The 110,825-nt window shown below is 43.3% G+C and overlaps 5 protein-coding genes and 1 long non-coding RNA gene across 7 annotated transcripts; 5 read left to right on the top strand and 1 right to left on the bottom strand.

Annotated features, from left to right (window-relative positions):
• Positions 1-7,775: 7,775 nt before the first annotated feature.
• On the top strand, positions 7,776-31,405 carry samd14 (sterile alpha motif domain containing 14; the record flags this gene model as incomplete). The annotated part of the gene is made up of 10 exons (XM_083779968.1): positions 7,776-7,812; positions 16,263-16,414; positions 19,640-19,765; positions 21,433-21,619; positions 24,067-24,166; positions 24,359-24,427; positions 25,368-25,539; positions 29,465-29,587; positions 30,653-30,808; positions 31,250-31,405. The coding sequence occupies 10 exons, from the start codon at positions 7,776-7,778 to the stop codon at positions 31,403-31,405; spliced, it is 1,278 nt and encodes a 425-aa protein (XP_083636094.1).
• A 9,686-nt stretch (positions 31,406-41,091) lies between these two features.
• Positions 41,092-65,020, top strand: LOC310869268. Of its 2 annotated transcripts, none has more exons than XR_014570144.1 (4): positions 41,092-41,710; positions 44,632-44,809; positions 45,620-46,181; positions 64,620-65,020. It is a non-coding gene; the product is annotated as an uncharacterized lncRNA (long non-coding RNA). The 2 variants fall into 2 exon arrangements; XR_014570145.1 differs by lacking the exon at positions 64,620-65,020 and adding an exon at positions 47,215-47,587 and having other exon boundaries at positions 45,620-46,524.
• On the bottom strand, positions 48,536-57,242 carry LOC310868780 (GTPase IMAP family member 8-like). Its single transcript, XM_083779247.1, has 6 exons — positions 57,107-57,242; positions 52,954-53,676; positions 51,619-52,332; positions 51,402-51,523; positions 50,548-51,220; positions 48,536-49,522 (listed from the first exon to the last, which is right to left on the bottom strand). The coding sequence occupies exons 1-6, from the start codon at positions 57,135-57,137 to the stop codon at positions 49,254-49,256; spliced, it is 2,532 nt and encodes an 843-aa protein (XP_083635373.1). The 5' UTR covers positions 57,138-57,242; the 3' UTR covers positions 48,536-49,253.
• A 4,272-nt stretch (positions 65,021-69,292) lies between the features above and the next one.
• On the top strand, positions 69,293-91,562 carry atad5a (ATPase family AAA domain containing 5a). The gene is made up of 22 exons (XM_083780824.1): positions 69,293-69,354; positions 70,214-70,277; positions 71,655-73,444; positions 73,834-73,918; positions 74,310-74,471; positions 74,720-74,858; positions 74,960-75,226; positions 75,646-75,806; positions 76,362-76,515; positions 77,522-77,860; positions 78,459-78,555; positions 78,880-78,962; positions 79,493-79,620; positions 79,966-80,134; positions 80,734-80,901; positions 82,516-82,776; positions 82,883-82,947; positions 83,579-83,807; positions 84,956-85,107; positions 87,456-88,369; positions 89,336-89,494; positions 90,148-91,562. The coding sequence occupies exons 2-22, from the start codon at positions 70,227-70,229 to the stop codon at positions 90,224-90,226; spliced, it is 5,652 nt and encodes a 1,883-aa protein (XP_083636950.1). The 5' UTR covers positions 69,293-69,354; positions 70,214-70,226; the 3' UTR covers positions 90,227-91,562.
• An 820-nt stretch (positions 91,563-92,382) lies between these two features.
• Positions 92,383-105,694, top strand: adap2 (ArfGAP with dual PH domains 2). The gene is made up of 11 exons (XM_083779362.1): positions 92,383-92,475; positions 93,093-93,220; positions 93,758-93,849; positions 95,146-95,234; positions 96,228-96,340; positions 97,199-97,348; positions 99,680-99,763; positions 101,492-101,554; positions 103,473-103,550; positions 104,362-104,590; positions 105,234-105,694. Exons 1-11 carry the CDS (start codon positions 92,388-92,390, stop codon positions 105,260-105,262), a joined length of 1,143 nt encoding a protein of 380 aa, XP_083635488.1. The 5' UTR covers positions 92,383-92,387; the 3' UTR covers positions 105,263-105,694.
• A 4,147-nt stretch (positions 105,695-109,841) lies between these two features.
• LOC310868691 (nuclear transcription factor Y subunit gamma-like) lies at positions 109,842-110,603 on the top strand (the record flags this gene model as incomplete). Its single annotated transcript, XM_083779147.1, has 1 exon — positions 109,842-110,603. One exon carries the CDS (start codon positions 109,842-109,844, stop codon positions 110,601-110,603), a length of 762 nt encoding a protein of 253 aa, XP_083635273.1.
• Positions 110,604-110,825: the final 222 nt, after the last annotated feature.

Raw genomic sequence — 110,825 nt, 5'->3', positions numbered from 1 at the left:
TGTCTGTGTGTGCGTGTGTGTGTGCCACACCATCCCCACCCTGTCTGAGAAGCAGATATGAGATGTAACAGATGACAGTTAGTCTCTCACCCTCTTCCCCACCACAACCACAACACGACAAACGAGGCTCGAAACACCAAGCCATAAACATGACACAACCAGACGTGTCATGTCATCATCATCATCATTACACAACGTGACACAACCAGACGTGACATGTTATCATCATTACACAACACGACACAACCAGACGTGACATGTTATCATCATTACACAACACGACACAACCAGACGTGACATGTTATCATCATTACACAACATGACACAACCAGACGTGACATGTCATCATCATCATCATTACACAACGTGACACAACCAGACGTGACATGTTATCATCATTACACAACACGACACAACCACATGTTATCATCATTCACTCAAAACACAGCATCCACAACAACACGACTTGAAACGTCATAGCAAAGCGACACCACAGTCCTCATCTCGCTGCCTCACCCCTTTTCCAATGCGGGTCACCAATGTCCCGGGATTCGAACTCGGGTCTCCCTCGTGAAAGTCCCAATATCTTAACCACTACTAAACTGAAAAGCGATATCAATTAAACCGGGGGAGATATTAGACTTTTGAGGCCCACTCTGCTACACTAGCATACCTGATCTCTCTATCTCACCTCCCTAGCACCAGTGCTGGAAAGTACATTTAAGTACATTTTAAAGTACATTTAATTCGCAAAAAAACAATTTAGAGCTATTTGTACTTTACTTGAGTATTTCCAATTTCCAGTACTTTTACTTCTACTCCACCACATCTCATAGGCAAATATTGTATAGGTTACTTTTACTCCGCTACAATTATTTTAAAACTTTTAAAACTGATTATTATTACAAAACATACATTTAACCACTTGTCTTCAGCCCTACTGTACGTACATCTGGACCAGTGAAAATAGCCTAGCACTCCTCATCTCCTCACCCCTAGGAATGAGTGATTCATTTTGTCACTGTACTTGTTGCTTAAGTGTTTGATAGATGCTACAGTAGATAAACCGCATGCGGATGTATGTTGGTTACATCATTTAGTTTATCAGTGTGGTTCGATATGTGCGTGCGTATGTGCGTGCGTGCGTGCATGCGTGCCTGCATGCGTGCCTGTGCATGTGTTTTGTGTGTACCAGACCATCCCCACCCTGCCTGAGAAGCACATATACCGACCCACCAGATGACAGTTCTGTCTGTCAGTGTCAGCCTACTAGAATTAATGACAATAATACACAACGCAAAACGAACATGACACATCACATCATCAGCAATACACACCACACAACACGAACATGACACATCACATCATCAGCAATACACACAAAACGAACATGACACATCACATCATCAGCAATACACACCACACAACACGAACATGACACATCACATCATCAGCAATACACACGACACAACGCGAACATGACACATCACATCATCGGCAATACACACGGCACAACGCGACTTGAAATGCCATAACAAAATCACCTCCGTGGCTAATGGGATACAAGTGGTTAGAGATATAGTCAGAAGGTCACATGCAGCCAGTGTTCAGCTGCCGGTCCTGCCGGTTGCTAAAAGTAATTAGCATAATATGTGACCATACCATTAACATCCTGTATAAGGCAAAAACATCAAAATTGTATAATTCTTTAAGTAGCATAATATGACATGTCAAACTAGGGGGTTTTCATGATGCAGGATCCATTCCAAGCATTAGTTTTGCAAAAAAAAAAAAGTAGCTATGGTTGTTTTTAGCTCAATGCCCCTAGTTCTACTTAAAGCATGATTACATGTTGATGTTTTTGCCTTATACAGGATGTTAATGGTATATGGTCACATATTATGCCAATTGCTCAAAGTGCAACTTTTAGCAACCAAGCTTAATCTTATCTTCTAAGCACTATAGATGACATTTGAACCATAAAAGTAGACTATTCCCCCCGAGTGCTCATGATAACCATCTGAGTAACCATCAGCATGCCATGGGTGACGCCGAAATCTGAATTTCTTTATTTGAGTATCAACAACTCAAACATGACGATGCATGAAAAGTGATAACGCAATATAGAAATCACACTCGTGGGAAGTGAGAGGCCGCTCTTATCATCATACATAATGAAATGTTCAAAGGGCTTTACAATGGTTAATTCGTTCATACATTGGGAGGTGGAGCGGCGAACAGTCGACGCCAGCGTCCTCACTTCCCACATTCACACACACCAATGGTGGCGATCTCACATCGGCTCACATCGGTTCGATTAATCAATCAGACCGTAAATAATCGGTTTCCGATTAATCGGTCTGTCTTTGCAGATAAAAAATTATTGCTTAAAACAATACGTTTTCACGGCCTATTTTTATGACCTATTATTCATTTTTATGTATACATATTCATATCATTGTAGATTAGTCATGCACTATTAAAGCACTTTATATTTGTCTCTCTCTATCTTACACTGTAACTGCAATGATGAGCCTTGCACAAGAAGTTCACCCACGTTACTTCGAATGTGATGTGACAATGAAGATTGATTCTGATTGATTTTTACTTTTATTACTTATTTCAGGAACCCTGAATGTATACTCACATTACATCTTGAACATAAGAGTCGTGTGTGTGTGTGTGTGTGCGTGTGCGTGTGCGTGTGCGTGTGCATGTGCATGTGCACGTGCACGTGCACGTGCATGTGCGTGCATGTGATGAAGGGGTAATTGTCATATATATTGAGACTCTTCCCTGGAGGCAGACACATGACTGCATATTGCTTCAGCAGTCATCCGGCCCTCTGCCTGCAGGTTTAATGTTGCCATTACTCATACAGGGGTGACATGGGGTGCGTGTGTGTGTCCGTGCGTGTGTGTGCGCGTGTGCATACGTGTGTTATCATGTACTGTATGTGTTCCGTCAAAGGCCACATTTTGGGACAATCTTTGGGAATCAAGCCAATTAACTCTGGATTTCTGCATGTCAAATTGGAGAAATTATCGCTGTGCTTAATTACTGTATAGATTTTAGTGGAGTTTCATAATGTTAGGATAAAGGTTTAATAGTATTATAGGCATGGATCTGTTAGGACTCGGAGTGCATCCATTTGAAAGGATTGGATAATAATGTTCACAGTTATGATTATGTATATATGCAGATATGGAAATCTCATTATCATCAACAAATATAAAACGCTATAGAATTAAGGGAGAGACGGGTAAAATGTCGGCAGCGAATGTGACCTCCTTTCTATGTGCAAATGTTGTTTACCTCCCCGTGTGGTCTCCTGATAGTAGTTGGAGTTTCAGGTCTGTTTCCAAAGAAGCCAGTACTATGACCCACATTTATTTTAAGGCATGGTGTCAGGGCATTCCACATTCTGGTGTCAGGGCAGTAGAATGAGAATTGTCCCATGTTTGTTCTATAAATGGGTGGCACCACGCTCCCTCTAGTAGTGTGGCTGTGGCGCCGGTTGTCACCCAGTTTGATGTGATGATGAGGAGGTGCTTGTTCAGTCTCTTTCTTGTGTGGCGTGATGTATTGTATAACAGCAGGGGGAAGTCTGTTCTATGTTGTTACAGGCAGCAGAGTGGAGAAAGCTCAAGGTGTTCACCCACTGGGGAGTGACAAGGTGCGAGTAGCCTCACGTAGCCAGCTTTCATCTGCCTTTGCCATGCATATTGCCCCAGGCAGATTAAGTCTGGGGAGTGACATGGTGCTAGCCCACTGGGGAGTGGGAGGCGTCCTATCATCCGACAGAGCATTGCTCCGAAGGAGCAATGCTCCGAGGTGCGCTGCGGGTCGGGAGAGGGTTGCGGTTAGGTTTAGGTGTCTGCCCCGGGGGAGGTTAGGGTTAGGGTGAGGGAGGAGGTAGGTTGACGTTCGGACCAATGCTCCGTCGGATGAAAGTCATACACCCCTGGGGAGTGACATGGTGCTAGGCCACTGGGGAGTGACATGGTGCTAGGCCACTGGGGAGTGACATGGTGCTAGCCCACTGGGGAGTGACATGGTGCTAGCCCACTGGGGAGTGACATGGTGCTAGCCCACTGGGGAGTGACATTGTGCTAGCCCACTGGGGAGTGACATGGTGCTAGCCCACTGGGAGTGACATGGTGCTAGCCCACTGGGAGTGACATGGTGCTAGGCCACTGGGGGTGACATGGTGCTAGGCCACTGGGGGTGACATGGTGCTAGGCCACTGGGGGTGACATGGTGCTAGGCCACTGGGGGTGACATGGTGCTAGGCCACTGGGGGTGACATGGTGCTAGGCCACTGGGGAGTGACATGGTGCTAGGCCACTGGGGGTGACAAGGTGCTAGTCCACTGGGAGTGACATGGTGCTAGGCCACTGGGGGTGACATGGTGCTAGCCCACTGGGAGTGACATGGTGCTAGCCCACTGGGAGTGACATGGTGCTATCCCACTGGGGAGTGACATGGTGAGGCCACTGGGGGTGACATGGTGCTAGCCCACTGGGAGTGACATGGTGCTAGGCCACTGGGGGTGACATGGTGCTAGGCCACTGGGGGTGATATGGTGCTAGGCCACTGGGAGTGACATGGTGCTAGGCCACTGGGGGTGATATGGTGCTAGGCCACTGGGGGTGACATGGTGCTAGGCCACTGGGGGTGACATGGTGCTAGCCCACTGGGGAGTGACATGGTGCTAGCCCACTGGGGAGTGACATGGTGCTAGCCCACTGGGGAGTGACATGGTGCTAGCCCACTGGGGAGTGACATGGTGCTAGCCCACTGGGAGTGACATGGTGCTAGGCCACTGGGAGTGACATGGTGCTAGCCCACTGGGGAGTGACATGGTGCTAGCCCACTGGGAGTGACATGGTGCTAGGCCACTGGGAGTGACATGGTGCTAGGCCACTGGGAGTGACATGGTGCTAGCCCACTGGGGAGTGACATGGTGCTAGCCCACTGGGAGTGACATGGTGCTAGGCCACTGGGAGTGACATGGTGCTAGGCCACTGGGAGTGACATGGTGCTAGGCCACTGGGAGTGACATGGTGCTAGGCCACTGGGGGTGATATGGTGCTAGGCCACTGGGAGTGACAAGGTGCTAGGCCACTGGGAGTGACATGGTGCTAGGCCACTGGGGGTGATATGGTGCTAGGCCACTGGGAGTGACATGGTGCTAGGTCACTGGGAGTGACATGGTGCTAGGCCACTGGGAGTGACATGGTGCTAGGCCACTGGGGGTGATATGGTGCTAGGCCACTGGGAGTGACAAGGTGCTAGGCCACTGGGAGTGACAAGGTGCTAGACCACTGGGAGTGACATGGTGCTAGCCCACTGGGGAGTGACATGGTGCTAGCCCACTGGGAGTGACATGGTGCTAGCCCACTGGTGAGTGACATGGTGCTAGGCCACTGGGGAGTGACATGGTGCTAGGCCACTGGGGGTGATATGGTGCTAGCCCACTGGGAGTGACAAGGTGCTAGGCCACTGCGGGTGATATGGTGCTAGCCCACTGGGAGTGACATGGTGCTAGGCCACTGGGAGTGACAAGGTGCTAGGCCACTGGGGGTGATATGGTGCTAGCCCACTGGGGACTGGAGTGACGAGGCATGGCCGGCTGCATGGTAACCTCTGGGTGGTACTTTGACCCGGGGCCAGGACATGAGCTGAGGGTATAGACCAGTGCTTTCAGGTCTGCTGGGCAGCTGCAGGGAGTGTGCATTTTGTGAAAAGAGGCGGCAACTGTTCTGTGATGACTCAGCTTGGTGATGGCATGATGCTTTATTATACAGATACAGTCCTCTTCCACAGTGCCCACACCCATTGCTCTTTAAAAGCTGCCTATTGTGTGTGAGTGGTTTATGAGTCAGTGAGTCACTCGTCCAGGGAAGGCAGGAGTGCTCCATGAAGCTCTTGGGTTTTGTAGATGGGCACTACCTCTATAGCTCTAGGATTCACAATGCTGCAGAGATATAGGATAGCCTGATCTGTATTGAGTTCTACACAATGTTATGCCTTTTTTATGCTTTGTCGTACGACGGTGTTGCTCGTCGTCGCATGGAAACATGCTTGTGTAATCTAGGCTTTATACTTCAGTCATCCCTGGTCAAAGACTGTGTGTGTGTGTGTGTGTGTGTGTGTGAGACGTGTGTGTGTGTGTGTGTGTGTGTGTGTGTGTGTGTGTGTGTGTGTGTGTGTGTGTGTGCGCGCTCACGTGTATTAAAGGAGCTCGTATCTTCCCTGTACACTTCTGTACCTCGGCACAGTACAGGATGTATATCTGGTGTCCATCTGCTTACCTATACTGTAACTGCACATGCGTGTGTCACACAGGGTGCTGATAGCAGATGGCCTTTCTTCTAGGCTACCTTCCCACTTCTCCTGGTCCTATACTGATCTCCCCCCTCCCCTCTCCTCACTCTCTCATAGTCTCATACCAATAAGTTATATCTTTTTAGTGGTAGGTTTGGTGCGTTACTCAGCTCTGCACTTGTATGCAGGTGTGTAGTAGAGCAGTGGTTCTCAAACCTTTTCATGTCAAGGACCCCTAAATCGACATTTAGTTAGTTGCTGCGAGAGTGAGGTCTAGCCAACACCAACTCGGGATTCCTGGATCGCTGCCCTGCACAATATCCTATCCAACATCAGGTTCTTGAGCTCTTCAGTGTTGTCAGCCAAGCTGTCGCACGACTCGTGCCGCAGCACATCTACATGCTGTAGGTGGTACACTTGGCTCCCATAGGGTCAATTTACTTGCCTCAAGTTCTGGGTGCCTGACGCAGTGCCCTGCCAGCCTCATCCTTCTCTCTCTGACCGATAATAATCGAATTAACTAACTAATAATAACTAATAACTAATGAATTAACTCATAATGTATTAGTCCCAATCTATCCTGCACAACTTTACTACAGGTTTCAGCCTCGCATCAAGCAGTCCACGTCCCTGGTCCATCTCTCGCTGGTCCTCTGGCAATGTTGAATATCTTTTGGAGGCCATATCTCTTGATGGGTATAGTTCTAACGAAGCTACGAGGATGAAACCTTCTCTTCTCTTCTCTTCTCTTCTCTTCTCTTCTCTTCTCTTCTCTTCTCTTCTCTTCTCTTCTCTTCTCTTCTCTTCTCTTCTCTTCTCTTCTCTTCTGTTGTTCTGTCAGTGAAATAGGGCAGCAGTAGTCTCCATCACTCTCCCACCATAAGTCTTCATGAAACTGCAGTCTCTGTGTGCGCTTGTGTGTGTGTTTGTGCGTGCGTGCGTGCGTGTGTGTGTGTGTGTACATGTGCTCGCACGTGTGTGTGTGTGTGTGTGTGTGTGTGTGTGTGTGTGTGTGTGTGTGTGTGTGTGTGTGCGTGTGTGTGCGTGCGCGCGTGCATGTTCACTTACAGGAGAGATGAAAGACAGAAGGAGGAGCATTTGTGTGTGTTTATCTGATAAAGAGTGTGTGTGCCTGAGCGGGTAGCAGACAGGCATCTCTGCCATGTATTTTAGTGAATTGTTAATGGGGCCTCTCAGAGGTCACATCTTCAGAGAGAGTCTGAGACATCAGGAGGAGATGGGGATGAGAGGAGAGGAGAGGAGAGGAGGCATGAGAAGAAGGATATATGGATTAAGAGCGTCTGCTAAATGCGTAAATTGGAAGACGGAGGGTAAGAGAGTGAAGAAGAGGAGAAATGACATCACATGAGTCACTTATTTTAGCATTTATAACATTCTCCCCTCTCTCTCTCTCTCTCTCTCTCTCTCTAGTTACCCACTGCAACATGTCTGCCATCTTGGAGGATACAGAGAACGTGTTTGGTGAGTCACGCACGCACGCACGCACGCACGCACGCACGCGCGCACACACACACACACACACACACACACACACACACACACACACACACACACACACACACACACACACACACACACACACACACACACACACACACACACACACACACACACACACACACACACACACACACACACACACACACACCCCTCCTGCTGATGTGTTTGGAGATAAAGGCCACATCGGTGTGAGATGTGTGACCTTATCAACACATCTCTTCCTTGTCTGCTGCGTAGTCCCCAGTCTACTTTACTCCTGTGTGTGTGTGTGTGTGTGTGTGTGTGTGTGTGTGTGTGTGTGTGTGTACGCAACTGTGCATGCGTGATTGCGTGTGCGTGTGTGTGTGCGTGTGCGCGCACATGCGTTTGTTTGTGAGTATATGTTTTTGAGTATGTGTGTGTGTGGGGGCATGTGTGCATGCACTTGTCTACTTGGCCAGTGTTGGCATTTGGCAACCACTTTGACAATGCACAAATTGACAATGCGGTTGCCATGTTTGAATCGGCCTGTATTGGGAGCAAGTAATAGGCTATGTTTTGTAACTATACCACATATTTTCAAAATCTTTTTATTTAGGTTTTATAACAGAAGCCCAAGGGCAAGTATGAATGTCATCAAGTCACAGGTTCTTAGAAAATAAATAAAATAAAACATCAGATTTTACACAAGAGTACAGCCTTCAGTGGTCAAGTGTAGTCCGTTACATTATAAGGAATAGGTAGACCGCTCTAGTATCAGTTACTCAGAGGTAAACACATATATAAATCTCAGAGATCATAGGGCAGACATAATGAAAAGACTATGTTGTTCCGCAAAACATGCCCCTTCAAGACAAAAGAAAAAAGAATTCTCCCCTTCAAGTCCCGCAATTTAGTAAAGCCAATTCCCAATTCCCCAGCCTCTCTACAAGTACTCCATCTCTGCTAACCCCCACAATCAGTCATTGGGAGGGTGAAGAAAGCCTCGGGTCATCTTCTTTCCACCTGGCAGTGACGGGTCTCACTAGGGGGGCGTAACGCACGTGGAGGTACACGCTACCCCCCCCCCCCTCCTTCCCCCCCTGAACAGGCTACAACATATTTTAATATGCGGAAACAACGAGTAAGGAGTGTTTCAACATAATATGTATTACATTTACTAGACATATCTTTGTTTTAACAGTTGCTTGACATTGATTTAAATACACTCTATAACTCAACTTGTCATAGATACTTGAAGTTTATGCTTAGCGCGCCACTCGGTGGCGCGCTATGAGCTTGTAGATCTGCTATTTTTCAATAGCTAAAGCACCAAAATATCACGTATCACGTGGATACGTATGCTCTGGATATGTACATATGTGTTTAATCAACTGTACTCTAATGCTGACCAACGGAAGTGACAGTCATATCTGACAGAACAAATGATCCATCTCTTTGCTATTATACTTGCTTATTGTAATACCCTGTTTTTTGTGTTTTGTATTTTGTGTTTGTTTGTTTTGTTTTGTGTTTTAGTTGTTTTAGTTATCTTTTTTTTTCTCTTTTCTCCCTTTTGTGTATTGTATTGTATTGATGGTAGTTAGGACCCTCTCGAAAACGAGATACTGTATCTCAATGGGGTATTCCTAAATAAAGAAATTTCAAACAAACAAAATGGGTTCCCGTCCCAAAATGCGCTGCACAAGGTGCCCTTTTTTTCACTTGAGCACCTGCCCCTCTAAATGTCTGTGCACGCCACTGCACAAAATGTAAAGGGGCGGGCGGTGGATCAAGGGTAGATGTGGCCGGATGGTAACCGCAAGGTTGCCTGTTCGAACCCTGTGGGCTCCCCCAGAGTTAGTGTCGAAGTGTCCTTGAGCAAGACACTGAACCCCTAATTGCTCCTGATGTGCAGGTTTTCCGCCGCCATCGGTGCATGAATGTGTGTGTGAATGGGTGAATGTAATGAACCGTGGATAAAAGCGCTATATAAATGCACCATTTACCATTTAAAGCAGTGCATTACGCTAACCAAATAGCATGCTGTCTTTCATTGGTTGCCAAAGGGGCCAATCAGAGGCCACACAATGGTTGCCAATTTACTCAATCTGGTTGCTGAGGGAAACTGGGCAACCATTACTATCCATTACTGTCTGGCACACACGCACACACACGCACACACACACACGCACACACACACACACACACACACACACACACACACACACACACACACACACACACACACACACACACACACACACACACACACACACACACACACACACACACACACACACACACACAAACAAACTCCTCTCGTCTCCTCTAATGCCACTTTAACCACCTTGTTTGTTGTTTGGTGTTTTGTGGCACATTGCATTGCCTTGAAGCTGAACCGTTCTGTACAAATAAACTCGCCTATCCTATCTCCTCTACTGCTGTGTTGCTTCATCATGTCTCTCTGCTAAGGACCATTACCTCAGGGGTGGGGGGGGGGGGGGGGGGGGGGGGGTACACGAGAGAGGGATTACAGCATCATTATTTTCCACTTCTCTCTAATTACCTCTGTCCTTCTGTACTCATTCGTATACCATGTATTTATTTATTTTCTTCCCTGAATATTCTTTATCTGCATGCAGTCATGCCTTATTTCTCTCTCCCAGTAACCCTTAAGGGAGATGCTGTAGTATGCATTATAATAGTTAGTATCATGTCTTCCTATCGCCTCACAGCCCCAAGCATGCAGACTCCTTTCAGACTGCTCCCTTTCTCGCGTTTTCTTCACCCCCCATACCCCCCCCCCCCCCCCCCCCCCGGAACTAATAGAACGATCTCTCTCTCTCTCTCTCTCTCTTTCTCTCTCTCTCTCTCTCTCTCTCTCTCTCTCTCTCTCTCTCTCTCTCTCCCAACCCCCACACTGCTCATATAATGTAATGCAATAAAATGTAATGCCTTCCCTCCACCCACCATGATGTGGTGTTTGTTCTCTCATATCCTGCTCACACCTCTGTCTGTCTGTCTCTTCTCTTCTCTTCTCTTCTCTTCTCTTCTCTTCTCTTCTCTTCTCTTCTCTTCTCTTCTCTTCTCTTCTCTTCTCTTCTCTTCTCTTCTCTTCTCTTCTCTTCTCTTCTCTTCTCTTCTCTTCTCTTCCCTGGGGAACCACTGAGAGGTTTTGCTGCCCTATGTCTGCTCTGCTGTGGGGGTGGAGTGTGTGTGTGTGTGTGTGTGTGTGCATGTGAGTGTGTGTGTGTGTATGTCTGTATGTGCGTGCGTGCGTGCGTGCATGGGGGGGGGTAATGGTCAACATGTTCAATATTTGATGGTTCTATGTGGTGTGAGTGGGAGGATGATGATCATTGGGCTGAGGAGGAACAGGAACTTCTGCTGAGTTCACACAAACTGACGTCAAATCACCTCAGAGTCCCTCTGCGGTGTGCACACATTATTATACCTTTGCAACAATGTGTTTGTTTATTATCATACCGCGTTGTTTTCATTCACTGGGGGATATCGTTTCATTTATACATGTTTTATTATGAACAGGCGGTTTTAAATGCTTCCGTCACACAGTCTGGAGCACGGACATGAACGGAACCCTGGAAATGTTTACACAAGCAAGGAACTCGTCACGGTCAATAACTCTGAGAGTGTACAACATGTTGGGTTCCATTTGTACACTCTGACTCTCTGAGTTACACATCCGCACAGCAGGGCCATATGGAACCCACTTAAAGACACTTTGAGACCCTGTGTTTCCAGTGAACCATAGCATGCACAATATAGCACAATATAGCAACACCCTGACTCTGTTTGACCAGAATAGAACAGAGCCTTCATTCGTATTGTTGTAATCTCTAATTGGACCCTCGTCTGGTTCTGACAGACAGGTATAGTGTGTGCAGGCTGGGTGGTGTGTGATAATCTGGTTGAAGTATTCCTTTGGTATGGCGACTGCGGCAGCGGGCCCGGGAGAAACAATAACGCGACACAAGACAGTATCACGCTAAAGGTTCACAAAGTTTATTACACAAACAGGAACATATAGTGCTGGATCATAATGACAAGATATGAGACATAGAAACGTGACATGATAATGACTAATGCAGCAAGGCTGACCTTGCTGGTGCTGAGATGTCTCTCGTAGCCATCTATAAAGTATGCTACAGTACAGGCAGTACACAATACATATCTAAGTACACTGTATCTCAGGTTCAAGTACACAGACTAAGATGTACATGGGCAACTCATAATATAACAAGTATCAGCGCCGGTAACACCTGTGAAGGAAGTATAGGGAAGGGGCCCAAGTTCTTTCCAAAATGGCGTGCATACATACATTAAGTTGCAGCCATTCAGTCAATTGTGGGACAGTTTTAAAGGTACTCCGGTCACTGAAGTACTTCTAGAACCGTCACCGAACCACATTAGGTACATAAATAATTGCTGTCCCACTTTTTGAACCAAAAGGAAATCTGATAATTCACGGAAACTGGTCTAGCTCTACTGCTCTATACTAAACGTAGAGATACCTCATTGCAGCTGCTACAGTTTGTTGGAGCCATGTCTCAAGGTCACATGGGGGGACGGGGGAGCCTCTGCACACAGCGCACTACCGCCCAACTGTAAATCACAGCAACTGGCCAATCACAGGCTAGCGTGTCCTCGCTGAATGATAAAATCATAGACTGTAAAAAATATGGACAAAGCGTTCCCCGGGTCTAACATGAACGTAAAATGAAGCCTGAAATTCCTTGCACTCTAATGCACTGTAAGTCGCCATCTTTCTTTCGTTCTGGTCCAGCTGGCCATTGGCTGGCCCAGACAACGAGGCGGGACTTCCCCCCTTCTTCTCCGTTGGTTTTTATTTTGACTCGAGTGGGTGGGGGATCCCGATCATAGACTTAACGGTAGCCACGCCCCTCAGAACATACGCGACTTTATGGTAATTTCTTTTATAAATGGGACCATAATTTAGTAATAGTAATATTAATAATATATATATAGTAAAAATGACAAATACGTGCACATTAACATTTCCTAATAATGATGACTCAATCAGGCAAGCTGGTACACTTCACCCTTCTTGAGATTCTAACTGCCTTTCCTGTTGAAAACCCCTGAATTATTCCATCAAAGCAAACGGCATAAACAATATTAGTTTGCCTCTTCTACAAAAAAAAGTTAGCATTCTCTTGTATCATACCATACTTTTATACTACTATACTATTATTTCCCACCACGGAGTAACCTCGCATCAGACTATCCAATTCAATTCAATTCAAAGGGCTTTATTGGCATGAGAAAACATACGTTTACATTGCCAAAGCAGAAAGAACAATACAACAATCCAGCATATCCACCTCGGAGGACAGTCAAGACGGGCAGTGTCGGTATATAGACCAATCACAGGCAGGCGGGGCGTTACCATGCCTATGCTCGGACGCAAACGTAATTCACAAATCGGGCAAAAAAAACTGAGACGCTTTGCCGACGTGTCGCAGTTGCAGCCACGTGCAAGCTTCATTTACTGTACATCCACCAACTGTTTAAAAACATGGAAGAGACGCCTGCTCTATAAGCTGCCACCAAAATGTGGAACGCCCTACCAACAGTCATTAAGACATGTGAATCCCTTGACTCCTTCAAAACCGCTCTCAAAGGGCACCTACGGATGGCTGCAATTCGAAACTGGCCTCTGTAAAATCTGAAAAAATGCAATCTTGCATCTTCGTGACGCTACTGTCTGGGAGTGAGAGAGAGAAAGAGAGAGAGAGAGAGAGAGAGAGAGAGAGAGGACCCTCAAACTGACATTTGGCCATGCACGGATGCCCATCTGAAATCTGTTTGACCCCAATGCAAGATTCATTCTTTGAAAATGGCAGATATACATTAAAGCTCACAAGGTGTCCATGCAGTATACACGTGCAATGTGACCTTGTAGATAAATAGCTGATACATACACTATATAGGTATAGGGTTAAAAGTGGTTCAACAGATTTTGCTGTCGAACGCCCCCCGTGGGAACCCCCCCAAGGACCCTCCCAGGACCCCACTTTGAGAAGCACTGACAGCAGTTATCAGACATCCGGTCTGTCTGTCTGTCCAGAGTGTTCCGAGGAGGTCAGGCTGTCAGAGACAATCATGGTGTGAGTATGTCTTAATACATGATGCTACAGCGCTCCATTTCTTTCCATTTAAGGAGCACCCTTCTACTGTCCCCCCCCCCCCCCCCTTCTGAGATATCAAGGTTGCATGTGATGTCAGCCACCTGATTATACACTTGATTATGCAGTATACAAGCATACAAATTGACACTCCATGCCCTCGATTTTGTGCAAAAAACAACAAAACAACACTGAAACGGTGCTTGTTGACGAGGGGAATTATGACAAGACAGAAGAACATGATTGGAGAATACATCCTAAAACACTAATGAACAGGACCTCGTCACCAGAGAGAGAGAGAGAGAGAGAGAGAGAGAGAGAGAGGGGGGACGACGACAGTGTTCCTATGCAGTACAGGACATCATGTCAACACTCATTAATCACTACCTCCATCTCCATTATGTCTTCATGGGGTATACGTGACATCTTTCCCTGAGCTAGCACATTATAGATAATGTAGCCCAGCTACTGAACACCAGATGCTAGCACAGCTACTGAACACCTAATCTCTCAAGAACAGATTCTGAGCTATACGCTATACTGAAACTGTCGGCAGGGGTATTCAGAACGTGTATTTATATAGAAGATAAGATTTGTATGGCTCTAGCAGAGATTCTCAACCCGTTTAATTTCAAGGACCACCCAGTTTGACATGCATTAGTCTACGGACCCCATTTAATGGCATTTCTACCTCTGAGACATCAATTTATATTGTACAAATGGAACCAAATGGACACGTTAGGTTCCATTTGTACACTCTCTGAGTTACAGACCTATAATGGTCCATTTGGTTCCAAACATATCATTTAGCTGGGGACCCCCTGGAACTACCCTGGGGGTCCCCGGACCCCACTTTGGGAACCACATCATGCTTCCAGAGCCATGGAAACGGAGAGGGGTGACCGTTTCATTCACTCCAGTCCAATCCAGTGCACCACTTTTCTTACATGCAGTGACCTGACGGAGTGTGTGTGTGTGTGTGTGTGTGTGTGTGTGTGTGTGTGTGTGTGTGTGTGTGTGTGTGTGTGTGTGTGTGTGTGTGTGTGTGTGTGTGTGTGTGTGTGTGTGTGTGTGTGTGTGTGTGTGTGTGTGTGTGTGTGTGTGTGTGTGTGTGTATGGTGCACATGTGTCAGCATTACATGTATCATGTGCCCCAGCTGTCAGTTTAACAGCTTCCTGCATGAATCAAGTGTGTGTGCGTGCGTGCGTGCGTGCGTGTGTGCGTGCGTGAGGAGGGTGTGAACCAGAGGGGGGGTTGTTTGGGTGTGTGCGTGTTTGAAACTGCTTATGGTTCTTGTTCCTGGTCTCACTCTTCTCATCCATCCATCTCTATTTTTTGCTGACACCTGCCACCTGTCAAATTAGAGAGAGAGAGCATTAAAACGTGTAATGGTACTGCAGCTGAAACCCAAGGGGCTTCCATTTGCCTTGTCTTGTATTCTTCATTCGTTTGAAAGTCAACAAGCGTTATTTGTCCGTTATCGTCCACTATATCTATCACTATCAGCTGCATGGTCTCTTGAGTCTCTGCTTCTCCAACCCTTTGGGATGCCAAGACTCCACCCAACGTGTGCTCGCATCCGTATATCAGCAACCATCAATACTGTGAAGACAGGGTCATCATGGGGTCATGGGGTCATCCCCCACAATGCCTTTCGGCCTTGGCCTCCAGGGACGGCGAGATTCATGGTTATTTATCTGGAGCGTTTGGGGCGGGGGGGGGGGGGGGGGGGTCAGACAAAGGTGGAGGAATTACAGAGTGATTAGATAGAAAATTGAAGGTTGCACGCACGCGCACGCGCACGCGCACGCGCACGCGCACGCACGCACGCACACACCACCCCAATCAAACAACAGGATATGTGAAAGGGCAATCTGTGTTCATTCCACTGACCAGTGGAATGAATTCCACTGACCAGTGGAATGAACCTTGGAATGCCCCCGTCACACAGACAATTGATTGAACTCTAACAATATGTCAGGGGATGGGAGGGGAGGGGAGGGCTGGGGGGAGGGGTGCAGGTGGCAGGAATGGAGAGAAGGTGGATGGAAGGAGGTAATTGATGGAAATAAAAGGACAATGGAGTTCACAGGGTCACAAACAATCAACAGAGGTTCTCTTCTTCTTCTTCTTCTTCTCCTCCTCCTCCTCCTCCTCTTTTCTCTTCATGTTTAATTTCATTTTCTTCTCTCTCTATATGCCATGTGGAATGTGGGGTGGTGAGTTCACTCTGTGATCGTCTTGCAGACCTGAACGACTTGTACTCTGTGATCGTCTTGCAGACCTGAACGAGGCCATCCCCGAGACGGAGCTGCTGGACAACAGCATCCAGAAGGGCCGGCTGTCCATCAAGACCCGCAAGCAGCGGCCCTCGCGTTCCCGCTACCGCGACAGCGTGAGCTCCACCGAGGGAGACGACAGCCTGGAGAGGAAGGTGAGCCCACTTTGTATTTGTTGTTATGATAATGATACTATGAAACCCAAGGCCCCAGTGAGGCTCTCCAAGACTCCAACGTTGAAGCACTGGGCCCTAGTGGTAAGAGGAAGGACTGCAGGCGGACCCGTGGAAGTATGATGAGGAAACCCCGTGCAGCCATGGGCTTACGTAACGTAATTTGAAATGCCTCATTTGAAATGCCATGGCTAAAGAGCTACCTTGGAGACAGAACACAATTTGAATTTGTACACATAAATGGTGTAGATTCTGAAGAGCAAGAAAATCACATATGGAGTCCCACAGGGCTCTGTATCGGGTCCAAAGCTATTTATTACGTACATAAATGACGTCTGCGATGTATTGGAACAAATGAGCCGCGTCTTGTTTGCTGACGACACTAGTCTGTGCTGCTCAGGAAAACACCTAGATCAGCTCTAGGATACAGTTCAAAATGAGCTTACAATATTAAAGAAATGGTTCGACATTAATAAACTGTCACTACATTTAAATAAAACTAAATTCATGATTTTCAGTAATAGATCAATTAACAGAGAGGCTAAAATTATGATAAACAAAGTGGAAATTGAACGAGTGTTTGAGAATAAATTCTTAGGTTTAATTATTGACAGTAAACTTAATTGGAAACAGCATATAAATAATCTAAGGACAAAATTATCTAAAACCATTGCTATAATGTATAAAGCTAAACCTATTCTAAACCAGAACTCACTATATGCTGTATTGCTCCCTCGTACTCCCATACATAAACTAGACAAAGTGCCAATCGGCACAGGTCTCCACCAGGGCAGGTCAGGTTGTGGCCTCATGGTGGCACTATAACAGGCTGTTGAGGAAGATTTGGGCCGGAGGTTCGTGTTGGAGGGATGCAGGTACAATGTTTTTCCATGTGTGCATACATAAGTTGTATACAGATCGATGCAGTTATAGCTAAAAACAGGAATTGGCCTGTTATAGCGCCACCGTGAGGCTGATTTTGAGGGAAAATTGCGGCATGTCGTCCTCGGCCTAGTGAAAATGTGCGTGTATAATTTAACGGAAATTGCACACTGTGTTTGTGATTTGTGGCCTTTTTTCGAAATGGACGAATCGTGTGAGCTTTGGAAGCCAATCTTAGCCAATCAGGATGGAAGATGGGAAATGGTGCCGCTCCGTGTTGATCACATGACTATGGAGATAGTGTATACCGATTTGTGTGAAATTTGGATAAAATCTGAAGGAGTAATAATAGAAAATGTGTTTTACATATGTCGGCCTCCTGGTGGCGCTATAAAGAGCAGATGTGATAAATTCCAGGCAAAGGTTTTTCCTTGGCCTCTAGGGAGTTGGCATACAAAGTTATCCACAGATCCGTGCAGTTAGAGGTAAAAACACTTTTCGGCCAGTTATAGCGCCACCTTGAGTCTGAGTTGAAATTGTTCATGTGGCATTTCGTCCTCGGCCTAGTGGGAATGTGGGTGCACAATTTCAGGGAAATCACGCGATGTGTTCATGATTTGCAGCATTTTGTTTGAAACTGAGCACTCCTGTGAACTTTGGAAGCCAATCTTAACCAATCAGGATGGAGTGTGAGAAATCTGAAAGACCGGTTTCGTTGAATGGCTCTAGAGAGACTGTGTACCAATTTGCGTGATGTTTGGACAAAATCTGTAGGTGTACTGTGCAAAAACTTGTTTTGCACAAAGCGGCCTCCTGGTGGCGCTATAACAGGCCGTTCTGGAAAGGTTGGGGCAGAGGTTCATCGTTGGCATCCAGGGAGTGTGTGTGCAAAATTTGGCATCGACCGGGTTAACGGTGGCCGAGATTAGCTGCTCACGGACGGACGGACACACGGACGGACGGACGGACGGAGTGCAAAACATACTCTCCCCACATGCCTTCGGCCTGGTGGAGACAATTACTGTGTGGAGGTATGGGGGAACAACTACAAAACAACTATCCAGCCAATATTTCTACTTTAAAAAAAAGCCATAAGAATTGTCACCCAATCTGATTATTACGCACCAACCAACCCATTATTCATTCAATTAAACACCCTAAAACTCCAAGATATAGTAGATCTAAATACCGCTATAACAATGTATATAAGGCACACAATCAATCACCTGCTCCCGAGCTGTATCCAAGAGCTGTTCTGGCCTAGAGAGAGTCGCTACAACCTAAGAGGCACTTCCATATTCAAACAAATGCTAGAATAAACATCAGAGAGAGGTGCATATCGGCCAGAGGGGTCAAGCTGTGGAATGGATTGGATGACGAACAAAAACACTGTAGTACAATAAACAAATTAAAAAAATTGTATAGTTCAAAAATAGTAGATACATATACTGTAGAACATTGATATGATGTTTTGTTTTCTCGTTTTGTGTTTTGTTTTGTTGTTTTTGTTGTTTTTTGTCTTGTTCCTGTTAACTGTATTGTCCTGTCTGTCTTTGTTTTTGTTTTATGTTATGTTTGTTTGTTTTTGTTTTGTTTTCTTGTTTTTTTCCCTTCTGTTGTTTGTTTTGTTGTATTATTTTACCTATGAAAGCCATTTATTTGTTAGAAGGGTAGGCACTATAAGCTTAAGCTTCAGCCTACACCTTTTTGGTCAATGTTTCTTTTGCAAAAAAAAGCAGGCACTGTATTGATTTGTTTTAATGACCAAAATAAATAAACTACTACTACCTTTAATTATACTAGTGTTGAGCATTGAGCTACTAATTTAGAATGACGTATAATTAAAGCGGGTCATGTTTGCATGTTGTGGAATTGTAACAGCTGAAACCAATATTATATCAGTATTCTGACATTAACCTGAGGGCCACATTAAGTGAAGGTGGGGGCCGCATGTGGCCTCCCGGGCCGCCAGTTGCCCACCCCTGACCTACTGCATACAGTGTCTCCACGTCTTGCTCAAGCCAGGAACACTTCGGCACGCATGCCGAGAGGGGCAGGGGTCGAACTGGCAACCCTCCCCACGACTTTCTGAGCCATTGCCACCCCATATTTGGAGTCCCTCCTCCAACATCTGGCCTTCGGAATTACGCTATATGGCTTTGTTTAGAGCACTTTAAACAAACATTACCAGGCGCCCCTCACGGCACACAAGTGTGATTTTATTCGTTATGTCTTCAGTGAACCCAAACATCGCAAGTCCAGTTTTTTTCTAACTTGTGTACATTGATGTGTGTGTGTGTGTGTGTGTGTGTGTGTGCGTCTCAGTACCAGGACAGTCCTCTACATTCAGCGCGCTCTCCGCTCCAGTCCGCAACGAGAGGCTCCTCCCCTTCGCCTGATTTGCTGCTGTCTAATTCGCGAAGCCCCGCCTTCTCCTTTGACACTTCCCTGGTGAGAACAAAGAAAGGGAGAAACAGTGAAAGTCCAAACGGAGAAAAGATACGAAAACCTACAAATAACAACATAACAGGCTCTATGCATACACGGCACACCATTTTGGAAAGAACCGGGGCCACTTCCCTACTTAGTACTTACAGATGATAATAATTAAGCTCTGTTCCATTCTGGTCAAACAGAGTCAGGGTGCTGCTATTGATGATATGCACACGGCTGCCGTCTTGTCAGCAAGGTGCTAAATAGGTGCAACTACCCATAGACAGCCCATTCATCCAAACAGAAAAGTAATTGTAATTAATAACATCAAACTCACCAACATTGCAGCTGTACGGAAAGCTTGAATTATCCTCTTTCTATCTGCAATGTGTTTGTTTAATATAAATCCACTGTATAGACATGTTATGAGCTACTCCCTGTCAAGAAATTCCTTGCAGATGATTTTTTTCTAAGTATCTATCACTCAACAGCCCATGTGTACTATACCACCTGTTTTGAATTTGCACATAATGCAGGAGGCAGCAGGAGGTTGCTTTACTGATAACGAGTGCTTCCAAACTCTGACACTAATAATCACCTGCAAGGAATTTCTTGACAGGGTGTAGGCCTATAGCTCATAACATGTTTTTTAATACAATTAAATAGGACTTTTCTGTTTGGATGAATGGGTCGCAGCTTACGTATTTGCTGTAGGCGGACTGGACGCCTCACCAGGCGCATCTCTTCTACTACAGTGAACGGTAGAGTATAACTGATGTTAGTCTGCCTCAAACGTTACTCTTTTATCTGCTTTTTACCAACACTAACATTACAAAGATGCCCAGAACATCGAGATGAACCTGTGTAGTTTATGGCTGCTCCAACATATAGTGGCAACATTAAAAAAAAAAAAAAAAAAAAAACGGAATGTCAAAATATCCACCGCGGTAGCTGAGACCAGAGCCATTGAGTAATGGTTGAGACGAAGCAGTGAAAGGTCCTGAAACATACATAACGTCAGTCTTACCCAATACCCAATCTTTCTGTTTTATGAACACAAGGCTGCCGTACTTTATACCTCATACTTTAAATGCTTAGTATTGCTTGAGGCAGACTAACATCAGTCACTGCCGTTCACTGTAGTAGAAGAGGTGCGCCTGGTGAGGGTTTAAATCCCGCAGCTACGTCGATTCCGCCTACAGGAAATACGTAATCTGCGACCATGAGACCCGTTTTTAAATTCGTCTATAGTACCGTAGCACCTTGCTGGCAAGATGGCAGCCGTGTGCATGGAAAGGTGTAAACACTCGCTCACTGGAAACACTCTGCTACCCCGCAGTGAGTCTCAGTGTCCTTGAGTGCGTTCCAAATGGCCCTGTACGTACGGGTGCGTGTGGTTCCATTTGTACACTCTCAGAGTTATGGGGGTCCTTGATATTAAAATGTTTCATATCACTGCACACTAAATGGAACAGAGCTTTTTTTTTTATTATTAATTTTTATAACACGATTTTGTAACCCATTTCCTTTTCACCCAGTGTCAATTATCTAATCTGGAACAGGGCCTTAATAATTAGTATCATCAGTAACACCTGTGAAGGACGTAGGGAAGCGGCCCGGAAGTAGGACGAGTTATTCTGCGTGCATATCGCCCATTCATTTCGCTTCCTTGTCTTCATCTGCAGGTGCGTCGCTCGCCAGAGGATGGAAGCACGTCATTGGCTGCCCCGCCGCGGGGGCGGTACCGCCAGCTGACCAATACCACGTCTCAGGAGGCCCTGGTCACGCCTCCCAGCTCTCCCTCCAAGTCCTGCCCCTCCTCTGACTCCTCCCCCATTTACATGAGGAGGAACAGGAGGCCCGACAGTGAAGGTGCGCACACGCACGCACACACGCAAGCATGCACAAAAAACATTAGTGCTCACTCAGTCTCACCACAGCCACGATGAGAGACGTTTCTACCAGTTGTACAAAAGGTAGAACAGCAGCTTTAAGATACTCATTGTTAACATGATTGTGCTGTTTTGTGTTTGGTTAGTTCTCCAAGTCCTTCCTCTTGAATGAATTAGCCCTTCGCTAAGTCCCTCCCCAACCCGTCCTTGTCCAATAGGCACGTTGGCAGCGAGGAGACGGGGCAAGCTGTCCTTCTCCCCCATAGAGATGCATTTTAAATGACGGGATTTGTCCATATAAATAATCGATCATTTCAGTAGAAAGAGCATCAAAATGTCTTCTGAATCTAGTCAACCAGGCCTGCAGTATAGGCTATGCACTGGACAAATTTGCACGACATTATTTAAATAAACTAGAAATACGAGGAAATGAGGGAGAGGGAGAAATCAACTTTTAACGAGTTTTCATGTTGCACGGTAAGACTACGGTCATCACCTGGGTGGGTCAGACTCAGCCGTGTAACGACATATAAGCTGTGTATATGTTCAACAACACAGCCATGCGAAAATAACATTTAGAGCTATGAGGTGGCGAAAGCTTGACCTGCATATAGCTAACAGTTGCCTGATGGCCTAAAAGTCTAATATCTCCGTTGAATCACAGGGATATCCCTTTGGCTTAGTGGTTAAGATGTTGGCTTTCCACCCGGGTGTTACACCCCCCTGGCTATATTATATGCAGTTCCGTGGCCATTACTATAGTACTTGGAGGTCAGTCTATCTATTCTGAATGAAGACTCTGTTCACCCAACCATCCGCTCCATGGACGGCAGTGACATCAAAGAAACTGAGGATTTCAAATATCTTGGATCATACGTAGTCAGTAGCAGAAAGGACTTCCTGACAAGGAAAGGACAGGCCTGGAGTGCTTGTAATAATCTCAAGAGCTACCAAGATCAACCTGTTCAAAGCCTGTGTGGAAAGTATCCTTCTCTATGGTGCCGAAACATGGACAATGAATAAGGAGTTTCGGGATCGTCTTGACGGAACATACACAAGACTCCTCATGCGTGTCCAGAACCTCTCATGGAAGGACCATCCCACAAAAGCTCAGATTTATGGAGGCACCCCCCCCATCTCAGTTGTGGTGGCAGAAAGAAGACTCCGCTTTGCTGGACACTGCCACAGAGCAAAAGACCAGGTCATTTCGGATATTCTTCTGTGGAGACTACCCTGCCCATCAAGAGGAACACGACCTCTCACTTTTCCAGATGTTCTGAGTAGGGACACAGGACTGACTGTGAATGAACTTGGTGTGGCAATGAGCAACAGAGACCAGTGGAAGCAGCTTGTGTCGCAGATCTCGAGGGCACTCGAAGGATGATGATCTATGATGTTAGTGCAGTGGCACTACTGTATATTGATTGACATAATGTGATTCAATTTATGGGTATTGTTTGAGAACCGCTGATCCGAGCGCCTTCACACCGTGCACTGCACTCCCTCAGGTCCTCGGCGATAGACACACACGTTCCCGAGATATACGCGATGATGGACTGATACACACTCGCGGACATGCACGCTGGGGCGACGCGACAGTGGCTCAGGAGATAGAGCGGCCGCATTGGCACCCAGTTCGATCCGAGCTATAGAGTTAGTGTCAAAGTTCCTTGAGCAAGACTCTGAAAAACCCCTAATTGCTCCCGATGAGCAGGTTTGTGCATGCCTTGCATGGTCGTGGTGTGAATGTAATGCATCATTTTTTGGTTGGGCAGAGTATATACAGTAGCAGAAGGCCTTTTCTTTACTGTACTGAGTTGACTGAGAGAGTGATGAAGCCCGGGCTGGGAGCGTATAGGCCAATAGCCACACTGTTTACATTACATGTAAGTGGATAAATAACTAAGGCAGCGATCCCAGGGTGGATTTTTAAATGAAAACATACCAGTGTACAAGCTCTGTGTGCAGAGATAATGAAGAACACTGTGTACAGAGTGGTGTGTGTGTGTGTGTGTGTGCGTGTGTGTGCGTGTGCGTGTGCGTGTGCGTGTGTGTGTGTGTGTGTGTGTGTGTGTGTGTGTGTGTGTGTGTGCGTTGCGTGCGTGCGTGTGTGTGAGAGGTTTTACAAGCCGTCATGCATCTCAGGTCTCTCAGTGTACTGTAGACAGCCTACCCCTACAGCAAACCCCTGAAATGAGCTGACACATGCATATATACAGAACATCCCCGTAATCCCTGTATTCCCGTGCATATAGCCTAAAGGCTTGAGGAAATTGAGCATGATGCCCCATGCAGCCTCTCCTCAGGACGTTGTTGTACAGCCGAACCACAGAGAGCTGCCGGCATCGCCGCGTGGTAATGAGAGGTGGTTCTGTGTGTGTGTGTGTGTGTGTGTGTGTGTGTGTGTGTGTGTGTTGTGTGTGTTAGTGCTAGTATCAGACAACAGCCGTGACACCAGTCCAGCTGACCCCAGTAGTCCCACTGTTATCTTTGATAAGAAGACCAAGAGACGATTTCTGGATCTGGGGTGAGGCTTGCATTCAGGCACTTGTATGCGCACGCACGCACGCACGCACGCACGCACGCACGCACGCACGCACGCACGCTCCTTCCATTGTTCAGATATGTTGTCATTGTTGAACATTATTGAATGTTGACCTTGAACATTCTGTTCATCTTTGTTATCTCTATCCATCTCCATCCTATATCTCATTCATAGTGTGACTCTCAGGCGTTCTTATGTTCGTGTGAGGAAGGACAAATCCAACAGGCTGTCTATGGGCAGCAGGTGAGTACAGAATCACTCTCTCTCCTCTATGATTGTTGACATAGAACACTCATGTTGCTAATAGACGAGACACAACCCATGGACATATTTTCTTTTTTAAATATTGAAAATAGCCGACCTGCAACACTTTGCACTGCAAAACGTTGTGAATTTGTAGATCTGCTATTTTCACTATTACTTGCAAGACACGTTGTGCGACTAAGTCCACACGAAGTCCACACCCACAACACCAGAGGGAGTTCAACAAACCATGTGCAACCCAGATTCGGCACAAACAAGGGAATAAATTCATTTTCGCTCCTATGCCACCAAAATGGTCCTGCGTTACCGCGTTGTTTCTAAATTGCACATAATGCAGCCAGAAGCCAGCAGGATGTTGTGTAATAAAAAATGAGCGCTTCCAAGCTCTAACACTAATAATAATCACCTGCACGGTGATTATTATTATTATTTATTGTAAGTAGCTCATAACATGTTTATTGTGGATTTCTTTTCTGAAACAAAAACTTTGCAGATAGAAGACCCAGCGCTTTCCGTATACACCATTCCGTTGGATGTATGGGCTGTCATGGCCAGACAGCTAGTTTTTCAGTAAAACGTTTCCACATAACTTTTGGGTATGATGATGAGGTCACACACACATAGCCTCTGTTCAGTATGTGACAGACAGTGTTTTGTGTGCGTGTGTGCTTCCGTGCTAAAACATTAAAAAATCGTTTGTATCAGCATCAACTAAGATGCTGAACGAAGCTCTGACTACGTGAGGCTAGATTATCCACATCATGTGTGCAATTGTGTAATGTTGTGTCTTCCTCTGTAATGTATTTTTGTTGTCGTTGATGTTTTATGTGTGGCTGTAGCTGGGGTGAAAGCCCAAGACAAATTTCCCTTGTGGACAATAAAGTTTACCTTGACCTTGACCTTGTGTGTGTGGTCTCAGGGAGCCGTCAGAGAGCCCGTCCCGCTCCTCCGGCTCCTTCGTGCCGTTCTCCTGGTTCTCTGAGGGCCGATCAGGAGGCTCCATCTCCTCCTCCGGAACTCCTCCCTGCTCCCCCAAAGCACCTCCTTCTGTGCACGCCTCCTCCTCCAGCCCCCGCAAGTCACACTCACAGGTACGACATACAGTCATATGGAATGATGCGAGCTCATCATTCCATATGACTGTCCATATTTTTTGTCAGACCAAAAATGCTTCCCAATGTCTCTGTAAGCTTGCTAAAGCTAAAACGAGAGTGTAGCTTGCTCGTTATCTGTCTCTCTTTCATTAACCTGTGTAGGCTACTCTCAGAAGCGCATTGAGAGTGTGCAGGAGCGCATGCCCTGTGTATATAGGGTCCAGCGTTGTTTTTGGCAACACATTTTAGATTTTGGTTTTAGTCATGGTCTCCTCTTGAATGGTTTTCGTTTAGTTTTAGTCACATTTTAGTCACCTGGAATGTTGTAGTGTAGTCTTGTTTTAGTCGACTAAATCAACAGTTGATTTAGTCGACTAAAATGTATTTTGGCAGGCCTTGATGCCATGATTTTATGCTTGCTGAAAACAGCCGATCTACAAGCTCACAACAGGCGTCGTAGGCCTGTGGCTATGAGGTTTACGTTGTTGAAATAACTGATCTACAGTACGTGTGTGTGTGTGTGTGTGTGTGTGTGTGTGTGTGTGTGTGTGTGTGTGTGTGTGTGTGTGTGTGTGTGTGTGAATGGGTGAATATGTCACGCCTCGCTCCTCTGCCTTTGTAATTGAGCATTGACTTAGGTCCAAACCACTGGACTAATATGTGGCTTGACCTTAATGGTTATGTGGTTGTTTTATGTTCAGTATTTTGCCATGTCTTGTTCTGTTTGGTTTTCTGTTACCCTGTTGGTTTTGTGTATCTTATTTTGTAGTATGGTCCCTAGTGTTTCCTGTCTGCCTAGTTGCTGTTCCCTACCTTGTCTCACCTACCTTGTGATGTGTCAGTGTTTTCACCTGTGTCCTCTTTGTCCTGTTAGCCTATCCTGTGTTTGATTGTATTTTGAGTTCACCTGTGTCTAGTTAGTCTTTGTCTATTTATATACCCCAGTTTGTTCAGTCCCTTGTCAGATCGTCATTTCATGTCAGCGTGTTTACTGTGTCCTTGTTTTGCCTGCCCCATTTTATGGGAAGTTATAGTTTAATAAACATCCTGAACTGTGAATCTTGCCTTTTGGTCGTACTGCTTTTGGGTCCTCTGATCGCAACCTGACAGAATGTAATGCACAATCTATGCAAAGCGCTGAATGCACCATTTACCATATAACGCCTCACTGCCCCCCCCCCCCCGCTCACCATGACCATCTGAGCAGCCATCAGCTGAAGCTGAAACTGAATTTCACCTGTGAGATTTAATGGTAATACAAAAAACTCTCTCTCTCTCTCTGTCTCTCTGTCTCTCTCTCTCTCTCTCTCTCTGTCTCTCTCCCCCCATCTGTCTATCTCTCCCTAGCCATTAACGCAAAGTGGAAAGAGTTCCATTAAACACCCATCAGCAAGCATCCTAATGGCTTGAATAGGCTTATTACTCTGTGTGTGTGTGTGTGTGTGTGTGTGTGTGTGTGTGTGTGTGTGTGTGTGTGTGTGTGTGCATGCGTGCGCATACGTGCGTGCGTGTGTGTGTGAGTGCGTGTGTGTGTGTGTGCGTGCGTGTGTGTGTGTGTGTGTGTGCACTGCCAGTGTGCGAGTAATGTTCTCGTTGTGTCTGTGTGTGTGTGTGTGTGTGTGTGTGTGTGCGCGCGCATGCATGCATGTGTAAACTAATTAAGATTAAGACACTAGTGCATTTCTGCAACAGATTGTCTTTCAATCCTGACTTCCCTTGGCTCATATTTCATATATACCCTCGTCATCAGTTGTATACGTCATCAAACAGCTGCCCACCCAGTTGAGTCCTTCATGACCCGCTGCTGAGCGGGTACAGTACAGTACAGTACAGTACAGTACAGTACAGTACAGTACAGTACAGTACAGTACAGTACAGTACAGTACAGTACAGTACAGTACAGTACAGTACAGTACAGTACAGTACAGTTGGAACAACACCTTCCAAACATGTCCACTGGTGGAGCATCACAAACGGCATGCACATTAATCGACTCGTTGATAGAGTCACCAAAGAAGTCTGCATTTGTGAGAGATTTAACTCAATGTTTGAAGTAGTAAATGAGAGACGTATGTTCAAGTGCAAGCCCCATTGTCTCATGCTGTAGTATTATGTCTACTATAATCCTAATGAGTTTATGTTATCAATCGCTATACTTTCAAGTTTTCTCCAATGCAGCATGATGTTGATTCTGGTATTTATTTTTATGGTGATATAAATGAACGTTATGGCTATTTCAGCCACACAATAAAGCCACCCAGGCAATGCAAAGTGCACTGCTAGTAGACGATAAAACAGGGTATGGCAAGGCTTTAGGGCGTGGCTAGTTTTGGCAAAAAGCCTCTCCGAAAATCCATAGATGAAAATGATGATTTCTGTGGTTATTGTGTATTTCTTTCTTTGATCAAAGTTTTTCTACAAAAATTAGTATTTTACCCCTCCCACTCCCCAGAGTTCCCATTCCGAAGGAGCCACAAACAAAAGATAATCTAAAATAAAAGGCACATACAAACATATTCAAATATAGATTCTGTTTTTGAAACAATAGATTATTGTGTATTTCTAAATAACAATTTTACCAACAAGAAGATCATTCTATCTTACATTAATTCCCCCCCCCCCCTCCTCTCTATCTCTCTCTCTCTCTCTCTCTCTCTCTCTCTCTCTCTCTCTCTCTGTCTCTCTGTCTCTCTGTCTCTCTCTCTCTCTCTCTCTCTCTCTCTCTCTCTCTCTCTCTCTCTCTCTCTCTCTCTCTCTGTCTCTCTCTCTCTGACCGCTCTTCAAATCACCCCCCAGTGAGCAATACTGGGAAGTCACAACAAAATTGTAGTAGTATCGACGCGGAGCTGCAGGGTTGGGATTCTGTTTCCAGAACAATAAAGCACACCCACACCCCGTCATATTCAATGAGTGTCCATCTGCCTGACAAATTCAAAGGATCCAACAGGTTTTTATTAGTCCTTTGCTCACACAAGTATAGGCCAGCAGTGTACAATAATGAATGCACAGTGAAATGACTGAAACAGCAGATGAAAACAGGGGGGATTCTTCAGGAGGGTGCATGGGGTTTGGGTATAGCATTGTGTGGTTGCTGCTGGCCTGTCTCAGTAACAGACAGCTGGTAATACGCCGAAACAAGCACACGTATACTTTCATTAGTCAGAGAGGTTTGTGCAAAACAAAACAAAACAACAAACTCCACACTGTAAAGAATGTTAATTTCATTCCATCTTTCTACTTCCTGCTGGCCCTCTCTCCTTCCTTTGTCTCTATATGCTGTCTGCCTGCCTGCCTGCCTGCCTGCCTGCCTGTCTGTCTGTCTGTCTGTCTCTCTCTCTCCCTCTCCTTATCGCTCTTGCTCTCTTTCCTGCCTCTCACCTTCTTATCTCTGTGCTTCCTTCCCATCTCTCTTCTTCTCGCCTCTCTCCATCTTGTCTGTCTCTACTTCATGTCTCTCTCTTTCTTCCTGTTTCTCTGTCTGCTCTGTATCTCTCTCTCTCTCTCTCTCTCTCTCTCTCTCTCTCTCTCGATCTCTTGTCATTCTTGTGGTCCGCTTAATCAGGAGATGTAGTAGCCACAGGATAATCTAAGCGGTGGATATTGCTCATGTCTTTATGTACGTAAATTGTCCTGTTCTTTGTGTTATGTATACGTCTTCTGCATACTTGGCTGCTGTGTTGCAAGACAAATTGCAGTGTGAACTGACAATAAAGTACTATATCATATCATATCATATCTCTACAAGGGACCACAATGGAAACAAGCCCCTGGTGCGTTTTGTGTTATGCTTCTTTTTTTTTTTTTGCATAACTTTTGTACAATTATCAACAGTTATGGATGTCACAGGTTCTTTAAGAAACGTCAAAACTCTCTCTCTCTCTCTCTCTCTCTCTCTCTCTCTCTCTCTCGCTCCCCCTTTCAGGAATCAGCACTGAGTGAAGAGTGTGAAGAGTTCTCGCCCCCGCCGCCCTCCTCCCCACCTCCAGTCGACTCCACCTCACGCTCCTCACATCCCTACCACACCCTGTCACAGTCATCTGACGAGGTACAGACACACATACACAAAGCATCCCTACCACACCCTGTCACAGTCATCTGACGAGGTACAGACACACATACACAAAGCATCCCTACCACACCCTGTCACAGTCATCTGACGAGGTACAGACACACATACACAAAACATCCCTACCACACCCTGTCACAGTCATCTGACGAGGTACAGACACATACACAAAGCATCCCTACCACACCCTGTCACAGTCATCTAACGAGGTACAGACACATACACAAAGCATGTCACACAATATGCTTTTCATATCGTTTTTGTTTTTTCCCCCCGTGAATTACTAAACTCCCATGCAGTTCTGCCACAACATCTAAAGACTCACCTCTTCTTCAGACTCCACCTCACCCCCCTTGCACTTCACTCTCCTCGAAATTTAAAAAAGAAATCTTCTAAATTCTCCAGTTTTCTGAAATAAATATATTCATGATTTTTCAAAAAATAGCAGACCTATACAAGCTCGTAGCGCGCTATGAGCTTGTAGATCTGCTATTTTTCAATAGCTAAACTATAACATAATGTTTAAAGTTTAAACATGTTATAGTTTAAATGGTTTAAAACTTTAAACCACCGAAAATCCAGACTATGAATGAGCTTTTAGACCTCGCCCCCTGTTTAGTTTGACGACGCTATAGGGTCTTGGTTATACCTCGCTGGGATCCAATTGTTTCTTGAGACACTATTGTCTCTCTGCATTCTAATACAGTATACAGTATACATGTGTGTGATTGCCTTGCTTATTGTAAGGGCCGATTCATACTCCTATTTTACCGCTGTTTCGGCGCTGTAGTGCCGAATTATTTTCGGCTCGTCAGAAGTTTTCAGTAGCACCGAAGAGCAGACTTTAGGACGGTACTCGCCCCTCCCCCCCCCCCCCCCCCCCCCCCCCCGAACCTCAAATGACGTCACATTGTAGGCTCAGAGCCGAACCGACTTTTATTCGGCTCTAAAATAGGAGTATGAATCGGCCCTTAGTGGCTCTGGATACAAGCGTCTCTCTCTCTCTCTCTCTCTCTCTCTCTCTCTCTTCCCCCCACTCCCCAGCCCTTTGAGGAGCCAGTGTCTCTGGTGTCTTCGTGGACCACCCATCAGGTGTGTGAGTGGCTGCAGGGTCTCAACATGGAGCAGTACGTCCCAGAGTTCACCGCCAGAGACATCGACGGGAAGGATCTGCTGCAGATGGACGGCAGCAAGCTCAAGGTGAACCGTAATGTTGTTGCACCTTAATCACAGTCACAAAAACGTATAGACCGTTCATTTTCACCCGTTATTTAGTCATTATATCGGGGCTCCACTGCTATAGCCATCCTCCCGTTGAACACTCCCCGCCGATAGGTGCTGTGGCCACCACAGCCCGTATGGAGTAGACAGACCTTGGGCTTTATATGCTTCCCTCCCCCGAAAACACCCTGCCATGTTGTGTTCGTATAATAGGGAGCTCTCGGCCAAAGCAAAGGAAAACCTCCCAAGAAAGCACAAACGAAGGGAACCCCCTTTTGTAATGCGCGCTGTGTTGATGATGTGAGTGACACGTCGTGATATGATGTGATGTGCTGTACTGTGTGATTTGTATGGTCGTTTCTCATTTCGTCTGTTATATTACCCCCCCCCCCCCCCCGCCCCCCCTCACCCCCTCTCTAGGGTCTGGGTGTGGTGAGCTCTTCAGACCGCAGTGCTCTCAAGCGTCGCATTAAAGAGATCCACACGGCGGCGGAGAAGGAGCGCAAGGCTCTGGACAAGCTGGAGAAACAGAAGGACAAACAGCGCAGGAAAGACCTGGAGCAGCGCCGCAGCTAAACCCTCACTAGAGGGAGACAAAGTAACCCCCTCCTTTTTTTTTAAAGAAAATAAATTACAAAGGCCTTGAACACATTAATTGATGATTGGATGGAACAGGGACACTGAAGTCTATACACAACCTTGACAACGTTGTACAGAATTTCTGAGATGGCAAGAATTCAGCACCTGGACGTGTGGTGAAAGGCCACACAAGGATACAGAGTTCTGCAGAACCGGCCTGTCGTCCCAAACTTTAATTTATTGTTTCATTTGTTTGGACACGACGGGATTTACTTTCAACACCGTGAACACGTGTTGCAGATGCGACCGTCAGGGCGACATCCTGACAGGATGTTTTAAAAGGCTGGATATACACATACAGCCGGAAAAGGAAGGTTTTGTTTACCGTTGAAGACAACTGCAGGCACTGCGATGGACAATAGTGTTGTTAGCGCAATGTAACTGCTGGAAGCACCCGAGCTAGCTGAGACATTACTATATTTAAGCTTATTATGTTCCATTGCGTTCAAGGTTGAATCACTGCGCTCTGTGATGCTGCCTACAGATCCTCTTGGCAGCGCCGCGGTAGGGCCTACACGGTATACATTTCAGCGCAGCTATTTGTCTACAAGGTCCACTGCTGTGTTTACTCATGGGCGGTATATAATAAGCTCCCTGATTCATGAGAGAGAGGCTGCACTTAGCTTTGGCTGAAAGCTCCTTTCGAAGCTGCAGGCTTTTAGATGCACATTCCAAGTTCATGCAAACACATTTCATTTACTGTTTCTGAGCCACGATATACCAAAATGTCTCTTGGACTTTAGTGAAGAGAAAAAAATGTTTGACAAAACGGTCCCTAAAATACAGTAGTCTGTGTGGAGATGCGAATACAGTAATACAGTATAGTACGGGAGGGCCTATATTATTCCCATTATGTAATTGTAAGTTCAGACTGTAATTGTATTCATTGTGAAGCCAATTTGTTGTCCTACCAAAGTTGAAATATTACCATTTACGCCGGATTCTTTTCACAGTGTCCATTTAACCACTGGATAAGGTTTTCAACAATTTTCACCCATTAAAAAAAAAAAAAAAAGCAACAATAGCTATAGGAGGCGGAGCACATCTACAAGCTTATACTCACATCACGGTGTGTTTTTTGAGCTCGTAGATCGTCTGGTTTTCTTCACAAAATATAAAATAGGGCTTAGGTGGTTGTGCTCTAATTGAGTAACCATCCATTGGTACTAGTAATTCCAGCGACTGTGGCTGTCCTGTGATGGGAAGGTCCCGGCTTCCCTGCCCTGCTGCCTCTCTGTGATCAAAGTGCCCTTGAGCAAAAACACCAAACCCCTTTTAAGCCTGCTCTGTATTTTACACTGGAAAGGAGCTTAGAGCAGTGGTTCCCAAAGTGGGTTCCGGCTGGGGGTCCCTGGGGCAGTTCCAGGGGGTCCGCAGCTAAATGATAGTTTGTAACTAAATGGACCATTACGGGTCTGCTGTAACTGTGTACAAATGTCTGTAGCTGTCTGTAACAAATGTACAAATGTGTAACAAATGTACAAATTTGTAACAAATGGTACGTTTGGTTCCATTTGTACACGCTCAATTAAGTTAACATTGATTTTACAATATAAATTGGGGGTCCCAGAGATAGAAATGCCATTAAATGTCGGTCTGTAGACTAATGCATGTCAAACTTGGGGTCCTTGAAATTAAACGGGTTGAGAATCACTGCTAGAGCCGTAAAAATCTTCTTATGGGGGTCCTTGGCATATCTCTTAGTGTCAATTGTGGGGACCTTGACATGAAAAAGTTTGGGAACCACTGTCTTAGAACCTGAAGAGGAGTTGCCCATATATGTAGTTGTCTCTAGATGGTGCTGTTGTTCTCTTACATGTACATCAATCTAGTGCCCTGGGACAGGAAACGGGACATCTTGTTGGAAATCTGGACTATGTGTGGACTCCATCGGTTTCTGGACATCAATTGGTTCTGATATAATGCTGACTTTCCCCTTGGACATGTACAAAACAAAACAGATGGATTGGTTTTGTTGTTGGGACTTTCAGATACCGCCGACCATATTTCTAAGTACTTTGTCTAAAAACCATGACTGCACAGGCGTTAGAAAATGTGCAATTTTTGTGACCTTTTCAAACCTGCTCCTGGGTAAATCTACTCCATGTGAGCTTTTGTTATACTGACAATGAGCTGAAAAGCCTGCTGGAACTATTCCATGACCGACCAACGCAGACCCAAACGCCCGTCGTAGTGCAAACACAGTTTCCAAGTGACTATAGTCCCAGATTGTATTCTCTAAAGGTTGATTTGATCATTCGGTGGAAACTGTGGAAATCATGGGTTTGGAACTAGGCTACAACGTTCACTCTGCTTTAAGACAAACATGTGAGATTACTAGTTGTTGTGCTCTCCCAATTAACTCATTTACCCATTTAGACCTGAGGACGATTCTAAAAGAATCTTAGTTTTCTATGTCAGTGGTGCTCAACCTTTTCCATGTCAATGACCCCCAGAATTATCTGTATTTGGCCACGGACCCCCATCTGAAAATATGTTGTTCCAAGGACCTGCCCAGAAGCAAAGATTTGAGTTAAAATCGTTCGCTCTGAAATAATATATATTCAATGATTTGCACTGATAAACAGGTTTACATTTTTAGAGTCTGCTCACTCCTCAGGTCTTAATGGATACAGACAGTGGTGGAGAAGAACTATTCAGATTTTGTATTATTATTATTATTTATTTATTATTTACTTAAGTAACAAGGAGCAATACCGCAATGTAGAAATGCTTTGTCACAAGTAAAAAAAAAAATTCCCATCACAAAAGTTTTCAAAATGTATGCTTTAAAAATAGCCAATCTACAAGCTCACAGGTCGTCGATATATGACGTGTGCGAGGGTGTAGATCGGCCACTTAATAGCAGTAATAATCTAAATCTGCACAGTAAGTTCAAATAATTTTAGCGGAGTAAAAAGTACAATGTTTTTGCTTCTATGATGTTTTGGAGCAGAGGTAAGGTATAAAGAAATGGACGTTCTCAAGTAGAAGTACCTCAAAATTGTACTGAAGTAAATGTACTTGGATACTTTCCACCACTGGATAGAACATTGTAGTTCCATGCTCCAGTATACTATTATGGAAATTATTTATTGGGAATAGCCCAATAAATAGATCCAGAGATTACAAAATACACACTTTTCTAAGCAATTAGACAAACATGTAACAGACAGTTGGCAGACAGGAGAACAAAACAAAACACATTACAATATTACACACAGTATACGACCATGTCTGCTATTGTTACAAAGCTGGAGGTGCCGTTACAGTCAGGAGAGCTTTATGTTTGGTTTATTCATTTGTTGTCCTGAGACTGACCTATATGGAAATATTATATTAAATATAATTTATAATGCAGAGATGCATGACTGTCACAACCTACGTATATGCAGCTGCTGCTGGTCTCCTGCTTTCTTCTGTGTGTACAGTATGTGTGCATGCATGTTGTTGTGCATGTGAGCCCATGGTTTAAGCGATCAGCGTTTGATTAATTCGTCATTTCAAACATGACAGTAAATTATTATACATATCAGTGTTGTTTTTGCCAGCAAATTTCTATTTTAGTTCAGTCATAGTCTTTGGAATGAAACTTGGATTTTAGTCGACTTAGTCGACTAGAATGTATTTTGGTGGTCCTTGATGCCGTTTGTAATGGCTCATTTTACACTTGTTGAAAATAGCAGATCTACAAGCTGTGCGACGCATTGTGAGCTTGTAGATCTGCTACTTTCAGCATGCAACCAAGTGTAAAATGACTTCTTGTCCACTAGTCCCTTCCTAACATTTTTGTCAAGTTTTTATCCGTTGACGAAATTGTCAATACATTTAGTCTTATAGTTTTAGTCGTCATAGCTTAGTTTTTTCAGTGAAAAAAAAGGGTAGTCGACAATTTTTTTTTTCTTTTCGTAGTTTCATCGTAGTTTTAGTCGACAAAAGCAACACTGATACATATAAACAAATGACCACATGCCTGTACTATCTTTGCAACTCTCCAGTCTGTGTTGTGTTCACGTGTACAAAACACTGAAGTCCTTAAACCAGAAACCGAACCTCACAGGAAGCCACAGGTGATTTTTTAACCTGCAGCACAGATTAGTTGTAACCCGCCAGTGCCGCCACGTATATGTCGGGAGCCACAGGTGATTTTTAACCCGCAGCACAGGTGAGTCTTAACCGGCCATGCTGTGTGTGTGTGTGTGTGAGTGAGTGAGTCTCTCTGTGTCTGTGTGTGACTGTGACTACTTTCTTATGGGGTAGGCAACCTTTATGACCTTTTCTGTCCCAAAAACATATTACAATTCTATCTGGAGCCGCAAAATATGTTTGCTTTAATAAAGCAAACTTTAATTATTTATGACTTTTATTTATTTATGAAATCTCTTTTTTGCAAGTAGAAATATATCCGGGTCTTACAGGGTTAAAAACAAAACTAGAAGTCACGTGGTTTATAGGAAAGCGTGGCTATAGTTCCTGGAATTTATAACAGGAAGAGAGGGAAAAGGGGAGAGACATGCAGCACGTACGCACGCACGCACGCACGCACGCACGCACGCACGCACGCACGCACGCACGCACGCACGCACGCACGCACGCACGCACGCACGCACGCACACACACACACACACACACACACACACACACACACACACACACACACACACACACACACACACACACACACACACAAAACTTGGCAAGAGTTAGAAGTTCTAAGTTACTTTTAGTTTCGTTTATTGATGCTATAAAGCACACAATGAACTTTCACAGAACCGGGTAACTCAGTGAGAACATTCATCAGGTAAGACAAATCTCTATAACAACATGACACATACTGTAGACGGTGAATGCTTAATTAAGTTAATTTAGGACCTTCACATTACTTCCATGTAGCCCATGTTTTGTAATGACATCATCATGCTATTATGCCCATAGCCGACAGAGTGAACTTAACAATTATAAATTAATATGATAATACTTGCGGACATTGTGACCCAGCAGTTTAAATCTATCCACTGCTTTCTGTCTGACTGTCAGCCAATCAATCTAATCTAATAAGATATTGAAGTGATTTGATGGGATGTCATTGTCATGTCAGAGAGCAGGTAACATTCAAAATCAGTGGTGGTATCGGCATAAAAATGTACTTAAAAGTACCAAAAGTGGAAGGTAGGTCTACTCATTATGCAGAATGTACCATTCCACAAGTTTTCAAATGTATAAATTGTACTGTATACAAATCTTTTGAAAATAGCAGATCTACAAGCTCACATACGTTGCATCGCGACACATTGTGATCTTTCAAATGGCCAAAATGTGTGTTTTGCAATAATAATAAAAATCTACAAAGTAGTTTTCAATAATTGTAGTGGCATAAAATGGTAAATAAATGGTGCCTTATACTTAAAAGTATAATAGGCCTATTTGCCTCTGAGATGTAGTGGAGTAGAAGTAAAAGTACAGGAAATTGGAAATACTGGAAATTGAGCATGCAGTTACTTCAGCAATTAACATGGGCCGAGTTAATGTGGATTTGTGGAACACCTTGCTTCCATCAGCACAAGACTGTACTAAATGTATGGTGTGAAGTTTCTACTATAATATACGGCATCTGTAAAAGTTGACCACAGGAAATCCCAAAAAGGGTGCCCCAAAAAGAAGGCACATGTGTTAAGTGAATCCCACTGTATTTATATCGGCGACATGACGTCTTACGTCCTCGTTAAGTGCTATATACAAACATTAAAGTCCATAGACATCAATAGACTGGCTCTAAAATGCTCTCTAAAGTGCTCTAAACAAACATTGGATTATCCTCAGTCCGTAAACTAGGCTGGCAAATGATTTACGTAATAAGTGCTCTAAACGCATGCAGACATTATAAATCCCTGCATTTGACGTAATCTTCAAAAGCCATGCATTGGAGGTATAGTGCCCCTCAAAAATAAACCAAAATAAATTGCCACACTGTATAAATATATTTTTTTGTTTAATTATCGCACACGCACAGCACCATAGCACCATTTAGGGGCCCCCGGCCCCTAAGATCGCCTCTGACAGACACACACCGACAAACCCTCTTAAAGGGATAGTTCCGATTTTTTAAACTTAAGCTGTATGAAATACTTGCCATTAATCTAATAATAATAAAAATTTATTTATATAGCAAATTTGCATTACAAAGTGCTTTACATCAACAAAAAAATATACAGCAGAAGACATTTCAATAGAAAACTAAATATAATAAGCAGCAGGAAAAATATATACTAAAATATTAGATTGGCAGTGAAGGCTAATCTATAAAAGTGTGTTTTCAAAATGGATTTAAAAGAGGACACTGATTCAGCGCATCAGCGCGCTTGAACTGTAAGGGCTGTGTGTTCCAAAGTTTTGGCGCTATGGTGCTGAAAGCCTGCAGGTCTCCTTTAATATAGTGGTTGCAACTGTATTAATTGATTGCCTGAGTGAGTCCCGTGGTGGGAGTTCTGCTCTGGTTTTGGTGAAATATTAAGTACTGTAGTTCCGGTCATTTTGTGGGGGGCACAGGGGCCACGCAGTAAAAGTAAATTAATCCACAAAACTAACGTAATTTGTATTGTTGAACTATGTTTTTTGTGTCCATATCACTACGCCCAAAACATTGTTCCATGTGATAGAGGGGTCAAAGTTGAATGAAAGTTGCGCTAATATTTTAGAAATAGGTCAACAATACGTTAGTTTTGTGAATTAATTTACTTACTTACTTACTGCGTGGCCCCAGTGCCCCCACAAAATGACCGGAACTACTTAATATTGAGCCGAACTCCCACCACGGGACTCAGGCTATCAATGAATACAGTTGCAACCACTATATTAATGGTAAGTATGTCATAGGCCTACAGCTTAAGTTAAAACAATCTGAACTATCCCTTTAAAGACAGATTTGGCATCATCTTTGTCTCTGTGAAGATTCAAATCGTGTGGACCTTGAGATCCAAATGGGACTCGAATGTTGGCTTTCAGACTGGACAGCCTGTGACGTCAGTCTCATATGATGTCTGTCGTCTATGACATGTACAGTATGACTCCAAATGTGGGCACGCTCCCAGGCCGATCATTGACGTCAGTTGTACAAATACAAATGTAGTTAAATACCAAAAACAGGTGAAAACAATCAACAGCCACTACTTGTTCTTGGACAATGTGCTCAAGAAATGAGCCTCCGCCTGATCAGTCCAGCAGTTTGCAAGAGTGTATGTCCCACACGGACACACGGATATAAATCAATTAAATTATCCTTTTATAAGACTCCTGCAGAAGCCAGGCTGTAAAACTAAAAAGTGTGATGTGAGCGGTGTCTTTTATCATGATGATGATGTCTGACATCATCAGACTGGATGTCTGATGCCACAAGCCATCTGCAATCTACAATCTGGGGGTGGAGTCGTGGACAGACATACACACAAAGCCATACTTTGGAAGGCCTCTGGTTAGCACCGCTCAAAAAGAAATCCAACAATGAAAATGAGTGATTCAGTGATGCTCTAATCTATGTTATTACTTGCGCAAGCAGAGCGCGCAAGTACTAGTTTCGCCCGGGACTCGTATGCACCGTCCCAGCCGTCCCGCAAATGACGTAATGACTAATTGTGCCTGATACGGCAGTGGTGCCAGATTACATACATGTATACATAGGAGCATTACCTTTAATCCTCCCAACACTAAAACATATCGTCATTACGTCACCATCGAAAACCAATTACACTCTGGCATTGGGTCCTTTAAATCCACATCTTTATTACGTATAATCATTGAGAGCTAGTTATACATATACTATGTATAAAACCAATGGTTTTCAATGGTGGTGACGTAATGACGATATGTTTTAGTGTTGGGAGGATTAAAGGTAATGTGCCTACAGTATGTATACATGTATGTAATCTGGCACCACTGCCGTATCAGGCACAATTAGTCATTATGTCATTTGCTGGGACGGTGCATACGCATCAAAATTGGCGATGGTGCATACGGCGCAAAGTAACCACAGTATACCGCTATAATCAACTTACAAATTACATACCGCATGATACCGGTATACATATACATTGTATATGTATAACTAGCTCTCAATGATGACGTAATAAAGATGTGGATTAAAGGACCCAATGCCAGAGTGTAATTGGTTTTCGATGGTGACGTAATGACGATATGTTTTAGTGGCACCACTGCCGTATCAGGCACAAGTAGTCATTACTGAGATTTGACAGTTTGTAGCGGTCGGAAGTACTTGCGCGTGGCCTACTATTGTGCAACAAGCAAGTATGCACTCGACAGAGTGCATTTCTAGTTATTACTATAACAATTTACAATTATAATTTGCTGTTTTAGGCAGGTAAACAAGAATACATAAAAATATATGAAAATGTCATATTACAGAAAGGGAATATGTAGTTAATAATAATAAAACTTTATTTGTATAGTACCTTTCATGACATGAAATGCAGTGCTTTACAGAGCAATGGAGAAAAAAAAGAAAAGAAAAGCAAGGCATAAACATTAAAAAACAAGCAGTAATGCAATACAGTGAGGACATGAATAACAAAAAATAAAAGATCAATTAAAAGCAAGGGTGTAGAAGTGGGTCTTAAGCTGTGCTTTAAAAATGTCTGCCTGTCGAAGGTACAGTGGGAGTTCCATGCCGTCGGCCCGTAGAAGCAAAAAGCTGCTTCCCCGTATTTTTTAGTTGGCATTTCTTTAGGCAAAACGAGCAGGCCAGCAGTTGATGCTGTTAGTTATATAGCTATATCAAGCCATTTAATATTTTCTGAGAGTCCCCATTGCCAGTAGGTCAGGGCCCTGGCATTACATGCCCAGTATAGTGTCTGAACACGGGTAGGTTTTGATATGCGATATGTATCCCCATACAAATGGTAAGATAATAGAGTCCAATTTATTCAAGAATTTTGCAGTGAGAAAAATTGGCAGGTTTTGAAACTATCTCGGTAAAGCCACCATCTTAATAGCATTGATACGGCCCATCATGGATAATGGTAGGATCCTCCCATTTTCAATATTGCTTTTCAATTTTTCAATCTTTTCTCCAAAATTCAATTTAATTTTTTGGGATCTAGGTATTTTAAGCCCAAGGTAAGTGAAGTGGTCCTCAATTAGGTTAAATGGCAATGAAGTGATTAAATCTATACATAACTGAGGATACGTCCCCGGTGCATCCATGCGACGTACTTTCGTTCTGAGGTATTCTATTTATAGTGACTCATAGGAATAGACTATGTGACAACCAGCCCAGGTATAGTGTCTGGTGCTGGGAGTCTGGTGCAACGCACAGGTCCTGGCTGTACTCCTGGTGAGAGCAGGACTGGACCTGGTGAGACGTAGGAGGGGCCCGGACTGGAGTCAACCCACAGAGCCTAGTCCCTCCACTTGCCAGAATTGTGCCTCCCAGCCCCGGCAGAGTAGATCCGGAGTTGTCCCAACGGATTGTGTGGCCCTGGGGGGTTCCCTCGAGGGTAGCTACTAGGACGTAAATCGGGACTTGGGATAACAGGGATTGTAGGCGTGATGTCACGAGGCGTGATGGACCACACTAATAATGTATATATTTTTTTTTACATCTTTTCCAGTGAGGAGAAAACATATTCCAACATCATGGATAATCTGTTGAGGAAGGTTTCTTCGTGGCTAGATGATCAGAGAGCCTGTGCAGCTCAACTGAGACAGCTAGCCAGGGAAATGGATTCAGCCCATCGGATAGCTCTACAACAGAAGAAGACTGGGGCCGTAATGGGTATCGTAGGTGGATTTCTTACGGTGGCAGCAGGTGTGGCTACTGTGGTCTCCGCTGGAGCAGCAGCACCTTTGGTGCCTTTGGCAGCTGGAGTTGGAGCAGTTGGTGCAGTGCATACACTTACAGCTGACCTCATTGAATCAATGCTTGGATCGAATTCTTTGAGAGAAGCAGAGAGGTTGGTTCTGAAGAGTAGGAATGAGGAAGAGGCAATCAGGAGAGAGCTGCAGAGCCTGTATCAACAAGGAGGGGGGTGGGGCGCTACACCACACAGTGAAGAGGATGCAGTGGCCTGCATAACGAAAGCTCTAGAAGCACGTCAAGGAAACAACTATGGGAACATTCTGAGCTTGCTATACAACGGGAAGACACTCGTCTCGACGATATACAAGTTGTTTTATCCAGGAGCAGCAGCAGGTTCCACAGCGTTGCAACGGCTAATTGGAGGTTGCTTTGGAGTAAGTTAAAGGTATATTCAGTGATTTCACTCAAAAAACCTTAGGTTTCATTTTTAGCTGGGACCTAAGCCTTTCATCCAATCAGGATAGAGAGCCAAAAACGAAACCTAAGGTTTTTTGACCCCCAGGGGTTAACTGGGGACAGGGAGGAACTCCTTATATGGTCAGCACACTGAGAGATTATCACAACAAAACAAAAAAATAAGTGATATTTGAATTAAGTGAAATCACTGAATATACCTTTAATAAATTATTTAAACACTCAATATATAATCAGATCACAACACAGGCCAGTAAAATGTATGTATTAGATATGCTTACTTAGAACAGTGGTTCCCAAACTATTTCATGTCAAGGACCCCCAAATTGACAGAGAAGAGTTTTACTAGAAGTGATAGAAGTGATTCTCAACCCGTTTAATTTAAAAGACCCCCAGTTTGACATGCATTAGTCTACAGAACCCCATTTAATGGCATTTCTATCTCTGGGACCTTCAATTTCTAAAGCAATGTTAATTAATTTAACTCTTGAGAGTGTACAAATGGAACCAAATGGACCTATTAGGGCCAATTTGGTTATATTTGTACATTGAGTTACAGAACCATAAGAATCCATTTGGTTCCAACTATCATTTAGCTGGGGACCCCTGGAACTCCCTTAGGGACCCCTGGGGGTCCCCGGACCCCACTTTGGGAACCGCTGACTTAGAACACTGCATATCTCCACACGTTCTTCTTGTTTAACCCTAGAAAACCCGGGTGACTTTCACCCATGCAGACAGTTGTTTATATGATTTTCATAGCTTCATGATGCTCAGTGACATCATAGATTGCATCATTGTTGTTTCCCTGCCCACATCCCTGTTTTTGAGGGAGGCGCCAGAGCCTTAGATATAGACAGTTACGGAAACTGCGTTCACTTCATGGGGCCAGTCCAATGGCGGCTCTCCTACATAGACTTCTATTGAGCATGGGGACAACCAACTGGACTGGAAGTAGTACTGCATTGGACTCAGGGCAACAGCCCAGCTTTAATGATCTTAAATCCCTTTATTTTAGATTGTTTCGTAGTAATCGTACAACATACACATTACAGAGACTTTAGTTGTTACTGTACAATACTTTGCCAACAGTTGTCATGTTGCACCAGGGGGGCAGTCAGCCAGATATTTCGTGAAGCCTCATTTGAAATCGGTAGTTCATATAATGGCCTGTTGTGGCTCTGGACTGGACCCAAAAAGCCCCATAGCTCCATAGAGGCCCATGTATTTTGGCCCAACTTCACCTAGACTGTATTACCTTAATAAACATGGTCATGAATACTTTCTTCTTCCAGTCACTAGTTTAAAGTCTCATTTCTAATGTCATAATATTCTTTTTGGAAAATTATGGTCCCATTAATTTAAATAATGACCATAAAGTCGCGTATGTTCTGAGGGGCGTGGCTACCGTTACCGTCTATGATCGGGATTCCCCTCCCACTCAAGAGTCTACTCCTCCCACTCGAGTCAAAATAAAAACCAACGGAGAAGAAGGGGGGAAGTCCCGCCTCGTTGTCTGGGCAGCCAATGGCCAGCTGGACCCAAACGGAGCCAGCCAATGGCCAGCTGGTACCAAACGGATCTAGAAAGATGGCGACTTACATCAGGAATTAGCATATTATTACAGGCTTCATTTTACGTTCATGTTAGACCCGGCGAACGCTTTGTCCATATTTTTTACAGTCTATGTGTTGCACACATGCTTAAAATAGCTCTTATTTGCGCCCGGCCCTCACTTCACAGGGGTGTGATTTTGTTTTTCTATGGACAGATTTTTGCGTGAATTTCACCTGGATTTCCAGTGAAAAGACCCATACACCCACAATGGTCTTATTCTTTCCCCCCACTGGACAATTCTCACATGTCTCAGGAACCAAAGGAGAAGTTCTCAAATCAGGAATACATTATATCATTTGTTTTGTAACATTAAAAAACGTGATATCTATTTTTGAGTGGTGCAACCACAGGGTGCAGCCACTCCAATTCCCAGCTTTGTCCGTCACTGGCTGTGTCCCTGCATCCCTAGGTTTAGGGTACCAACAGGGGGCACTGTTGCACCACTCACTTCAGACATGTCTGATTTTTGTTTTGTTTTCTTTCTTTTTTTTGGTTAAAGATGGAGTGCCACAATTTTTGAATTTTTCCAGTTTTTCATGTGTCTATGAGGTGACAGTACTTAATTAGACAGACTGGAGTTGTTTTTATGTGCAATTGTGTATTGACTTTGTATTTAGGGTTTCTTCCTGGAGGCTGAACCCTTGACAGTCAAACGGGCCAATGAAGTAAACAGTAATATAGTGACACCACACTATCAGCCCCTCCCCTAACCCCTCCCCCTTTATCATACAACTACAGCTGTGGGTGCGGCTTCAGTTCAGGTGGATCACCACCCATCACCACCAACCTGGCAAACCAGGCATACTTAATGAACTAGTGGGCGTGTCCACATAAAAGCATGATTTTAACAAATACTGTACACTTTTTGAAAAAAGTTCTTCCCCCTTATATTGTAATAATACCTGATGATCATGTTTTAGGGTGGAAAAAAATGGTGGCACTCCATCTTTAAATTTCATGTTGAAATATTAAAGAATAGTACCTCAAATTGCCATGTATTGCTGTACTTTTGCTGTATATTTTTTATGGAATATATTACATCAGATTTAGTAATGGTTTGACAAAAGTTGGGTTTAGTTTTCTACTAGATATTATCTCTTTATGTATCTCTTCTAATCTCATCAGGTGGTTCACAACTTCACATGTAACACAGACATTGTTTCAAATACATTTATTTTGAGGCAATGTTCAATGTCTGTGTGAACATTTATATGCTCAAAATCCTAGCACACATGTGACACTATTTCTTTGTCTAACTCCTCAGATTAGTGTGGGAATTCTCATGATGATGAGTTTTAATAAGGACCTGAAGGACATCATGAAGGAGGTCATACGAATGGACAAGGGAGGAGGGAGCTCTGTCGGTAACACTCTGAGAGACGCTGCCAACAAGATAGAGGTGTCTGCAGAGAGGCTGAAGAGCGACGTTGAGGATGCCAGACGTAAGTTTATTGTTGACTGTGTATAACGGTTATTATCACAGTTTACTATGAAAACCTGTCAGTCAGTCCGTCACGCCTTGTGACACACTCCATATATGGCCAATACAGAATTAATTCCATATGTTGATCTGACCTCATCAAACCCTGTACACTCGAGACACAACACCCGCTGCCACCCTTAGATCTCCATATACTGTATGGAGCTGACCTGTTCTGACATTCCATAATGTTGATCTGACCTCATCAAACCCTGTTTACGTTTACTTCACTGTATATTAATTATACTGTATAATAGCCTGAAGACAGCTTTACAAAAAAGGAAAAAATAAGGTAAAGATGAATAAGTGAAACTGTGTATTTACAAAACGATGAAATTAACCAAAGATGTATGGAGAAAATGTCCAAATATAGCTATTTTTCTGAATCTTGCCCCTGACTAATCCATATTAAATGGAGAGAAATTAAATAAAAATAAAAACACAAAACAATAACCTTGATGTAAAAGGAGAAGCATACAAGTTTCATTCAATACATCCGACACAGTTATTTAAGCTTATCCTGTTCTGCTGCTAATTGTATCAGTCCACATCATACCCTGAAGAAGGCATGCGTTTTGTTGCCGAAACGTTGGTTGATTTTTTTTGTAATCGTGACTACGAGCTGTGCGACCTCTCCTTCCTATTTTCACTTTTGTATCAATCACCATTATTGAATAATTGTATAATTAAATAATAGCAAGACTTTAATGGCATGTTTTCTTAACAATAAAATGTCAATAGTAATGACTGGTTGCTTTCACCTTCCATGCAGGAAAACTAATGTGAGGAAGAAGAGAGAGCTTCAGGAACGGGATTTATTTGATTGGATTTATTGTCAGATTTGTATCGAAGGGATTGCCCCTTGAGAAGCAGCGTATCATTTTCGAGGGGTCCCGCTTGATTTTATGTTTAGCCTACTGTTAGGCCTATACAGTATGTCCTAATTTGCAGTCAGGTTTTAGACCATTTAGTTGTTTATGTCAATTAATTCCTCCCCACACACACACGTCTGTGTGTTGGCACTGCTGTTGTATCTGTTAGAACTGTCCTTCTCCTCTGGCCCAACATACCCTTGCTGACAGCCAGGTGCGGCCCCCACCAGCCCGTATAAGTAGGCCTACCTGACAAATATCACCCGGGGAGGGGGATATTTGTCACTGCACGTACACGGTACTCATACGGACAGTAACGTTCCAACAGTAACAGTGACCCTTTTCTACTTTCAATTAATGGAGCGGTAATTATTCGCATTGAACATGTGCTATGTGCTAAATCAAAACCATGAAGATAAAAATAAAACACAATTTAGAGGAATTCATGAGAGTTCAGTGGAGGTTGAAACATTTACAGGGCTCCACCTTTATTTTGGACATATTCCTAACGGCAATGAATGTGCCTAAGTGATGATGTGAAACTTGTTTAGAGAGATACTCTAGACAGTTTATAGGCTTGCAAACCTGCTATTTTTGTATGTTTCAATTACTCACTTTGTGTATCAGTGTATCCATTTATTCATTTGTCTCTCCATATAACTACAGTAACATTCTACCATTGACCAATAGCCTTTTCTAGTTCAATTAATGGATCAGCATCTACAGTATAAGCTTGATTGTGAAATAAAAAATGAGGCTAACAGTGAAAGTATAGTAGGTCACATGTTGATATGAAATGTCATATGTAGAGACACTATTGTATCGCCTTGCAGGTGTGCACACTGCAAACTGTTTCTGGGCTTGTGAAACTTACAATAAAGAGTCCTTGTGTATTCAGACTTCAGTGGTTTTCAACCCTTTTTATTTATTCAGCATGTGAGCCACGGACCACCATTTGATGAGATTTAGCCTCTCAGACCCAAAACTAAAGAATATGTCCACATTTCCATGTTGTATTGTTGGTAGCCTACCTAGGAGAGATAAAAGGCAAACATTGATCAAAATAACAATTCTTCTACATTCTCTAAATGTGTAGACTTCTTAAAGGTTTTATGACATTCATTTTCATTTATTTTTATTTTTTATTTTAGGTTTTATGACCTCAATTACACCCAAAAAACCTGAACTTTGAACATTCAGTAGATTTTCTGTGGTCTGAAGTTTTCTTTGGGTTTTTTTGGGCCTTTTGAGCTACAATGAAAACAGGCAACACAGTGAAACAGTGACATCTGCTGGCAAATCCCATTGACATATATGGGATTTGCAGTAAGTGATGTCACTTACTGCCGGCAAATCAGAGCCAGAAAACCCCAGATCACAGAAAATCTACTGAATGTTAAAAGTTCATGTTTTTTGGGTGCAATTGAGATTAGAAAACCTAAAAAAAACAAGAACAATTCCAAAACCTTTTTTTTAATGTCACAATCCCTTTAAGTAATGCAAATGTTTAACAATAATGTAACTCTTGAGCGTAAAATGAAACCAAAGAATTAAAGATCTAAGCCGTCCATTTGGTCACCAACTCTCCATCATTTAGCAGCTGCATGGGGACCACCTGGAATCCCTTCAAGGACCACCGGTGTGGTGGTCCCTGGACCACTGGTTTAAAACCACTCATTTATTGAGGAATGTATTATTAGCATGCACTCATTTCCGCAACAATGTGTTTCATAGAAAATGTGACAAATTCAAATACAATGTTTTGTTTTGTTTAGGAAACCCACATTAGAAATTGGCTACCATTGAATAATTATTCAGTGAGTTAAGAATATAGCAGAATCAGCTAAATTATCTATGGTGATTTGTTTGACTCACTTAAACAGCTCCATGATTCACACAAAGTTTCATGAAAATCCACCAATACAGACGACAAAGGATTATAGAATCTAACACATTCCAACCAAAGTTTTTCCATGCCTGATTCTGATTCCGTTATATATTCTTATCTATACCATCTATTTTACACTTTTTTTCAACAATTACTGGCATGCAATAATGTATCTATTCATCACCTAGTAGGCAGAAAATGGCAAAAAATGCATTTTCGGCCTATTCGGTTTCGGCCCGAATAGGCAGAAAATATATCACCGAATAGAGTATGCAATTAATGCACTAAAAATAGCTGAATAAATGTATTATGGACCCATAATGATTATTAATTAATTAATGATAGTGATTATTATTGCCAGTTTTGCAATAACCATTTATTTTGCCATAAATCAGGTAGCTTTAAGGTACGGTCATGACAGCAATGGACGGTTTCGGCCAATAATTTCACTTTCGGTGCATCCCTAGTATCATCAGAAAAGTCATCAGTGGTATCAGAAATGTTTGATTAAGATCTTTTGGTTGAAAGCCCACATCTTTGTATTTTCTGGTTTTAGTTGTTTTTATGTTTCATAGATCATGATTGTGAACTGATGAGTTTTACATTTCCCCCTGTAACAAAATCCTAAGCAAGATAAGTTACCCAAACAAACCTAGTATAAATTAATATGAAGGGAGATATGGACTCTGGAGTGCTGATATTTTATATACTGTAGGCTACTCTATGTAAAGATGTGATTGCTCAATGGCATATAGCCTACAAAGTAACAATTACATGTACCTAAATTCAGGACTAACAAATGTATTCGTTACTTGAGCCTAAAATATCCATAACTATTACCACAGTTGGTTCAGTAAATATATGTTGTATTTGTCTCAGTCATCTGACCTGATCGATTAGTTATGAGGCGACTTTTGGTAGGTAGGCTACTGGCAGAACTTTATTATAATCAATATTTACATAAGGGCTGTACAATTATTCAAAACTTAGTCAAAGACCATGATTTAACGTTTCACAATTATGTAATCGTGGCAGTAATCAATTAATTAAAATGGCTCATCTGTGTGATCAGTTAGGGATAATAACTAGAAGAAGCCATTTCCCTATCCATCCATCAGGTTCACTGTCAGAGACACCATAAAACAAAAGTCGTTACATTGGCTCAAAGTTTACCTAAAATGCAATACTTAATTTGTCACATACATTGCATCAGCATAAAAATGTTGGTGCGCCAGACTCCGGCAGATTGTGCTAACAATGTCCGACATATTTACAAGAAAAAATAACAGTGTAATAATAATATAGGCCTAAGTGATACAGGAATTCAGTGCAAATAGTACTGTAAAGTAATACCGTTTTGAAAAGAATAAAAACAGAATAAATGAATACATTTTGTGATCACCATTGACAGAGTTTAGAATTTCAGCTTCCCTGGATCTTCTATGGTCAACATTATGACATTGTGAATGTTGAAAATGCACTTTGTCTATAAAAACAGTGCGTAACTCACAATGTGAATTATCTTCGAGACAACAGCAGCAGTCTCTGACAAACGGACGCGTTTCGGCTACTCAGGCCTTCATCTGCGTGCACTTTGCACAGCAATGTCTTTTTAGAGTCCAATCCCACTTTACAACAACAGGAATTCAACAGGAATTCCTGCGTTCCCGCGGTTCTACCCTGCTTATGGAAACTCTGGCTACTTTTTTACTTATTTCCGGGACCTCCTCGTCCACCAGAGACATCCGATCAAACTTCTCGACAGAACTGGCAGAAGCACTGATGATGCTGCAGATGCCAGAGGTCAGGTCAGAGCTCCCTCCGACCCTCTGGGTCAACCATTCTTTCACCTTGTCACAAGCAGCTCCGTCAATCCCAGAAAAGCTCTCAACTTCAGACGGAGCATCTCCACTCACTGTAAAAAAGAAAAAAAGAAAAGAAAAACTATTAACAGAAAAACATGTTAAACTAGAACTGCACTCTGTCGAGGGCCTACTTGCTTGTTGCACACAAGTGCAACAAGCAAGTACAGTACCTACTAGTGTTGCACACTAGTATACTAGTGCGCAAGCAGAGCGTGCAAGTACTGTAGACCGCTACAAACGTTCAAATCTCAGCCTCTCTGTGAAATAACGTTTGCAATATTGAATTATTAGGTTTAGCTATTTGCTACGTACCTTGCTTGTGGAGGAGAAAAAGTAGTATTTTGAAGTATGGTAATGATTACTTATGCCTGTTGTGGCAGTGGTGTCAGATCACATACATGTATACATAGGGGCATTACATTTAGTCCACCCGACACTGAAACATGTCATCGTTACGTCACCATCGATAACCAATTATACCCTGGCATTGGTACATATATTCATCACGTCATATGCTCATATGTCTATATATGTGTATATGTCTATATGTATGTATATATAATTTCTGAGTGATTAGTGGTATAATGTGGTTACTCAGGTGGTTTGATGCATATGTCCCTGACACTGAAACATATCATCATTACGTCACCATCGTAAACCAGAAAACATACCTGCACGGACTGCTTCCGTATGTCCGGGGCCAGCATATGACATGATCATATCATATGCATTCTAAGGGACATTGGTACATATCTTCATCACGTCATGGGACATATGCCGGAAAACATACCTGCACGGTCAGCTTCGTGCCAGTACTGTATATGACGTCATAACATATGCTGGCCCCGGACATATGCATCGTAGCGCCTGACTGATAACATTACTTGCACGCTCTGTTTGCGCAAGTAATAATGTATTTCAGAGGTATGAGACACTGTAAAAAGGCTTTAATTGAAGCCTTAAACGATCATCACATGACAGTGGTGTCGCTCACCCAGCTCTATAACAGAATTATGCAGTATATATTTGGCTTAAAATGTACACGTCAAGGTTGCTTTGGTTACATGGGACTCACTGCTTGGGGTGAAGGCACCATCTAAGCTGGCAATCTTCCTCACAGGTGGCTGTGGTGGTTCTCCTGGCTCTGTTGCCAAAGCCTTCAGCATCCGGCCTATGAGCTGCTCTTCCCTGTTGGTCCACTCCTCCTCTGTCACCGACAAAGTAGACTTCCGTGCTGCTAACCAAGAGTGCAATGGCTTCTCATACTGGCTCCGTTTCTCCGCCGAAAAGTGGCGACCCTTGTTCTGTGTCATTAAATAATTTATTTCCTGAAATAGCCCTTTGTTCCAACCACGGTAATTAAAAACTTGATATCTGTTCCCACACTTTTCTACAAGCCACTGGAGAGCCTCTCCTTCACCCTCGATATGCTCCTCAATGGATCTGTCTCCGAGCCAGTCCCCCCAGGTAAACAGCACCATAGAGTGTCTCCAGACTTTCTCCTTCAATGGCATCAAGTGCTGCACCATAGCTTCCCTGTCTTTCTTTGTAAACGGTTTGGAAATGGGAACAACCAGGAGAAAGGCGTGAGGACCTGGTGCACACATGGAGACACTGCGCAACAGTTGTATTTCATCCGTCGTTGTGTTTGTTGACCAGCCTGGACATTCAACAATTGTGACCTCTAACCCTGCAAGCTTTCTTTGATGTTTTTCAGGCACCATGGTTCTTCTCTGGTGCTTGAATTCCTGAAATAGGAATATCATCATTAAAACAATTATATCACATTTGAGAAAATCTAGCCTGTTTAATAACCACTCCCTCATTATTGAAATGTTTTCAAGACGGGATGGTTAACCAGGCTAAAGAAAATCTGCTACGAAACATACAGGCATGAGAAGTCATTAAGAGATCTATTCAATCAGTTACCTTCTTCATTAAACTCGTCTGAAAGTACTCTCCTTGAAGCATTCCGTTTCCTGCCATGCTTTTCCCAGAGTCTCCTCTCCCAACAAGAACAACTCTCATGTTAGTGAGTGAATGCTCCTCCCCTGCAGAAGAAAATGAGATAGGCCTACAAATTAAAATGTTGATTATGGCTTTGATGTGAGGATGATCAGTAATTTAAATTCATCCATTTGATTACCTCTGAACAACTCCCTTAGAACTCTTTTTTGTCTTTGGACCTTCACCCTATTATCTTTTGCTCCTCTTTCTTGAACATGCTTCTTGGCTTCTATCAGTGCAGCACGGCCATGGTCAATCGCATACTGAGAACCACCATTTGCTACCCAGTTCTCTTCTACCTTCTCCAGTAGTTCTACCACCTGCGTTTCATTAGCACGGTCTGTGTTGTCCAGAACGTGGTATCTGTTCCCACACTTCCCGACAAGCCACCGGAGGCCCTCCTCACTCTCTATGCGCTCTTCCATGGTTTTCACACCCAACATGTCACCTCGGGTGAACAGTACAGTGGTGTGATCCCAGACTTCCTCCCTGAACAATCCCATGTGCTCCTCGACTGCTCTTTGACAGGGGGCGTTAAAAGCAGATGCCAGGCCAACCGCTAAGAGCACTGCATGGGGTCCAGGTGGACATAGATACATGCTGTGCTCAATCTCCTGTTTATCCAATGCACAGGTGTCTTCTAGGCTGTTATTGTACAACCAGCCAGGTGAGTCCACCACTGTGAGGTGCCTCCCGGCTGCTGTGCCATGTTTGGCCTCACAGTGCACTGTTTTTCTACCATGAGCAACGGGAAATACATCTTTCCCCAAAACCGTGTTTCCTGCTGAGCTCTTGCCAGACCACTGTGCGCCAACCATCACCAGGTTTAAATGTGCTGGAGCTTTCTTGCCGCCTATTGGAGATGACAAAATACAAAAACAAATTAGGATATAGTCTAGTAGCCAGCCCATAGAGCCCCATTGTGAACCCGGACATGTTGAGTGCACCACGGTTTTATGTTAGTAATGTTTAGTATGGGTCCTCCCCAGCATGTAGAAACTGCCGGATGCTAACTTGCATATGTTGGGCAATTTTCATAATTGGCATAATATGTGACGTTTTAAGCCCAATGAGTGTTCTTTTTTTTTTGCAAAACTAATGCTTGGAATGGATTCAGCATCATGAAAAAACCCTAGTTTGACACATCACATCCTAGATAAAGCATGATACAATTTTGAATATTTTGTCTTCTATAGGTTGTTAATGGTATGGTCACATATTATGCCAATTATGAAAATTGCCCAAAATATGCAAGTTAGCATCCGGCAGTTTCGACATGCTGGGGACCCATACTAAACATTTCTAACATAAAACGTTGGTGTACTCAACATGTCCGGGTTCACTTTTTGGCTACCAGGCTAATACATTCAATTGCATTTGAAGATTGGGTCATTGGTTTTACAGGTAAGCTGTCGATCCCCAAATGAGTTGCACTACTGAAAAGAGATGTAATGAAACCACCTCAGTGACTCACCTTCAATCAGTGTTCTGAGTCTTGTTCTTTCTCTTGTGACTTCAGAAAGCCTCATTGTAGCTCTTTCAGTCGTTGCCTGTATCTGCTTCCTTAGAATTTCCCCAGCAGCTGGATCAACGTCATAACAACATCCATTTTTGGCAAACATTGCCTCTATTTTCTCAAGCAGCACTTGGACTTGGGTGCCATCCCGTCTGTTGCTGACATCAAGAACATGCGATCGATTTCCACACCGCTGGAGAAGCCACTTAATTGCTGACCACTCTTCGATAAAGTCCTGCAGTGCTTGTGGACTACATGGGAAATGTGTACTAAACAGCACAATTGTGTGATCAAGTAATCTTTCGTGAAAAAGTTGCAGGTGTTCCTCCAAAGATTTTTGGAAGATTGGAAGAAAACAAGCTCCAATGTGAATGACCAGAAGAAAGGCATGAGGGGCCGGGGGACACAGAAATACACTGCGCTTGATTTCTAACTGATCCAGCACTGGAGTATTTTCTCTTGGGTAGTGCCACCACCAGCCTGGAGTATCAACCACAGTGAGCAGTCTGTTATGCACTTCCTCTTGTCTCATCACACTCTGGGTGGTTCTTTTGTTGGTGTCGAACACATTTTTACCCAGTATGGTGTTCCCAGTTGCACTCCTGTTACTTGACGATATGCCAAGTAATTCTCTCCCACCGATCAACACAATCCTCCGCTCGGACAACTGGTGACTTTGCCCTGTCACAAAAACACAATGTACACTCACAGTCACACTGTCTAAGGTAAAAAGTATTTTAGTGTCACGAGGAACAGTTAATGACATTATTAACATTAACTGTTCCTCCTATCATGATATATGATATTTTCATAAACGCTGCATTCTGTAACTTTCCATGCCCTACCACAGATTTGAATTAAACCAGGTCACCAGGTCAAGTTCTGACGATTTGACAACTAAGCAACTTAACCCATTCTGGGTGGGAACCCCCTTTGGTGTTTTAAGCATTATGTTATTGATTGATTGATTGAAATATTTATTAACAGTTTGTAGAATTTACAGTACATTTTAAGCACAAACTCAATACAAAGACTGTCAACTGTGAGTGGACGACCCAATTAAGCATTACACTTGTTTACAACAGGGTCCACATTGTTCAATTCATCAAAACATTTAAAGACATACAAACATTTAGAGACATACAAATAGACATTTCTATGTAGCTAAATTCATCATATGGGAAGCAAAAAAGGGAAAAGATACAATATACAGTGAGGGAAAATGGGGTGGGGGGGTGGGGGGGATTCAGATTTTACAGAGGCCAGTTTCGAATTGCAGCCATCCGTAGGTGCCCTTTGAGAGCGGTTTTGAAGGAGTCAAGGGATTCACATGTCTTAATGACTGTTGGTAGGGCGTTCCACATTTTGGTGGCATAGGAGCGAAAAGAATTTAGTCCCTTGTTTGTGCCGAATCTGGGTTGTACATGGTTTGTTGCACTCCCTCTGGTGTTGTGGGTGTGGACTTCGTTTACATTAAGGAAGTATTTAGACAGGTACATGGGTATCTTGGTGGTGTATCGAATCTTGTGGACCAGACCCATTGCAAGATGCTGTACTCTGTCGTCGACCCTAAGCCATCCCAGCCAGTCAAAGTGGGCAGGGGTGAGGTGGGTTCGGGGGGTGAGGCCAAGTAGGAGCCTGACCAGTTTGTTTTGGGAGGTCTGGAGCCTTGTTTTAAGGGCCTTTGAGGTGCTGTGGTACCAAGAGGTGGATGCATAGTCAAAGAAACCTTGTACGAGGGCTCCTGTTAAGGTCTTCAAGGTGTTTTTGCTGACCAGTGAGGAGATCCTGTAAAGGAATCTTGTTCTTTGATTGACTTTTTTGATTACGTTGGTGGCCATCTTATCACCGGAAAGATTGGCCTCCAGGATGGAACCTAGGTAGGTAATTTGATCTTTTCGTGTGATAATATTGTCACCCACTCTAACCAAGAAGCCATCTGCCTTGCTGAGATTACTATTTGATCCGAAGAGGATGGATTCAGTTTTTCCCAGGTGTAAGGATAGTTTGTTATCAGCGAGCCAGGTGCAGATTCTACCGAGTTCAGAGCTGAGGGTCTTTTCAACCTGCAGTTTGTTCCTGTCCGAGACCAGCAGTGCTGAGTCATCTGCGAACAGGAACAAGCTGCAGTCACAAGCTGAAGTCATGTCGTTAACATATATTAGGAACAGTAAAGGCCCTAGTATGCTTCCTTGTGGGACGCCACAGCTCACTGGGAGGGGAGGGGACAGTGTTCCGTTCACCTCCACCATCTGTTCTCTCCCCTCCAGGTAGGATTGCATCCAGCTCACTGATGTGCTATCAGCAATTGAAAAATAGCAGATCTACAAGCTCATAGCGTGGCACCGATCGAGTGCTGCGCTACGAGCTTGTGGCTATATATCTACCAACAGTCATTAAGACATGTGAATCCCTTGACTCCTTCAAAACCGCTCTCAAAGGGCACCTACGGATGGCTGCAATTTGAAACTGGCCTCTGTAGAATCTGAATCCCCCCCACCGCCCCCCCTTTTTTCCCCTCACAGTATATGTATCCTTTCCCTTTTTGCTTCCTATATGATGAATTCCTGTTCTGTTCTTTAACTACATAGAAGTGTCTATTTGTATGTCTCTAAATGTTTTGATGAATTGAACAATGTGGACCCTGTTGTAAACAAGTGTAATGCTTAATTGGGTCGTCCACTCACAGTTAACAGTCTTTGTATTGAGTTTGTGCTTAAAATGTACTGTCAATTCTACAAACTGTTAATACATATTTCAATCAATCAATCAATAGGCTATATCTGCTATTTTTTAAATCATAAAAATATGGCGCAAATATATTCTTTCAGAGCGAACGTTTTTAACTCAAATCTTTGCTTCTGGGAGATCCCTAGAACAGCATATGTTCAGATGGGGGTCTGGTGGCGGCCAATTACATATATTTTTGGGGTCCTTGACATGACATTTTTGAGAACCACTGACTGTCTATTTTGAAAGCATCCTGAGTGATAAAAGATCTTTACACAGGTGTACACTGAATGCCTGAATGGGACTAGCCTATATCAGATCAAAGATCCCTTTGGCAAACTGGCTCTCTCCAAGAATTATCTTGAGAAGTCAAAGAGTAAACCTACAATTTGGAATGACTCTCTCAGCCAGAGATAGCCTCCTGTCTGTGGTACAATTGTATGCAAATAGACCAGTTAAATGATGTAAGTACAGTACAGAGTTAAAGTTATATGACTAACCATGTAGTTATTAATGATTCATAATACACCACACATATGTATTAGTATTTCAGAAAACTGTCAGAATTTAGAAGATTTTTTAATGTCGACGTCAGGCCTAAATGGGGAAAGTAGAGCCTGCCTGCTTGCTATGGATTTTGATTTCAGGCAGTACCACATGTCAACCAGTAGAGGTACTACCAGACCACAGGATGTACATTTCTCAATTGAAGGGCAGGACGATTACATTAAATACAACCGCCACAGTTGTGATAGATAAAGTATTTTATATACTCTATCATTGGTAGATTGGTCAAAATAAAAATGTATTCATGAAAAAAGTAACATATGTACAGTAGCTTTTAAAATCATCACAAATTGGTTATAATTATATATCTAGGCTATGTCACTATTTCAAGTGCCTTTCAGATGACAAAATGTATAAAATGGTAAGAATGCTACACGATTAGACACTTAGAACCCTATAGTATCCATATTCTAGCTGGCAGGATTATTTGCATCTACAAGCTCACAAGGTTCAAGGCTGTACTTTTGTTACAATTGTTACATATTGTGTACTGTACAGGTACATAAGAGAAAAACTTATTTTTGTTAACTTGTAGATAGGCTATATTATTTTATGTGAAAACGTAGACTAGAGGGAGAAAAGAACAGTGTAAGTAAAAAGCCAGCCACAGTCAACTACCTGTAGACCAAGTATAGATGGTTTCAAAGTGGTTCAATCGTAAAACAGACAATGCAGTGTGTTGTTCAAAGCTGCACTGCCAACTTCAAGATGTACTATAAATCCTCAATGTTCATTTATCTCTGAGTTAAATTAACACAATTTTCAGTGTATAGTCCTACATTAATCAAATATCGTAAAAGTAAGAAGAACTTACCAGAGTTGGAGATCAAATCTGTGCTAGCCATTTTTACTCTGTGCGCCTTCTATTTGACCTGTTGTTGAAATATCTGTTTACTGAGACATAACTTGTACAATAGAGCTCATAAAAATGAAGTCTTGGCGGACACACACCTCATACAAGTAATGAAGAAGACAAACTGACATGTACTAACTGACATGACTTGTTTAGATTGTTAGATTAGATTGTTTAGACAACCAACAAAACTGGGAGGTTCACAACTGGGAAGTTCCCATGATCATGAAGTCACGAGACCTGTATGGGGGCTTTCCCCATGTATGGGGATTTTGAGTGATACACTGACTGACTGACTGACTGACTGACAAAAAAACGTACGATTTCATAGTAAATGCGACATGCGGTCGCAATAAACACAATAGACTACACAAGAGAAAGCTCTTCTGACATAACGCTCTTCTGACATAAAAATGTGAATAGTTTTTCTGTGGGTTAAACGTTTACATTTCAGGTGCTGCCTTTATCACCTGTTGCTGCAATATTTGTCATCTGGCCTGGGAATGTAGTCTTGGCTGGCACACACTGACAAACCTCATGAACTGAAACACACTTTAGATTAGTTTACATTGCGTAACAGTGAAAATGGTTAGTTCAAACTGGGAAGTCTATACTAGATTAGCCTCGGTCCCAGGCTTACTTATCATACTAGATTAGTGAACTGGAAATTCACAAAGGAAAGGTCATCATGGTGGTGCAGTACACTCTGTTTTTCAGTAAACACAAAGGTTCTGCCTGACTGGGAATGACAACAGAGCAGCAGCTTAGCTGGACCACAACCATAAAGTCTAATTTATAGCATGATGCATTCATGACGGTCACTTATATTCTGAAAGTCGGAATTAGGAGTCAGAAGTGATTAAAGTTTTCACATCAACAGTGAATAGATTCACATCAACAGAATACAAACGACATTGGTCTTGGTATTTGGGGCTTGAATAGATTGTGTGTGTGTGTGTGTGTGTGTGTGTGTGTGTGTGTGTGTGTGTGTTGGCTGGCAACCCAAAAGCGTAGAATATGTTGTTGTCGTAATTGACGTTGGTACCATAGGAGAGATAACAGGCAAATGTTGATCAAAATAACAATTCTTCTACATTTTCTAATTGTGTAGACTTCTTGTAAATGAAGTAATGCAGATGTTTTAACAATAATGTAACTCTTGAGAGCGTGATATGAAACTAATTTGACATTGGACACACACACACACACACACACATTACCACCTTTTGATGAGATATGAATGATTATTATGGGTGTGTACACAAGATGCAACAATACAACACAACCTTGAACCAACATACCAGGGATAGGCCTATACTGATAAGACGACAAAAGCATGATAAAAAACAAAAGTAGCCTAGTTCGGTCACATGATTTAAAGGAAATGGTGGCTATACGGTCACATGATTTAAAGGAAATGGTGGCTATACAAAAACGTATATTTTTTTTACACCTGTTGAATATCTTTTTGATGTACCTCAAAGAGGCAGTGCATATTTATTATTAATTTATGTCACATAGTAAGTGCAGATCCACTCTTCTTCTACCACTCCTCTATACCTACCAGTGCAAACATACTCACAAATCATAATAAATGGTCTCAGCTTTGGTTTATGCACATGCGCGCGTGTGCACGCACACACACACACACACACACACACACACACACACACACACACACACACACACACACACACACACACACACACACACACACACACACACACACACACACACACACACACACAAACTTGTGAAGAGTTAGAAGTTCTAAGTTACTTTTAGTTTCGTTTATTGATGCTATAAATACTGAAATACATACAGCACACAATGAACTTTCACAGACCCGGGTAAGAACATTCATCAGGTAAGACAAATCTCTATGACACAGAGACGGTGACTGCTTAATTAAGTTAATTTAGGACCTTCACATTACTTCCATGTAGCCCATGTTTTGTAATGACATCATCATGCTATTATGCCCATAGCCGACAGATAATAAACTAATATGATAATACCTTTTATATAATCACCAACATGAATTACCGGTATGTTTGTTATTTACAGCTAGGTAGAGAAATTGTTACGCACACAAAATGTGCAAAATTGTGATGTAGCTAATTAATCTATTTGTGCAGGATGATGCTGTTTGATTTTATATTACTCCTTAGTCCTTAATTATGTTCAGAGTTTTCAATTCAACATGCACCGTCATTAATGCATAAAGAATACATGGCCGTTATTTTTATCAGATGTAAGCAAGTAAAGGTCTAGAATTCAAAATTTACTTGAGTAAAAGTAGGCAGTATCGGCATAAAAATGTACTTAAAAGTATACCAAAAGTGGAAGGTAGGTCTACTCATTATGCAGATTGTCCCATTCCACAAGTTTTCAAATGTATAAAATGTACTGTATACAAATCTTTTGAAAATAGCAGATCTACAAGCTCACAATACATTGCATCGCGACACATTACGAGCTTTCAAATGGCCAAAATGTATATAAGTTAATGTGTGTTATTATATTATTAATAAAAATCTACAAAGCAACTATTAAAGTGTTCAATAATTGTAGTGGCGTAAATTGGTAAATAAATGGTGCCTACACAGAAAATTGGAAATACTCCAGTAAAGTACTTTACACCACTGCTTATCCTGTTGGCAACAAGTAGTACTAATCTGAAGAGAGTATTCAGTTACTTCAGCAACATGGGACGAGCTATTGTGGAACACCTTGCTTCCATCGGCACAAGACTGTATAACGTACTAAATGTATGGTGTGAGGTTTATACTAGCATAACATCTGTAAAAGTTGACCCCAGGAAATCCCCAAAAGGGTGCCCCAAAAAGAAGAAATACACTTGTGTGAAGTGAATCCCACTGTATTTATATTGGCCACATGACGTCTTACGTCCTAGTTAAGTGCTATAGACATTAAAGTCCATAGACATCAATAGACTGGCTCTAAATTGCTCTCTAAAGTACATTGTAATATCCTCAAAGTCCATAGACTTGTCTGGCAAATGATTTACGTCATAAGTGCTCTAAACAGACATTCTAAATCCCATATACTTCTGCATTAGACGTAATCTTCAAAGTGTCCTTTCCTTATATGGACTAGACTTGGAGTAGTGGGCTCGGTCGGTGGCGGCCAGCATGACTTTGTAGACCATGTCTGACTTGATGATGTTGTGTGTGACTCGTGTGACTAACGCATTCTTTCTCACCCATGCGCGTACATGCACAACACACACACGAACGGACGGACACACCAGTGTCCAATCCAATTTACATTATTTACATGTATAATAATAATAATATTAATAGTTACTTTAATCTACAGAAATGTGTTATTTTTCACCCCTATATTTTGTTTGTTTTGTCTTAGTTAACTTTAATAACATTGCAGGACAGAATGGTGGACAGATTATACAACCCTTTTGATTGATTTGAGTTAAATATTACTCCACAGCAAGTGGATACGTTTTAAATACCATTTATTTGCAACAAAGGAAATACGTGAACAAAACATCTCTTAAAGGTGCTGTAAGTGCTAGTACTTGGCTAAAACAATATGTTACCTGGTTCTTCCCGTCAGATGGCAGGATTCTGCCCAATATGGACTCACTCACATGCTCACAACAACACATTGCCATCGAAATGAAAATAATACATTCATAAAAATAATATTTGGAAGAAAACCTTTTGCGTATAACAATGTATATGTCCAATACCGTACGGTTAATGTTGTTAAGGTGCTATGGGTGCTTTTGCTTTTATTATTGTTAAAACTAGGCCAATGCACCTTGAGCTTGTAGCTCTGGTCCATATAGCTCTAAATGGGACTAGTCAGTATGTGACTGTAATCCCACAAAGCTCAAGGACTGTTATTCATTCAACATTCAGTTTACATATACCCCCGACTGAGTAGGTGCAGATCATTGATAGGTTCTTTGAATGTGTTTGTCTCAAAGCATGTATCTGCTTAAAAAAAGAAAAAGAAAAATGCAAACGCATTAGAGCTACTGTATGGACCAGAGCTATAGTGAGCTTGTAAATCTGCTATTTTTTATGGGCCATTCATAATAAGTAATTTTAGTTTGTGCTAAATTCATTTTCATGACAATACTTTTACTACAGTAAATGCTTTATCCAGGTCTACTTGCAGTTTCAGAGTTATTTTCTCAATGCTTTTGATTGATTGATTGAATAGTTAATTGTATAAATGTAAAAACAGCAACATAGTACAGTCAATCACTAATTCCAAAAGGGATAGCACCAACAAAATTCCTTGTGGTCTTGTTTCCATTAAGACCCTATATGCAATCAATTCATAGACATTTTGCCCAATATAATAAATAAATACTTGTTTTTCCCCCCTTTTTTAAACATATTTTCCAGTGAGGAACAAACATATTCCAACATCATGGATAATCTGTTAAGGATGGTTTCTTCCTGGCTAGATGATCAGAGAGCCTGTGCAGCTCAACTGAGACAGCTAGGCGGGGAGGTGGATTCACTCCATGTGAAGTGTCTAGGTTATAAGACGGCTGGGGCCTTATTAAGTATGTCTGGTGGACTTTATGTGGCATGTGCTGCAGCAAGTGTGGCAGCAGGTTCGGCTACTTTGGCCACCGGTGGACTAGCAGCTCCTTTGGCAGTAGCAGCAGTTGGATGCGTAGCCGCTGGTACAGCGAGTAGAATTACAATTGAAATGATTGAAAAAGTGAAGACGAACAATTCTTTGAAAGAATCAGAGAGGTTGACTCGGAAGAGTAAAAGTGAGGAAGAGGCAATCAGGAGAGAGCTGCAGAGCCTGTATCAAGAAGGAGGGGGCCACAGCTCTACACCACACAGTCAAGAGGATGCGGTGACCTGCATAATGAGAGCTCTAGAAGCACGTCAAGACATGATGCCTAAGGAAATCAAAAATTGGCAAGAGACCGTTAACCCTGTCATCAAGTATATATGCAAGGTGTTTTTGAAATCCGAAGATGAAACAGAAGAGAAGGTGTTGGCACGCCTAATTTCAGCAGCTTTGGGTGCAGTAAGTTAACACTCATAAAATAAACAACTCACTCAATATATAATCAGATCACAACACAAGCCAGATCACATCAACACTGCATATCTCCACATGTTCTTCTTGTTTAACACTAAACCCGGGTGAGGACAATAGGTTTATATGATTTTCATTATATTGCTGATGTCTGAGGTGGGTAGGAGGTGGGCATAGAAGGTATCGGTTTGATTCCCTGCCCACATCCCTGTTTCTTTTCTACAAGCAGGATGTAGTGATACTAGACCGGCCTACTTGGGAACGATGCAAGTTGATAACCTAGTATGCAATACCCGTTGTCATAACACCCATTTTAACCATCTGGTTTTAACCGTATAATGGAGATCTGATCTCTGTATACAGTATCTGTCTGTCTGCTAGTGTCTCAAGATTGCAAACTGACTGTGAAAAGTGGACTGGTTAAGTAATCTAATGGGGACGTAGGCTCATTAGGTCCACTGGCAGAGCCTTTTGTGGCGGTTCTGGATAACCGTGTATCCACGGCCTGAAAGTAGTTCAGGCATTGCTGCATAAATACCGGGTTTAAAGATGATGTCACGCGCATACCCTCTATTATCACAACATGAAGTTATAGCATTTTGTCTATAGATCGGACGTAGTTTAGAATTATGCTGTGTGCATGCAGTTGCTTGCTGTCTCATTGGCCAGAGGAGGCACGAGGCAGCCAATCAGGACTAAGCCGTCAGTATGACTAGTCGTTTACATTTCATGAGCTGTGTTTAACCAGCAGCTCAAGCAGCTGGTAAAAACACAGAGTAACCAGTCATCAGTCATGCACCAGAAAAAAAGGTTTGGTGTTTTCGATGAATCTATCATGTTTAAAATGAAGTTTGAAGTTCCAATGGGTTTGTATAGGAAGGTGGCGGGCAGTTAAATGACTATCAAATATCTAAATACTGAATCAAGTAATTTAAAAACTGTCTGGGGTGTTCACATAAACCTGAGTAGACAATAAAATGACCCAAAGTTATTTTGAAAGTGAAATATTCCATTAATCTGCCTGGGGCAATATTCATTGCAACGGCAGATTCAGGCTGGCTATGCGAGGCTAATGTGTTGCTGTAGGCCTACTTTATTATTATTTTGATGATGATGGAAAATACTGTATTACATCGGGTCAACCATAAAATATACCCGGGTTTGGTGTTGGTTTGACAAAAAAGTTGGGTTTAGTGCTATGGTTTAGTGTTAGCATCTATCTCGTCTCTCACATACACTGTACATGCAGGATCAGTGGTCAACTTCACATGTAACAAATATGTCTGTTTGAACATTTAGAATATGATCAAAAATCCTAGCACACATGTGACACTATTCTTTGTCTAACTCCTCAGGTTGGTGTGTCAGTTCTTATGGTGATCAATTCAATTGATTCACTGATAGACATCTTCACGGAGTTCATGCGAATGGAGAGGGGAGAAGGGAGCGACGTCGGTAACATTCTGAGAGACGCTGCCAACAAGATAGAGGAGGCTGCATCGAGGTTAAACAGCGACATTAAGGATGTCAGAGGTAATTTCATACATTGTTGACTGTGTATAAGAGGGTTATTATTGTTAACTAAAACTAACAAAATAACAAGATTTGGAAAAAGCATTTACTTAACGGTATATTATACTGTATAATAGCCTAAAGACAAAGTTTTACAAAAAGGAAAACAATAAGGTAAAGAGACAAATAACTGAAACTGTGTATTTTCAAAACGATGAAATTAACTAAAATAATAGAAAGAAAATACAATCTTGAATCTTGTCCCTGACTAATCCACATTAAATAGAGAAATTGAAAACAAAAAGTCAAAATGAAATAAAAATGCAAAACAATAATAACCTTGAGAGGCATCCGACAGTTATTTACGCTTATCCTGATCTGCTGCTAAGATTTTTTTTTAACTTTTTTGTATTATTAAATAATAGCGAGACTATAATTGCATGTTTTCTTAACAATAAAATGTCAATAGTAATGAATGGTTGCTTTCACCCTCCAGGAAAACAATTGTGAGGAAGAAGAGAGAGCTTCAGAAACGGGATTGAATTGATTTGATTTATTGTCAGATTTGTATTGAAGGGATAGCCCCTTGAGAAGCAGCATGTCATTTTCGAGGGGGTCCCGCTTGATTTTTAGAATGGTAACATAATGTAATTTAATTTACAGAAACTTGAATTGTTAAGGATGTTTAGCCTATACTGTAAGTCTACAGTATGTTTCAGTTAAGTGTTCTAAAAAAGAACACGTGTTCCATTTAGTTGTTTATTATGCCAACTCCATGCAGGAACTTTCTATCAGTGATCTAATACTAGAACATGTGCTACGTTTGTTAAGTCAAAACCAAGAAGAAAAAGGGACAATGACAAATAAATACAGGAATTCATGAGATTATTATAGTTCAGTGGAGGTTGAAACTGCACATTTACAGGGCTCCTCCCTTATTTTGGACATCCCTAACGGCAATGAATGTATGTGCCTAAATTATGATGTAAAACCTTGTTTAGAGAGATACTCTATAGGCATGCAGACAGTTTCTACTTTCTAGGCTCGCAAAACTGCTATTTATGTTTATTGTATTGTGTATTCATATTGTCTATCAATATAACTAAAGTAACTTTCTACCAATAACCGTTTCTAGTTCAATAAATGGATCAGCATTTACAGTAAGCTTGATTATGAAATACAAAATGAGGCTAACAGTGAAAGTACAGTAGATCCATGAAACGTCATATGGAGAGACACTATTGTATTGCCTATTTGCCTTGCAACTGTTTCTGGGCATGTAAACCTTACAATAAAAAGACACAATCACACAAACAGAGCCATTGTGTATTCAGACTTGTATCCAGTTGATGAAATTATGTATTTATTACCATGCACTTGTAGATTTCCACAACAATGTCATTGTATTTTCCATGTTGATGTGTGTGACCAAGTTTCATGAACATCCATCATGTTGAGTTGTCTTTTCTTTTGTAGTGTTAAATCTCTATATTTTATTTCCAATCGCAATCACTGCGGCAGTATTCAGTAACAGGGGTCTTCCTCTTCTTAGTGAGAATAAAGTATACATTTTCAAGTCACTGTAACCAGGTAGACCTGTTACTATGGCAACATCAGCCAGGTGCTCCTTGTTTCAAATTAAGGGTGGGGTTTATTGGCAGACAGGTTTAAAAGGGCTGGGCTGCTTTCATTCAGGGGATCCCCTAGCTTGCTGTAAGGTTGACGTATCTGAGGAGGACAAGAGTTTGAAGGCATGGCTTTTCCTAAATGTATCAGCATTCTGGCTGCCTGGTGAATTAGTATAGAAATTCCCTTATTCCATGCTGCTGTGCTCCTCCGGTACGCCAGCCAAGTGTATGGTACAGTATAGTATGTCTTGGTTGTTTATATGATGTTGACTTTTAATGAGTATTTTATACTGTAACATATTTTATCCAAACAGGAGAGAGAGAACCCTGGCGTGATTTAAGACGCACATTTAAGAAACACTGTGAGTTCTCTTCACATTTGATCAAATTGGTATCCTGTGTTTTAATTTAGACAATAGCCTACTCATTCAACACTGAAAGAAAATGTGCATTTCAATATATGGAATTACAATTTGGAATAGATTTGATATAAATATGAATGTTTACAAAAATATGAAACAGTTCAAGCGCTGCTATAAGCAGTCACTCTGTTATGACCCGGCCCGGGTGTGGTGTGACCCAAATGCTCAGCAAGGGAGGGGGGGGGGGGGGGGGGGAAGAAGAAGATGGAGAAGAGAAGGTGAGTCAGTGGCAGGTTCAAAGAGGAGAGAATAAAGCACAGTAACGGCGTGACGTTTAACTGTCTTAACTCCAAGCACTGAGGGCCTACGTATGTCTGGCTGGCTGTCTAACTTTACCAACCGTAGATTGGGGAAGAACTGGCACAGAGCTCCGGGCGGGGCTGGCCAGTCAGAGCTGGGGAACACCTGCGTTGAGGTGTGCTGTGAAGTGCTCTGGGACCCTCTAGTGGCGCTGACTGGTACAGATCAATCACAACACATGGATGTGGAGGTGATGGAGAGCGAACCGCCAGTTGATTTTATATTGACTATGATTTTGTGTTTATTATTCTTTACTATATAGAGAATGTCATTTTATTACTTTTATTGTGACCTTTACAGTGTGTAATAAAAGTATATTCTATAAACTTCATTTTTGTATAACGTTTTTATAACGTTGTTTTACAATAATTATAAGCTTTTGCTTTTCTCTGTCCCTTCTTGAACAAAATAAAATCAAAATAGTTGTGCTTTGTTATTGTGTTGATGTAGGCTACAGTATGCAGTGTATAGTTTTCTGTACTTTATTGGTTCAAGACCATAAAGATCAAATCAAAATGATTTTATTTTAATAAGAGCTGGAGAGGTGGGCCGGTGGTGATAGGGGCTTGTGTCATGCTGAACTGAGCTATCATAATATAGCCATTAGTTAAGCCTCATAAGTTGAAAAAGTTGTAATAGTAGGAGTATTTTGCCAATAAGCAGCTAGTTTTGTGTACTGCCAGATACCCAAGCCTATTTCCAATGATCATTTACAGTGAATTATCATTTTTCGACGTCGAGATCGTGGATGACAACGCCACGCCAGACTTCCCGGTCGTTCATTGCCATCCCCAGTTCGTGCTCACTGATGCATGTGTCCCTAGCGATGACATCAGGGAATGACAGTTTTCTACCTCTAGTCTGCTTTGAGGCAGGACTCCAGAGAAGAAGGGAAGATATAACCTCATTGTCAGCTCTGCAGCAGTGGCCGGCAAACTGTGTTCTTCTGGATCGGACTAGTGAATTATAAGTGTTTTTATAATATTTTACAACTATGACAAATACATATAATTCACTATGATCCTTGCAAAACAATGTCTGTGATTAACCAGCAATTATGATGAAGTAGTTTCGCTGCGGATAGTGCCTAATACAATATATTTTTTTATATAACTGATGTTTACAGGGTTAAACTCATTTTGATGCTACAGTAGGCTACATTAATTTCACTGGGGACCCCCTCAAGGAAAGGACCCCTGGGGGTCCCCCAGGGACAGTGTTTTGGAGAACCACCGCTGCAGACAATGTTTAAAGCAGATTCTAATAAAACACATAATAAGTATGTTTATAGTTCACTAGACCTGTACGTGCCCGTCGGCCAGCGGCCTACCACCGGCCTATAGAGATACATGGGGTCAAATTAGTGAGCGACGCTTTTAGAATAATTACCTGTGAAACCAGGGCGAACTTGTCGGTGGCTCTGCGGGTGGCTCTCTCCTCCCTGTGGTCAAAGCGCAGGAATCCTGCGATCTCTTTGAGGCAGAATTTAAAATATGGCCTACTTGTGTAAATGTATAAAAGTATTGGCATCATAATTATGATCATGCCAATTATGATGTAAAATAATGTACAAGAAGGTATTAAAAGTATGCTACTCAATATGCAGTAGGCCTGTGTCTGATTTCACAGGTTTGTCAATGTATAGGCCTACACACATCTTTTGAAAAAAGCAGATCTACAAAATTAAGCTGCTACGTAAGCTATTTTCAAATAGGCCTACAAAGTTGAATTAAGTGGTATGTATGTTTTGCAATAATAAAAGTAGCCTACAATATTTGTTGTAGAAGGAGAGTATAGGCCTTTAAAATAAAGTAAAAGAAAATAGGAAATAAAGTTAAAAATAATACCCCAGTGGTTCCCAAGGTTGGGGTCCGGACGTGGTTCCCAAACTTTTTCATGTCAAGGACTCCCAAATTGACACTAATTAGCCCGCAGACCCCCAGTTGAAAAGACATGCCAGGGACTCTCATAAGAGAAGATTTTTAGCTCTAGCAGTGATTCTTAACCAGTTTAATTTCAAGGACCCCCCAGTCCTTGTGGCAGAATTTGCAGAATTAGGGTTAGGGTTAGGGTTAGGTTGCAATTCTGCAACAGTTTGCAGAATTGCAGTACATTTCAAGCACAAACTGACTGTTAACTGTGAGTGGACGACCCAATAAAGCATTACCCTTGTTTACAAGCGGGTCCACCATGTTCAAATCATGATCAAAACATTTAGAGACGTACAAATAGACATGTCTATTTGTACGTCTCTAAATGTTTTGATGTGTACTGTGTAGAAGTGCACTTCTACACGAATCCGATGATGACGACGTCCACTTATGTCCTTCGGTGAGTTCTTTGGTGGCTAAAGAGTCCAATCCTGGAATTACATGTTATATTGCAGGTGGGGCATGGCAGGGTAGGTTGTAGTGGTGTTAGTGGTACTGGCAGTCATGGGTGTGTTCCTCCTGTGTCTCTGTTGCCGTCTTCTGACAGTCCTGTCCAGACTGTCCTCCTCCAGCCTCTGGGTTCCTTCGTGACAGCGTTGCCGCCATGAGTCACGGTCAGCAGCAGCAGCCTCCAGGTCCTCAGGCCTGATCTTACATTTCCTCAGTGAGACACACGTACACATACAAATAGACACTTCTACACGGTACACACACACACACACACACACACACACACGCACACACACTGTGACACACACACACACACACACACACACACACACACACACACACACACACACACACACACACACACACACACACACACACACTGACACACACACACACACACACACACACACACACACACACACACACACACACACACACACACACACACACACACACACACACACACACACACACGCGCGCGCACACACACACACACACGCACACACACAGTCCCTATCGACTCTTTCTTTAGCTTTATTGCAATTAAAAACAAAAACAAACTAGGAAGTTTATGGAAGTAATTAATTATTCATGTTATGAATAATGAATTACCTTTAAGTTATTTCTATTACCTGACAAGTGACATTATGTAGTATGTACCCCTATCCAGCAGGGGTCCCACTTCCACTGCTTTCTCCCCCCCTTGTGTCTTTGTTTGGGGGGGAAATGACGCGGGGGTTTGTCTTTCCCCTGATTCGTCGAACGGGAGAAGTCAAAGGTTACGTATATTTGGCGCTCTCGGGGCTGGCGCGGTTTTTCCAAAGAATACGCTTACAGTCAGAATAACATGGATGTATAATGGCCGTTCCCGGGATAATTTGGACTATGTGACCGCAACGCCTCGGACGGTAACTTAATTTAAGTGTTATTTACATGTCGGGGGGTTGTTTTGTAACCTGTGTGTGTTGTCCCCGTGCGCTGCGAGGGGCACGGTTTGTTGTCAGGAGCGAAGTTGACTGTTGTTGACCAAGTCTGCTGCATTCATTGCGAGTTGTGTGAGCTTAGCAGTGCTACTGTAGCTCCACGTACATTTCATATTGTACATTATTTAACAGCAACATATCGAACAACAACTCAACTACACAGCATTGAACTGTAAACGCGTTGCAGTGTTTAATACATACACACAGGGAAGGCGAGGACGTTCTTCTGTGGAAGTTACAGCACTTCCAACTTGACAAGTTGTCATTTGTTTTGCACTGTTTGTGCTCTGACTGACACACTGGCTGTCATTTACCACAGCAGCAGCTAACTGAGCCAGCAGTGCCACACTAACACATTGACTGCTTGTTTAGAAAGGTTGTAGTGTTTCTGGAATATCAGTATATAAGCTTGATAGGAGCTCTGCTATGTCACTGAATGATTGATGGACGTGTGTGGCTGGCTCTTGTGTCAAATGTGAAGATATTTGGGCACATTGTTTTTCTAGGGTTAATAACCTCGCCTTTTATAAAGCTGTTTTCAACCCCCAGTACTCTTAATTAATTGTAATGTATGAAATTATTTCTTCTTTATCGTCATGTATCTTTGTATTGTGGATTCTTCTGTCAAGCACTTTGTGAAACGGTTCTTTAAAAGTGCTATACAAACAAATAAAGTTTTTTATTATATTATTATAAATAGGATTTGGTATCTAATAATTCTCCTGTTATGTGTGCTGATGTTAGCCAGACAATCATTCTTCTTGTTTTGTGTTGTCTTCACTAGGTCTGTTAAAAGTATGGCAGGTGTTGTGGCGATGGCATCTGGGATCGAGGACTTTGAGTCTCAGGTATGTTTATAAGTTACCTTTATTAATAATTGTGTGGAATGCATTGCAGCGCCCCCCCCCCTTTTGGCTGCAAGATATTATTATGAATCTGACCTCAGAAATCCAGGGAAGATGCCATTCTAAATTGTATTATGGCAGTCTGCAGAGCTCCTCTTCTCTACAATGTTGATGCTTTTGTTTTTTTCACTTTACACTACAGTACGCATGTTATACACTTGACACACATCACGCTTTGTTTATTACTACTTAATTAGTACCCTTGATTATAACCTTTTATTCCCCTTACATATAATGTATTATACCTCAATATGTTGGAAAGTATAATCTGGCAGAATTTGCCATGCCAACATTTCACTGCTTGTATGAGCATCTTCATGTTCTGAATCTGAACACCCAGCTCACTTCCCGAACACTTCACTCGTCCTATAGAGCGTCGCAGTCCCGCCCCCTCGAGAGACCCGGAAAATAATTCCCCGTTCATTTTTCTCATAGACTTTTCACAAAGTACGTTTAAGCTGCGGACAAAGCCAACTTGAGTTGTGACACATCATGACAATAAACACGTTTTGGGCCAAACAAAGAATTAGAAAGAAGGAAAAAAAATCACACCCGTGTGAAGTAAGTGGTGCAAATCCGTGTGGGGGTCCCCGGGGGGGGGGGGGGGGTTCCAGACCACCCATTGCACCCAGGGTGCCGGCCCGATTCCGGCGAGCCGCCCCGTGTCCGAAACGTTTGAGAAATGACAGAGCTGTTTTCGTGCTCAGACGCCCCCACCCACCCACACAGTCACTTAAGGAAGTGGTTGCACCACTTAAAAACGGCAGGTTACAACACTTTTTGTTCTTTTTATTCTTTGTAATTATTATTTTTTTGGTCCAAAATATTGTGTTTGTTTTCATGATTTGTCACAACTCGAGTTGGCTTTGTACGACGCTTATAAGGTCTTTTAATAAATACTTTTTGTAATGTCTATGGGAAAAATGCATTGGGAATTATTTCCTGGGCCTGGCAAGGGGACGCGACTGCGATGCTCTATACAAGTATACAGTATGCCTTGTTGCTGTCTTGTCGTTAGGTCGATGCCAGTCTGCTTGTTTGCATTTTATTTTGTTTTCCTTCATCCTGAGATACCATGTAGACAGCTGCTACATTAGGTTAATTGTTTACCTGCTGGTATCCTCCTGCTAAATGTCTTTGAGGCGCTACACTGTTCTCTGCACTGTTGATAGGAATATTTACCTTGCTGTTCAGTGTTCATTGATTGTATTCATGCTTACTCTTGTTTATTCCAATCTCACACTTGTAAGTCTGCTAAGTGGCTAGAATCTTTTATTGTTTAATGCTTATATTTGACATTCTCTTCTGCTATCTCCACAGCCTTGTAAGAAATCCCGCAAAGATGGTGGCAGTCCTGTTGTCAAGACGATCACAAACTATTTCTCACCGGTCCCCAAGACTGTGGAGAAGCCTTTCTCTCCACCCCGCTCCAACAACATCATGGACTACTTCAGCCGAAAGACTCCGTCCTCCACAGAGAAGACCACTACGCCAGAGCAGTCCAAGGAGAACGGTCAAAGGCCTGAGTCCACGGAAAAGCCTACCGCTCAAGCGGAACAAGTTAAAAAGCCTGGCAAGGCCGCCCAGAAGCAAGGAAGGAAGCGTAGCAAGGCTTCCAGGAGACTTCAGGATTCTCAGGCTGTTGACTGCAGCGAGGACTGTCTGGTTATAGAGGACTCAGAGGAGTCCAGAGGAGACGGCCCGGACTCGGTAGGACAGTCGGTCAGCACCTGTGGCATCCTGGGTAGCGACACGGCAGCTCTGCTGGCTCAGTTCAGCGCCGAGGCTTGTGTGGGACACACCAGCTCGCGGCCGGGGAAGCATTCTCAGAGTGTCGGCATCGAGAAGCTCAAAAAAGATGAACGTGAACATTCACCACAAAGTAAGGACCACGTGAAACTCGAGTCAAAATCGAACTGTAATGGCACGTCACCCGTTGCACCTCCAAAAGGTAAGTTGAAAACGCCCAAGCGTGCTGTGACAAAACGCAGCAAAAAGCATCAACAGGAGGATCCGCCACCAGAGGCGGAGGTGACCGAGACGGAGCGGTCTTTGTGTAATGTTAGCATGGAGGTCAATATGGGCGACGCCTCTCAGCTGAATGGCAGCACGGTCACCATCTCCTTTGAGGATTTCCTGCAGAGTCAGTGCCAGGGGGAGGACGAGAAAGAGGACAAAGGGCAAGGAGAGGAGAGTAAGGAGATGGAGCAGGGTGTTTATGAAGCTGATGGACAGGAGGGCTCTGGCACGCCGCCGTCATCTCTTCAGCAGGTCTCACCCCGTACGCTCACTATTCATGCCGAAGTCCACACTGTCTCGCCCAAACACGAGCCAGTCAAGCCTGCAGGAAAGATGGCCTCTATGTTCAGCAGTAGAAAAGGGTCTATAAGCCCAGCTCAGGTCGCGTCATCTCCTCCGATTCAGAGCAACAATGAGCCCCCCGCTGCCGCCCCAACAGTCAAGCGGAAATCCAACGTGGTTCTCCTAGAGGAGGACCTGGAGCTTGCAGAGGTGGACAGCCAGTCCACGGCCACGGCCAAATGTAGTCGGGCAGAGAGGAAGCAATTCATGTCCGCCTTTAAGCAGCCCGGCCTAGAAGGGGCCAAAGCCAAGCCCGGGAAGGGGCAAAGCAAGCAGAAGCAGCCCGCAGAGGAGAGCACCGAAGCGGTTGGAAAGGAGGACGATGAGGAGGACGTCATAAGTGTGCCCTCCGTTGAGCAGCCCCCTGTTGCTGGTCCAGAGAAGAAGGGAGCCAAAAACAAAGCGTTGAGAAAGGGGAAGCGGAGGCGCCAAAAAGATGAAGAGACAGACCCTGCCACTCCTGTCCCATCTGCAGAACCTATTGCCCTGAACGAGCAGGCTGACAATGATAAAGCGACGGAGCCAGCCAGCCCTTCAGCTCCCTCCAGCAAAGCTGTGAGGAGGAGAGCGAGACCCAGCAGAGAAGCGCCTCCTCAGGCCAAGGCGTCCACCCCGTCCCCTGCCCAGAAGACCAGGAGCAAGGAGAGAACTAAGGATGCTAAGGTCCAGATGTCTACTCCAAAAACACCCAAGTCCAGGTTCAAGGCTGAGATGGTCTGCCCAGCTGATGATCAGTGCAGCCCTATCAGGTGAGAATGTCAATGATTTAGAGCAGCGGTTCCCAACCTGTTCTGGATCAAGGTCCAAAATCCATTCTGACCATCTGACCACCAAATTGGTCAGATGGGTGGGCCGTGTACATTTTCAGAGCATGTTCATTACAATGATCAATCAGACTAACATTCAAATTCATATTTATCAGCATCATAATGAAATGCATTAATATTAGTCTTAGATTTGCATTAAAATCTTAGTGTTTGACCAATTATTTGGGGGCCCACTTGCAATATGCCCTCACATCCCTCCAGTGGGCCATGGGCCCCAGCTTAAGAAACACAGATTTGCCATTAGTTGAAAAGCATTTCCAGTGATAGTGTGTCACTGTTCCAACAACAAGTGTCCGTTTACTTTTCCTTAGAATGAAATTCACCAGAGTCCTTCGAAATAAATCTGTGTCGGAGGGTGGCAGTGACGTTGAGATACTCAGTCCATTAGCTACTAAGGTAAGGATTTGTTTAATACGGCAGGTGATGACCTCTTTAATTCAGTGCAAATGTTATTCTTAACCCATTTATGCCTGAAGTAAAAAAAAAAAAAAGATCTCTTTAAAATGTATTTTTTTCTATGTTTTCTATATCAGTGGTTCTCAATATTTCATGTCAAGGACCCCAAATATTATATGTAATTGGCCGCCGACCCCCATCTGAAAATATGTTGTTCCAGGAACCCCCCAGAAGCAAAGATTTGAGTTAAAAAATAAAACTCTGAAAGAATATATAAAGATTTGAGGCACATTTTCACGTTTTTTCTAAAATAGCAGACCTACAAGTTCATAGTGTGGCACTCGGTGCCGCGCTATGAGTTAATACAATAATTCTCTCTCTTCCAATCCAGACATCGGAAGTCTCTAAGAGGAGAAAACGGGCCAAGAAGTTGGTGGAGAAGGCCAAAGTGATGCAGCAGGACAAAGAATTCGCCGCCAAGGACACCAGCACCTTACGCCGGTCCTCGCGTGCTCAGGTGTCCACCAAGAAGATCTACTACGATGATGACGAGGTACTAGAACCAGACGAAAACACTCTGTATATTCTTCAATTTAAACCGTAGCTACTGCTGTGTAAGTCTTAGAAATAACACAATAGTGTGATGATGTGAAACATAATGTGACATATGACATTCATAATTGAGATTATTTTATTGGAATTGGCGACATCGGGGCGCAAATTAAACAAGTACATTTGTATCAGTCTGCATGCCGCTTGTTCACCAAACGTTTTTAACTTGTTGCTAATTTGTTTGGTCAGAATTCCATCATTTGCATGGACGAGGACTCTACTCCTAAAATGACACCGAAGAAGAGTAAATCCCAGAAAAGGATGCGCAGCATGAATGACGTCCTGGGGAAACCCGCACCTGTCGGCAAGGACGGCAAGCCCGCCACAGGTAAGCCTTTCGGGTCCGCCTCACACATGTAGAATTCAACATTTCGTTCTGTGGAAGGCGTTTGCTAACCCAAACCCAACGTTGCATTCCATCCACTATAGGCTCCAAAGTGGCTCCGCTGTTCCAAGGGAAGAAGGCACCAAAGCCATCTGCGCTGGTGGTGGTGTCCATCTTTGACGAGAGCAGCCACGAGGGCTCCGACACCTCGCAGGACAACGAGCAGTTCAGAGCACGCCGGGAGTTTCTGAAGAGTGGCCTGCCCGAGTCTTTCAAGAAGCAGATGGCGGTGACCACCGCCACCAAGGAGGCCTACTCCCTGTCCTGCTCCTACTTCCAGCCAGTTGTGCACGTGCTGCAACCGCCGGACGGTAGGCCGTTCAGCAGTGCTTATTTTGGGCATGTCAAAACATATATAATGTTGTAAAAATAGCATCAAAAAAGTGGATGAAGTATAAAGGGAAAAGTAGAAATTACGACTACTGGTTAACAGGTGGATACACATAAACCACATGATGCGTCAACCACATGTAACTGCAGAATCGGCAGTTTGATTCAGACTGAAGATCTCCTGTGTAGCATCTAGTAGTAGTAGTTTGTCCTCCCCCCCCCCCCCCCCCCCCCTCTCTACCTTCAATTGGCTGTCTACTACCTTATCAAAATGAATACAATGACTGCCCTAAATAAATGATCAAAAAATACAAAAAAAAAATCTGTTTTCCTATTATGAAGAATTGTTAAAATGATTTTGCTGGTTGATCAAAAGTCATTTTGTGTTCTTCTTCGATAGACTGCTCTGTGTGGAATCTTCTGTGGCCTGAGTCTTCTCTCCTACGCCATCTGAAGGAGCTTTGGTGTCTCCTGGTAACTCATCCTCCGCACCCATCTCTGCCACCACTCTCGTCCTGCTGGAAGATTGAACCAGCCTCCAGAGCAGCAGTCTGTCAAAGGGTAGGAGCAAATTACTTGTACCAAGAGTTGTCTTTATTTAAATCATCTTGATTAACTGAATGACTAGTCTTTAACTTTCCCTACCTAATCCCCCTTTCCGTGCATCGCTGCGTAAAATGCGATATTTGGGGCTTGATTAGAGCTTAATTTGACTTTGTTATTCAAATAAAAGATGATGGCTTAGCATCCCGGACATCTGACTGTGTAGCACAGTGCATAAAGATAGCGGATGTTGATGTTCTGTTAACAGGAAATGACATCGCCAGATTCGCCCTGATTGGTCAAAATCGGCATCAGCACTGGGTATAATACTATAGGATTACCGTGTTAGAATGAGATATAGTGTGTATGTCACGGATTTTTCTATTGGCATTAAAATGACGAATTAAACATATGAATAGTGCAGGAAGAAGGCACAATCCACTGTTAATTAGGGTGGCCATAAGGGGGTTAAATGGGATAACCCACGACTGATCTTCAGTCAGAAACACACAATACAAATTGTATGTATTATTATTATTATTACATTTATTAACTTTATCTGTCTTTCATCAGGGTTCTGGCTGGAGAGCAGAGTTCTCCGAGTGTGTCCGACGGCTCCTGATGGAGGAAGTCAGAGCATCTAACCCCCCGTTCCCCGTCCAGGTCTTCTTCACTCGCTTCCTGAAGAGGCACAGCGACCATCTTCAGCAGCACTGCACAGCTTCAGGTCAGCATGACCAGGAGAGACGTCGGAACAAGTAGCCTTGCCGAGCCATGAGGCCCATAGGGGCAGGAGCCTATCTCCTGTTTCTGTAGCGTGAGGCAGCTTGATGTACAAGTACACCCCCTGGACATGACGCTAGTATGTCGCAGGGACCCCCAATCCAACCCTTGATGCTGAGTGTCAAGCAGGGAGGCACTGGGTCCCATTTTTAGAGTCTTTGGTATGACCCGACCAGGTATTGAACCCCGACCTCCCAGTCTCAGGGCGGACACTCTAACCACAAGGCCACTGAGACGTCGGAACAGCTTCTGTTGAATTTATTTAGTTTCACGTCCACTTGGAATCTCAGCAGTACACTTTAGAACCTTGTCAGTCATTTTCAATTTAACTGGTTTCTCCTATCTCAGCGAGCAGACAGCCAACAATATAGCAAATTTATGGTAAAATAAATAAAGGCACTATGCTCACAATGTATTGGTATTTGGCAACTGTGTATATCCTACACAGTTTGATGATCACATTTTCAACATAATACTTGGTTGTACATTTTGTCTTGCACCGAAAATCTTCAGCGCGACACAGTGCGAGCCTTTGATCGAATAGTATTTTTGGGGTTGAGACATCGGCGTGATGACAACTCTGTAATGTTGGATCTTTATTGCAGACCCCAACTACAGATTGAGTGTTTCCATGGAATACGACTGCAGACTATTATTGTTATTATAGTTGGTTCTATTGTTGTGCTGCTCTTATCGTTGTTGTGTTGTTTGGTCTCCCCTCCATCTCTCTGTCCTCTCTCTCTGTCCCTCCCGACACGGTCAAGGCAGATGGCCTAGGCTCCCACCCTAGGGCCTCCTGGTTCTGCTCGAGGTTTCTTTCCATTTAAGGGGGAACGCTTTTCTTGACACTGTCGCCAAATGCTTGCTCAGCTGGGAAAGCATTGGGTCTCTTCTCAAATTGAATTGCCTTGGCTATTAGTCTGAACTCTGCCGATCTTTATGTGCTTCAGAAGCGGAGGCAGTGGCCAGTGTCGCCCCAGCGCCAGCCCAGACAAAAGGAGGGAAGAGGAAGAGGCTCAACGAAGGGGAAACGACGGACAAGGGGGCCAAGAAGCGGAGATCCAGCCGAGGGGAGGTGGAGGAGGAGCAGCAGCCGCAGCAGGCCTCAATGCCTGAACCAGTGCCTTGTAAGAGGAGGGGTCGTATGAGCCGGGTCCAGAGGCTCCAGATGGAGGAGAAGGAGGAGGAGGAGGAGGAGGAAGAGAAACCGTCCACCCCCCTCTCCTCCCCGGATGACTCTGTGATTGTGCTTGATTCCTCACCTGTGGCAGGGAGTGCAGGGAAAGAAGGTGAGCTAAAAAAAAACAACAACCTCCCAATCAGCACACTAAAGCACCTGGGATGTTACAGGAATGTTAACAACTGAAGTCATATGTTTTGTCCTGAAAATAGTTCAGGTTCAATGTGGTCTTTATTTTATTTATATATATATATTTATTTATATATATAATTTCTATCCCACGATATCCATTTTTTCAACCAGTGTCAATTATCTAATATAATCCTGGGCACTAGACTCTCTGCCAACCTAGGGAGAGCAACGGACTGACCTCATGCTTCCTTCTATGCATGATGCGTCCAAGCTGCTTCTTTTTTCACCTGGCAGGGGGAAGGTTGGACGTAGCGTGTGGAAGGAAGTAACACGCTATTCCAACCAGTTCCTTTACCCTCCATCAGGCTGACCAGGGGGGAGGCTGTGGTCTTTATTCTTGAAGGTTATGTGCAGCTCATCATAATAGTAAAACAAATTTTGCCCAGTTTTGCAGTAGCAGCAGTACTGTACACCCATTTTGCCAGAATGTGCCTGTGCCTCTTGGAGGTTTTCAGTTAGTTAGCATTGAGATGGCAGTTTCTGTGTGATTAAATAATGCTGCTTTGTTCATTTAGCGGGCGTGAAGGACGACGTACTTTGGACTGAGAAATATCATCCGCAGCACTCCAGTGACATCATAGGAAACACCGCCTCGGTTAGGAGGCTTCACAGGTAAGTGAATGTCTGCTTCTGGTATTGATGTACAATTAAGTGTAGGACCCACATTTTGAGCAACTTCAGTCCTATCATACTTTATAGCCCAGACATTATTGGTGACAGACAAAAAAAATAAACTAGAGGCATCTAGTGGCACCTAGAGCCTCAGTGCTGCTCCAGCCATACAAAAGTGGTTTAAACCAAATGACATTGCCATACATTGAGCCCTACACTCTTACTAGTGGGATAGAAAAACGAATAAAAGAAAGGCAATGTACACTGAAGGTTTAGCCAATGTGACGGTGCATTAATAACACTAAATGTGTCCCGTGTTAACAGTTGGTTAAAGGAATGGAAACTCCGTGCTGACCGAGAAGAAAGAAAGAAGCAGAAGGACAAGAAACAAGAGGAGAGTGGCATTGGTAAGAATACTCTCATAAAAAACTATTTTAATACACTAATTGAGGGGGGAGGGGTTAGGTTTGACCATAAATACTAGTGATGTGATGCGTTTTGAGCTTGTAGATTGGTTATTGTCACTATTTTTGCTTGACACAGGTTGTACGACAAGTATAAAATAATGCGTGAGTGGTTGACCAGGAAAGTCTGTCATTTTAGATTCATCTATTCAAATTAGGCTATTCAATGGCAGATTGTACATTTGTACATCTTTTTGTTTGGAAAATGTTTTTTTTTTTAAGTTTATAGGCCTCCCTCAGGCCTTAATTGGTTAATCAGAGTAATTTATTCAGTCAATTATAAAAAAGAAAATGGAATTTTGTCACGTTAATATATCTCAAATAAAACGTACTTATAAAAAAAAATGCGCTTCTCGATTATTCGCTTAATCGGAAATTAATCCATAAAATAATGGCTAAGAAAAGAAGGGATAGTTTCAGCCCTACCCACAGTAGGTGTTGGCTCATATGCTCAGCCATTCCTGTGTGTCCAGATTCTGACTGGGACGGCGGAGAGGACGGAGAGGACATGATGACGTGCAACACGCTGCTCATCACCGGACCCACTGGAGTCGGCAAGACGGCTGCTGTGTACGCCTGCGCCCAGGAGCTGGGCTTCAAGGTACTTCTAACTATTAGCTTCACTGTACCTGTGCCCAGTACCTGTGCCCCCCCCCCCATAGATTCTGCATTACATTCTCACACACACACACACACACACACTCATACATCGATGGCAGAGGAAACCATGCAAGGTACCAACCAGCTCATCAGAAGCAATTAGGGGTTCTGTGTCTTGCTCACGGACACTTCGACACTAACTCTGGGGGAGCCGGGGATCTAACTGGGAACGTTGCGGTTCCCAAGTGGCCCACTCAAGCCCTGAGCTACTCCCCCCCCCCCCCCACCTCAATTCAATGAGGCTTTATTGGCATGAGTATCTGATAGCGGCGTGTTCTCTGGCCAGGTGTTTGAGGTGAACTCGTCGTCCCAGCGGAGCGGTCGTCTGATCCTGTCCCAGCTGAAGGAGGCCACCCAGTCCCACCAGGTGGACATCCAGGGGGCCAGCGCCTACAAGCCCACCTACTTCAACAGCTACGGGGCCAGCAGCTCCGCCAGACCCGGCTCCTCTCCCAGTACGTTTACCTCTTTATTATTATTACTATTGCTATTATTGTTCATATTACTGTTGTTATTAAGCATTGTGTTATACTTTAGCTATACTTTAGAAATAGCAGATCTACAAGCTCGTAGTGCGGCACCGAGTGCCGCGCTACGAGCTTGTAGTTCTGCTATTTCTTTTTAATCGTTAAAATGTGGTGCAAATCTTTGAATATATATTCTTTCAGAGCTAATGTTTTTAACTCAAATCTTTGCTTCTGGGGGGGTCCCTGGAACAACATATTTTCAGATGGGGGTCGGTGGCCAATTACATATATTTCTGGGGTTCCTTGACATGAAATATTGAGCACCAGTGATATAGAAACATAGGTACGGTATTTCAGAAAACTGTCAGGATTTAGAAGACATTTTTTTAATTTCGACGTCCGGCCTAAATGGGTTAAAGGCATTCTTGCATCACTGGACAGACTCTTATGTTAATTTTGCCCCATTCAGTGGCTGAATCTGTATCAGTTGGTTATGATCAGGTCATAACAGATGATCATGAAAAGGATCGAGAAATAATTTTATCTTAATAATTCAAATCATTTCCATCCATATCACAATCCTTCAGGGAAGGTGAACTCTCCTCGCAGGGTGGTCTCCTCTCCCAGGAAAGCCCCCCAGTCCCCCAGAGGTGCCAGGAGAGGGCATCTGGCCCCCACCTCCTTGGTGAACTTCTTCAAAGTTGGACAGCCAGCCACCAAGGAGCCTGCCAACACAGAAAAGATTAAGAAAACGGGTATAATGTATAAATAGATAATCTAATCTAAAATGTAGTCCAAAAACTGTACCAAAGTCAACTGTTTATTTGAACCGTTGAATTAAGAGATGAGGAAGCACTGAAACTGAAACGGTTGCTCTTTGGAGAGGGTTCAATTGTAGGTTAAAACTAGAGCTGGGACTCTAGGGATTAAAAAAAATAATCTAATTAATCAGAGGCTTTGCGATTAATTAATCTAGATTAATCGCATTTTAATCGCATATCATTATTTGACCCGAGAACAGTGAGAAAGCATTTTTTTCAAATTTTTGGTATACTAGTGAATCAATGAATAGTGAATACATAAGTTTAAGCAATAAAACATTGTTTTTGTAGTAATAGGGGTAATAATTCTTTATTGAATAATTGCACACAACTGTGCTGTAATCCACGCTACCATCGGATAGCCTTTTAAATCCTATTTCCAATCCACGGGGACAAGCAAAGTGATCTCAGCGGCTTCCCCCAGTCTGGTGAACTGTCTGCGGTTTCTGGTGGTGTTATTGTCTGAAGAGGACACAGACACTTGGTGCGCAGGTCCGTCTGAAAACTGTCCAGTGACAACGTTCCGCAGTGAAAAAAATAGTGCATTTAATGCGTTTAATGCATTCATTTTTCTGTAGTTAATTAATCGCAATTAGTCCCAGCCCTAGTTAAAACATTAAAGTTCCTTACCCTTGTAGTAGGCTGACAACAAAGTGATAGAATCAGGTGAACTTTAAGGCACTGTTCAGTTGAGTTAAAAAGTCTTTATTTTGTCATGGCTTGCTTGACAAAGTTTGAAAACAGGTCGGTGACCAACGCATTTTGGCTCAGAGGGCCTTCATCAGGGTTCAATGTGGACCAGCCTAGCCTACTACAAAGGGAAGGAACTTAAAGGACAACTTTAGTGTTTTTCAACCAAGGTTCATGTTTTTGGTTGATATTGGAGAAAGTAAAAGATGAGCGTTACATTTTCTTTTCATTTGCTGCTTTCTATCGTTTTAGCGATTTTTAGCTATTTTTACAGGGGGGCGGGGGCATTCGAACATGGGGCTAAATATGTATTTCTTTTATACAATTTTATAGCGATTCTTTTTTTTTATTATTTATTATATTCCTACTAGACCCAAGGAAATTACATCTGGCCACAAAAGATCACAGGATCTACTGAATGTGAAGGAGGAGGTGACAAACTGACATGTTGAGCCATACAACACAGTATGACAGCTAATATCGCTAAAACGAAAGAAAGCAGCAAATGAAAAAAAACGTAACACTCATCTTTTACTTTCTCTAATAACAACCTAAAACATGAACCTCGGTTGAAAAAAACTAAAGTTGTCCTTTCAAATGTTTTGACCTCTTTATTTGATCTACTACTAGATGTACGCATGTACGGTATGGTAAAGACTCATAGACGGTGTTGACATTCCATTAATCAGTAATAATGTGTTATGGACATTTTCGTATTCTAGTTAGTTGTGTTATGTAGCTGACTGTCTTACCAGCTGTTTCACGGATAGTTCGCTGTTTCCCAGGGCAGCGGTTCCAAACGGGAAGTTCACAAAGTGTAATCGTCATGTAAAACATATCTTCCATTTCCTCACACAGTCCCCCCCAAGAAAACATTAAAAGAGAAGGAGACGGCCAGTAAGTCTAAAGAGCTCGCTGTCAAACCTCCGTCGACCACTGCTAAACCCACGGGATCCGCTAAGGCCACACCCAGCGAAGAGCAAAGCAAGAAGACCGCCGCAACCTCTCTGATTCTTTTTGAGGAAGTGGACGTCATCTTCGACGACGACTATGGGTTCCTGGCGGCCATCAAGACCTTCATGAGCACCACCAAGAGACCGGTCATCCTCACCACCAGCGGTCGGTTTCAGCACACAGTCTCGACAGCGTTGGTCCTGGTCGTATGCGTACAATAGATGACCTTTTTGGCTCTTGACTTACACCATATGTTTTTTGTTGCTTTTAGATCCTAACTTCAGCACCATGTTTGACGGCTTCCTCGAAGAGATCCATTTCAAAGCGCCCCCAGTGGTGAGTGAACTTCATGAACTTGTAAATCACATCTACGCTTTCCCCAACATCAGTGAACTTGATCGGGAAATATATACATATCATGATATTAGACTGGATATTGTCTGTGATTTTGGATATTGTATTATTGTGATATGGCATAAACGTGTTCTATAAAAATCGGAATGATCTAAATCGGTTTCCAGTGAGCCAAAACGCACAAAAGTAGCACCTGGACTCTGTTTGACCAGAATTTATTAGTATCATCGGTAAATGGTAAATAAATGGCAAATGTTGCATTTATATAGCGCCTTTATCCAAGGCACTTTACATAGATTGTGCATTACATTCACACATTCACACACACACATTCACACACCGATGCCAGGGGAAACCATGCAAGGCACCAACCTCAGGAGCAATTAGGCGTTCAGAGTCTTGCTCAAGGACACTTCGACACTAACTGTGGGGGAGCCCGGGTTCGAACTGGCAACCTTGCGGTTCCCATCCGGTGACTTTCGGTGACTCTACCCCTGAGCCACTGCCCTGTAACACATGTGAAGGAAGTCTGAAAGGGGCCCCAAGTTCTTTCCAAAATGGCACGTGTGCACATTCTCATTCTCTCTTTCTTCTCCTCTTCTCTCTTCTCCAGGTGAACGTGGGCAGCTACCTGCAGCTGCTGTGTCTGGCCGAGGGCGTGCGCACGGACCCCGAGGATGTGCGCAATCTGCTGACGCTCAACGGCTGCGACATCAGACAGAGCCTGCTTCAGCTGCAGTTCTGGACACGCAGCACCGGGGGGCGCCACATCACCACCAGGAGGCCACCCACCACCACCACCACCAGCCACATGATTCACTCACCCCAACCTATCCCCGGAGGTAATTTGCATACGTAAAGCAAGTACCCTATTGGTCTGAATATAAGACTTAAATGTTTTTTTTTTCCAAAGGAAATATCCTAAAAAAAACGGGGTCGTATTATAATCGGGGACTAGACTATTTGACATTCAATGTTCTTTTTCCACAAATTAGTCTTGAAAAATGGGGCTCGGCTTATAATCAGAGTCGTCTTATATTCGGCACAATACGGGTAATGCCTTTAAGCCTAGGGCTATGTAGGGGTTTTGTAACAATAATGGTTAATAGAACGCCTACTGAGTGGCAAAAAACTACTTTCTGGCCTTGACAGTCCATACATCCAAACAGAAAAGTCCTATTTGATTCCATTAAATTACTTTAAACAACATTAAATTCACTTTGCCACTCGATCTGCCATTCACTTTATGCATGCGCATACCCTCTATAAGCATTTGTAATCATTTTTTACATTGTATTTCACTCATTCTGTTGAATGAGTAAAAAGAAAATATATATATAATTATGTCCCAAAATAATTTCGCGACCTCAGCATCAGCGTCCCGCGACCCCAACTTTGGGAACCCCTGGTCTGGAGCAGTATTTCCAGGTTGAATGTCTATGGATATTTACACATAAAGTCAATGATAGATATGTCTAGTTTTGTCAACCTGCAGATAATTTTTTTTATATTCAATAACATATTCAACATAAGTGTCCTGATCCTCTGCTGCAGGAAATAGCTTTTTGCTTTATATTGATGTCATGGTGGTTGTTGGTCTATATTACAAACATATACACAGTTAACTCTGAACTTGGTAGATCTGCCTTTAGCTTCTGTGGCCCTAATACAATGGAATGACCTACACACAACATTAAAATTGACCACACTGGTACCCTTGAGCCGTTTTAAAACCTTGGTGAGCACACAGACCCCCACAATATGTAATCGTTTTTAGATTGTTTTGAAATTTGTCTTAGCTTTTTTTTATTTGTAAACTTATGTAATTGTATGTAACACGCTTTGTTTTTCTTTTCCTGATCTTCTGATGTTTTTCAATGTGATTGTATTACTCGACGAAAATGAGTTTGATTACTCAGTGTAATTTCGAGAATAAATAAAACTTGAATGAATATTTTAAAATGAATAGGTCTCGTTTCCCCTGCCTTAGAATCCGACGCGACTGCAGTGGTGAAGCCTGAGGATGGTGCGGTGGAAGCGGCCATGTCCACACCGCTGCCTCCCTGTGAGAGCGGCTGCACGGAGAGCATGCTCGGCCTGCTGAATATCCATCCTGACCGAGACATACAGCAGCTGCTCAAGGTGATGTCTCTTTATTCGCCACGCGTCTTCTAAAGGCCTATTCATAGTCTGGATTTTCGGTGGTGAGCTGACCACCGCGACCACCGCGAAATAACGTTGAGCGGTGGTGAGTAAAAACAGAGAGAAGGGCTGGAGCGGTGGCGGTGGTTTGCTCTTCACCGCGGCTCGTGACGTCATGTTGTAGTTCGGTGGTCACCTAACCACCGAAAATCCAGACTATGTATGAGCCTTTAGGCCCCTTCTCTCCCCAATTTAGTTGTTAACACAATCAGCGACGGGATTCCTTCAAAATAGAAGCTCGGGGGGGGCGGGAAGACATCGTTTTTACTCTGTAATTCCCCCCCCCCCCCCCCCCCCCCCCTTCGGTTCTGGAAAAAAGCTTGGTATAGCCATCAGATCAAAACCACGGAGAGCGCCCTAGATTAGGAGATACGAGGCATTCTTTCTGCAGAGGTAAACTAGGAAGTGACCGGGACCAGGGGTGAAGGAAGAGCGACACGTATGGTGTAGAGCCCTGCACGGGCCTAAGATATAGGCCCGTGCCCGGCCCAGGGCCCGTGGAGTTAAGGCCCGTCCGGCCCTAAGCCCGTTGGTACAGTCCAGAAACGGCTCGGGCCCGGCCCGGAAGCCCGACATATTTTTATTTAATATTTCAAGCATGCGTTTGGTGCACGGACGCAGCAGCAGCAGCAGCAGCTACTGACTCACAGCTGCACTATATCGCTCTGATAAACCCACATTAAGGAACAAGAAGTCAATAACACACAGACGTCACACTAAAAAGTAGCCTACTTAAATATAATTTTATACAGTAGCTGCTGCACGTGCACTGTCAATCAGCGCAACGCGTTGTGAGCTTGCAGATCGGCTATCTCTGGGTTATAAAACCCAGAGTAGACGGACAATAATAAGAACACTTACGTTATGTATCTGCAGTTTCTGCAATGTACAAATCCAACTTTGTTTAGTGTGGTAATAATGCTCCCGCAGTATTTAATGTTTTTAGAGCCGTAGCCTATAGGCTACTTACTTAGTACTCTGTGTGTGTGTGTGTGTGTGTGTGTGTACAGCTGAATGTAAAACACGTTGTTTCAAAGTCTTTATAGTTTTGACCAGATTTTAGTGTGCTTGCCTTGTGGCTTGTGTGTGTGCGGACACTGCAGAGGGGTTATTGTCACGTCACTATGGAGCATGCTGCCGCGCTGCTGAAGCAAGTCCAGTCTGGGTGAAATTAACATCTGAAAATTAATCTAACTGCGCGTGAGCCCGCCCGGCCCTGGGCCCGTTGGGCAGTGACAAAGTCGGCCCGGGCCCGGCCCGTTTTGGTGGGCCGGGCCGGGCCCCACCGGTACCCGACGGGCTTGCAGGTCTCTAGTATGGTGGCCTTGGAGTCCAACTAAAAAAGAATAATAATAAAACAATTAGAATATTCTTCTCTCGTTTGATAACATTGAAGATGCGCTAGGACGCAACCCGTCGATTGGATTGCTTATGACGTGTGGGCACGTTGGATGGACTGAACCTGTCAATGCCAATTAATTCCTCCCCACACACATTTATTTATGTGTTGTCACTGCCTGTTGTAGCCTACTGACTCAGCTGCCAGTGAGGATCCCACACCGGGAGGACTACTCCTCCTGGATCCCGCCCAACACTCCTTGGTGTCAGGTGCAGCCCGTAGCCTGTAGGAATGCATGCAGAGACACACTCCTACCCCTTCTTCCCTCTGCCGAACACGGGCCAATTGTGTTCGGATAGAAGACCAGTGGTTCCCTTGGTTCTCAAGGACCCCCAAATTGACACTCATTAGCCCGTAGACCCCCCATTTGAATATATATGCCAAGGACCCCCATAAGAGAAGATTTTCAAGGTTCTAGCAGTGATTTTCAACCAAATGGACCCTAACAGGTCCATTTGTACACTCTCACTCTCCATTTGGTTCCTAACTATCATTTAGCTGGGGACCCCCTGGAACTCCCTCAAGGACCCCACTTTGGGAACCCCTGGCATAGACGCTCAACAAAGCCGAATGCACCACGGTGTATTCAAACCCTCAACCTCCTTGGTGGTGGACAGATACTTTACTCTGATTTATACTGACGGGACAGTGTATACTAGAGAGACAGGAAATTGAGCAAGGGCAGAGAAGGAAAGACATGCAACACGGTCTTCAGCCGTAATCGAAAATGGAACGTTGTTGCAATTACGATGGTAAACCTCAGATTGTAGTTATTGTGTAAGAACATAAATATTTGTGTAAGCCTATTTTTCTTCTTCTTGTTTTTTCTTCTAATTTACAAATTAGATCTACTCTATTCTAATTTAACCGCCGTGTTCTGCATCCACAGAGTCCGTGTTCAGACGAGGCGTCTCTCTGCTGTGAACTGCTAATGGACAGTAAGCGGAGAACGGTAGATCTGCTCCGCTCCAACATGGAGACCCTTCTGCCCCTGCCCCTGTCACGGCTCACCCCCCGCACCCATGGACCACAGCAGTCGGCCTCTACCGCTCGAGACCAGGCTAGCGTCGAGCCGCAGGAGTTGGACCCACCGTCCGGCGGCAGGCTACTGCAGGCGTCGGAGTCCTCCGACGGTTTGGACGACGCGAGTCCGGTCAAAGTGTCCAACAGGATGAAGAACAAGAGGCAACAGCACTGTCTGCAAAAACATGACCCGCTCGACTCTGACTCTGACTCCGAGGATGACTTCCTCTCTTTGCGCCGCGAACCGCAGGGCGCTTCTCAGACGGAACAGGCATGCGAGGAACCAGAGCCGGCCGTTCCAGATGTGAGCGACATGCAATCGTCCCCGGTGAAGAGGGTGGCGGTGACGCGGGTGCCGCTGACCCCCGATGAGAGGAGGAAGGCCGTGCCAATCTCCTGCTGTCTGGGCTCCATAGCCGAGTTCCTAGACGACATGTCCTACCTCGACTCCTGCCTGTCCCGCCACACGTTGGAGGGCATCGAGACTCACAGGAGGATGCTTGGCCTCCCGGCCTGTGCCGCCGAAGTGAAGGCCGGCATGACGGACGAGCCCCGGGTGGAGATCGACAGCTGGGTGGAGGGAGAGCGGACGCTGGAGGTCCAGGCCGCCGTGGAAGCGCTGAGCTTCCGGAGGTGCCACAGCGGGGTGGCGGAGGCGTGGAGGGAAGCCCAGGAGCTGGGCGGAGAGCTTGGCAAGGAGGCTGCAGCAGAGCTCACGCTGCCCGTGGCTCCACACCGAGAGGGCTTCAGCCTCACTCAGGACAGCCCTTGTCAGCCCAAGTGAGTCTTTTATTTATTTGCTTTGTTGTAGGTCGGCTGTTTTCGGCAACGGCATTTTATGTAGAGGCAAAAAGGTGGGCGACTCACGTCAACTAGGTATATATACAGTATCTATGGTTAAATTTGATAAGCCATAAAGATAATGTTTTCTTCCAACTGTTAGGAATGTAACTTGCAATAGTAGAATATTGCAATAGCAACAGAAGGTTATAATGCTATTTTTAGGACCATTGAAACGACGTTGAAGATTGATTGCCAAATAAAAACAAAACATTGAATGTAATTTTCGGCGCAGTCATCGTGTTTAAGGGTAGTAGCTGATGCTTGCTTACGCCGATCACATGGGATCAATAATCTGTTGAAATGTGTGTCCGACTTAACCTTAGTTGAGATGAGTAACCGTTAATATGGCAGTCGAACAACACATTGGCCATTTTAATATGGCAGTCGAACAACACATTGGCCATTTTTACCAATTTTGGGCGGGAACCCCTTTTGGTGTTTTAAACTAGCATCATGTTATACTTTAGCTATTGAAAAATAGCAGATCGACAAGCTCATAGCGCGGCACCGAGTGGCACGCTACGAGCTTGTAGGTGTGCTATTTTTGAAAAATCGTGAAAATGTGGCACAAATCTTTGAATATATATATTCTTTCAGAGCGAACGTTTTTAACTCAAGTCTTTGCTTCTGGGGGGTCCCTGGAACAATATATTTTCAGATGGGGGTCGGCGGCCAATTACATACATTTTTGGGTGTCCTTGAAATGAAAATGTTTGAGAACCACTGACATAGAAACATGGGTTTTTCAGAAAACTGTCAGGATTTAGAAGACATTTGTAGAATCAGGTCAAAATGGGTTAATATGGTAGTCGAACACATTGGCCATTTTTTAATATGGTAGTCAAACAACACAAACACATTGGCCATTTTAACCCAAGAGCTGTTGGCTGTTCTGCGTTCCAGCAAGCTCCAGAAGAGGAGGGAGCTGATGGAATGCCTGCTTTCCAGAGGAGCGTTCGGCACTCTGGGCAACAGGCCTGCCGCTGCAGTGGAGTACCTACCCGTCCTACGTGCCATATGCAGATCAGAACAACGGAAAGAACAGGACAAGGTGAAACGGAGGTGAGCAGCAGCACACAGAACACCACATCTTGTGGAAGGGTTGTATAAAGGTAATGTGTTGCACTGGACCGTGGGCAGGATGTGGCCACATCGTCTTTGTTAGCTGGCGCTGGTTGAATCATAAGACGATGTGTGTGTGCTATTGGCATATACAGTATGAATAATCATTTTTTCGCTTACAAAATATGTCAAAGTGCAACAGTGATTTTGCAGGTCATGACACAGGTTCCGCATGCGAGCGTTGACATGTCTACTATTGCGTTATAGTGGAAAGCCCTGTTTGGCCTTCATGCGATACCCAATGTCAAACATTAGTGATCCTACATGGCCACAGGATCTGGTTTTCTCACTAAAAGAGCAAGTAGGCCAGGCAACTACAACAACTGAAGTTGTATTGACACATTGATTTAATGATTGAATACTTTATTAACAGTTTGCAGAAAAAAATCACAGGAAAGTACAGCTCAGGATTTATCGCCCAAGAAAGCAGTCCTTCATCTTCATATTCAATTCATCGGGCACGGACGGCACACACACACACACACACACACACACACACACACACACACACACACACACCTCTTTAAAGGACACAGAGGCAGTCTGTTTAAATTACTCAAAATTCAGTTGATGAACATTTTCTGTTCCTGCAGGTTCCTGCACTACCTGGATGGCATCCACCTGGGTCTTCCCAAGAGCACAGTCCAGCTCCTGGCTGAGGACTTCCCCTGAACACCATTGTTTTTATAGTCAATCATACAGAAACCCTAAGTGAGACTTGGCCTTTCTGTGTTTGAGGGTCCGCTCCTCTCATAAACAAACATTGCGAACTGGCATAAAGTACATTCTTTTTACAGCCCTTGAGAGAAGTTTCCTCGTGCGTGTGTGTGTGGGTGGAGTATAATGGATCAACGATCTAGCCTGGTAAAAGCTTTCCAGTCGCGGAATTCAATTTAATTTTCATTCAACAGCTGAATGAAAATTCAATTGAATTCTGCCACTGGGAGAGTTTACGAGGCTATTAAAGATACAACTACAGACTGTGGGCCCTATCTTGTGCCACCCCTTACCCCTTATCCCTAAACTTTTTTGCCATTTCTTACCATTTTTAAAAACCTTATAAAATAATTGAACTAGCCAATCTCCATTGACACGTTGTGAACTTGTAGATCGACTATTTGAACTATTTTAAAATGGATCAAAAATAGTATTAAAAAAAAGAGAAGGAAAATAATTTTAGGGATAAGGGGTAAGGGCACAAGATATAGCCTTGAATAATACAATGTTTGTGTTGTGAACCAGACCTTAGCATCAGGTGAGTTGGATGGATCCATGCATTTCTGTGTATAGCCACCAGTCAAGCTAACCGAGGGTTTAGTCCAAACCATTATTGCGTATGCCAAGTTGTACAGATTCTTCCCGATCTGAAACCCCTCCATTGCGTACTAAGTGTCGTACAACAAATTTTATAAAAATGGAAACATTTTCAAAAGAATACCAAATTGATGTATAAGAAACCTGTATGTGATGCTTTGTGGAGTGGACTTGCATATCTGCTTTTTTCACTCTTGGTCGTATACAGTGGGCCTTCAGTGGTCGAAAGACAGACAAACAAACATGGTTCCACTCAATGTTTGGCTTTTATTCTGTTCCCTATGATAACACCTTTTTGATACGATCTTTCTGGTGCTTCGATAGATCGCTGTAATTATTACTGCTTCATCTAGGTTTGTAATATAAAATGGTATTGTAAAATAATTTTAAGTTCAGTGAGATTTGTAGCTACATTTTTGCTTTGAAGCGTGCGAAGCATTTTTATAAATGGTAAATTACTTTTGGAGAGAAATTGTGTATCACTTGTGTAACCTGTAAAATACACTTTGATTTTAATTATGTACACACACACAGGCTGTTCAATTACACCTTTCAGAGTGTCCTGGAGGAGCATCTCTGTTCTAAAAATAAATTAATAAAAACACACCAAAAGCAGGCACAGCTTTTGAAAACGACTTCCTGGTCCACAATGTACACTGTTTTTGTTCACAAACCACTGCCACATTAATTTCAGCGGGTGTTTAGGTTTTTATTTTTCTCTCTCTCCCCCTAAATAAAGGTTTGTAACAAAAAGGTTTTCATTATACATTATTGTGTATTTTTGAGAGATGCATCAGTCAGTGTTTACCTACCTGTAACTGGGAAATGCAACTCAGGGTTGTGTTGTTGATTATATTTCATAATAGACTTATTTGCAGTAGGCTATTACAATATAATTTAAAAAAATAAGTTACACTAATATATGAGGACTTGAGGAGTAGCATCTTTATGAGGCATATTCATTATATTATTGATAGACTAGTAATATACAGTATTATACGATATAATAAACTAATAAATTAACTTACAATATTGAGTTATTTTTTTAAGGAGGATTAGCAGCCTAACGAGGTGTATTGAATATATAATTAGGCCTGTAGCCTAGAACTAGACTACATATTACAATAATAAGAAATAAAGTTACTTTTATATTTGTGTGTTTTAACATCGTTTTAGATGAGTAGCAGTCTAGTGTGTGTGTGTGTGTGTGTGTGTGTGTGTGTGTGTGTGTGTGTGTGTGGACGCGGCAGTGGGAGGTCACAGTGTGACAGACAGTCGGATGTGTGTGGTCACTGGTGTGGGGACAAACACTCCATCATGTCACAAGTTCCAGTTTTACGTGTCATCCCTTTTGTTTACACGCTTAGGTATTTCGCCTCGAGTGAAATGTGCGAGCACCACCATGGTGAGTTCCGCGAATATTTATTATCGGAGAACACGAGGATACATACATTCATAGACAGTCAAAAGTTCGCGAGTGTTAATTGGATAGCGTTACCGCAGTAGCCTAAACAAGACAATGGCAAACCGGGAGCGAAACAAAAAGATTCTGCTGGAACTGGTGAAACAGCCGGACAATAATCGATGTGCAGATTGTTGCGCGTCTGGTAAGAGTTCACTGGATTTTATATTTATAGAGCCGCTGCGCTGCCTATTTATTCAAGTCTGAAACAATTGATGCTGTAGCCTACTTGGCGCCTATACTACTACTGCGATATTGCATTTTAATACCGGTACCTTCTTGGTGTAAAAGTCATTGCAATTCATGCTACTTCTTCATTTAGTTTAGGCCAATGATATTCTCAAATGTGTTCATGTTGTCCATTTATGACGTACCCCCTAAATTTGCCTAAAAAAAATAAACCAAAAATAAATGTATTGTAATAACATATTGCAATATATTTTGAAAATGACAGTATGCTAAAATTGTTAAACTTATTTTGATGCTATAGCCCTATTATGAATTTCCCCCCTCATTGACCCCTGGGCTGGGGGTCCCCTTATCCCACTTTGAGAACAACTGATTGAGTGCCCATGTCATAACTCACAAGTCATGGTAATGGAATCAGTTTGATTTCACTGGACAGTGGACACCAATATGTCACTGACGTTTTAAGAGCCGTCTCAAATGACCTATGTTGTGTTGACCACAACTTGTGGTCAACAAAAGCCCTCAGTAGTTTAGTGAATCGCTCTGTTTTGGAATGTCCTCTTCACACCCCAGACCCAGACTGGGCCTCCTACAACCTGGGTGTGTTTGTGTGTCTGAACTGCTCTGGTATGCATCGCAACCTACAGTCCAGCCGTGTGAAATCCATAAAGCTGGACTTCTGGGAGGATGAGCTGGTTGAGGTGTGTATGGAGTCGGACAACTGTAATAATCATATGTTCATCATGTTAACACCTATTCCACTTCCAGTATTCCATCTTCCCTCAGTCCCTATAGCCTACGCTCATTCTGAGTGTAGGGACTGAGGGAACGTATCAGGGCTACTACTCCAGTAGTGGTTCTCAAACGTTTTAACCCATTTAGACCTGAGGCCAAAATAATTAATAGAAAAGGTCTTCTATATAAATCCTAATCTGTTTTCAGAAAATCTTCTATTTTTTATTAAAATAAAATAAAGTTAATAAATTGTGTTGCTGTATATATTAGCAACAGGATGTGCTATGTCCCCATGGACTCCACTTAACAACCATGCACTGACCTAGTCTAACATCTATGCAGGACTGCTTGAAAACATCCTTGTTTGCACTCATCATGGGTCCCTTTTCAGACGCCAAATAATAACTTATGCTGAAGCCAGGATTTCACTACACTCACAGTCACAGCATACAGTAACTGTGTATTTGTGTCTTTCTGGGACATGTCACATGCATCCTCTGAAGTTCATGAAGTCCAATGGCAACGCCGTCGCCCGCACTCACTACGAGAAAGCTGTTCCAGCGTACTATTATCGGCCCCAGCAAGATGACTGTGCGTAAGTGTTAATGTCCATTCCTTCACTCACACAAAAAAGAAAATAACCTGCGCACTCATCTGTCAAGGCTCTTCATCTGGTCAGGCTCTTCATCTGGTCAAACTCTTGGCCGGAGTTTGACCAGATGAAGAGCATTGGCTCGAAACGTCGTCAATAAAGTATAACTTTTGGGTTCTTTTCTCTTTTTCTGATGTCAATTTTGAACCCAACACCTCTACTAAGGGATGTACATATTTAATTTCACTTTTTCATTGTGATCTCTTCAGAAATCAGAACAGTTCATGTTATTGCATTCATGTTATTTTTATGCTCAGCCATCCACGTGTTGGAATCATTGTCAAGGTTTTTGAGAAGTCAGAAGGCTATCGCCACTATAGGCACAGTAGGCAGTGTGAAGGGGAAAGAAATGTAATAGAGAGAAGTGGAACTATAGGAGCACAAACGGAATAAATCATTTGATGCTGCAAAATAGGAGAGAGAGAGAAAAAAAAAGTTAAAGTTAAAGGACAACTTTAGTTTTTTTCAACCAAGGTTCATGTTTTAGGTTGTTATTAGAGAAACTAAAAGATGAGTGTTCTTTTTTTTTCATTTGCTGCTTTCTTTCGTTTTAGGGATTTTAGCTGTTTTTGACAGGGGGGCGGGGGCATTCGAGCATGGGGCTAAATATGTATTTTTTTTACAACATTTTATAGCGATTTCTTTTTTTATTTACTATAGTCCTAATAAACCCCTGGAAATTTCATCTGGCCACAAAACATCACGAGATCTACTGAATGTGTCAAACTGACATTGAGCCTATGACACACAGTGTGGCTTCCCCCCAGTAGGCTACCTTCACATTCAGTAGATCCTGTGATTTATTTGTGGCCAGATCCTGGGGTTTATTAGGGCTATAGTAAATAATAAAAAAATAAATCTCCATAATATTTTGTAAAAAAATACATATTTAGCACCATGCTCGAATGCCCCCGCCCCCCTGTACAAAACAGCTAAAATCCCTAAAATGAAAGAAAGCAGCAAATGGAAAAAAAATAACACTTTTCTAATAACAACCTACAACATGAACCTTGGTTGAAAAAAACGAAAGTTGTCCTTTAAAGCATATGTTTGGTTTAGGATCGTCCAGTAGGCTATACTGCCCAATTTGAGCATGATAAACAAACACGTGACGTAATCAAACAAAAAAGATAAACCTATAATAATTCCATGTCCCTTTGGACCCATGCACTCGCCAAGACCCTGTGTTGTTCACTAACTAAAAGTTCATTAACTTGGTTACCCTTCTCTTTATCCAAGTGTCTTGAGAGAGCAGTGGATACGATCTAAATATGAGAGGATGGAGTTTACAGGAGAAACCAAGTACCCTCCACTTGGCTACACTACAGGTGAAGTGACTTTCATTTTATTTTAATAAAGCGGTGCCCATTGGGCACTGGCCTAATTGGAATGATGCAAGTTGGACATGCATGCCCCACCCAGTTATGTATGCGTCCCTTTTACAGTATGCCCACATATGGAGTTCTTTGCCAGGCATGCCCAAATATGGAGTCTATGCAGATGTCAGAACATATTTGATGTCGGAACAGACCAGCTCCATGTGGAGCCTGGGCAGGGGCCCTGTCCAGAGCCCGGGCAGAGGCTTTTTGTGGCGGTTCTGGAGATTTCTGTATCTGTCTCTCTGTGTCCCTTTATTCCTATATGGAGTTCTGTGTCAGGCATGCCCGAATATGGAGTGTTGTGATGTCAGAACAGGGCATCTCCATATATGGACACTGGGTCCTGCCCTGTCTGCCCTGCCCAGAGCCTGGGAAGAGGCCTTTTGTGGCGGACAACCGTGGGTCCGACCGACTCGACACCGGGCACTGCATTCCCTGTGGGGGTGTGGAACGCGCATATCAAATTTGATTGTCGGTTGGGGCGAACGGTTCTCGAGTTACGTGCATTACAGACGTACACTTGGACAGACAACCAGTCATGGTGCATTTATAGATAGATTATTATTCAGGGTATTTTCCAATTCATATGTAATTATCTCTTTGAATCTTTGCATTTTTCTATCTATAATGCCATGCCCAAAATAGGGACGCCAGGTTGAATGAAAGTGGTTAATCATCATCATTTTCATAAAAAATGAAATACATGAAGCTTTGAAGAATCACCGGATTGCGCCACACTCAAACTCTCACATTAACAGTACAGTTCCTCATTCCCCACAGGCTATACAGGTACAACCTGTTCTCTGTACCCAAAAAGCACACTAATGAAAGACAAGAGGAAATATTGTGTTTCGCACACCTTGGCAAATGACGTAGACGTGCTTGGCCTGCTGTGTGTTGAAAAGGAAATGTGACTGAGCGCATGTCTTTGGTCGTCTCCAGGTGTCTATGAAGGGATTCTGTGGAAGAAAGGGAAGGATAATGGACACTTTCTAAAACGGAAGTTTGTTCTGTCAGAGAGAGAATTCACCCTGGTTTACTACAACAAGGATGATGTGAGTCAACCTGTCATTATAAACACAACTTAATGATGCACAGAGTATAGGGCCACGACCATCGATTATCGCTTACTGTTTTGAGGCGGCGGCAGTGACTCAGGGGTAGAGTGGCCGGATGGGAACCGCAAGGTTCCCAGTTACGATCCTCGGCTCCCCCAGAGTTAGTGTCGAAGTGTCCTTAAGCAAGACTCTAAACCCCTAATTGCCCCCGATGTGCAGGTTAGTGCCTTGCATGGTTTCCTCCGCCATCTTTGTATGAATGTGTGTGTTAATGGATGAATGTAATGCACAATCTATGTAAAGTTATTTGGATGAATGCACTATATAAATGCACCATTTACCAAGAAAAAAACATTAAAAAGTTCATAACGCAACCTATAGTCACCTATAGTGACAAGCCTAAAGTAGAGATAGATGAATCAATTATGTTATTAAATTATTGATTATGATTGATTGATAATTGATTAAATTGATTAGTTCGATTAACTAACACACACACACACACACACACACACACACACACACACACACACACACACACACACACACACACACACACACACACACACACACACACACACACACACACACACACACACACACACACACACACACACACACACACACACTCTATATTCTGATAGCAGTAATTCATTGCTAGAGTGTGTGTTCAGTAACGCATTTTGACATGTCCTTTGGTACATTGGCTGGCAGACATGTCACATGTCCTTTTTTTAAATAAAGGGCCATAGATAGTAGCCATCTTTAAATGCGATTATTCATGAAAGCAGGGATATTAGTCGTTTGAAATCCACAGATTATTCGCCAAAACCCAATCTGCTCTTCACGACGCAGGAGTCCAAAGGCCCCAAGGCTGTGATCCCCATCAAGGACCTGAACGCCACCTTTGAACCTGACAAGATTGGCCACGCCCACGGCCTGCAGCTCACCTACCTGGACGAGGACCACACCAGGAGCATCTACGTTCACCACAAGAGCGCTGAGGTGGGGCCATCATCTACGTCAGTGGTTCCCAAAGTGGGGTCTGGGGACCCCCAGGAGTCCTTGAGGGAGTTCCAGGGGGTCCCCAGCTAAAGAAATGCCATTAAATGGGGGTCTGTAGACTAATAGGCATGTCAAACTGGGCGTCCTGTGAATTAAAATGGTTGAGAGTCACTGCTAGAGCCGTAAAAATCTTCTCTTAGGGGGGGTCCCTGGCATATCTCTTCAAATGGGGGTCTGCAGGCTAATCAATGTGGATTTAGGGTTCCTTGACATGAAAAGGTTTGGGAACCACTGATCTACGTTTACGTTTGTGCTGAGGTGGGGCCATGCTGTCATCTCGCATGCTGATGATGATTACAGTGGTGGATACAAAAAGTACTGAAATGTTTTACCTACTAGTAAAAGTATCAATACTGCAATCTGCGTGCAAAATGTAGGCTACTTGAGCAAAAGGCATCAAAATGTACTTAAAGTACTCATTGTGCAGAATGTTTCACAAGTGTTCACAATGTAAAACCTTTTGAAAATAGCCAAAGTATGGTATAAAGTGGTTAATGCATGCTTTGTAATAATACCCAGTACGCCCTGAGGGCGAGGTCGCGCTAAAACAACAGGTCTGGGAATGCCCATACCGGTATTTGTTTTAATTGACGTTTTCGGGCCAGGTAGGCTGTAAAATGTGTGCTAATTATTAATAAGGCCAGGGGGGGCCTCAGGCCAGCCCAGTTAGGGCTGAGTGGAATAGTAAGAGGGTGGCCTCACTAGTGTTGACTCCCACTGTAACAATGGAATGCGGAAGTGCTCATTCTATCACCTACTTTGCGGCGACATGTGTCACCACTCTCTTACTATTCCACTCAGGTTTTCGCCGGCTGCCGGGCGAGGCTGCACTAATAACTTTTGGGCAGGCCCATCTACAGTTTGAATGGACAGGTTATCAGTCAAAAGGGAGACGTCGAAGAGGAATGCCGGGTGGGCAGGGCTCAACATATGGAATGTCAGAACAGGTCAGCTCCATACTGTATATGGAGATCTAGGGTTTGAGGTCAGATGTAGAGTTGCTGGCTGGCTCCATATATGCAGATCTATGTGATGATCCAGTCTTCTCCATGTATGGCTAGCCAGGGTTTTTGATGAGGTCAGTGTCGTGATCTTCATATACAGTATGAGACGGCCATATATGGAGCGTGTCAAGAGGCATGACAGACTGACGACCATATATGTTGGCGTGACACACGGATTGACGGACGGACTGACAGGTTTTGCAGGTTTTTATAGTAATCTGCGACCTATGGTTACAGATTTCACTCTTGTGTGGCATACCATGAATTACCGTGAATTAAATGATATACTAAAGTATGAAATAAAAGCAGTAGCGGATTGGGTTGATGAGAATAAATTAGTATTGAACATCGCTAAAACCAAGTGCATGGTGTTTGGATCTAGACATAAGCTAGAGGGTGACCGTGATCCTCAACTGAGCCTGTCACTTGCCGGGAAGCCAGTAGAACAGGTAACAGAGGCTAAATTACTTGGAGTGGTACTAGATCCTAAACTTAATTGGACTAAACAAATTGACAATATAGTAACTAAAATGGGAAGAAGTATTGCCGTAACCAGGAAATGTTCTAGCTACATAACACTAAACACTAGGAAAGCAGTAATTCAAGCTCTAGTGTTATCACATTTTGAGTATTGCCCAGTCATCTGTTCATCGGCTACAAAAACAGACATACATAAATTACAAATAGCTCAAAACAAAGCTGCCAGATTAGCTCTCCAGTGTTCCAACAGGAAACACATTGCAGAAATGCACAGAAATCTATCATGGTTTACTGTTGAGAATAGATTACATTCACGTATTCTTACGTTTTTCAGAAATGTATTAATGGACAAAAAACCACAGAACAACTCAAATGTATAATGTGTTGAAAGTGATTTTTTGCTATGTTTCCTTGTTTTTTTATTTCTCCTATGTTTTTTATTTTCTTATTTTATATTTTATTTTACTATGTTTTATTTTGAGTTAGTGTTTGTAAACAATTGTAAGTATTGCCTATGTTAAATGTCTGTCTGTGTCGGACCCCAGGAAGATTAGCTTTTGTCAAGGCAAAAGCTAATGGGGATCCTTATAAACAAACAATAAACCATCATGCATGATTTATTCTTGGTTGCGCACCGGACCGGTGTCACACACCGAAGCTGATCTCTATACAAGCTCACAACGCGTCACTATGTGAGCTTGTAGATCGCCTACTTTCGGTGAGCAACATGATGCGCAACCAAGAAAGTACTGTGAATCACACATTCTGTTCTTGTTCCCCATAACAGGAGATAGTCACTTGGTATAATGCAATCCGCGCTGCTCGCTATGCCTACCTGAAGACGGCATACCCAACTGGAAGCGACAAAGAGGTAAGAATTCTATACTTTTTGGGGATAATTGCAGCTACAGTACGAGAATCATTATACCACAGGTCGTTTCGAGGAAGCAATCTGATTGGTTGAAACAGCCTTCTAGCCGTGGGTTAAACCAGCACCATTCACCACCTAATCAAAACAAAGAATTTGGCTGCTCTGTTCTCCCAGAGCGCTAGAAAACTCGGTGGCTAGGCTAGCTAGTTTCTTGGGACATTTGTGGTCGTAGTGACTACATCTGTGATTAAAAATATATTCTTTCAGCGATTTTCTTAGTTTTAAGGTTATAATTGCAATATTACACGAGTCAAGGGTGTGGTTTAACGTGATTATTGCCACTTCAGTGACGCTTGCGGAACTCGACTTTGATTGATTGATTGAAATATTTATTAACAGTTTGTAGAATTTACAGTACATTTTAAGCACAAACTCAATACAAAGACTGTTAACTGTGAGTGGACGACCCAATTAAGCATTACACTTGTTTACAACAGGGTCCACATTGTTCAATTCATCAAAACATTTAGAGACATACAAATAGACACTTCTATGTAGCTAAAGAACAGAACAGGAATTCATTATAGGAAGCAAAAAGGGAAAAGATACTACAGTGAGGGGAAATGGGGCGGGCGGGGGGGGGGGGGGATTCAGATTTTACAGAGGCCAGTTTCGAATTGCAGCCATCCGTAGGTGCCCTTTGAGAGCGGTTTTGAAGGAGTCAAGGGATTCACATGTCTTAATGACTGTTGGTAGGGCGTTCCACATTTTGGTGGCATAGGAGCGAAAAGAATTTAGTCCCTTGTTTGTGCCGAATCTGGGTTGTACATGGTTTGTTGCACTCCCTCTGGTGTTGTGGGTGTGGACTTCGTTTACATTAAGGAAGTATTTAGACAGGTACATGGGTATCTTGGTGGTGTATCGAATCTTGTGGACCAGACCCATTGCAAGATGCTGTACTCTGTCGTCGACCCTAAGCCATCCCAGCCTGTCAAAGTGGGCAGGGGTGAGGTGGGTTCGGGGGTGAGGCCAAGTAGGAGCCTGACCAGTTTGTTTTGAGAGGTCTGGAGCCTTGTTTTAAGGGCCTTTGAGGTGCTGTGGTACCAAGAGGTGGATGCATAGTCAAAGAAACCTTGTACGAGGGCTCCTGTTAAGGTCTTCAAGGTGTTTTTGCTGACCAGTGAGGAGATCCTGTAAAGGAATCTTGTTCTTTGATTGACTTTTTTGATTACGATGGTGGCCATTTTATCACCGGAAAGATTGGCCTCCAGGATGGAACCTAGGTAGGTAATTTGATCTTTTCGTGTGATAATATTGTCACCCACTCTAACCAAGAAGCCATCTGCCTTGCTGAGATTACTATTTGATCCGAAGAGGATGGATTCAGTTTTTCCCAGGTGTAAGGATAGTTTGTTATCAGCGAGCCAGGTGCAGATTCTACCGAGTTCAGAGCTGAGGGTCTTTTCAACCTGCAGTTTGTTCCTGTCCGAGACCAGCAGTGCTGAGTCATCTGCGAACAGGAACAAGTTGCAGTCACAAGCTTCGTCTCGTTCGTCTCGTTCCTGACCGCATCCCTGTCGTGGCAGTAATCACGTTAACCCACCCTCTCGTGTAATATCGCTTAATTAACATCTTGCTGCTTCTACCTGTACTAGTGAATGACGGATAAACCCCTCTTGATTGTCATGAAATTTGCTTTTTAAAATGCTGTTTTTGTCTCTTTCCCAGCTAAGACCAAAGATAACAAGGAACTACCTCAAAGAGGGATTCATGGAAAAGACAGGTCCTATGGTGGGTTGTGAGTTCGTAGATCAATAATATAATATAATATAATATAATATAATATAATATAATATAATATAATATAATATAATATAATATAATATAATATAATATAATATAATATAATATAATATAACCCATTCTGGGCGGGAACCCCTTTTGGTGTTTTAAGCATTATGTTATACAAGCTCATAGCGCAGCACAAAGTGCCGCGCTACGAGCTTGTAGGTCTGCTATTTTTTTTTTATCGTGAAAATGCAGCACAAATCTTTGGATATATATTATTTCAGAGCGAACATTTTTAACTAAAATCTTTACTTCTGAGGGGTTCCTGGAATAACATATTTTCAGATGGGGGTCGGTGGCCAATTACAGAAAGATGTTGGGGTCCTTCACATGAAATATTGAGCAACACTGATACAGAAACATAGGTATTTCAGAAAACTGTCAGGATTTAGAAGTAATTTTTTTTAATTTCGACGTCAGGCCTAAATGGGATAATATAATACCTCCCCAGACCCAGTGGTTATGCATGGATTAAAGTTCTCAGTCGCCACGACTGATTTCAGTCATTTGCATTAGCCTTTTATGGAAGCATGTTGCGCACGCAAGCAGCCGATCTAGCAGCTGTCAATGCATAGCAGTCGCATTGAGAGTAGAGATGCTCCGATAATCGGCCACCGATGGGCAATTTACCCTATCTGGAGAAACCAATCTTTTACACCATTTAAGTGGTATAAATGTCAATCAGTCTCAGATATACGTAATATTATATGATTTTTCATCTTTGTGACAGGCCTAAACATTCTCCCCTTTCTCCCCACACACACAGGAACAGTTTTGACATATAATCATTTTGGAAATATAAAAAATTGCCATTTACTTTCGGTTATTATTTCAAGATTAGAGCATTTTGAAGTGGTCAAACCAGCAATATGTTCAGAGGCATCTTCCATCAAATCTGAATATTCTCGCGCATTTAACAAAATAATATATGACATGTCCCGTGGAGTGGACTTTGTCATGTTATATTTTGTTTTAATCCATGGGTTATGCCTTATTGGCGGTGGTAGAAATGTTTTCTTATGGGAGACACGGGTTCAAATCCCAGAGCTGGGAGTGGGGCATCATGAAGGTAACAGGTACGGTCGCCCCTTTTCCATCTCGCCCCACTACTCTACCTAGCTGAAAATAACAAACGTAATTCATGTTGGCGATTATATAAAAGGCATATTAATTTACCATTGTTAAGTTCACGTAACAATGGTAAATGTATATCCACAGGCATAATAGCATGATGATGCCATTACAAAACATGGGCTACATGGAAGAAATGTATGTAAATGAGTATACTATACAATCAAATAAATCTGTATACAAGATAATTTCAGAGAGGGAGGGAAATACTAAATTAACTGTTAACTACACTGTTATAAATTGTCCATGTACAGTACATCTAAGTATGTGTACTTGAACTTGATATACAGTGTACTTGTACTTGATATTTATTGTGTATACTGCCTGTACTGTACTGTAGCATACTTTATAGATACGCGACACGAGACAGTATCACACTAAAGGTTCACAAAGTTTATTACACAAACAGGAACATATATATATATAGTGCTGGATCATAATGACGTGACAACAAGATATGAGACATAGAAACGTGACATGATAATGACTAATGCAGCAAGGCTGACCTTACTGGTGCTGAGATGTCTCTCGTAGCCTATCCATAAAGTATGCTACAGTACAGGCAGTACACATACACAATACATATCAAGTACACTGTATCTCAAGTTCAAGTACACAGACTTAGATGTACTATACATGGACAATTTATAACACACATTTCATCTGGCATTCATCATGAACATTCTGTATTCAGGTTAATGATTCTGGTTCCATGTTGTGTTTTCAACAGCAGAGGGAGCCATTCAAGAAGAGGTGGTTCATCTTGGATTCCCAAGAAAGGAAGCTGCTGTATTTCAAAGGCCAGCTGGTGAGCGACAACCCCTCTCTGACTGTCCCTAGTACTAACATTTAAAAGTATCAATACTGCAATGTAGAACTACTACAAGTAAATGGCTGGAGTTCAAAATATAGTTGAGTAAAAGTACAAAAGTATTGGCATCAATATGTACTTAAAGTGCAAAGTACTCATTATGCAGAATGTCTTGAAAATAGCAGAAGAAGAAGCTCACAATGCGTCACATTTTCTATTTTCAAATGGCCGAAATGTATATCTGAAGTGGTTATGGTATGTTCGGTAATAATAATAAAAATCTACAAAGTAACTAAAGTTTTCTACTAAAAGTATTCGACTCTGATATGTGGTGGAGTAGAAGTAAAAGTATTGAAATAGAAAAATTGGAATACTCAAGTAAAGTAAATGTACTTAGTTTTGCACCACTGATGGCGATGTTGTACTTTGTTGCACCTCGGGTCCCGTGCCAAAAATGGCAGATTCATAAGCTCACAACGTGTGGCGATCAGGCTTGAAGCTGCTCTATAACAACTGTTATTCTAATCTACACCGTAATATTGAGGGGTGCTAGCCCCTCCTATAAACAGCTATTGTGTAGATTCTGTCTTAACACAAACATGAAATGCCATTGGCGGTGATTGGAGAATGTACGTGTCTGAGCAAAAAGGCTGTTGGTATGGTATGTAATTGTCGGTGGAAACCCTTGGCCAATAAGGGACCACCATTCTTGGTGACCTAAGGTATGTTTCAAGGTTGGTATATGGTCAATAATTGATTAGAGCGCCCCTCACTTCACACGGGTGTGATTTATTTTGTTGTAACCCAGGATGCAGAGGAGCTGGGGGTAGTGTACGTTGGTACGGAGAGCAACGGCTACTCCGTGAAGACGTGCGTTCCGAAGGGCGCGCGGGGCAACAAGTTCAAGTGCGGCCTTGCGATGGAGACCCCCGACCGCCAGTTCGTCTTCATGTGTGAACAGGAGAGGGAGCAGCGGAAGTGGTTGGAGGCTTTCAGGCAGGTCATCTCCAGGCCCATGTCACCGCAGGACTACACCAGTAAGTGCATGACTTTACTTTACACGCACGAGCATTAACCAGATTTTTCAAAAATAGCAGACCTAGAAGCTTGTGGCCCGCCACTCGGTGGTGCGCTATAAGCTTGTGGATCTGCTATTTTTCAATAGCTAAAAGTACAACATAATGCTTAGTTAAAACACCAAAAGGCCTCCCAATCCTGTGATTATTAGCCTGGAAACCAAACAAAACTGCCACAGGGAAAAATATATAATCCCTGGGGAGGTTGGTCTGGCACTCCTCAGTTTGAATTACATTTCACTCACCCCAGAGTTGTCGGAATCAGTTTGTAACCCCGCCCCCTTGGAAATTAATCTTCCACAATGAAGTTCCAGACTAATAGCTACACAATGATATTAGTCTGGCCATGCCCGGGCTATGTCATTAACATTGAAAGATACAAAATAGCAGATTTATGTACTCGAGACAGACGGTGGTTTTACAGACGCACGCGCGCGCGCACGCACGCACGCACGCACGCACGCACGCACGCACGCACGCACGCACGCACGCACGCACGCACGCACGCACGCACACACACACACACACACACACACACACGCACGCACGCACGCACGGACGGACGGACAGACAGACAGATCACTAAACTTTGCTCTTATTCCAGTTGAAGCCAACTTCAGAAGGACAAGATGAACTATATGAACTACCACCAGCAAAAGTACTCCAATGTTCCAGAACCCAAGTGACTGGGTCATTTCACTACAGAACAGACAGTCTCCTCGATGTTGGACCATGGATCTGGAAAAGACAGAAAACACATTTACATCATGACAAATATCTATTGTACAACAGGTTGTTTCGAGGAAGCAATCTGATTGTTGAAATCGCCATCTAGCCGTGCTTAAGCGAGCATGATGGGGAAGTCACGGAACGCATAATCAAAACATAAAAACCAGCTGTGCTGATTCCGCGCTGCTCTCCCAGAGAGGGTTGCTACTAGGCTATAGCGATTTTCTATAGGGACCTTTTCAGTCGTAGTGGTACTGGCTAAATCTGTCATTAAAATAAATATGATTTTATAGCAAATAATCTTATAGTTCTAATGGAATTGAGTTGATGTGTTAATTAATGACGGTAAAGCACACCCTCTCGTGTAATATTTCTTAATTCTCATATCCCAGCCCTAGTGTGTTGTACATTTCTCACTTGTAGCCTACCTGACAGCAATGTGTCTGAACCTGGAGGGAAAAAACTATTTAGTTTTGTTAGAAGATAGACACTGAAAAGTACTGTATATAATAATAATAATGTAAGAACTATATGGGCACTGTATTCTCTGGTGTGTAGTGATGGTATTCTGGTATCGTATTACAATAAACAAAACATTATATTTTGAGTAAACACATCATCTCAGCATTATTGTAATTTAAGTCACACATGCACACACACACACACACACACACACACACACACACACACACACACACACACACACACACACACACACACACACACACACACACACACACACACACACACACACACACACACACACACACACACACACACACACACACACACACACATATATATAGGTTATATATAATATTCCTGACAAAAGATTAATGCATTTATTTATCAGTAATATGCAAATTATTTCCTTCATCTTAACCAATGATACTGAGTGTACACTACATGGTGGTCTATCCATAGATTTTAGTTTTTTAAATAAGGGGCGCTAGCACGTCTCAAGATTTGCCATTGACAATGAACGGAGAAATTACGTCAGAATACCGTAAATTAAACATTAAACGCCATTGACATTGAAGGGAAAATTCACGTCATATGTAAACGGCCAAATCAGCTAACCAATCACAGGCAACATGCATTCTGATTGGCCAGTATGAGATGATTCAGGATGATGTACGATGATAAGAGTGCCCCTCACTTCACACAGGCGTGATTTTTTGTTTTGTTGTTAAACTCTAATATTTTTCTGATTCGGGAAGGAGGTAGGGCGGCGGGCCCGCACACCATTCTTTTGGTAAATAATTACTTTATTGGAAAAACGACGTTTCGATCTTAAAGTATCTTCGTCAGGTATGACCGAAACCTTGTCGTTTTTTTCAATAAAGTAATCCTTTACTAAAGGAATGGTGTGCGGGCCCTACCTCCTTCCATGATTGCTTTATTGGTGTAAATATATGCTCTGAAGTGGAGCCACTAGCCAGCGTGATATAAAGACAACGACACCCCTGTAATTTCCAGAGCACTGAGCTTCTTTCTGTTTAGTCACTGGACATTAGCAGTAAACAACAGCACACTGGAAATGCAGCAGTGCACTTTTAAAAGGTAAGACTTAAAGCAATTCAATAACAGCGATACACTTGTTAACCATATGGTAACATAAACTAGGTCAACAAGGCATGCAGTGAACAGGTGTTCACAGAATACGCTTCATCTAAGTCATATTGATGTAATGTACATCATGCTAATGTGCTACATTAATACATTTATTGACTTGTCAAGGGATGAGAGTATTAGAGATCCTCATTCTATCCCTTAGGGAGATATTTCAGACAAGAAAGACAACATCATCAACTTTATTTGTGTAGGACTATAACACTATAGCCTATAAACAAACAAAAACAAAACATACGTGTTCCTTTCCCTCCTCATGCTACTGTAGCACATGTGCACTCTTTGGCAGCCATGTCATTCCTGAGATTCAATCGATTGCCTTCCGTTAAAGAAGCATGTTTCCCCAGAGTCTTTCTTTCGTTCCTCCACAGCTTCAAGCTTGTGCTCTGCAGTGAAGGAACTTTTCCTCAGCCTTCAGAACCACCAGAAGGTCCTCTGGAGTCTGGCGGACGAGTGTCCCTGGCTGAGCGTCTCTTGCCCAGCAGCTGTCTGATGGGAAAAAAAGGAGAAAAAATAGGAAGGGAATGTTTTTTACTTTGCTCCTATGGTATAGAAGGGAGCCTGTACGGGCCGGTGTGCATGTGTGTGTATCACAATGCATTTCTAGAAAAAGTAAAAAACAAAGCAAAGGCCACATACCACATAATAAGGCTATACATAGTCCTTCCTGCATCTGGTCAGTATCTGACCCGAGAGTTTATTCCATGTCATCCCATCCCTCTCGCCAACTCTCTGCGCTGGTGTCTGTTCAGGACGCCCAGCTGGCTGAAACTCCTGTCGCACAGTTTGCAGTGGAAGGGTTTTTCCCCCGTGTGGAGACGCTCATGCGACTTCAGATTGGCCAACTGACTGAAGCTCTTGTCGCACTGCTTGCAGGGGAACGGCTTTTCCCCCGTGTGGATGCGCTGGTGCGTCTTCAGCGTGTCCAGACGATTGAAGCTCTTGTTGCACTGCTTGCAGTGGAAGGGCTTTTCTCCCGTGTGGCCACGCTGGTGCTTCTTCAGGTCGCCCGACTGACTGAAACACTTGTAGCAGTGTCTGCAACGGTACGGTTTCTCCCCGGTGTGGGTGCGCAAGTGCGTCTTCAGGTGACCCAGGAGATTGAAACTCCTGCCGCACTGGTTGCAGTGGAAACGTCTCTCTCCGGTGTGGAGGTCCTCGTGTCGCCTGAGGTTACTCAGCTGACTGAAACTCTTGTCGCACTCTGTGCACCGGTAGGGCTTTTCTCCCGTGTGGATGCGCCGGTGTCTGTTCAGGTCGCCTTGCTGAAGGAAGGCCCTGTCACACTGTTTACAGTAGAAGGTTTTCTTTTCTGGGTAAGGCACCCCGTGTGTCTTTACTTCTGCTTGAGTTAAAGTGTTGGTAAACAGTTGATGACCATAAGTGCCTGCTTCATCTGTAACCAGCCATAAACAAGGAGACCCCTGTTTCTGCCTGTTTACAGAGCTGGTGGTTCGCTGGGCTGACTGGGGGATCTCTCCATTCTTTAGCATTTGGAAGTAGAGGTCATTGTGCCTGCTCTTCATGTGTTTATGGAGGTAGTCCTGAGTAGTGAAGGAATATTGACACTCGGAACAGGAGAAGACCTTATTCGGGTAGGACTGAGGCACCAGTCCTTGAGCGGAGCTACTGTTGTCCCACTGCTGCGTATCAAAAACGATTGCCAAGTCGTTCGCGTATTCATTGCCACGTGAGACGAGTAGCAACTCTCCCACGCCTATACACTGGAATGCCATCAGGTTCTGTCCAGTTCCATTATTAGCACAGTCCTCACTGACCACCCAGGAGTAACCACTCTGTATAGCTACATCTCTGTCTGTCTTCACTCCTTCATACGGAACAATGTCAGTCCTGACAGAAATCTCTGAAAACATCCCTAGACCACCATCTTGAATGCCTGACTGACTAATCTCAAATGTAGGAGGCGGGGTCTTGTTAGCCATGGTTCCGAGAGCCATGGACACCGGAGGTCCATGATGGACCTTGCATTCCTCTGAAGAGAACTGCTCACACTGATCACAATAGTGGCGGTCTTCTGGCACAATCTGTTCTGTGGTATCGGTTCTGGATGGCGTTCGGGAGTAGTGGTCGGCTGTCCCTGTTTGTTCTTTGTTATCAATTCTGGGTTGTCTTCTGGACATTCTGTCACCAGGATGCACTGCGACTGTTTCAATGTGACCACCGGACAGAGAGGGAGTCCTCTCCTCGTCTTCCTTCTCCTCCTTCACTCCCTCACTTGTCTTGCCTCTCCTCATAAAATCTGGAGTGACAGACTTTGTATCTATGGAAGTCGTAAATAAATGGTTCTTCATGATGTTGTTGTATCTGATTCTCTCAGCGTCGGCCAGCTGGTTCCACTCTGCGTGAGAAAAATACGTCTTCAGGTCTTCAAAGATGTCAATTCCATCCGAAGAACTAATTGTAACCATTTCAACTGGTTTTAAAAGCTCTATAGGATCTGTGACGTCTTTTCAGAATAGATTTGTGCTAGAGAAGACAGCTTTTATACAAGAGCTTTGGTCTGACGTCAGACACAAACACTAGCTGCATGTTGACATGCATGACCCATACATTCTAGATTATCCTATATTAAAATTGGCTTATGGGAGGACTGGTGAGCAGACATAATGACGTCACACTCATGTTACCATGACTCAGTCATAATCATATAAGGTGGACAGAGCCCGCCATGGTGTCTTGAGCCCATGAGGTTCTTTTTGACTGTTGCCTAACACCTCGCAGGAAAGGAAGAGATGACCGTGGGACAGCATCACAGGTGACATCACACCCATGGTTAATAGAAAGTATAAAGGAGGCCGCTTGCATGACCACAGGTGTGTGATCAACTAAGATGGCCTCAGGTGTGGTCAAAGCCCGGGAAAGCAAAGCCCAGAAGACCCTTCAGTCCTTCTGGCCCAATGTCACGGAGGAGATCCAAAACATCTCCCCGGATTATTTCAGAGAGCCGCAGGAGTTACCTCTTGCACGCATCAAGAAGATCATGAAGATGGACGACAATGTCAGGCTGGTCAGTGCCGAAGTTCCGATGATGTTTGCCAAGGCCGCTGAGATCTTCATCACCGAGCTCACCCTCAGATCCTGGATCCACACGGAGGACAGCAGGAGGCGCACAATGCAGAGGAGTGACATTGCCATGGCAATAACAAAGTTTGACCAGTTTGACTTCCTGATCGACTTTGTTCCCCCATACGAGCTGAAGCCCCCCAAACAGCAGGGACAGCCTCGTCAGTCTGCAGAACTGACCCAGTACCTCTTCAGTCTGGGCCAGCAGCCCGGGGCTGTGCCGGGTCACGGCCAGCAGCACGGGGCTATGCCGCCGCTTCACGGCCAACACCAGGGTCAACAGGTCAACATGCCAGCAGCCACCACCGTCCAACCTGGACAGGCGATCATTGGACAGCACTTGTCACAGGGCACACACATGAGTGCTCCGGTGGGTGAAGGCCAGCAGTATCAGCACATTCCTATGCCGCACAACACCTTGGGCCAGCTGCAGTACCTCCGAGGACAAATCCAGAAGCCCGCCAACACCATCCAGCAGATCACGCAAACAGATCAACAAGGCCAGCACTTCTGGCAGAACTACAGGTGACGATGCCAGCGGGGAAGGAGCTGATCCGGTCCATGATCATTCAGTCTGCCAACCAGAAGGTGGCCATGATCATTCAGTCTACCAGCCAGAAGGCGGACGGGCAAAAGTGACACAGGTTGTCAGTGAAAAAGCTGGGTCACTTCAGTGATGTTTGAACGAACCGAAAGACCCAGTAGAGTGGAGGCCTTCTAAGAACAGTTTGCATGATTCTCAACCCCAATT

The sequence above is a fragment of the Protomyctophum parallelum genome (assembly GCF_964188405.1).
Source record: "Protomyctophum parallelum genome assembly, chromosome: 13".
In the NCBI taxonomy this organism is placed as follows: Eukaryota; Metazoa; Chordata; class Actinopteri; order Myctophiformes; family Myctophidae; genus Protomyctophum; species Protomyctophum parallelum.
The sequence above is the reverse complement of the archived record's forward strand: the minus strand, read 5'-3'. Positions and strand labels throughout refer to the sequence as shown.

Excerpts from the sequence above, each read along its gene's own strand:
- adap2 (XM_083779362.1), top strand. The coding sequence starts at position 92,388 with ATGGCAAACCGGGAGCGAAACAAAAAGATTCTGCTGGAACTGGTGAAA. Across the intron at positions 93,850-95,145 it reads CCCCAGCAAGATGACTGTGC|TGTCTTGAGAGAGCAGTGGA; the intron begins GTAAGTGTTAAT and ends TCTTTATCCAAG. Across the intron at positions 101,555-103,472 it reads TGGAAAAGACAGGTCCTATG|CAGAGGGAGCCATTCAAGAA; the intron begins GTGGGTTGTGAG and ends TGTTTTCAACAG.
- atad5a (XM_083780824.1), top strand. The coding sequence starts at position 70,227 with ATGGCAGGTGTTGTGGCGATGGCATCTGGGATCGAGGACTTTGAGTCT. Across the intron at positions 70,278-71,654 it reads TCGAGGACTTTGAGTCTCAG|CCTTGTAAGAAATCCCGCAA; the intron begins GTATGTTTATAA and ends CTATCTCCACAG. Across the intron at positions 74,859-74,959 it reads GGACGGCAAGCCCGCCACAG|GCTCCAAAGTGGCTCCGCTG; the intron begins GTAAGCCTTTCG and ends CATCCACTATAG.
- LOC310868780 (XM_083779247.1), bottom strand. The coding sequence starts at position 57,137 with ATGGCTAGCACAGATTTGATCTCCAACTCTG. Across the intron at positions 53,677-57,106 it reads AGATTTGATCTCCAACTCTG|GGCAAAGTCACCAGTTGTCC; the intron begins GTAAGTTCTTCT and ends TTTTTGTGACAG. Across the intron at positions 51,524-51,618 it reads TCTAAGGGAGTTGTTCAGAG|GGGAGGAGCATTCACTCACT; the intron begins GTAATCAAATGG and ends TTTCTTCTGCAG.